The sequence below is a fragment of the Liolophura sinensis genome, chromosome 11, assembly GCF_032854445.1.
Source record: "Liolophura sinensis isolate JHLJ2023 chromosome 11, CUHK_Ljap_v2, whole genome shotgun sequence".
NCBI classification, from domain to species: Eukaryota; Metazoa; Mollusca; class Polyplacophora; order Chitonida; family Chitonidae; genus Liolophura; species Liolophura sinensis.
In genome coordinates, this window is record NC_088305.1 from 11,867,153 (window position 1) to 12,011,331 (window position 144,179).

Here is a 144,179-nt window from a genome sequence, read left to right on the forward strand (position 1 = left end):
GGCGCCAAAACCACGCGGTCACCCATTGTTCAGTTTTGCTCACCCATTGGTCAGTTTTGGGGCGAAAAGGAGCTGAAGGGACTGCTCAACCCAACTGTACAAGCCGACGTTTTCGCTTCCCAGTCACTCATTGATCCATCACACGCCTCACTCGCTCATGGGTTGCGCAGCGCAGACGTCAACGAAATTCACGCGCTAAGACCGCGTGGTCACCCATTGGTCCGTTCGCTCATGGGTCCGTCACGTGCCTCGCTCAGTTTTGGCACGAAATGGAGCTGAAGGCGTTGCTCTTGCGCGTGACGTCACGCACACCTATTGGTAAGTTTTGGCGCGAAATGGAGCGGAAGGAGCTGCTCATGCGCGTGACGTCACGCACACACATTGGTCAGTTTTGGTGCGAAATGGAGCTCAGCCATTGCTCAGTTTTGGGGCGTGACGTGTGACGTCACGCACATGCGCCTATGGAAGCGTGGAATCAACGACACACCTGCGCCACCTGAATGGGGGCGAAAGCTCCCTACTATACTACTATTGTCATTTGCTTGTAACTAGGCTATAACTAAGTACAGGATAGCTTACTATCATGTCTTGGACGGGTACATGTGTTAACCAGGCTCGTGTGACGACTGCTTGCAACTTCTCGTGTTTGCTGGAAACAACTGGTCTTCCCCCATTATGGCGTGCATGTTTCTACGACACACGTGGGAAAATCCATCAGTAACTTTCAGATGGTCAGTGGTTTACCAAGGCCCCGGTTTCCTCAGCACCATCGTGGAAAATTTTTGTCTATGGCGTTAGGCAACAAAGTGATATATAAATAAATAATGACTTGATGACTTTAGTATTTTCATTCAGCTCACAGCTGCTTAAAGAAATAAGCCTTCGGGAATGCGATACGTTGTACATATATGAGAAAAACGCCAACCAAACTATCACACTCAATGTGGTGGAAGAATGTTTGTCGGCTTTAGTTTTAGTTTTCAGTTACTAATGAGGTCTATGCAGCTTTCTCCATAACTTGTATAATGTTAAGAAGTTGTGGGAGGGAAAATGCTGTTACTGGTCAACCCAAACTTTCTGCTCCTGTACTGTCCAACTTGTAACCGGACAGAGAGTAGTAGCCTTAAAGATGTATAGTATAGAATGCAAATAAAAAATGCTAAAATTTTATAAATCGGGTAACGTCACGATTCTTATTACATAGCGAAATTAAGTGGGCTATTATAGAATGCGAAGTATCGACATCACAGTTCAGATCGTCAACCAGCAAAGCAATTCGTTAATACAAATTAGTATCACAGTCTCTTTTAGATACATGTACAGTACAACAAAAAAGTGACCATTGTGAACACACGTGTCGTATGGGTAGAACACAGGTGTTACACGCATGTGCAATGCACCATCACTGGCTGGCATGCGTTGCCGGCTCGAACCACAGGGCTACTACACGCGTGTGGAGTGAACCACACGGGTACTACACGCGTGTGGAATAAACCACACGGATACCACACGCGTTTGGAGTGAACCACACGGCTACTACACGCGTGTGAAGTGGACCACACGGCTACTACACGCGTGTGAAGTGGACCACACGGCTAATACACGCGTGTGGATTGGACCACACGGCTAATACACGCGTGTGGAGTGGACCACACGGATACCACACGCGTGTGAAGTGGACCACACGGCTACTACACGCGTGTGAAGTGGACCACACGGATACCACACGCGTGTGAAGTGGACCACACGGCTAGTACACGCGTGTGGAGTGGACCACACGGATACCACACGCGTGTGAAGTGGACCACACGGCTACTACACGCGTGTGGAGTGAACCACACGGCTACTACACGCGTGTGGAGTGGACCACACGGCTACTACACGCGTGTGGAGTGAACCACACGGCTACTACACGCGTGTGGAGTGGACCACACGGCTACTACACGCGTGTGATGTGGACCACACGGATAACACACGCGTGTGAAGTGGACCGCACGGCTACTACACGCGTGTGGAGTGGTTCACACGGCTAGTACACACTTGTGGAGTGGACCACACGGATACCACATGCGTGTGAAGTGGACCACACGGCTACTACATGCGTGTGGAGGGAACCACACGGCTAGTACACGCGTGTGAATTGGACCACACGGCTACTACACGCGTGTAGAGTGGACCACACGGATACCACACGCGTGTGGAGTGGACCACACGGCTACTACACACGTGTGGAGTGAACCACACGGCTACTACACGCGTGTGAAGTGGACCACACGGCTACTATACACGTGTGGTGTGGACCACAGGGATACCACACGCGTGTGAAGTGGACCACACGGCTACTACACGCGTGTTGAGTGGACCACACGGATACCACACGCGTGTGAAGTGGATCACACGGCTACTACACGCATGTGGAGTGGACCACACGGATACCACACGCGTGTGATTATCGTCGTTTTTAATGTCGTGCTAATACGACCGGTGTAGAACCAATATATGTTTTAGTAAGCTCCCATCTAGAGAGTCGCTACTGCTGATGTGAAAGTGGTAACCCAGACGCTTGCACAGTGTAATGTCTTCGAAAAGTATTCAACTTAGATGGCGCTTTAGCTCTGGTTCACACGGCAAGGATCACCACATTTGTAACCGGCTTTTATTATGTGGTTGACTGCGTTAAGCTACTGCTTAACGGCATTTCTCCATATCAAATACTAAGTCAGCAATTAGGCTATTCTTAATGAATCAGTCTGTACCGTTATGATTATATACCATACCTGTGATCACTATTCTACGGTGTATGCTCTTTCACTGCTCACATTGGCTGTGATGAACCGCGTCAAGGTTGATTACATTGGTAGAGTACGGTAACTAATGCTTTGAAGAAAAGATTTTTGCCTCCTGGTGTTTGACGTAGAAGGTACTACTTACTATGACAGTTTGAATTTGAGGAATTATGGATAATTAAAGTTACATAGGTTACGGCAATGCAAGCCTGAAAACTACTATTTGGATGACATTTAGAATTTTATGCCGGACAACTTTTTTCTGTTTTTTTTTTTTTTTTATGTACACAGTCAAAATAGTAGAAATGTACATTAAGTTCTTTGCTTCATTAGATTCCTTGCTTTACTTTTTCTGGCCATCCGAATAAACTTCCAAATCTGCTTATGATTCTGCTGACTTGACATAATATCGCTTACGTGACACAACTAATAAATCTCGACCAATCATGCATGATGTAGGCACAACTATAATCAGCGCCCTCTATGATATCTTTTCCACATATATTAAACTGTGTTTTGACCCTGTTTTGTTTTTGACTGAATAAGTAAAAAACTGTATACTACAAGGATGATAAATGTATGTGAATTCCCCATTTCTGTTCAACTGACCCAGTTTATTGTGAAGAACCAAGTAACGTCTGGGTAGGTAACGGAAATTGGATCATGTATAATGCTGTAACTGCCAATTGCCTGAGAAACGCGTTTTTATTTGTTTTACAAAGGTTACCGGTAGCCCTACGAATTCACTTTTCTCACGTTTTGATAAACAAAGAAAGATAAACACGACTGACATTTCACTTCTTTTAAAATCAAATGAAAAGTACCGATACTTGATAAAGAAATTTCGTTTTTCAAAGAAATTCAAGGACTGCGCGAACCCAAATCGGAAGGACATCAGGAAATGACAGTTACTGTGTAGTCAGGTTCATGTGGTGTTATGGACTGGAATATCAGTTAATACCCAATTTTTGAATGCATACTTCGGAAATAAAAACAAAGAGAAGTTCTGATATAACAGTTCCAGCCCTGACAATTGGTCCGAATCGGCCAATCAGAAGGGTGATGTAAAATCCTGTTGGAATGACGACACAGCTGCAATGGTTTCGAGATCTCGTACTCGCTGACTGACTGCTGACTGTTGAATGTACTTGTGTTAAAACAAGCTCACGAAAGTATCAACACCACTAGAAATGGACTGTCACACAACTGGGTATCTCATCTTTATATGGGCATCAGAATTTCTGCCGGACAGTCGCGTCAAAAAAAACTTGAAACGTACATCGGCCATGTTGATGCCGGACAACTTTCGTGTCCGGCTGCTTATTTGCAGACTTACATTGGCATAAACATCTTAAAAGGTAAACTATAACATTTATTTGTTTAGTTGAGTTTCACTTGTACAACGGCGGCCAGCATTTTGGTGTGAGGAAATCAGGCAGAGCCTAAGGGGAACCCGCGACCATCCGCAGGTTGTTACAAGACCTTCCCACGTACGATCGGAAAGGAAGCCAGCATGAACAACAATGACAACAATGTAAACGATAATAAACGCGTGCATCTGAGTTATAAGTTGAAGATGATTAATTCACGAGTAACCTGTAAATAAGCGCCACTAATTCATTGTGCGGTATATATACCCAATGTATTGCGCTTAGCGGTATATTAAGGCACATGGGGGGAAGATTTGAACTTCAGTATTGATCTACATCAGCCTACTATATCTCACTCCCTCAAACTCTTTGTATGTTGTCTAACTGCCGCTAGTTGGCTCTGTATATGAATATTGTAATTTGTCATACGGCATTGTCAGAAGCTTGGGCTCGGCTCGGATGAACTGATTGGGATCGTAACCTTGTAGAGTTTGATGAGAGACAAGACGGTGGCTTCCCTGTCATGTGGAAATGTTCGAGGAGCACATCTAAAATATTAGGCTTACATGTAACTAGTAGCTCTCTGTTGTAAATCTGTGTTAACGCCAGATGGTTCCTCCAATACAGACGAATCCGAAGTACATGTAACGCACTTTATACGAAATCTGTGCGTCGAAACAGATATTCATATACCAGCCGTCATCAGATATGGACGTTCAAGTTTAATCAATCGCACGATGTTTTGCACAAAACACGAAAAACTAAGAATATATGAAGTACGTAATTAGGATTCATGCCAAGAGAAAGCAGATTTCATTTCATGCTGGGGGGCCTCCGTGGCTCAGTCGGTTAGCGCGCTAGCGCAGCGTAGTGACCCAGAAGCCTCTCACCAATGCGGTCGCTGTGAGTTCAAGACCAGCTCATGCTGGCTTCCTCTCCGGCCGTACGTGGGAAGGTCTTCCAGCAACCTGCGGATGGTCGTGGGTTTCCGCCGGGCTCTGCCCGGTTTCCACCCACCATAATGCTGGCCGCCGTCGTATAAGTGAAATATTCTTGAGTACGGCGTAAAACACCAATCAAAAAAAAAAAAAAAAAAAAAAAAAAAAAAAAATCATTTCATGCTGGATAGGCATAAGGTATGTCGAAATCAGTATTCAGATCGTGTACCATGCTGGTGTATAAGTTGTCAATAATCAAAATATGTCTCATAGTTGCACTTTGATTGCAACTGTTCATATATTCAATGTTTCGATCTAATTCAATACGATGGATATACGGCAACAGTCTTTGTTTAATCGCCGTGTTCTCTTCTCGTCAGTTGCCTTTGTCATCTGTCTGTGTTGTTTCCCCAACCCCGTCCCCCCACCCCAAAACCCCGTACCGCACTTCTCTGTAAACTGACCTTAGAAAACCTCACCAGCAAAAGCATCTATTCGCTTTCACTCTCTATAGCTATGCGTTTGTGTTGTGAATTTTATGGAACAATTTGCCGAAGATGTCCGGAATCATGACTTTTCACAGAATACTGACACATGGCGGAACAAATACTTGCACTATGTATTTAATACTAACATCAGTTGGTAAGTACCATGGTTATTCAGTATAACTATGAATGTCACCACAGATACGTATACATACTATGAACCGTTATGAAAATTTGTTTAATAATCAGAAGGATAATTTCCAAACAATGCCTAACAGAAAGCTGCAAAGAACCGATCAAGTAAATAACGTCAAAACAACTTCACATACATGTATTAAGAGAAGGAATCAACAGTTTTCAATGATTCCAAACAAACTGCAAGGAATAACTACAGGCACGTGGATTTATTCATTATTAGAATCATTTACAAATCCTGTTATAATTTTTCGTTCAATCAAGAATATGTACCTTGTTGGGCTTTCATTGCAACTGAAACTATATTTTAAGAGGCCATTTATTCAATACGATGCATGTACACCCACTAGCCGAAAACCTATGGCATTTCTTAACATCAGATTGAATGTGGGCCCCTTGGTCATACAAACGCCATCGACTCAGACTAAGTAGGTCATCATAACCGAGGGCAACTTTTTTTTATCCCGACTTATTATCCGGAGAGCCGGCTCAAGTTTGTATATGTTATCCTGGAGAAAGGTAAAATCCCCTTAACAAACTTATGTAAGAGTACTTAACTATCCCATCGGGTGCTGCTTAGGAAAAGACCGATGCACCAGAATCTGGAATATACAAGAAGATTGGATGAAACACGGCGGCGCTGGTTACGTGTACGATTTGCCAATTATCACACTGTCGCCGCTGGTCTGCATGGTTTTACCCTCTATGCTGCAAGTCTGTTATTGTGTTGTATTCGCTAAGATGTGGGTTCTCCAGTCACAAGCTATCGCCGTTGGTAACTGCAGCTTTCCGAAACCCTTCTTGTGATGGTTAGGTTGTGATGATGAACTCAGAATGCATCCCACGTTATCGGGATTCTTGTTTCCCGGATGAAATAGAGCGGAAGTTTAATATACAGACACGTAGGATGATGTGATCACAGCGAACCTGTTCATTATCTCAAATTTCTAACATATCTTTCACATTACCACAGAAAACCTGGTCCCATTTTTCCTTATGCTGTCCATGGATGGTGCAAACCCGGTTTTACCACGCATACATCAGTTATTCCCTAGCGGGTTTTTCTCTTACTGGCTGAACCCACGTATATTTAACAAAAGCTAATGGATACAGACGTATCAGGGCCATTTCACCGTCAATCCTACTACAGTCCATTACCACACGTTGTTATATTTCTTCCCGTAATGTGTTGTAAAGTCTGCCTAGGTCGTTAGCACGTTTCCCATGGGTGTAAACAATTTCTTAGCACGAGAAATCCAGAACATACTGACAATGCTTTTTTTCATCTTATTGTTACCACAAATCTGTGTATTAAGGCTATCGAGGAAAAATCTTGAAGAATTAAAACTTTTGTAACAGGGTGGAATATTAGTAATCGCTGTCTACATTCGGATTTGAGGCAACATCCATTTAGTCTAGTGGTAGAAGCGTGGACTCGGGACCCAGATATCGCCCCTTCAAATCCACAGCTAGTGTGCCCAGCCACACTATGTCCCTGTCACTATACTGAAACACTGAGATAAAAAGATGTTCTACGTCCCACTGCATGTGGATAGGAAAGGCACTGTTGTGTAGTGATTGCATTATAGGGGGAATAAGGTGTGCACCGTGGTGCGCAATCGCATCTCACTGACCTCTTGATCTCCACGATGTTGAGCTTTGGTCTGTAACATTTTACGCTAGCCGAAGCCTATGTTTGTTAATTTATGAGAACAAAGGTCTTTAAATGTCATCTCCAGCCTTACTCGTGTTTAGCATCAGGGATCCCAAATGTGCGAATATCACAGTCTGTGGGCCACAACTGCGGGCATTTCCCATCATCATCTATCTATTTATTTTATGAACTTATAATGCGGCGGCCATCTTGGTGGTGGGAAGAAACCGGTCAGAGCTCAGGAGACACCCACAACCATCCACAGTTTGCTCCCACGAACGACTGGAGAGGAAGCCAGCATGAGTTGTACTTGAACTCACAGCAATCGCATTGGTAAAGGGCTTCTGGGTCATTAGCACGCTAACCACCAGGCCTCGTCCGACTCGACACTGAGGTGTGCAAGATCCACCCATTAGCATCCGCAGTTTGCTGACAAGCTTTCCCACGTAACAACGGAGAGAAAGTCAGCATAAGCTCGGCTTTATTTTAGGCTATACTGGAGATTTTAGCAAAATATCGATCACGGCTAAGCCAATCAGATGTTTGCCATCATCATGGAAGAGCCCAACTGAATACCTTCCACAAAATATCAGCCTCGTATGGGCACGTGTGAAAGTTTAAAATCGGCAATAATGTTCCTACAAATGTATAACTTGGGTGGCATTACAACTTTTTCAAACTTTAGAATCATTTAAAACTAAACAGAAAAGGTACGAGTCTGGCATTTACTGAAAGGCAATAATTCGAGCTATCCTGGATAAATACCGATAATCTGATCTGATTAGGAAATATCTAATACTTCCTAAAAAAATCCCCGATATAGCCTCTAAAGTCATTACCAAAGGAAAGATAGTGAGACTCGAGTCTAAGGCTTCCTTGGTTAGAGGCTAAATGGATACGGCAAAATCATCCCTTAATTTGAATATACCATCGAGAGGCCACCGACTTATCGAAAGCAAGAGCCAACTATCACGCAAATCATGAATGAACGAATAAACACATCTTGTACGATACATCAAAACAAGTGTATAAAGGGCTGATCTGACGGGTTCCGATCTCCGTAAGGGAAGTGCGCCTGATACCAACACATCAACAACACATCAAAATAAACTTAACGGACAACAAAGGTTCTCATCTCTATGTTTATTATGTACATACCACACATAAAAACAAAATTTAAGTTACATAAAGCATATGCATATATTAATGTGAATAAACCAAATTAATGTATCTGATATTAAGAATAGTATGTACATGTATAAACCGTATAACCGTTGCCTTTATATTACAAGGTATGTCTTACTCACACGAAATTTCTGTACACTGATGTAATCGACGACAGAGACATGGTCTCACAAGATTCATCGTTTAAAAGTTAATGTATGCTTATATACGCCCACACAAATGATTTAACCACTATGTACAGAGGGTGTTATGTCTTCGGGGAACGCCGTGTCACAAGGCCGTGTCACGAACGGTATTCTGCGTGAAAATAAAAAAACAGTAAAGAAAGAGAAAAACATAGACGAACCCAAAAATTTATATTCTGTCGACACGCAGAACACGATAGCACGAACTCAGCTATTTCAGGAAAATGTGTTACCGATTTTTTTTTGTAGCACGCCATGGTGTTATTTTCTAAAACTGCCTGTGCATATATATATATATATATATATATATATATATATATATATATATATATATATATATATATATATATATATATATATATATATATATATGCATGCGTGTGTAATACAATGTATACTTCGATTATAATAGCTCAGTTATGTAAACTATCATTAACTGAAGAAGATTTCCAGGGCATGAAAAGTAAACAGATTCATCATCTTGGATGATAGTAATGTAACAGCTATTTGGAATTCAAGAGCTAAGAAAGACAAAAAATGTACAGATACGAGACTACATTACATGTACTGTGTACAAATCTATCGCCCATGCTTCATCGATGTCTAATGGGACATTTCGGCCTTGTAAAAAAAGCACATGGCCTTGCACACGATCGTACAGCCATGCAGTGTGAAGAGAAAAGCCACATCAGAATCAAGCCATGCCCACAGAGAAAATGAGTGGAAAAGTTCGTGCTGTAGAAGATAAGCGGGTGTCCATCTGTCACATCAACAATCATCCAGTTTTTACGTCACTTCCGGCTCTACCGAGCTTTATTTCATCAGATAAGACTGTAAGCTGTGTGTGGCCACCTATTGAGCAATCTGACAGGACTTCACAGGATGCGCGTGCGTAGTAATTGCTAGATACCCCGCGTGCACACACATTAACGTGATGGAAGAAGTGAAAAAAAAACAAAACATGCATATGCTGTAGGAGAAAAAAGGGCGCCAACAAATTCCGGAAGTCCTACATCTCAGTTATGGTATTCAATTCTAACATTGGACATGCGGGAGGATTTACTTCAGCAATTGGTGCCAGTTTAAAGCCGTTCCGATTTGCCCGCCGATTCCACATTTTATTGCGAAGTGTCACTAATAGAACTACCTCAGTTTGCGACAGGAAGAAAGAGGATGTTCTTGAGCTTCTCCTACGGTAGCGTGTGTTCGGCAAACGGATCATGTTAAATCGGTACCACTTCTTCCAAATGGCTGACCGCACCTGAAACACATAGTTTGTTATATAACCAGGGTACAAATGGCCTGTTTATTCAACATCCCACAGATCGTTCCGTATATAGTATACCATTAATTGTGGGTGAAATGTGTACTAGTATACCAAAAACACATGTACTTCTCTCCGAGGCTAGAAGCCATTTATCTGGCGTCTTGAAGGGAACATAATGACTACTTTATTGATTTACTTATGTGTTTATTTTATTGTTGCTTAATACCATAGTTTTCACTAATACGACATCTTTCTACGATTGAAGAACACACCAGAACAGCGAAAACCAGCGACCTTTGGTAATTTACAAACGGATTTTCCATTATGTAATGTACAAATATGCGCACAACATTGGTGGTGGAAGTCACAAAATGCCAACGCACGTCGTCGACGGTTTCTTGTCACCAATGACCCACAAGCGGTGAGAGCGGGATAATCAACTTAGGACTACTTTAAGTAGTACTGTCTATTTTACAAGTATTATATCAACAATGGCAAAGAAAGAGACAGGGATGTGTTATCGCCCATAAGCATTTATGAAAGAAAAACATTTTCCTGAATAATTTCATATAGGAGGCTTAAAGAGACTAGTGCAGTTTTTTAAAACGATGAATACTGGTCTTATTTCTGTTCCTTGGCACAATTGTAAACACCGAAAAAGCCTTCTAATTTTCTTGAATTTACAGTAAAATACTCACCTCGCCGTTCATAAAACAATATAACACCGATACAAAGATACCCTGTAACACAAAGAAAAAGTAGAGGCATGAAGGTTAATATGTTTTTTCACAATGTTTGTTAGGGCTGTTTAATTTAATGCCTGTTACTCAGTCACAGTAGAAAAAAACTATGTTGATCTCAGGAATCAATGACATTCTGCACTGTGCGCCGGACTGGTTTCAGAGAGCCTTGGTTATGCTAATGTTCTCTTTTACCGAATCAAAACAAAGACTGATAAAACCATCCAGAATCCCACGAGACATGGTAGAATGCAGCACCCTCACAATGTCAATAGGACTTGAGTGAATTGAACTATGTGTATTTAGACCCTGTTACAAGATTGTCTTAAAAAGACACAGAATTGATTCTGATTGGCTGGTGTGAAAGATAGACAAGTAAAGTTTATGACTAGCCAAAGCTGAATTGTATGTGTAGCAGGTTAATTCAAGCTTGAACAAAGCTAGAGGCTTTAACCCAGGACACCCTTTCTCCACTGACGGCCAATCAGCGTCCATTCTGTACCCCATTAATACGTCATTCAATGAAATCTTTCAACACGTATATTACATTTACATGTTGTTATCCAAGTTGTGTGATGTGTGAAATGCAGTCCGCAATGCTCACATAATCTGACTGGTCTCAACAGCTACTTCTCTGATTAAAACGTGCCACATTTTTTATCAGTTGAACTGGAAATAACGAGCAAAAGCTGCCAGAGTCAGCCTTGGACGTAGGGATATATATCACCTTTGGTATAGTGCGAATGGTAAGCAGAGGCTGACAGCATACCTGTGATGAGTGGAGGATGGCATTTGAAATGTGATAGGCGTCACGAAGGACAGTGCTACCTTGAGGCTCAATTACAAAGAAGAGGTTTGTGATTCCTAGCAGAGGAAACAAGACCACAGTCGCGCGAATCGCCTTCCTAAACAACAGAAAAAAAGGAAATTTTTCTTATCACAGCAATAAAAAGCTTCAACAAACGCATACTCAAGGCGAAAAGGGTATTTATAAGATTACAACCATTCTGTCATGATCGAGTTAACGTTATTGATGTTTCACAATGTATTGGAAGATATTTCCTCTGTGAAGGGTGATATTTACAGGCACAGAAACGCCTAAAAAGCCCCGAAAGATGTTAAAGTGAATATCCACTTCACTTCAGGGAAGTACAAAACGATTTTTCTGAAACGCGAGAAAACAAATGGCACAGAAAGAGCCGGGTGTCACTTTAATAACTCTTTTTGTTTTCAGTATCCGCCGGGTAAGCGAAGAGCATAGGTTCTGACCTAGATGCATATATATAGACCAGTTGACAGTTTCGCGACATGACCGAAAACCAAGAGTAAGGGTCCAGTATTACGAGGAAAAACAATCAGTTTACCTATGATGATATAATGGAGCCTGCGGATAGTCGTGGGTTTCCTCCGGGCTTTGCTCGGTTTCCTCTCACCATAAATGCTGTTCGCTGTCGTATAAGTGAAATATTCTTGAGTATTCTTAAAACACCAATAAAATATATAAATAAAAATAAATAAATTTCAACTAAATTGTTTCCGAATTAATTTATTTTATCTTCGGCATGGGTAATGCTGTAGTGATACTCTTGATAGTGCGCGTGCGATGTATGTTCCAGTGTGTTACAATAAAAATGAGAAGAAAAAAGAAAACTACGAACAAGATGAATTACCTTATCTGAGCAGTCTCTACAGTGTTGTGAGCTCGAAGCTTAATTATTAGTACCCGTATGATGCTTATAAGGAAACACACATTGACCTGAAATGCAAATTACAATCAAATAAGAAAAAATATTTACGCCAGGACTACAATGAATAACAAGCACTGGATCTGTTCATTGCAGTGCATCATGGGAAATGACAGGCTTTGCATGGTTTACATGTACATGCTAGTTCGGAAAACTTGTAATCCTCCGTTATTCAAAATTATTTGTGATATCCTCACGAATATTTCGATAACACACTGCCGTCAGTAGTAAAGAATATATATGAAAACTAAGGCATTTAGACATAATATATAGGCATTAACATAGCCATTCTTTCCACTCAGCCTATCCCGCAACCTCAAGTCCAGCAATCGCCGACTTCCTCTCCTGCGGATGGTCATGGGTTTCACCCGCGCTCTGTCTAAAGCAGTCCAAAAGTAAAGCCTGACTTATGCTGGCTCCCTCTCTGGTGGATGAAGATCGTTGGTTTCCTCTCACCATAATGCTGGCCACCGTCGTATAAGTGAAATACACTTGGCTATGGCGTAAAATACCAAATAAATAAATTCCTAGCAAGTATTGATGAAAGACTCCACTCCTCAGTAACCTGCGGATGGTCGTGTGTTTCCCCCTCCCCACTAAGTTTTCCCCCGGTTTCTGCCCGGTTTCCTTCCACCATAATGCGGGCGGCCGTCGTATAAGTGAAATATTCATAAGTGCGGCGTAAAACACCAATGAAATAAGTAAATAAAATAAGCATTGGCGGAAGACAAGTTTTCAACGAATTTAAATAATTTCAACGTTTCGCCAACTGTCCCAAGACCCTCGTAAACCTCTTATTTTACCAATGTCTAAAATACATTAAGAGCGGGGAAATCTACAAATATCATGCCCAATGTAGGGTTGAACCGTGTATCTTAACATTTGAATGAATGAATGATTATGGCTTAACGCCACATCGGCAATATTTCAGCCATATCGTGGCGATCTTAACATTTGAAGGCAAGCGCTTAAATCACGCCATGAAGTAGTCCCATTTAGTGGCACCTGAGTCAATTCGAATACGTATTACCATAGCTACTGATGTATGTGGTCTCGGTATATAAAGATGCAGCGTTTGTGCTAAACTTTCCGGTGTATATTCGTCTGAGATGTTTTGAAATTAGCGTATGGAACACACGGCCATTATAGCCCATTAATCATAATTAAAATGCACGTTAATAAGTAAACGGTTCTATGACACACTAAATAGAAAGGCGTCGGATGGATGATCCTGACGACGTTTAACCGGGATTATATTTACCTACTTTGCTATGACATATCGGTGGACTATTTGCCAAGGCCAACCACGGGGGCGTTAATTATCAACGACGACTGTCTACAGACGTGGACAAAGGATTTATTTTTCTGACAGCTGACATTATGAAACAGCGTCTCATCGCGAAGGCAAACTCTATGAGGTTCGTTGACCCCAGGCTGACGCGTATTGGTTTTTTCGCCTTTTGCACCCCGTGTCAAACTCGCCCAGGAAATCTAGTTGTCGCTCCCCCAAACTCTGACAATGACAGATGTCAGGAATATTTGGTTGCTGTATTTGTTCCGCTATTTCCACAACTTAACTCCTCCATCGCCGTGCTTAAGTACTTTCCACCAATGAGTTATTTTCCGCACGAGTGTCTTAATCCAGCTTGTTTCCTCGCCCTCCGCATTGAGTCCAAACTCCATAGGATGGCCACAACTAGAGCGGAGATGAAGACGTGTGTTGATAGGAATACAAATAATCAGAACAAAGATTTCCCCTCTGTGAAACGTAATCACATGAGTCTATTATTCACAGTGAGCCAGACTGTTGCTTCATGAGAAAGGAAAGCTCTCTAAAGGAGACTAGTGATAAATGTCTTCAAACGATGTGACTGGGATTCGTTGAGGTATCAATATCGACGATTTTAGCTGAAGACCAAGGGATTGTTTTCACGAATTCATTCTTGCAACTTGCAAAAAAAAAAATCTCCACAAAATATTTGATGCTCAAACATGGCTGACTCTGTGGCAGAGAAGCACAGAACCCACGGTCAAAATTCGATCGATTTCTTGCATATATTTATTAGAGGTGTAATTTGGATTACAATTTCACGCTTAAACCTGAGATTGCACACGATGTTTTCTGTATTTATTTAATTGGAAGTTAACGCCGTGTTCAAGAAATTTTAACTTAAAGTATGGCCGTTAGACAGATTGGAGGAAACGCGAGTGGAGAAAGACGGAGTACGCAATATAAATCAGAAACCTTCATCACGTTCCACACAATGTAAAAGCTTGTTTTTTTTACACCGTTATAAGCAAAAATGCAGACTGAGAAATGATTTCGGTGTATGAATCACAAACATTTACTGACAGTATAAGAATAGGAAAAAATAAGAATTATCTCAGACACAGAATTTTTCATTTCCAACAGTTCCAATTAATGAAGAAAGCAATGTAAGAAAAAAGTTAATAATACATTGTAAAAGACCAACAGTTCTTCCTTTTAGAATCCTTTTTTGAATAGAATTATCTGCATTTAAATATTTGAATTCCATAACCTGGAATAACCATCCCAGATGCCGAATCGAAATTGCCTGGCGTTCATGCCATTTATTGATTCAGGTTTTATATGAGTCGCTTATAGGAAGAGTGGCATTAAAAACAATCAGACATAAACAAATAAATCCATAAGGTGGTCATAATATGGGCTATATTTAGATTGTATTGCGTATTGCTCTGCTGGTAAAAAAAAGCTGTTATTAACAGATGCATGAAAAGGTATTTTAAAACGAAGAGTGGTTTGAAGGAACATGAAAAAAATATTGAAACTATTTGATTTTTGAACCATATTTTATATTTCTTAATAACTCCTCTATTTTATACGTATTCTCCGTCGATGATCGGAAATGACGTCATCGATGAACATGCTGTGAACGCGGGACTAGGTTCGTGCCCCCAATTGTTGTTTTGACAGCCATCACCATTGACTTCATCACAGCAGGCTACTTAATTTCCGGACTGACCACAGGTGGCCTTAAGAAGACTTTAGTTTAATGCTGCTTGTAGTTCCATATGTTAGGACACATCATGTTAAGAAATAAGAACCAAGCGTTTCATGCATCCTTTAAGTGAATTATGTAATGTGGCTTAATACATACTGACTTACTCTGAGAACAGGTGAAGCATCAGGGCAGCAAATCAATATTTTGTTTTCTTGATCCCCTAATTAATTAAAATTACAGTTCATGCTGTCTTCCTCTTTGATCGTCCGTGGAAAGGTCTTCCAGCAACCTGCGGATTGTCGTAGTTTCGTCCCAATGCTCTGCCCGGTTTCTTCCCACCATAATTCTAGCTGCTTTTTCATTTATTTATTCCATCAGTGTTTTACGCCGCACTCTACTGCATGTTTATACTTAGTTTTCCCTAAGCCGTGGTGCTGGGGGCGGCGTGGGGGAAGGGGGACAGAATGATACCCTGACCGGGAGATATTGACAAGAGGCCGTATTTCACCGGTTACCGGTCACCATTTACGAGATATCACACTGTCGTCCCTGCTCTCGTTTTACTCTCAATGCTGCACATCTTAATTTACATCATACTTACAAACAAGGATACAACAACCGGACCATATATGATGAACATGTAGGGCTGGTCGGAAAAGTTGTGCCAACATTGAGCATCGTGGAAATATACAAGACAGACAGCCCAGGCCACTGTTACTAGTACTGGCATACCTGAAAAAGGAAACCAACAAACTTACAAACATGAATACCGTGACTAGTCTCTCTATAGTTGTATAAGTGAATACCGCGACTTTACTGAATTCTTTTGTTTATACATGAATTCCGGTGACATTCTTTTATCAACCATGAAATGACTCAGTATGCCATTTATCAGTTCGTTTTTATTTTGAAACGAATACCTTGAACAATTATATCTTTCATACGTGAATACCGGAAATAGTGTAACTGTCTCTTTATACGTGAAAACTGTGCTGAAGACCATGCCATTGAAAACATGTATATCTTCTCACGTGTGAATGCGAGAAATATGATGTATAATATGTGTAAAATAGAAATATTGACCTTTTAATGTTCAAACTTAAAGAGTTGTGGACTATGTACTCGATTTGACGTATCAGATAGCAAACACATGTATATTCGACCAGTTTGCGCCAAACATGTTAAATTCACAATGGCGCAACATACAACTACCCTGAAGCTTGGAGTGCTCTTTAAATGAAGTTCTGTTCTAACAGAAATGTTCGATGACTACCCACAGTGCGCATTTACAGTAATAAGTCCCTAAATGTTCCCACATCCAGGTAAGAATTGGTAAGAATGAATCCATCTCTCCCCAAGGAGAGGAAAGCTCATGGAGTTCTTGCTTTCCAATTCTTTTCCGTTTTAGACCCACCCAGTCGATTACTGTAGATTTACACCTGTCCTTCTGTCTTTGCCAGATAAAGGATTCAGTTGTCGTCTCCTTGTTATGTCACCGGATATTCCCTCGCGGAATGTTTCATTATCGATTCTTCGTCGGAAGCGTAAAGTAGAGCCCGGTAACCCAAGAATCAACAACAGCCAGATTGCTTTACCTTATGAGTGGGGTTTCTTTCTGTTTTTTTTAGAGCAATCTTATCAAAGACAACAAAAGACACTAAGGTGCACTTCAAAACAAAATATCAGGATTGAAAGAGTATTTTATCTCACAACAGGCGCCTAGTTTGACCGAGTGGATGTTGGAAAAACGCCGTGCAAATCTGGCGGCGCCAGGAAGGGAAGTTAGAGACAGGATCGGTGGAATGATGCCAAAAAACAGTGGAATGTTATATTGCTTCTTCTTTTGTCTCCTATGTCAGATATTTATATAGTGCTTGGCCCAACTTACGCCTTCCATCAGCTCAAGAGAGGGTTGGACCCTGGGGTGAGATGGGCGATGCAGGGGAGTGGGGGTGGCTTGGAAGGTTTTATCAGACATGCCATATGTGGAACACCTGCTATGTACGTGGTAGATGGCTACAGCACGAAGAGTGTCGATAGAGAACGCGGCATGGAAATTGCAGAGCCTCTTGGAGGTGTTAAACATCGGCCGACAACCGAAAATGACACGTTTTATCTTGCGCTGACATACCTCTAGGCACCTCTGTCAGCGTTAACAAATTTCAGTTTAACCTCATACGCGAACATACATCAATGTTGAGAAGTTTACCGACGGTTGGGGTTGGGGTTAGTTGGAGTGTGGAATAGGCTGTTCGTATAGGGTTGAAATGTTTATTAGTTACTCTGATGTTCTCCCTCAATATCTGGAACACTTAGGTGTGTTTCCTGGGAAATTTCGACTACTTCTATATTACATGCATAATATTATATTGTTCTACCTTTGTCTCACAAAAATACGCATAAACTATACAAAAAGGAAAAATTATACCGTGCTTAATCTTTTCGTTCAAGCGATCCACTCTAAGGGAATGTGTTGGAATTTTTCTTTCGACCTTCCTATATGCATCTATTGCCTTTGAGCATGTGTGTGCTCAACAACATTAAACTTCTAGGAAGCACGTGAGCATTCTGCACCTCACTAACCCGAATAAACGGTGGTTTATCGAACCCTAAAAACTTATATAAACCAGAGAAGTATATACAGACGTTCGCTGCTTATGTGCTTTTCAGATTTCTGCTTTAACCACTAGCCCTTGACTCGTAGACTGTCCTGTTCTTTCTTTCTTGTCCACTGATGCATTTCGATGGGCCAACGGAAATGACATTAAACTGCAAACAATTTATAAAGAGTATACTACAGACTTAGTATATTATCTCTTTGTCCGTGGATACCACACTGAATGTCATTGTCTCAACAGTTTTGTCAAGTCACACAAACCATCTCTGATTTGATTACTTTTTTGAATGTTATTTAACGCCTTATCGAAGAACTTTTTCACTGGCGGCCATGTCTAAATAGTTTTGCCAAGTAACACAACACAAGGCACCCCTTAATTTAACGTACTGATTTTTGAAGTTGTTTAGTGCCCAATTCAATGTCTATTCACTGGTGGTCAGTTTATTTCTTTTTTTTTTATTTTGGTGAAGGAAATATCACACTGAATGGCATTGTCTGTCTAGTTCTCCCAATCGGCACCAAACACATCTAACTTTTAATTTTTTAGTTTACTGGCGTTGTTGTTTAACGCCATATTCAAGAACATTTCACTGGCGGCCATTTTTGTTTTTGTTGCAGGCAACCGGAATTCCCAGTGTAAACCACTGACCTTTGGTAATTTATTTATTTATTTGATAAGTGTTTTACGCCGTGCTCAAGAATAGTTCACTTATACGACGGCGGCTAGCATTATGGTGGGCGGAGCCTGAAGGAAACCCATAACCATCCGCAGGTTGACTATCGATAATTTCCTGGTGAACTATTTTCACGATTTTACGCCGTGCTCAAGAATATTTCACTTATACGACGGTGGCCAGCATTATGGTGGGCGGAGCCTGAAGGAAACCCATAACCATCCGCAGGTTGACTATCGATAATTTCCTGGTGAACTATTTTCACGATTTTACGCCGTGCTCAAGAATATTTCACTTATACGACGGCGGCCAGCATTATGGTGGGTGGAGCCTGAAGGAAACCCATAACCATCCGCAGGTTGACTATCGATAATTTTCCGGTGAACTATTTTCACGATTTTACGCCGTGCTCAAGAATAGTTCACTTATGCGACGGTGGCCAGCATTATGGTGGGCGGAGCCTGAAGGAAACCCGTAAAATCGAAATCTATGGCTGTATTAGAATCCACATAAGGGTGTAAACCGAGTGGTGTGTTTTCGTGCCCAGTCTTACGAATGCGTATATGCAATAAGAGCACAGAAAGTGCATTATTCCAATATCGTTGTTTTCGCACCCCGTTCCAAACCCGGAGAAGTGGGGAGTGTAATCTCGTTCACGAATAGTGATACGATGTTACTTTGCCATTTGAATCCTTGTTCTCGTGTGGGAACATCAGGAATACTGAAGCTGAAGTACGCCCTACGGAAGTAGGAAGAACCATAAATTACAATCCCAGTATTGGATTGAACCAGCGTCCTGTGGGACAGCAATTTAAATGCAACCACCTCAAAAACACCCGTCAACGTTACGTTCTCTTACCTGCCTTTATATTTATCCCATTATTGGTTTAAATAATCCTATGATAACGTTTGAAATAAGAAACTTTTACTTACCCCAGCCTATAAAATGGAACAGTTTGAAGGGTGCAACATTGCTGAAGACGGATACGACGATACGGTTGTGTAGGAAAAGCCCCTCGACGAACATCCAGAAAAAGTTGGCCAGGAGGGCCCATTGAGCGATGGCTTTGAGGAGCTTACATAGCCATTCCTGAAAAAAGATTCGAACTTAATCGATTGATTTTTATTTAACAACGAACATAAAATTTTTCTTCCTTTATGGATGGACGAAACCGTATTACCTGAGGTAATCCACAAACATTTGTCAAGTTGCGGACGACCTTTCCCACGTCTGACGTACCGTTAAGTATACCATATTTCTGGTCTTCAAAGAATATTGGACTGTGTAAACGGCCCAACAACCGGTATCGACCGCTTTTTGTCACCAGAGACATTCTCTGCCCAAGGTCGGGTTGGAACCCGCACCTAGTTAACTGTCTCATTGACATTATGCAACTGTTGTTACAGATAATATACAGTTGATAAAAGAGGTTGCGTGTTTGGAACCGGATCTCAATCGATTCGTCTGCAACTTTAGATCCGGGTTGTTTTACTGTGTCCTTAACGAAATTATTCCGGATTCTTTAAAATAGAAGCCTGGCATCGTTAGAAACCTTACATTAGTTAACCGAGCCCCGTTGTTCAGAAGTGTATCAGCTAATATTTGTATTAAGTCGTATATTATATTAAAATGTAGATTAAAACGAAGTCAAAGTGTAACAGCAGCAATTTTAGTTCCTTTTTAAAATATTAATACGCAATTATTTCGGGGCAAAGTACAAAACTAAACAATTGATTTAAAGTAAACCTAGTATTAGGTCGTAAAATAGTTTAATCTGGTATCAAAGTCTTCATCGTGGCGTATAAATCGGTAAGTGCCATAGAAAATGAAATTACTATTTATGTCAGGTTAAACAAGATGCCGCGATGTTAGGGGGACTTTATTAATCCCTTGATTGAATAACTCACTGGTTGTTTATTTAACGCCGTTCCAATGAATTTTTCATTTCTCTAAAGACTGTCAGATTTTACGAGTGGAGGGCAAACCAACGCTTTTCACCATGCACCTGACAAAGCCATTTACTTTGTCGCAGTCTAAACAGCAAACCCTCCCCCCCCTCCCAAGCAGGACTGACATGCTTGATTGTTGTTCAACAAAAAATCTTTTCTTTTTAACTGATACGATGGCGGAAGTCATATTGGAAAAACTGTCACATGAGATAGTTAGTTCGTGGGTGGATCAGGATAACAGGGCAAAATAAGTGCAGCCCCAAGCTCTTCATCAGATACTCTTAGGAAAAATGGTTCCAAACTGAACTACAAAGGTTTATTTGGCTTTAATCGCCTGCATAACCCATTTGCTGCTATACAGAACTCTTTTGCTGCTATATTAGAACTCCTTTTGAAACGGTTTGATATAGAAGCCATGGGAATGGCTCTACTTTTCGTACTTTATATACTTGGTTGTTTGTGTTATACTTCGTCTTGGGAATTGGCCTTGCGATTACTGATTTGGAACGCCCTTACTGGTTGACGGCGAATGTCTGTTTCGACGCTTAAATTCTATACAGATCTCTTTACTCAACATAGTTCAATGAGGAACCATTTACATCGTTTTGTAATACGCTCTTTCTAGATCAAAAGGGCGTTGAACCATTTCTTAATATAAGGCTTCTCGTGAGTTCCAAAGCCTTTACGTTTTAAATCAAATGTTCAGAAAAAATGTTAAGTGGTAACTAATTTATGAGCCTTGGAGTATGGAACTGTCGAACGTGTATGCCAATGCGGTCGCTGTGAGTTCAAGTCCAGCTCATGCTGGCTTCCTCTCCAGCCGTACGTGGGAAGGTCTGCCAGCAACCTGCGGATGGTCGTGGGTTTCCCCCGGGCTGTGCCCGGTTCCCACCCACTATAATGCTGGCCGCCGTCGTATAAGTGAAATATTCTTAAGTACGGCGTAAAATGCCAATCAAATAAATAAATAAATAAATCGAACGTGTATGAGGTGATTGAATTTCAGCCAAATTGCCTCACTTCACGCCTTGTCTATTTCATTCATCAACGCATGAGGATTCTTGTCAGTCGGGCAAACTGTATGTCGCAGCTTTCAGTCAGGCTTTTCTGTAAAACCACAAATTCAGAACATCCACGGCATTTCGATGGCGTTGTGTAGGTATACAAAGTGAATGGACCCCGCTAAAAGATAGCATGTCTAAAAATTTTTGGTCCCAGCCTGTGGTAGCAAATAAAGCCTTAAAATGCATGACTGACACGACGGTGGACTACGGTACACACAATAAGGAAAAAAAAACATCTATCAATATTTTGTCGAAAACACGTTCCGCAAAGAAAGCTAGAAACGATTGCGAATTCAGGCCTCACGATGAAAGAGGTGACTGTGAAGGATTTGTTCTCATTGCAGACAAACTAGCGTCTAGACTGAACTCGGCTTAACACCCAGAACATGTGGCTGTACAGGTCTGATGTAAGAGAGCTGCTAAGTGGTAGCGTTTCTTTTCTACGAGATTTTGTACCAGCTATGCTTTGATCTGACAGGCGCAGGTGTTGACAGAACGGGGAAGGCGTTACAGATATTTACACCCGCCAGTGCCTGTCACACAGAAGTAGGAGTGATGTGTTACGCCAATGACTGTTGCTGATCCCTCCGGCTGATGGACTGGCATGTACTTCTGTTATTTCATCTGCGCCTTTATGAAAGTGCGAAAGTATGTTTGATTTATTGGATTGCCGTTCTAACATTATGGCGAAGAATTTTTCACTTATACGACGGTGCTCAGGTTTATCCATGGAATAAATCCAGAGGAACTACCAACTTCACCTGACAAAGCTCCTGACTTGAGACCATAGCGTAAAACGCAAGAGCTGGATTCGAACCAACGACTACATGGTTAAGGGCTTGGTAGTCACAGCGAACCAGCGCTTTAGCCATCTGAGCCAGCACACGAGGGACTAGGACATGATGCAGTAGTCTCGTCGAGTGGAGTATAGTCTGAAGCTCTCATGCATGCTGAGCTTAAGACTAAGTACGAACCGGTGTAAAATGCGCGAGAGCAGGGTAAGCTGACTTTTCGATGACAACTGAGATGGTTTTCAACCAGTCAAGCAAAATTGCAACGGTACCGGATGGTGCGGCTTAAAATAACGTGCTGTAATTTTTCAAACACAATTACATGAATTTAAAACAAAACGTTGCAGGAATCTATATTGTCATAGACGATACCATGTGGGTTATGAACATAATTTGTTGTAGCTATAGATATCCCGACCAAAACCAGGATAATTTCCAATGTCCAAATTATTTCGGCCCCAAGTTATGGATAACCTTTGTGTTTCCGTGATGGTTTCATTGTGTTCGATTACTGCTAACGATGGATTTACTGGGGCTTTAGGGCAGCAGCTTTATTCGGTAGATAGTGATGTGCGGTAGTTTATGAAGGGCTGTATCCAAGTTCCTCAATGCATATATGACGTTAAACCCTAAGCACTCACTCATTCACTCACTCACTCAATGTATAAATCTGACCGGCTCGTATAAATGAAACATTCGCGAGTGCAGCGTTAAACACCAATAAAACATTGTAACTATAAACAAAGTAAATAGATAAATACTTACCACGTCTCCGTATGTGTTCTCTTTTCGACCCGAGATATAAGGTTCGTACATGACGATATCCAGCACAAACCGTATAATGAAAGACACCACCAGGTTTTTGTGGATTGATATCCGACTGCACTGTAAAGATCTGAAAGTGTAAATACGCATTTTTACAATCCGGTAAAAATTATTTCGCTGTCATGAAGGCTCTGGGGATGTACACAGGCGATGAAAAATCTGCATACGAGTGCGGTCTGGAAGTACAGGTGACAACGATTTGGCAAACAATGGTCGTTGCTTGTATTAAAGAGGGGAAATCTCGGCAAAAGCTGGGAATCGTTTAGTAAGGGATGGGCAATTAGCAGTCGACAACAATGTCGGTTTATTTATTTATTTATTTATTTGATTTGTGTTTTACCCCGTACTCATGAATAATTCACTTGTTCAACGACGATCGACATTATGATGGGAGGAAACCTTGCAGAGCCCGGCTGAAACCAATGACCATTCGCAGGTTGGTGCCACGCCTTCCAACGTACGACCGGAAAGGATGGCAACATCATCTGGACTTGAACTCGCCGTGATCGCATTGGTGAAAGGCCGTGATTCATTGTGCTGGCAAACAAAGATAATAAGTAATGGCAATTCGGCAATGTGTGTTGGAGAGTCGGGAGACTGAGGACGATCTGCACATACCGATAGTCCAGGATTATTATCGGCGGGAAAGCTCGGCAGGCGCGGGAGGTTTGGGCTTTTAGGTAATGAAAATTCGACAGGCGAGGGAGGTTTGAGCTTATGTGTGTGATGAAAACTTGGCAGCAGTTAATGGTTTGAAGGCTTTCTCCTCGCACTCCTTCAAAATTTGAAGTAAATGTGGTGCCGTCTATTAAAAAACTAAAGCATTAGATGTGTTCTTAAAGCCAACTTTTAACATGCCTTATATGTTGCTCTGCATCAAGATATCCCAATAATGATGGGTATGCAAAACATTTTATCACAAAGGGCGCTCTAGAGACAAGAAAAGTCCTTAATGGATCAACGAATGATTATTCTTTAACAGCACATTGGCAGTATATTGCAGTCATATCGTGGCGAATACATTTTAAAACTAGAAAAAGTCATGGCTTTGGAGATGATAATAGAAAACTCCAAAATCAACACGAAAATGGAGACGCTTGAAAAACCAACTAAGAATACAGTAACTGATAAAAATTCGAAAACCACATTTAAAATCTTTAAACGTACACACAATATACGTTGTGGCATAGGCCTTGACATACGTTTAATGCCAACATTACCAGCGACACTCTGGAACATTGAAATATAAAGTGAATGGTGTAGAATCTTTGGCATATATTGGCAATGTCCAATCGGTCAATTGGTATTATTTAAGATTTTCAGCAGGCGAGGGGTCAGACTACAAGGACACCAAAGCGAACAGGCTTAATGTTACTGTACACAATTCTGAGAATTTCTAATAAGTGACATCTAATAAATTTCGGTTAACGTCACTGCATACTTTTCTAGTTTTTGTTTGCTACTATTTATGCATTTACATGGACAGTTAGAATAAAACTATGACTGAGGTAAACTGACAAGAGGCTGTATTTCACCGGATACGTATGACAATTTGCCAGCTATCCCGCTGTACAGAGGCCGTATTTCACCGCTTACGTGTGACAATTTTCCAGCTATCACACTGGCAAGAGGCCGTATTTCACCGCTTACGTGTGACAATTTTCCAGCTATCACACTGGCAAGAGGCCGTATTTCACCACTTACGTGTGACAATTTTCCAGCTATCACACTGACAAGAGGCCGTATTTCACCGCTTACGTGTGACAATTTGTCAGCTATAACACTGCAGTCCATGCTCTTGATTTACTCTCTGTGATCCTCTCAAAGTCTTTAATTATATTCATATAACTGACCAATGGAAAATGGAATATCATTGTTGTTTAATGGTTTTTTTTGGTGGGGGAGGAGGTTTCTGATAGAAAGTGCATTTCTAGTTAAGCGTTGGGATATCTGATGAGCCCACAGTTTACTGTCAAAATTCTATATTTATGTTATATATATAGGATATATCTATCATCAGTCCAAATGTGTTTAATATAACAAAGCGCAATTTACAGAAATGTATTTGTTTTTTCTCTATTTACCGATAAATTCTTTTCACAGCAGTAACATGTTACGGGTGTAACGTAAGTCCGATGTTAGATTAATTTAAGAGTAAGATAGAGAGAGCGATCTTTCACAGTATGTCAATGTAAGAAAGAAGCTGCAATTGCAATTATACACAAAAACTGTTCCTTATTGAAAATGTAATTCTACCAATCATTGCGATAGTTTTGATGTATTTAAATGCGGACCAAACTAAGTTGTTATGAGGTCTGTGACATTTGTCACCATGTGCGATGCTCAACCTCTCATCAGCCAATCACGAATAATGGGAAGTAACTTTATCGGTCTACATAACAGCACCGTACAGACGGGTACATAAAATGGATAGCGTCACAAAAACAGTAAGTCGAAAAACCTGAGTCCTTCCAGATAGGCCATATCTTATGAATACAGATGATTTTGCTATCCATAAAAAATATAACAGTTTCAGACAGATTTTATTAGAGAAATAAGATAGTCTGGCAGCTTTCGAGGAACACCGATTTTGTTCAATTTAGATTCGATGCCATTCCTGTACAGACCTGCTTGAAAACAGCTATTACGGGGGTTGAGAAGTGGCAGGGTCGCGGATACAATATTCAAGTATATATTGGATATGTGGGCACCAACAAATAGAAACAACGAACCTGTTTTTTTTTTAACCTCATGATTTACGCGAAGGCGCTAATAGTATATGGAGGTATGGCGCCATCTGTGGACTTCAAATAGTCCTATTATAGAGATGATTGGTGGATAGAATTATACGGCGTCTTTTTTTTTAACGGGGCACGTGGATTTTCGGTACAGTGTAAGTCAGGATATTGCGTGTCCGAAATAAACTATTCAGTGATAAATGGAACTCGTCGGTGTGGAGTTTGGCACAATTTTTAGTAAACGGAATCTTCACAAGTACTATTTCATAAAGCTCCGTGACAGTGATGTCTTCGCCATGAACAGACATCCTTTTTTGGGGATTGAATCTGTGGCCATCTCTTTTTATTTATTTCACACCGGCTCTGCTGATGTCGAGACGTTTGCCTTAATAGACTTTGTCGTAAAGCCGGTAAGATCCCGAAGCCGAGCGACGGCAGGTGACGCTGTGTCCACATCATTTCAGCCAGGACGTTGTAGACAGGCAGATAAACTTGAACAAGGCCATTGGACCGAAAGGTCAAAAGTTTTAAGTGAAACGACAGCCGTCGTTATCGATGATAGATTTTTAGAGGATTTCTGAAGCTCCGAAAAGATCGTTGACATTTCGCAAAAGGGAGGTGATCACAGTCTTCTGAGCTATCTTTGACTCTGAAAGATGTGTTAATTTCCTTCACGAAGCTAAAGGTGCTACCCGCTCTAAAGGCTTCTCGGCGATGACAGTATTATGGTTTACGCTTGAAAGTCAAACTAAAGCTCGATTCATTTTGGCAAACAGGAAACCATTCTGTAGTAATTCCAGTCTATTGTGTCCATCTAGATTGAGATCAACAACCCGCAGAGTAAACGTCAGTTGATCTCTTTACCCTATCTCGAAAAGCTGGCCTGCTCTGATACACCACACATGTGGAGGAAAAAACTTTATAGACAATGTAAGAAATAGTTGTACCGAAAGATTACATGCAATAAAAAATTCAAGATAAATCAAGAAGATATGTGGGTTTAGGACGCATGTTTTTTGGGAAGACCTGCCATAACAAAGATAAAAAAGGGAAGGGCCTTGGTCTTCCGATTAAAGGCCCTTGTCTTTCAAGTGCCAGGACGGACAACTGTGGCTTCAAACCCAATTTTAGTGGGAGGGGGGATTTGTGGATTCCTCACCTTTTTGAGTTTGTGAGGTGTTGCAATTAGGTGCCGACGGCGCTTGTGTACGTCACGGGTGAAAAGTTTGTCAGTAAATTCCAATGGTCGGTGGTTTATACAAGGCATTCCGGTGTTTTCACCTGCTGTCCAACGTATAAGTGAAACATTCCTGAGTCAGGCGTTAAACAAATATCAAATAAATATCAAATTAATTAAAACAATATAATTTCGAAGGCTAGTGATGTTATGCGAATGTTATGCAACACAGTAGTACGAATACTGTAAAGTGTTGTTTGCCACGAAGGCCGAAAAATTCCCGGCCCGAAGCGTTGACGTGTTGTTTTTATTATAACAAAGGCTTTAGCAATGCGTCCACGTCTTGTCCCTAGAACTGAGGTCATTGACGAGGAGATAATTTAATTAAACCAAATATATGTCATATGCACCCACACTTTGTTCCACATTTACGTCGCCTATACATTTTTATAACATTTAATCCGCCTTTTTGCACTTTTTGTTTCAAGTACCGTTCGGCACATGAAACTGCCATGGCGGGCATATACAGCTCTACAGATAAGGATTGGAGTTACTTGCACGTGACACCCCTCGTGCGCTCCGGGAAATAATCGGGTTGTTTAATGTCGTAGAGAAGCCTAGTTCATCCAGGACACCTGTTATTGTGGCCACATGTGGTTTGATGTTTAACGAAAGTTAGAAATATGGCGTTTGGTTTACTGCTGTTACATTTATTTCTAGCCTCGCTTGTTCATTAGTCTCCTGACAAAGGCATCATCAGGGAGTCTGAAGACACCGAGTCGTTCACGCTATGTCCAAACCTCTTCGTGTGTAATTTCTTCCCGGTTCAGCGAAAGGGAATGTTACAGAGTAAGCAGCTTGGTAGTCTTGTGAGTGACGCAAGAATATAGGACGTAGGCAGAACGGACGCCTAGGGGGAACTGCCGCCGTTTAGATCATGCCCGATTCAAGGACCTGGCATTTAACTGTCCCTGTCAAGCCTTCTGAGTTGATAAAGTGGACAGGCTGTACCCTCGGGAAGACGAATTCTCACCGATGTAACTTGAAGCCAAGGAAAGAAGTCACCGGCCGCCTGACATTTGTGCTACTCAACGGAACATCTTGGGTGTTAGTGATGAATTAATGGAACATGCGATGATTCAATTTTACCCTCTAGTATCTGTTCATCTACCTGCGTGGCAAGTCTACTCTTGAGTGCCACTGTGAACGAGGAAACCAGATGGACACATTAATTTATGAAAGAATTCATCAGACATCGGTAACTAAGTAATCAAATGAGCTTATCTGCATATCAGTCAATTAAACAACTATTCTGTAAAACCCACACATCCGTCGATTAAAGATACATCATAAAAGACTACAGAATCGAGAGTGCCCCGAGGGCAGCGACGACAGTGTGTCAGTTGACAAATGGTCAGAAGTAACTGTTGAAATTCTGCCTCTCATCAGGTTATCTCAATTAGGGTTTTTATTCTGTTAATGTAAATGCGGAAATAGCAGCAAATTTTATTACACTCGTGCGCTTTCACGTGTATGTTATAATATTCCATCGCGCTGTCTTGAAATCACGATGTTATTCAAATGTATTGTATTCTCTTGCAGCAAATGGTGCAATTCATCGGGTGTCTGACCAATGTAGCACTGGAACGACATCCTTGTCAGATCAGACGGAGATTTCCGTCTTAAACGTCAATGACGAGTATACCCTGGCAGCCACTCTCATGCAGCCCTTTTATCGTCATCAAACGATACTCAGCTGATAGTTAAAACAATCGCTAGACTGAAGCAATTACTAACCTACATGCTTCTTTGTATAGCTTCCTTTCTCTGCCAGAATTATACAACCTGAACTTTATGCAGATAGCTCTTGCTGTTGGAAAGGATGCATGCATCGGGAATTTGTCAGCCCAAGAGAACTTACCTCTGAGAGCACACAAAGGAAACAGCTACAGCGAGATGAACGCACAACATAGTGAGATACCATATAGTTTTTTTCTTTCAACCAGTAGCCTATGTTCAGTTATCTGTAAAATCACTCATACCCGCTATCATCAGGGACAGATTCATTCATATGCTTGACGTCCATATTATTAGACAGCTGATTAGAAACTATAGCCTGTGACTCGCTGACTATTGCCTTGTGAGCGCGTGATATTATTTTGTGGCGTTGCCTTGCTTGAGCGCGTTATTGCTGTACACCATAATGTAAGCTCTCATATGACTGCATATTGACCAATGAAATCCAAAAATTGCTATAAGATATAGTAATAAATAGAACCATTAACTTCGCGTGGTTCGAATAGAAGAACACCTCATGGCGAGGTCACAAGAGTTCCTGTTACACAATTCCTTTAAACATCAAGGTGGGAGACCTAGCATCAACTCCGGGTCGGGCCATACCAAAAACTTCACAACTGGTACTTGAGGCTACTTCGCTTGGTGCTGAGCACTGAGAGGTTAGAGCAGGTCTGGTAAGCCAGGTGTCAGTGTAACGTGGCTGGGCGGTATTATGTCTGGTACCTTCGGTATGATACTTCAGTGGCATCAGCACTTTGGTGGTACCGAAGACCCAATACTTACACACACAAACACAGAATGATTTTTCGTAGTCATGTGTCTGAAAACTTGCTGAGCACGACGCAAAACCCCAATGATACATACATGTACAACCTTTACGCCTCTGAACGAAGACATTTGACCTTTGGTATCCCGTAATTACCCACATATTGTCCAACACATCTCATGCTATGTATTATGCTTAAGAAGTCTAGGCAATGCTTACAGGGTGTGTGTGGTATCGGATACTGCTCCGGTCATTATGACCACGTAAATAGATTGATTCATCAGTGCTAAACTCCGTACTAAATATTATTAATTATATTTTATATGTGGAGGAAACCCCAGTGCCCAAAGTAAACTGACAGTCCCTGGCAAGTAACTGACGAACTCAGTTGCACATGCACATTAAGTTAAATGAAAATAGTCAAAACATCTTCCAGGAGCTTCATACAAAGGACTGCAGCATATTAAATCCGGCTTCCTGTCAATTAACCCCAGCTAGAGTCATATTAGACGTTTCAAACTGGAGCTCTAGTACTGTTGACTGTCATCCAAACCACTACTTAGAGGGGGATTTGCTGTCCCTGATAGGGCCTGAAACATGACTTAGTGTGCCAGACTGCCATGACGAAGGCAAGTTAATCGTGTGGCCCTCTTTAAGGTTTGGAAGGATTTTAGTTATATCAAATAAACTCACCTGAAGTAACAAAAAATAAAAAGCGTCAAGACGAGCAAGACGAGTGATATGCATCCTCCCACAAAATAGATGTCTCTGAGAATTGTGGCTGTGTGCACGCTGATGTCAGAGTTCGGCCCCTGCAGGAGACAAAACTGAATGAGTCAATGAGGAAGTATAGCGACAGAATTTCATGTTAATATTTGCTAAGTATATGTGTATTCATAAAACACATTTACACCATAATTGATCTTAATTTTGTATTTGAACACTTGTAATTGCAACTAAGTCAGGGTAAAGATATATCTGCCGTAAGAGAGTACGTCAGGTATTCAGTGCTTAGGTAACGTGAAGTATCCGCACAACACACATATACACTAAGGCCTAACCCTTACAAAAAAAAGAGTCTTGCTCTAATTCAAAACCAGTGGACTTTATGCTATACTTTAGTTATATAGTTAATACCGGTCTTAATTGCTAATACGCTTTTGCACAAATGGGCACAGAACACATTTTCACCCAACACATAAAGAGTCCTAAGTTTTATCAGTGATCCAACGGCCAAATGGATTCCTCCTCTAGTTCACGAGACTAGTTAGCGAGAGTGACCTTGACCTCCATCGCCCTTTTATTTAGTGATTGATTAATTTGGTTCCTTAACAAGAGTTTTTCACTTATACTGGTTTTTACGGTTGAGGAAACCAGAGTGCCCGGGGTAAACAACCGGATGAAGAACCCACACGTGACGTTAAGATATGCTCATCCTATTGAGAGATGACAAGCCGTCTTCAACAAACGTTACACTAAGCAAACGGCCGCTCGAGCGTCGTTTGTCACTTTGCGTCGCCAAGGCGCCACAACAAGTGACAGCGCAGGAAACTCAGAGAGAATGTCTGTACAATTCAAACATACGTGACCGTTTTTTTTTTGTTTTTTTGGGGCATTTCCTTGGTAATTATGATCGAAGATTGTGTCCTTTGACCTGTCTGGCAAGGTCCGCCATGGGACTGATTCCAGGTATACGGCATGAAAGATGAACGTTCTAACCGCTAGACCACCATAATATAACCCAACAATACAACGCAAATGAATTACTGTTTTAGTAATTTTTATTTTTATTGTATGGCTGTTGTGTTATATTTGGTTAGTCTAGCAATCCTGTCATAGCAGATGTGGGTATAACGGTACCCTCGGCTGGAGACGGGCCTTGTTTCCCTAGGACACTACATATTCGTACGTACAGCCTGGCACTTCACGCGAGACGGTGGAGTGTGGTGGCATGATGGACGCTGACTTCATCGGCCATGGCAGTGGGCAAATGTGATTTATTAAGGAGACTTGCGCAATCTTTACGCTGGCAGCGAAGCTCTCCGCTGCCAAAGTAATATAGTTAGATGGTAACGAGTTCAAGACGTCTCGGTGAGCTTCCTACGATGTACTGTAGCTCCTAATGGAAACTAATGAAGCTATGCTAAAGGGGGTGCGCTCTCTTGGGGTCTGATAAAACAATCACTGTCAGATGTGGAAGGATTTAGCGTATCGGGCGGTTGGACATGTTGAATTGTCGTTGTCAGCTTTATTGACACCACATGATTGAGTGCAAGGACTATCTGATCTTCCCCAGTGAAGTTCTTTGAAAATCTCAAGTTTGGTGGTGGTGGTGAGTGGGGTGGGGTGGATGAACGCTAATAGCAGTTTGGGTCTCTTAAATACCAAGCAATGCGAACAAATCCAGAAAACTCGGAAGTTGATATATGTACTGGAATAGTTAGCCAATGGCTGCCACGGTTGCTCGTTTCAACGTGAACTGTCTTTATATGATCTTTAGACTTCTCACCACAAAGAGCAGCTTGTTTCTAATGTTTTGCCTGTAGTAAGTATGCCGCTTGAAAACAAATCTTGAAAAAACAATCCGTACTCTATCAAAAATCGATTCGTTGGCCTCATTTGCCAGTGAAGACAACATTTTAATTTCTTTAGACACATCTTATCAGATAATACTCACTTTTGGCCATTACGGCACCATGTTGTAAAGTATTAAAGCTGTAAACTGAACATTATTAAGCTGGAAAATCAGGCATAGAGCGTGCATGATCCTTGCTGTTGCACTCCTGAAACTTTTCGGGTATCTTTACATAAATCACCAAACAGAAGACTATCAACGGGTGTGCTTTATGGGAGGAAGCGTTTTTCATCTGCACAATGTCGAAGGTTTTCTGCTCAACACACTTGGAAATTCAACCCTTGACTGCTCGTTCGTATCTTTCATCTCCAGGGAGGTAGCCATGCAGCACGTTGCACATAATGCAAATAATGATTCCACTCTCAGCAACATTAAACTATGAGCGATACAATTTGGCCTATTCACTTCCGCTCAGAAAGATATAGAACCGATCCCAATTGGGAGAAAGCCAGCCTAAAGCCTTGGCCACGTATGAATAAATCTATTTCTGCGTCCCTTTCATTTAGAACCTGGCTGTTTTTTTTTTATTGGAGAACCTTGCGTAATAGGTATAGTTGCAGGTTTTGTTTTCATTTCCTATTATAGAGAAGCAAAGATCTGTGTTTCGACGCACAGATTCCAAGTCCTCTTCTACATCTAACTGCAGTAATCCCAGATCAGTGGTTATTTTCACGAAACTGTCTACCACGAATGAACTAATTATTATGGCTTCACGTCACTTCGGTAATTTTATAGCCCTTTTGCGTTTAAGCCAGGAGATACTACATGGTTTTTGATGCGATAATGCGAAAATCCAAAATTAAACGAAAATAGACGTTTTCTTTATTTATTTCATTGGTTTTACCACCGTACTTGAGAAAATTCACTCATACGACGGAGAGACGAAAACGGAAAGAGCACGGGAAAGCCTACACGGACATTTTTAAAACCAGCTTAAACACAACATCAGATATAAGTCGAAATCAAATGTATGTTTAAAATATATAACGTACAAAAGTGTATATAGATGAATCATCTAGAGAGGTGTACATAGAAATTTATATTTTGTTGTGTAGGCTAGGGGCCTTTGAAAGCTATCTACGTAGATATTCCTCCGTAAGTAACACTCAATTTATGACGCTACAAACACGGACACAGGGCAGATTATATTTACAGGGAAGGTTTATCATAGGAAATGTCACGAACTCTACCAGTGATGTTGTTAACGCCAGATGCAGTTTCACTCCGTCATCAACAAGTATATTCGTCAACAATTTTATTATTCCATGTTAACGTGATTTAGTGTACATGTTGTCTTGGTGTCTACAAAATATATTTAGGAGGGGGTGAAAGTAAACCAAGGTGACCTCGGTGCCAGAGTTAGATAAATAGCCGATGCATTACCTTTATACCACCAATCATCTCACGTTAAATCTACGACCTTTGTCACATTTTGGTGTACGTTAAATCTGTGATTGGATTTAATAAGATAATGGAGTTGGTCAGTCTAAGGCAGACTACCATAGTCGGATCGGAACGTGAAGTGCTCACAGCTACAAATATACGCACAAAATGTCGCCGGGTATGGTAACATTCCCTGGGGCAAAGTTTCAGTACAGTTTTTTTTCCATAAGCACAAGGTACATAATTGTATATTTACGTAACTGTTTGACTGAAGTTATTTCGGGAAAACTCTATGTTGGCAAAGAATTACGGTCAGAAGCATTTGTGTGTGAAACAGGGACCTGTATTTCATCTAAGAGTTGAATTTTACTTTTATCTTCCTGGGCAATAGCTAGTGAGACTCGGTTAAACGTGAACGTCTAGAGTCCCACGCTCGGGTATGAGTTAGTTGCTGTCAACAAAACTGTGTTTCGTGTGCAAAGAAAAGTTCATTTTTACTTATACTGTTGTTATTGTGATCTATGAAAATACCATGCTCTGTTTCTTTTAATAACTTTGTAATAACCAGTTATGCCGTCAAAATGTGTGCCGGCAAAATGAGTCAAGCAAAAGAATTGAATACAATGTTTATTTATTTGATTGGTGTTTTACGCCGAACTCAAGAACATTAGGAAGGCGGCCAAATTATGGTGGGAGGAAACCGGGCAGAGCCCAGATAAAAACTAAGACCATCCACAGGTTGCTGACAGGCCTTCCTACGTACGGCCAGAGAGAAAGCCAAAGCGAGCTGGACTTAAACTCACATCAACCGCATTCGTGAGAGGCATCTGGGTCATTGGGTCAGTGCGCCATGCTGGCGTGCTAACCCCCTGGGGCATGGAGGCCCCGACAAAATATTTAATACATTTTAGCACGTTTTAGCTGTGTACAGACTTTTGACTACTTTTTCTATCCGCCTAGACGTTTTATGTACACGTTCTGTCTGTATGCCTGTTCTGTGTGCACTTTCCATTGTAGTACATGTTCCGTGCCTACACGTCTGTCTATGTACGAGTTCTGACTGTGTGCATGTCCTGTGCATACGTTTTATCTGTGAACGTGTTCCTTGTGTGTGCGATATCTATCTGTGTACCTGTTCTATCAGTGTATACGTTTTGTCTATGAACGTGTTCTGCCTGTGTACCAAGTTCTATCTATGTATACGTTTTATCTGTGAACGTAATCTATCTGTGTATACGTTTTATTTGTAAACGTGTTCTGTCTGTGTAGATATCTATCTGTGTACCTGTTCTACCTGTGCATACGTTTTATCTGTGGACGTGCTCTGTCTGTGTAGATATCTATCTGTGTACCTGTTCAACCTGTGTATACGTTTTATCTGTGGACGTGGTCTGTCTGTGTAGATATCTATCTGTGTACCTGTTCTACCTGTGTATACGTTTTATCTGTGGGCGTGTTCTGTCTGTGTATACATCTATCTGTGTGCCTGTTCTACCTGTGTATACGTTTTATCTGTGGACGTGCTCTGTCTGTGTATACATCTATCTGTGTACCTGTTCTGCCTGTGTATACGTTTTATCTGTGGACGTGTTCTGTCTGTGTATACATCTATCTGTGTACCTGTTCTGTCTGTTGACGCGTTCTCTCTGGGTACGTAAATCTAACTTTGTGCACATCCTAACTTGTATTTTGTTATTCTGTCGTTATGATAAGATAGCCATTAACAGTGACCTTTACTATTGTATTTCCACATTGTTAATTGGTGGTAGAAGTAGATTAATACTGACATGCTGCGAGTTCCAGGCTGTTGTAAACAAGGAGATTAATGAAGGAGTGACTCACGGCAACACGATGACGTGACTGCGTGACACATAACAGCAGAGGGGTTTTACCACCATGGAGAGGATCTAAATTCCAACAGTGCCTTAATGACGGGGCTGGCACGGAATCATAACAGTTTAAACACACACTTTTCGATTCCACGCTGTCGTCAACAAGTAGATTAATCAAGGATCGAGTGCGGTGTTGTATAAGGCTAATGTAACGCCAAGGTTATGTCGTTTAAGGGGTTACAGGTATCTTCGTGAAGTGGGCGAAATCCCAGTATGCCGGAATACCGGAAGAAAAAGAAGGCTCCCTTTTAACAAGGTAAAAAATTAGACAAACAAATTGCGTTAGACATTAATCTTCTTTTACATGAGTTAAAACATTAAGACGTACGGTGCTAGTGGATGGCCTCCGTAGCTTAGTGGTTAGCATGCTAAAGCACCACAATAACCCCAGGAGCCTCAGCAATACGGTCGTTGTGAGTTCAAGTCCAGCTCTTGCTGGCTTCACTCTCCGGTCGCAGATGTGAAGGTCTCACTGCAACCTGCAGATCGCTGTTTCTTTCCCCCGGGCTCTGTACGGTTCTCCCTCTATATAACACTGGTCGCCGTTGTGTAAGTAAAATATTCTTGATAGCCAGGTGTTGTTAACGCATCGGTTAACGAGGGAATTTACAGCCGCGTTCCTGAGTTAAATTAGATGCACGAGTAATGGTACGTACGAGAAAGTTGTGCATTCAGAGACGCAATCAACGAGTACATTGACTAAAATGGAGTTGGTTGACGTATGTGTGGAATTGAAAAAGCAGATCGTTAGCAAGTTTGTCGCAACATTGTGTTTGACTTGTGTTTTCCTTTCGGAAACGTTAACATATAAAAAGACAAAGAAGTAAAAAAAAAAAAAAAAACCAAGGCATTGACGGCACTAATGCAACATTTAGTACAGACTGACTCGAAGTACAGATTGATACCACCAGATAAGTTGCTGACATCGATACGAGAGCCCGGGGAATTCCACGACCATCCGCAGGTTGCTGGAAGACCTTTCCACGTACGGCTGGAGAAGAAGCAACATGAACTAGACTTGAACTTAGAGCGACCACAATGGTAAGAGGCTTATGGGTCATTGCGCATCGCCAGCGTGCTAATCTCCTCGGTCACGGAGGCCCCCAGTGAATTACTAGACGAGTGAATTAATTAAAAGTAAAGACAACACTAGACCAAATGTAAAGTTTCCAAAGGAAGTTTAAAAAGCATACATTTCCTCTTTTGTGACGAGCAAGCTAACGCAATTCAAAGTAGTCTAAATCGTGCAGGTTTTATTTCTGTACCCGTGGACGCAGCTGTTTATGCTTACGTCACCCGCATACTGTTTTAGTGTATATATATAGTTATGTATATGGGTAACGAGTGACGCGACATCGTGTTTCCGGTCGCTCTAACAAGGCGCATCAGACTGCCTTGTAAGAATTTAGATTTAGAGCACTTCACAAAAGTGTCTGTGGCGGCTTAGGTCTGTTTTTAACCGTCTTCCTAGATAAGTTAGGTTATATTATTTGCTGTCTTTTCTTTTAACTAATGAGTGATGTATTTGTTTATTTGTGGATTCATTCAGGTTTATGGACTGAGAAAACCAGATAGCCCACAGTTTACCACCTTCCCTCTGTCAGCACCAAACACGGGTGGTCCTGAAGTGGCGACCTCAACCAGTGAAGTGGTTGACAAGGGAGTTAACCACGGAGGTTTTCGGGCTAATATGAGACCGTGGGTTATGATGTATTGTTCAGTAGGAAGCTTCAGTACATGGTGAAAAGGCCCTTATGACAACAAACCCTCTCGTAGAGTCACAGGTGTTTTCGTTCCCAAATGACATGTTTCTACTAAAGCACGCTGTTCAAACCAATCAATCGCATCCTCCGTTTCTAATTAAGGTGCAAAATGAGACAAAAGTTGTCTGCTAATGCGAAATGTTATCCCGCCGAAGATAAATCACTTAACTAATATCTGGACGACAGCTACATGTGGTAAAGCTAGGACCTGCAGTACGATTGTAGCCCGTTTTGCACAGGTAATACGTGAGAATGCTGGGCGATAACTTTCGTCATCACTAGGTGATGTTTTGTTTGTTGACATAACCTTTTACCGCTGAATCTTGATTGCCGAGGAGCGTTATCTGGGACAACTGAACAAATAAACCCACTCCGCAGCTTCTTCCAGCCGATCACCTTACGAGGACTCATGGGTATGTGTAATTGGCGTGTAGCGATGAAATATTATGATACAAAAGGATCGACGTACACAAAGGCGGATCTTACGTCCTATGATACAAAAGGATCGACGTACACAAATGCGGATCTTACGTCCTATGATACAAAAGGATCGACGTACACAAATGCGGATCTTACGTCCTTTGATACAAAAGGATCGACGTACACAAAGGCGGATCTTACGTCCTATGATACAAAAGGATCGACGTACACAAAGGCGGATCTTACGTCCTTTGATACAAAAGGATCGGCGTAAACAAATTCTGATCTTACGTCCTATGATACAAAAGGATTGCCATAAACAAATGCAGATCTTACGTCCTATGATACAAAAGGATCGACGTACACAAATTCAGATCTTACGTCCTATGATACAAAATGATCGACGTACACAAAGGCGGATCTTACGTCTTAGACTGCAGGCATATATTTACAGTCAAATGTCCATGGTTATTTTTAGGACCTTATTTGTTTATGTACATTTTAGATCTTTAATCAATAGATGGGTGTGAGAAGGGTATGACCGACACTTTGTATTACCAAATTGTCAGTGAATAGTTTTGGTAAATCCTGAAAAGGACATTTAAGGCAGGACGTTTACTGATCAGTGAAAAATGACTAAAATAAGAGTAATTACGCTCAAGTAATGCGTAATTGTGTGAATAAACGGAAAATATATATTTTAAATGACAAATTGACAGGGGAAGTCAAAATTCATGAACAATAAAATCTGGATACATATGTTTGGACAAAATTAGCAAGCGCACGCAATTTATCTTATTAATTAGTTCGATTTCGATTTTACGCTGCGCTCAAGAATATTTCACTTTTGCAACGGCCGTCATTTTGATGGTTATGTAGGAAAACCAGAGTTCCGGTGGTATACCATCAAACTCAGCTTGGTCTCGTAGATTCTCGTCTCTTCGTTACCTGGCATTTAGTGGATAGTGGCGATCGTTTGGAACCGTGAAAGTGTTTCGAATAAACAAACAACATCTGCGCATATATAAGGGTCAAAATCATGACGGCAATTCTGATAGGTTTGTTAGTTTTTTCACGCAATCTTATTTACACAGGACAGAGTAGGAAGACCCTTATGCGCATGTGCTGTTTCAAGGACTACATTTTGCGGGACAAGCCCTCTACCTGTATTACCTAAATGTCATATTGATGGAAGGCATGTGATCTTCCAAACGATCTTCATGTAATATAAAAAGATTACAAACAGAACGGTGAGTAAAACCATAGAAGCGACGGAAGTGTGGTACTGGCCAATAGTCACACGTAATAAGTGAAAAAAAAATTTGCTTTAGCCGAATTAGGTTAAAAAGATACTGTGATATGAACGGCATTTCGTAGACTTCCCTGGTCTAGAATTCCTGAAATAGATCAACAAAGCGGCCCACCAAACGAGCCAAAGTCCCAAGAAGAAAAGAGACGGGGGACTCTCCGAGATAGCCTTTACAATCCTCTTTAACTGCAGGCATTTCTCTGTGGAAGACAGGGCCTTATTTCACGAAAGTTTTTGGGCTTAGCTGAGCAACTCCAGTTCTGTGTAGTGTTAGACGTAGGTTTCTTCGAAAAACACTTAGAAAAAGAACAACCGATGCCAGCAAGTTACGGAACTGAAAGTTTGAAAAACAAGCAAAACTGCTTTAAAGCAAAAATGTGCTAAGTTTCATGAAACCGGGCTCAAACATTTAGACGTGGACTTACCTCAGGTATGTACATTTCTTCAAGGCAGGGGCGATAGTTTGTCCAGTTACCTTCCCAGTACCCATGGGCATCACAAGTGCGGTGGGCCAATGGCTCTGCCGTATATAATGGTATGCATAATGTTAGGTAAAAAAGAACAGTATGAAAACTAATACGAAAGTTTATAGAAACAACTCATACTTGGCACTGACCAATCATCAAAACTTCATCATTTTCAGGCTGATTTGTACTCAAAATCTTACTTACAGTTCATTCAATTCCAGAGGCTTTGAAAATGTGTAAATGGATCTATTACTGCATTCAGGTGTAAACTCCTCTTGAAATGCTGTTTTGAAATATTTGTTCCAAAGTTAGAAGTGTGTAGGAGGAAACCTTAGTAATATGTTACAGATAGTTGTAGAGACAACTTGCAATGTTTCGGAGGAAACAAATTTTACGTATGGACAAACATTTCGATGAGCGACAAATTTAAAAAAAAAACATCATATTTTTTCATGAAATGAGAGATTACATGATGAAAATTTCATGTAATCTTACTAATCCATGCAAAAGTTGATGCCAATAAACATGCCACATGCTATAAAAAGAGCAACATGTACACAGCGACATGCTTATACTTAATACATCGTGCTGAGCAAGAAATAAAAGTGCACAAGATTTCTTACCATGCCTGTGGCGTGCGTATCTACGGGGATTCATTTTCAGGCTGGTGTGAACTCATTGTTTTAATAGTATTTTACGTTTTTTCTTTTTGGAAATAAGTAAGACACTTCATAAACGAGCACATATGCACCGTTGGAGATTTGCAAAATATGACTGCATTATCATTTCGTAGTGACACGACATAAATAATGTACACCAAGTTACATTGTGCGACTTTCTTGGGGAAACCACATACACAGACGATTGGGTACACTTTTCTTCGGGTCCAAGCTGAGCTGAATATTGTTCCCTGTACTACATAAGTAATATATTACCACTTTGCCCACAAAATGCCATCGCAGAGGCAAAACAAACAATATATTACACAGCTTAGGTTTAAATTACTTAAGGATGTAGAAACGCTCCACTTTTAGTTTTGTTCAAGATATTTTAGTCGCAGTACAAAAAAAACTCCACAGATTTATATTAAATTATCCACCTTGAAAGTCGTTCTCCAGATAGAAGGGAAGAAAATTCGCTTCGTCTGTCATGGAAACTAGAAACCCCGCGGTGTGGGCCGTCTCGACTTCTGCAATTCACAAGGCAATAAACCGTCACACAAACAAACAAACAAACAAACAAGGGCATGTGACAGTGGTTGAGTTACCGTAACAAGATACCGTGGAGACGAATGAATATTGCGACTGAGTAATTCTAGCCCAGCGACGTCTAGTAAATGGCAATTAACATCAGTGCATTTTTAAAACTTAATTCAGCTTAGGTGCTAGGAGGCGTGTAAATTGCTACTATTTATGCATTTACATGAACAGAATAAAACCCTGACTGAGGTAAACTGAAAAGAGGCCGTATTTCATCGGGTTGGTGTGAACATTTGCCAGCTATCACCCTGTCGTCGCTGCTCTGGTTTTACTCTCTATGCTGTATGTCTATCACACAGTCGTCGCTGCTCTGGTTTTACTCTCTATGCTGTATGTCTATCACACAGTCGTCGCTGCTCTGGTTTTACTCTCTATGCTGTATGTCTATCACACAGTCGTCGCTGCTCTGGTTTTTACTCTCTATGCTGTACGTCTATCTACCTGTCGTCGCTGCTCTGGTTTTACTCTCTATGCTGTATGTCTATCACACAGTCGTCGCTGCTCTGGTTTTACTCTCTATGCTGTATGTCTATCACACAGTCGTCGCTGCTCTGGTTTTAATCTCTGTGCTGTACATCTTTAATTATAATATATTCGTGGACCAAGCTATAATTTATTTTATTTGAAATGAACAGTCAGAATAAAACCCTAACTGAGATAAAGCTAAGTTAAAGAGTGCATGTTTCACCTGTTACGAGTGACCATCTTGCCAACTATCACAGACATTGCTGCTCAGGTTTTACTCTGTGTGCTGTACGTCTTTTGTAGTATTATCAGTGGCCCAAGATCGTAACTTCACATTCACCCACTTTAGCTATCTTTTCTATCACAGGGTTCCCTTATAACGCTTACTCATTAGGAATTTGGCCTAATTCGGTGATAGGGTTCCTTAGCCTGTTGCATTCATTTGTATTTCACTCCTTAATGGAGTAACATTCATTTATCAGGAGTTAAGGGGCCCTGTGTTGGCATTGCGTTCTAAATGTTTTTTTCTGCAAGTAAACGGGGTAATGAGCAATGAGACAGCAGGTTCAAATCGAGCTTTCGCCCATATGAATGCTGCTTTAAATAAGAGTTTTATCCTATGTGTGATGGAGAGTTGTGGTTTCCTACGTGTCCGTTCTTATCACATTTCACTTCTACTCATTAGGCTGTATTCAGGCCCATGGATCAGGAAACTCTCTGAAGACTTACGTCAGATTTTATAGCCTTAACGGTATTATTCTTGATCTTAGACTGAACTTGAACACTAATTTTCATTTTTTCCCGAAAAATCGGCAAAGCTATAGTATTAAGTATAAAATTTAACATATGTCACAAGTTATGTTAGCGTGATCTTTGAACTTGGAAATAAAGATCGCGAAGATAAAGGTGACCACATCTTCCTTTTAGAGTAGTATACGGCAAGCTGTGTAGGTGCATCTATGTCATTGCTATATTGATTTACATACATGTAGGGGGCCTCCGTGGCTCCGTCGGTTAGCGCGCTTGCGCAGCGTGATGACCCAGAAACCTCTCACCAATGCGGTCGCTGTGAGTTCAAGTCCAGCTCATGCTGGCTTCCTCTCCGGTCGTACGTGGGAAGGTTTGCCAGCAACCTGCAGATGGTCGTGGGATTCCCCCGGGCTTTGCCCGGTTTCCTCCCACCTTAGTGCTGGCCGCCGTGGTATAAGTGAAATATTCTTGAGTACGGCGTAAAACACCAATCAAATAAATAAATAAATAAATACATACATGTATTGTTAAAAATATTGCTGTGAAATATATATTTAGTGATTTGACTGTTTAACACAATGCTCTTGAATATTTCGTTTAAACAATGGTGGTCGTTATTATAGGTGGAGGAAGGATTCTTTGGAATACGTACAGTGCTATTCCTTATTAGAACATCTCAACTTGTCCCTCTTGGTTGCCTTATTTTTAGGGCTTTTTTGCTCAACTTATTAACAGAAAACATTTCAAGTGTTATGTTAACAAAGGAAACTTTTTTTTACAGTCAACTGCAGGCCAGGCAGCACTGGGGCCCTCACATTCTGTAGCTGTTGGGGGTGACGCGCATGACAGGCCTTTGACCAAAGTGGATATATGCTGGAAGCGATCTGTGGCTGGCTCCACTGCTCTTTACACCACAGAGTTTGTCTGGCGCATATCGACAAGCAGTTGTTTCCATTGTTAATTTATCATGAATTTGTCTTAATTTCGTTCTTGATATATTTTCGTAGTTCAATGATGGTTGTGTGCGATGTTTTTTGGTTTTGGATTTGGCCTTACGATTATTGACATTTTGGTTGACGGACAGTATTATATAGTCCCAGAATGAAGATAAAGCCACAAATGGAGATATTTACACACAGATTCAGGGTTACCTTTCGCTGTAACCACTGATGCATTTGTTCGAATGTGAAGGATGACGTCATCAACCTAGACCTAGAATTCCGGATACATTGCATTATGAACATTTTGTACAGACCTTGCATTTGAACATGCGCTGAGTATTACAAGAATCACCAATCATGTTCGTGAGTCGATTGCTGTGTATATTGCTATACTGAAATTTCTGTACAGAGAAAAAAAGTTGGCCTGTGCTCAATAAAAGAGAACATGAGTGGAAAAAGACGTATATACTCAGCTCTCAGACGAAGCACATTGGCTGTTAGTTGAAGAAGATCTAGGAAGAGTTTCTCTGCGTTATATGAACTTGTAGATACGGGGACGTGCTCTGTATGATTGAATGGTGAATAGCACATAAATCAAACTCCCGTAAAAGGCTGTCGCTGTAGGCCATTGTCCTAACTCTGATCGATATTAAGGCTTGTTATTGAGTGAGACTGCGATTTTGAGCATATGCCAAGAGGCTGGTAGAAGAGGCGATGGAGTTTAAGTGGCTACTTAGCCGCTCCCCTGGAGGTGATGACCCTGATTGTGCTACAGAAGCAAGGGAATAAAAGGCTAGAGAAGAGTTGTCCCGTCCTTGTCAAGCAGACTGATTCAATGGTAGTCCCATCTGCGGTCGCATTGTTCAGGCTTGCCATTGGGAAGATGAGCCGTTGTGCGACAATGGCGGACACAGACATCCAGTATTGATGCAGCATGGGAAAGACTGGTCTCGTAAATAAGGTCAAATTACGCAAATGAAGAAATGTTTTATTCGAAGCTCTGGACAAGAGACTGGCGTGCAATCAAGGCAGACGAGCTTTGTCTTCTTTAGCTGCAACACTGCCAGCTCAAAGACGATGAAGCTGTGTGAAACTGGGTATTTGCTTACAAATAGCACTTCCCTCTAGGAGATTGTTCCAGTCTTGCGAAATCAGTGGAATTATTACTAGATTGGGGAAAATGATCCGTGATACATCGAGGTCCCTTTGAAAAGAATACCGATGTTGAAACGCGTCGCAGTCAAAATAATTGGCAGTTTATATTACGAGAATAAATGATTGCTATTTTAGACCCCGCTTACAGTATTTCAACCATATCGAAGCGGCAACTTAAGAGAATTGGGTCTCCTAAGAGCATAAAGTAGTCCAAATCAGGCCTTTGGGGGTTTCAAAACGTGACCATTATTGTGCTGAGACCTAATTTACGTTGTACCTGCTTGTATAACGAATTTGTAAATTCCCTGGCTCCTGCTGTTCATTGAGGTCTTATACGCGATCGACGGCTCTCGGCTGGCCCTTTTCCGCAGTTTTATGTTCGTTAAGCACCTCTGGTCTTCTACTTATATAACTCGCAAGCCTGTGCATCTCACGTGGGAAAGTTCATCAGTAACTTGCTAAAGGTCCGTGGTTTACACCGGTCATTCCTCCACTCATACAACTGAGCGACATCGTATATTGGACTCTTGATCATGGAGTTAACAATGGCGTTAACAACAATCGGGATGCACGTACTTCTATGGCGGAAAAAGATTTAACTGTGTTGCTGTGACACGACGCAGATCTTATACCACTTGGGATATTTATTTTGTTGTTTTATTCCACTCAAAAAATTCTCACTATACGATGGTAAGTTGGAAATGAGTACAGGACTGATAGGGGCAAACCGCCGACAGTTGGTAAATTACTGACGAACTTCATTAAGTGTGACTAACGGATCTGAACACGCTATTAATTGGAGGCATTTAACGAATATTAGACTACTAGCGTCGTCGTTGTCGTCTTATTGTTACCAGGATTCCACGGAAAAGTGAGACAGTGATTCCATAAATTCCCTGTTCATGGAGAGATAAGGGGTTGACCCCGCACCTCGTGTGTCCAAGCGAGTAAATGAAAGCCACGACAGCCACGACAGCCACGACACTCTTCCGGCCACTTAAAATATGAATCTGCAGTTCAACGGAGTCGAAACGGTTTTGGTTTCTTTTCTTGAAGCTGTTTCTGCGGTGCGTTTTTATCCACAAGGGCGTGGTCGCAGCTCTACTCGTTGTCCTTCGTCCATGATTCTGATTACCCTTGTGAAAATGAAGTACTCTTTAGTTCAACGGAAAACATCAATCAAATAGATAATTACATAAATAATGGGATCTATCGTCCAGGGTTTGTTCTGGAAGCTGAAAGATTAATGATAGATTATTCAGAAAGAGAGTGGTTTTCGGCGAGAGTAACACGATATCTCAATATTTTTGTGTGTTCAGCTAACTTACAAGGAAATATGTGCGAAAGAAAGTCTCGCTTTCGTGTAACGGTCAGTAAAGTGTAGTGTCAGTTTTAACAAAGCACTTTAGGTGTTCATACTTCCACTCATGTCATGTTTTCAAAGCGATATGATATTGTGAGTCAATGGGATATGAAACTTGATGTTTTCTTTGAACTAGACTGCTTTTTAGTATATTTGTTACAGAAAAACGGTCGTAATGTAACAAATATAATACAGAGTGCAGCGTTTTTAGATCAACTTTGTTCATATAAGGAGCGTACATTGTACCATTTTTATGTAATTTTAATTGCATTTCACCCATACCTGACACCCATGAAAGTGGTTTTGGGCCTATTTTGCTACACCTTCCCGATGGAAGACTTTGTCTGTCTTAAAAGTGCCCGTCGGGAATTTTGGCAATTTATTAAAGTGTATGCCATACCCAATACCTCTTAAACCAAAAGTTTCGTTCCACCTGTGTCAGCGTATTTTTTTTAACCACTTGTCACTGGAGCAATTTAAGTGTGACCTTCGGGGAGATGTAAATGCAAGGCGTTTGTTCGTCCATCTGCCATTATCGCTGACGGCAGTGTCACAGACATAAACACCATACTTTCAGAAATGAGCGGTTTTTGAACAGCTTTCTGCTCCCTGATGTCAAGATCTGTCTCTCGCAGGCGAGAAAGTAACACCTGTGCCGCGGGTGTGTATTGGGTGTCAGAGGATGTGAACAACAGTACGGTTACGCTAAAAAAAAAAATGGCACCGGGGCGTCTTTCTTTTTACAAGAAACCCATTTCTTTTCCGGAGTTCTCACATTCCACGTGTTAAGTAAGTTTCACTTCTATCCACTCATCTTCATGAATGGATGACATCTTTTCTGGTAATTCTTCTGGGAAAATCTGTTTTCAAGTTAACCAAACATAGAACTGACCACATTACACATCTTTTATATCCCGGTGGGTGTTAACCTGATTCTCCTATGGACAGCGAAAGGAGTACAACGATTTCCAAAAATGGACGTATGAATTGATTTATACATTTGATTGGGGTTTTTAAGTCGTGACGTATGAATTACATCCATTTCTTACAATTGGTTCTCGGGCCTCTGTGGCTCAGTCGGTTAGCGCGATAGCGCAGAGTGATGACCCAGGAGCGTCTCACCAATGCGGTCGCCGTGAGTTCGTCCAGCTCATGCTGGCTTCCTCTCCGGCCGTACAAGGGAAGGTCCGTCAGCAACCTGCGGATGGTCGTGTGATTCCCCCGGGGCTCTGCCCAGTTTCCTCCCACCATAATGCTGGCCGCCGTCGTATAAGTGAAATATTCTTGAGTACGGCGTAAAACACCAATCAAGTAAATAATAAATCAAATACAATTGGTTCTTAAAATTATGTCACCCAAAATATGTGCATATATCATCTGAGAAAGGAAAGGTTTATTTACTATTTGTTTGGCTGTGCTTATTTAGTCCGTGATGGAAATGGTGATAAGACACATCCACGTAAACATCGTACACATCAAGCGATACCGCTAAAATATACAGAGGATGGCAAAATCCCTAATATTGCCCACTAACCTTCAGGCTGCATGAGGCTCCACTGTGATTTGAAGTGTAGAGGACTTACGAAAGTGTACAGTTAATGTCGTTCTCAGATACTAGAGGTAGGCCTAAGTCTACACAAATGGTAAAAACGGTGAAATTAAAAGTGGAAAGCTAGAACGGGGTTGACGGCGTGTTAGTGGTGAGCTACGGTAACCTGACGCTTTACGATTGAAACATTGATTGTGGAATTAAAATTGGAATGCTGCAACACAGTTGACGGCGCGTTAGTGGCGAGTTACGGCAATCTGAAGGTTTACGATTGAAACATTGATTGTGGAATTAAAATTGGAATGCTAGAACCGAGTTAACGACGCGTTAGTGGTGAGCTACGGCAATCTGAAGGTTTACGATTGAAATATTGATTGTGGAATTAAAATTGGAATGCTAGAACCGAGTTAACGACGCGTTAGTGGCGAGCTACGGCAATCTGAAGGTTTACGATTGAAACATTGATTGTGGAATTAAAATAGGAATGCTGCAACAGAGTTGACGGCGCGCTTGTGGCGAGCTACGGTAACCAAATTGTTCCTTGGCTTAATTATCTCCAATTATTTATTTTATGTCTCGATAATCATGGCACCATGTAATCTCTACATCATTGCAAGGCGCCATTTATACTCCTGTCGGAAAAGGCGAGTATGATTTATTAGAAGGATTCCTAATTCCTAAAATGATAGACGTCATTTTTCACTAATCTCATTTTCAAAACAATCATCACAGAAAAAACCTGAATTGATATGATCACGAAACCTTTATCGACTTAGATCGAGAGCGAAAGGATTTAAATAAAAAATAGAGATTGAAATCATGAGTAGGTTTTTAAAGATTTAATGTAATGTCAGCATTGTTGATGTATTGCCTTGGTATTAATTGCTTGTTCCTTATTTGTTGTGTAAATTGTTGAAATAAAAAAAACAAAAATTGCGTTTTGAACGCTTGAGGTAACTGGACAATGGTGGAGGAAAAATATATTTGCTCCGGACACCACTTTGTTTGGCTTGCCGCTGTGCCAGGGACAGCTTTGCCTGCGAGCTAATGATTTGTCGATTTACAACTTAATTCGGTGAGTGAGTCCTTACCAGTATGACTCACAGACTGTACAAGAGAGATACTTTCAGATTTGACATTGTCCTTAGTTGGATAATAATATAGCAAAAATCCTGCACATGGCATGATCAAATATCGTCATATACCATATTTGTTAGATAGTGTGTGGTATGTGTAACTTACTACTGCAAACACTTGTGTGTCAAGATTATTCCATCGAACATCTTCACCCTGGGCTTCTTAAGTTTTACAATGAGTATAATTCTCTTGTGAGTAAATATGGACAGAGCGTCCAGAATTCCTAGATCTCTGTTTCATGATGTCTATTTCCGCTTAGCGCCAAAGCAGTTGTATATTCATCGTCTTGGATGAGATCGCTACGTTGGTCATAGGAAGAGTTGCAATCACAGCGCCAGGGCAAGGGACTGTCTATTCATCGTCTTGAATGAATTGGCCACGTTGGTCATAGGAACAGTTGCAATGTAAGCGGAACTGACACATATTTTTATTATCAGTTATCAAGCATGGTACAGACTTTGAATACTGACCCTGTCGCCTAGAACATACCTTGCGTCTTTCCAACATCACGGAAAACTGTTGACTGCTTCTCTTTGCATGATTCCATCCTAATTTTGTACCTAATATACGTTCTTTGGTGGTTTGTGATTTTCGTCGCTTTGGGAACTGGGCTTACGATAATTGACCTGGAACGTCCATTTCATTTGACAGCTGGGATAGGAAATGTGTTTCGATGCATAGCTCCTTTCAAATTTATCCGTGAACGGACTATGGTGGTGTAGTGGAATGGTTTATTTATTCACTTATATATTCATTTATTTATTTATCTATTTATTAATTTATTTGATGGTTGTTTTACGCCGTACCCAAGAAAATTTCACTTATTCGACGGCGGCCAGCATTATGGTGGGAGCAAACCGGGCAGTGCACGGTGGAAACCCACGAACATCCACAGGGCTGACACTGTGTATGCATATATGTATGTATGGTCAGAGTTTGACGTCGTAGTAAACAATATTTCCATTAGACAACGACGAGAAATCATTTAGTTATGTGTGCACATATACTGTGTCAAGGCTAGTTCATACCGCCATTGGAGTTAATGCGCTCTGTGCGTATTAAATTAAAAAATTCAATACTTACTAATGCACCTATGGTTGGGGTTTAACGTCGTACTTAACAAGTTTCAGTCCTCTGACGACGATCAGTACTTAGTGTACTGTGTATTAGAAAGTCAAGGTGAATATTAATGGTTATGTAATAATAATGCATGTAGTTAGCTCAGGTTTTACATATAGGCCAAGCACAATGTCACATTGTTGCTGACCGCATGAGTGTTAATTGCAGTAAATTACAAAATTCATGAATTTCACATCACCTAAAGTAAATGTTAATGCACTTCATGTGTTAAGCTATAGATTTTCCTCCGTGTGTCTCCTCAGAATTTGCATAAACTCACATGCAGAAAGACGTGATTCCTGCTCCCAAATCTAAGTTTAGACATTGTGAAGCTAGTTTTAGGTATCTTTAGGAATTTGAGATCGGATAGTGTTGTACCGGTTGACGTGAACTGTGATTTGGATACCTCGCTTAGAGACAGGTTCTACGTAAATCGGATAAAAATCGCTTTGAGGGGAAATGGATCCTTATCTTTGACAAAAACTCACTTGCATAAACACGAGATTTTGTCCATAATGGCGTCTGATGTTTGGCGACTAATCTTTCGACTCATATATTGTGATTCCATTATGAGCTCAGCTTTGTGATATTTCCGACTGGCTCCAGCTTTGACGATTACGTCTGGTTTGAGATTGAAACTTAATGCTAAGTCGTGGTATATTCAATTGGAATTCCCACTTCCTAGCTACCACATTAAAGTCATAGCAATACGGAAACTATGCGTCGAAACAAACATTCGTATACCAGCCGTCAAACAAGATGGTTGTTACAAGTCAGTAATCGCACGGCTAAAAACGAAAACACAAACAACTTAGATGGTACATCGATATAATAGAACGGAATCATGCAAAGAGAAGCAGCCAACAGTTTAAAATGATGTTGGAAAGACACAAGGCCTTTCAAGACTGAAGCTGTTCTTATATCCCATGTGTCGATCAACTTCAACACGGTGGATAAACCGCCTTTAGTAAAATACTGCCCCTAGAAGTTATTTGTACACTAGCGCACTCTACCGTCTCCATCATTTCTAATATTAAAAATATTGAACGAGGAAGATTTTCTGTGAATGCATATTATGCTGCGTGGAATGTTATTGTTACGTAATTTGTTTACTTAATTATTTAGTTAATTGGTTAATTTAATTGGCTATATGGTTTACCAGAATCTTGTTATTGATTTTTGTGATATTTGACTGGTGTTTTCATTGTATGTACTCATGACTTTTTCACTTGTAATGACTGTTTCACAAATGAATGATTGGTGGACGAAAGAATCATTAATGAAGGAAATTGATTCCTGTCGGTTGTATCAATGATGATATGCTTTTGGAAGTCCGTCTGAAGTCAACTGATCGCTCTGCCGGACAGGTTTACCTATTATTCTACATATTTTTGTATTTATCCTCTTCTTACTACCATGAATGCAAGCTTATCTCAGTATTAATATCTTAAATCAGTTGTTAGTATGTCTTTGTCCTTATGTTTGTGCAAGAAGTAAGAAATGCATTCCAGAACAACTCTTTTATGAACGGCAAATCAAACATCCATATATTTCAAACTGTGCCACACTGCATTGTTAGTGATAACCGAAGGAGTGTTCTACGCCAACAGCAAACGTGAGTTCTAAGGAACCAAACTGATCAAAACCAAACAGTATTAGTTAGCACGTAGATTTCATCAGCCTGTAAAATCATTCTTTGTTAAACTTTGATGAGTTTAAAGTTTTTCTATCTCAACAAGAATACCATTTTCTTTAAGTAACCCAAGAAATATGACAGCTAATGTCCAATGAAAATTGCAGGCTGTGTAATCTACGTTGCAGCGCACATACCGGAAGTGTTGAGCTCGACGACCTTGGGGCACGGCCTGTAGATAGTGGTGTTGACCTTAGTCGCTGGCCAGCATGTATAGCCGTCCCACACTGCTGGACAATGGAGATCTGCAAGACAAAAACGGAATGCATTAACAATGAAACATAGACAGTAAATGTGAGGAAACATTAGTTGTTTGTTGCTAAAAGATTACAAAGTGAACTACTACAGTGAGCTTGCCATATCCTTCACTACCCTACATCTCAGTGCTTTGTAACCCTTGTATATAACTAGAGTATAAGACTGACTCCGAAAAATAGGTCACGGCTTTCTCTTTGGTAAATGTACTTGTCAACATACATTTATGCCATCGTCATGGAATTTGGTATTTTCTGACCGTTGCATAAATGTATGTCCAAGTATATTACCAAAATGAAAGCCTCAAGTTTCTTCGGTTACTCTTATAATCTATTTCGCCAAACTAGTCAGTGGAACCAACAGCTTTGTGTACTTGTACAATTGTAATTGAGAAATTGTATTGAGGCACCATTGTTTTACCGCAATGAATGAGTGCTACACGTGCACATGCACGTCATCAGTTTGTCCACTAAACGTCATCGCAAAGGCAGTAATGAACAACACACACACTACACAGCTTAGCCATAAGTTACTTTAGGTGGAAAAAGGTTCCACAATGTCATGCCAAAAGTAATAACATAACACAGCATTACACTAAAAAATTAATCTGTTAATTTTAACAAATATAAGCGTCATGTCTGACATTCGTATACCATTCGTAGTCCGTAAAGGGCGTACCAAGTCGATAATCGCAAGATCCATTTCCAAAACAACGTTTAGCACTAGCTCCCAAAAGTCTGTTATCTGAGTGATGCTAGAATGTATTCTATTATTGTATAGCATAGCACTGTCATATTCAACATAATACCCTGATAGTCTAACAGTAGATGTCATGTTTAGTGAGTATATTCTAGCATCACTCAGACAGACTTTCTGTTTAACACATTAATTTTTGAGTGTAGATACTGGACTGTCGTTGGATGAACAAAACGTAACACTTGTTTTGTAAAGCAATTTAAAACTATACAATGGAACGCATTAAACATGTAAACAAATGAATCGTTGTACGTGCTTATAAGCCATGATGCTAGGGACGTGTAATTTGCTCCTATTTAAGCATTTACGTGAACTATTGGAATAACACGGTAACTGAGGCAAGTTGACAAGAGGCCGTATTTCAACCATAACGTGTGGCCATTTCAGTTTTCACACTGCCGTCGTCGCTGCTCTGGTTTTACTCTGTATACCATAAGTCTTTAATTATATTGTATATTATGCGAAATAGTCACCGATTGCTGGCATGGAAAGGGAAAGTGAATAAAGGATAATTACCGTTGTTGGTCTAATAACGTTTTTTTATTTAGTACGGCGTAGAACACCAAATAAATAAATAATTGTTTTTAAACGTTCGTTTCATGCTTTAATTATTTGAGGATACTACAGCGAAAGCATTCAAACAGAGTGACTATACATATATCACAGGCTGTTTGGAAGTCCTGTGATCAAATCTGTTGACGGGCCTCTGTGGCTCAGTTGTTAGCGCGCTAGCGCAGCGTAATGACCCAGAAGCCTCTCACCAATGCTGTCGCTGTGAGTTCAAGTCCAGCTCATGCTGTCTTCCTCTCCGGCCGTACGTGGGAAGGTCTTCCAGCAACCTTCAGATGGTTGTGGGTTTCCCCCGAGCTCTGCCCGGTTTCCTCCCACCTTAGTGCTGGACGTCGTCGTATAAGTGAAATATTCTTGAGTACGGCGTAAAACACTGATCAAATAAATAAATAAATCAAATCTGTTGCCAGTATTCCATCACGCTGGGAGTTTTACACCAGAACCCGGTCTCATATTCGCTAAAAATGTGACATTCTTTGAGTTTGATTTTTTGGTAGTGTAATGTAACACTCTTATTCGTGGTCCCATTTCCCATTCTTTTAATTTAAACAAAATAATTGTAAAAACAACAAAAGCAAACAAACAAAAAAATACAGCGGACACCTAATATCCGGAAACAAGTGCTATATCGACAGCAAATTTGGAAAAAGGACGTGTTTGTATGCCATGCTAACAACCGTTGCTAATCTTCTTTTCCACTTGTCCTAAAGTTGCGAGGATAATTTTTCATTGAATATTTCAGTTCAAGATTCGGACCAAGTGATATATTTTTGTAAGAAGTTATTGGCCAGCACTTGAGCCATGGTGTTAGGGAACGTCTAGGTTGCTATTATTTAAGCATTTGTGAATTAAACATACCAAAAGCCTGGTCCCTTTGCATTGGTTTAATGTGATTGTATGTTAAATGTGATGACAACACTGCATTTTGAATATTTCTAGACCAGTTACGTCTAATAATTTGCAATTAAGTCTGTTGTTTGAGTACTGCTCGAATGGATTCTTTTATTGTCATCGATTATTCTCTGAAATATAGCACTCTGCCCGATTTTCTCTCATCATAATGCTGGTCGCCGTCGTATAAGTGAAATATTCTGTAAATAAATAAATAAATGAATAAATAAATATAAACGTCATGACCGACATTCGTATACCATTCGTAGTCCGTAAACGACGTTCCAATACATGAATAAGTATATTCTATTAATTTAACATAACAATTGCATTACCTGGACATAAAATTATCGTGAACATTGACCGACGTACCATCAGTCAGTGATCTCACCGGCCGATGCAAATCTGGAACGTGTGGGAATTTGCAGATATGACTATGCACGGCGTGGGGTAACAATAGTGACAGTGAAGTCTGTAATCACGTTATCGTCGGAATTACAAGATTGCACTGAATAAGCATCTTGGCGTGGCTCAGGTTACCACAGCCTTTAAGTTTACCACAGCCTGTAACCTCACCGCAGCCTGTAACTTTACCACAGGACATCTGCAAGCGCTTTCAGAGATATTCCATTTGTGACTACAACTCTTACCGTCCGATTCTTCAATTGTATCGTATCATACGACTTCTGTTGTTTTGTTGGTCTCTTTGTGAGATTTTTCCACACACTTAAATTTTCATGGTTGGAACCGCCAATCCATAAAGGCCTTTAAAAAGTCTGTGTATTTCAGTATATTTTATAGCGAGACAAATGAGCCCTTGCGGAAAACGAAAAGAGCGTCTAAAACATTTTATTGAACAGGTTGTGTATTCTTCCTAGCCTGATCAACCAAACGTATGACCGTAATACTACAATTTCCACATATAGGGCATACGATGTGCCTTTTTCACGGGCGTTATTTGTTCGGGAAAACGAGTAGCATCTTACTATAGTCTGTCTAACACTATAACTTCAAACAGAATTATTTAACACTAACATGAAAACAAAGCAAAAGTACATACGAGCCGGTCATCTTATGCAGCCCTGAATCACACACACATACATTATGTACGTGGTAGTAAACAAGCCGTCGTATAAGTGAAATATTCTTGAGTACGGCGTAAAACACAAATAAATAGTAGTGAACAACATACACACAAAAGTACAATATGCAAACACCAGTCCATGAATACTCCACATGGATAACTTTATGCAACACTGTTCTCATTTGCTACACTCATTAGGGCGTGAAATTCATGCAAGCCGAACTCACGCGAGATTTGCGTGTCATCAGATAGACTATTGATCACGTGTCGATCTTGTCACTTGAGAGAAAATTGAGTGAGTGAGTGAGTGCTTGGGGTTTAACGTCGTACTCAACAATTTGACGACAAAGGAATCCTTAGGGTGCATGCACGTGTAATGTGCCTCCTTGTTGCAGGACGGATTTCCACCGCTCTTTTATCTAGTGCTGCTTCACTGAGACGACTTACCGAAGGCAAGTAATCCGTCTCGCCCGAGCCATTATACTGATACGGGTCAACCAGTCGTTGCACTATCCCCTTCATGCTGAACGCCAAGCGAAGAAGTTACAACTTCCTCTGTTAAAGTCTTAGGTGTGACTCGATCAAGGATGGATCCTGGATCTACCGGTCCCGAAGCGGACGCTCTACCAACTGTGCTATCCGGGCCGGTCGAGAGAAAATTGAAGCTGAGAAGTGAGATTAAATGAAGTATATCCCTGATTAGCGCGTAAATAATGGATGGGTACATGGCTTTATGATATATAATATTTTTAAAGACGTACAGCATAGAGAGCAAAACCAGAGCAGAGACGACAGCGTGATAGCTGTCTAATGGTCGCACGTAAATCCGGTCACACGAAAGACAGTAAATCCGCTTATAACGGTAAGTGTGCGTGACCGTTAACCCAGAGCTGTTCAGTGTGAAGAAATTTTCCAGACACCAGAGTGTGTATAAGTACTACAGAAAACCGCTTGGCTGTCTAGGACATTAGATGGGCTTAAATCTCTCGGTGTGGAAGAAGATTAGTATCTAACTTTAGAATGAAATAAAGCACCAATCACCCGACCTTCGACGCGTAGGTCAAGACTTGCTGTTGGCCTTGTGTGATGTTTACTCAGTTAGACAGTAAACATGCAGCAAACAAGTGCCTGGCTCAAACTGGAACGGATCCACTGTTTACCATTTTCCGCTGCATTCATCATTATTCTTGTACGAAGATAAATTGCATTGATATTTTCCCATAGGTCACGGATGTCTCGCAACATTAAGTAGAAATCATGATGATTTATCCGAACGTCAAGTTTCCCAACAACCCCTTGCAGAGCAGTTCGAAAATGTTCATTATTGGCCTGTCAAGTACTGCCAAGGTTAAACGAAAGAATAGCTACGGCTTTAATTATGATGGTTGTCAGGTTAGCGTTTTCTTTCGGTCTGAGCCTTGCTAACGCCATCCACAAACTTGACTACTGTTATATAAGCGACACCACAGCATTTTGTGTAAGTCTAGACAACTGGCCTTTAATGAATTGTAACTGATATGAATGCGTCATTTTCTGTCTAAATCTGAATAAGTTTCGGTGCCAGGGGGATTGTAATTTGCTGCTATTTAAGCATTTACATAAACAATAGAATAAAACCTCAACTGAGGTGACTTGACATGAGGACGTATTTCACCGGTTACGTGTAACCCTTAGTGACTGCCTCTGGTTTTACACTCTCTGCACTTCTACATCACATAAACCTATAACACAGCAGCTTAAAATACGTGAAAACAGCAGTCAACCAAATAATGTACCTCTAACACAACAGCTTAAAATACGTGAAAACAGCAGTCAACCAAATAATGTACCTCTAACACAACAGCTTAAAATACGTGAAAACAGCAGTCAACCAAATAATGAACCTCTAACACACCAGCTTAAAATGACTGCACACAGCAGTCAACCAAATAATGTACCTCTAACACAACAGCTTAAAATACGTGAAAACAGCAGTCAACCAAATAATGTACCTCTAACACAACAGCTTAAAATACGTGAAAACAGCAGTCAACCGAATAATGTACCTCTAACACAACAGCTTAAAATACGTGAAAACAGCAGTCAACCAAATAATGAACCTCTAACACACCAGCTTAAAATGACTGCACTCTGCAGTCAACCAAATAATGTACCTCAAACATACCAGCTTAAAATGACTGCACACAGCAGTCAACCAAATAATGTACCTCAAACATACCAGCTTAAAATACGTGAAAACAGCAGTCAACCAAATAATGTACCTCAAACACGCCAGTTTAAAATACGTGAAAGCAGCAGTCAACCAAATAATGTACCTCTAACACACCAGCTTAAAATACGTGAAAAAAGCAGTCAACCAAATAATGCAAGCACATGCTGTGTATGTAATGCACACTTAAATATGGCTAGCCCAACGCAATGACCCAGTAGCCTCTCATCAATGCGGTCACCTCTCAACAGTCGCGTCGCTGTGAGTTCAAGTCCTGCTCATGCTGGCTTCCTCTCCTGTGCCCCGGTCGATAGTGATTTGTTATAAATGAGAAAGATGTGGCTGTATTATTAATAATGGTAAGGTAAGACAGCCAGCTGAAAACATCTATATGGCGAATGCAACTGACGGATAATATATCTGATAAAGTTTAGACATTGAAGTTATTGAGCTGCGGGAATTGGGTGATAAAGCATATGTGCACGTCGAACTTGCACCAGCCTGATATACGCCTTTTCCTATGCCACAGACATGTGTTTCCAGATAACAAAATCATGACAGCTTACTCTCTTTAAAACCGATACCGATTCTGCCATTATTTAGCAAAGGTAAGAAGGTTTATTTTTGTTCTACACTGTTAGACGCCATGGAGAAACACCCGGGTCTTTTGCGCGGGTTGCAGTGGTGAAATGATTCTAATCAGTATAGATTGACAAGGCACGTACGACTATACACACGGAGGAGATTCTAGATGGTTGGTTGGCAATGAAGAAAATAGGTTTGACCTGTCCAAATGGTAGCCTGATTTTTGGTGAACCCATGTTTGTTTTACGTATTTTGTGTTTCTTTAGCGGACAGAATTATATAACAAAAATTCAGGAAAGTGACATTTGCCTCACAGCGTTTTGAAAGAATTAACAACAGGGTCATGAGCTTATGGTACTTAATCATAATATGCGAATACCGTTATCTACAAAGGGCCTTAACCAGGCTCGAGGACTCCCATGGCTCTGCCTAATCAACCCGAAGACCAGATAGCCGATGTGGTTGCCTTGACATTCAGTGATTTCTTGAGATGTTCCTTTGTAGCCCCTAGGCGCGTGTGAAGTGCTCTACGTTTGAATTATATCGTTAGCAGGAGATAGCGATAAGTACGGGCTGAAGCCGTGAAGAAGGTTACGAGAGGTTTGAACAGTAGGGGGGCAGCTTAATAGGGCTGTAGGTATGCCGCTGTACTCACTATGTCTATCTGGTTTGGATGGCTCTTCCGCTAACTAGCGCGTTTGTTTATCGCCTGTTACTCATTTTCACCAATTAAAGCCCCCGTGACGGATAGATTTGCCGTGGGACAGGGCAAGCAATTACCCAATGTTTAATCGGCTTCGTCTCAACCGACGTATTACAGTCGGCAAGCGATTCTGCTTTTATAGGGGAAAACAACTAGCTATTACTTCGGGGTTAGATCCCTTGTAGTTTTCCCGCCTGCATGCCGACTCGTTGAGCACACTGTATAGAGAAATCCAACGATAAGTTAGCGTGCGTCGGTCGTGTTGAAAGCTCTGTGTTATATGTATCCGCATGAGCCGAACATCGAAAACATACGGTTTGTAAAGAGAAATTGCTTCAGGTTCTCATTTATAAATTCATGAAATTTCAAATCGTTCACATTTTTTTGAACCAGATTAGATTTAACGCCCAGCCAATTTGGTGATGCTCAAGGCCTTCACCATTGGCAAGCTCGTCTTCTCCTCGCATGAACAGTGACCCAGTAGGATGTTATATCTGTTGTATTAAGTGTGACACTCAATATTAGTATGTCAGTCATGGAAATGGCCTAGTTCAAACATCTACATCTGTAAGCGTGTAATAAAATATATTCATAACGAGTCTTTTCCTTATAATGCAGTGAATTATGTAGTTTTAGTTTCACGCTGCATGAAATATTGTCTGTCAGCTAGTAAGACATGCCCCAATCTGGATGGGTTCCCGATACCCGTGTTAGGGCAGTAGTTGGCGGTTGTTCGATTGAGCCGGCAATCCATCCTTCTAAGGTCGCTATACATTAACTTCAGCGGCTTACCCGAAACCTCGCGCGAAAACACCGTCAGAGCAACACGGGACACCGATGGCTTTCTTATTTCATTATGACATGGGGTATGCATATATGGATAAGATATTTGTACGACAAATTAAAGGGCGATACTGTGCGCTTCGGCGGCGGCCGCCTGCCAGTTGGTCTCATCCCGCTTACAGAATCGATCTCGCTCGAGACGACTACCACGTCCAGGGCCAGTGAGAATCCTAACTAGAGATTTTCTGTTTGCCAATGTGATTCATTTGGCGGTTGTCAGATACGCAGATCTTCATCTTAGCCAAGCGGAAAAGTCTCTGTGCTGTCTGCGAATTGAGCGACGTACCAATCTCATTATAAAAGCAGAGAATTACCATTTGTGATTATTGTCTCCGTATTATAGGGGATTATTTACATGGTTCTTCAGGCAAATGTATCACGAAACCTTTCAAGGGGAACAAACTGGCTAAGAGATGTTGTGTTTTGGTAGGAACAGAAGGTTATTATTTTACCCTGAAAAGCATGCGGTTCAGGTATATATATTTCCAATTATGAAGAAATAAAGTAAAAAAAAAATGTCTAACTGTAATTCACTTTGCAAATTCCATTCTATGTAATGCGCTGTATCGTCTACATCCAGTTCAAATCTAAGTTCACTTTGCACACTTCATACCATACCACGGGCTATACCGTCTGCATCCAATCTCAATTAATTTTTCAAACTCCATCCCATACCAGGGGCTGTACTATGTACTTCCAATCTAAATTCACTTTTCTAACCCCATAAATTACCACGGACTGTACCGTAGCAACAAAGTTTGCCATTTACTAGTTGCAATATCTTTAACATACGAAACAGGTGTACGAAGCATGTCCAACCATAGCCACTGGGTTGAAATGTCAAATTTATCCAGACAATGGGGGTACGTTTTGTTGTCAAATAGTTATTTTTGAAATATGTCATCAGACACGGTTTTTCCAGGAATGACATCGACAGTTATCATTGTTCTGGGTGAGGGCTTTGATTGGTTTCTGTTTTGCCAACATCACTGAAAGCTGTTGATTGATTCTATTATATGAATTCGTTCTACTTTCTTACTTGGTCGTGGGTTTCCCCCGCGCTCTGCCCGGTTTCCTCCCACCACAATGCTGCCGCCGTGGTATAAGTGAAATATTCTTGAGTATGGCGTAAAACACCAATCAAATCAATAAATAAATAAATACTTTCTTACTTTATACACTGTTTTAGGCCAATGGTTGTTTTTGTTGAGCGTCGAATTGGAATTGAACTGGAACGTCCATTAAAGTTGATCGTCGGCGGACCAGGACTGGTTTACCGTTTTGACGCCTACATTTGGAGCTTTGTAAGTTTAGTATGGAGCTATTTCCGACTGACATTACCCATTATTGACGTATTCCACCATGCTGTTTACTTTTACTTGATTGAAGTTTGTAAACGATTCTTGTGAGTTTGTAAACTAATGTTGGAAAACATCAGTCATTGCCTTTTTTTCTGTTACTCACTCAGTTGGGATTAGAATATTTAGTATTCAATGATTTTAGATTCACTTAATTAAAACCCGGATTTTGAAATTGAGAAAGCATGATGCTCATTATGATATAAACGTGAGTCTTGGGCGTGTTGTCTAACTGCTATAGAAGTCATTGGCGCTTTGAAATATGGAATTATCTTTTTAGATTAAATACACAAATGTTCATTTCTGGTCCCATTTTCCAGTGATATGCGCAAAAGCCAAGAGTCCTACCGGAAAAGGCCTAACCCAGATCCATGGTAGAAAAAACTCCCTTGGCCTGAAGAAGGTTTGTTTGGTAAGGTGAACTCTCGTCTAGACATTAAAGAAACCCTATCGCTATTAAGTACATGACAAAAGGCGACTTTCTTAAATTGCATGGCTACCGCTCATCAATGTGGTGCAAATATCCAGTTGATCAGAGAAGTCTATTGACACAAAGTCCTATATGGAATTTCACTGAATATCGGTCAATATATGAACACTTCATGCTATGGGAGACGAAGAGGAATCTATAGGGTTTCGATTGGACAGTGTATCGAATCACAAGCTGCCGTGCTTTCTGATAGCAATGCTTGATTTACTACCAACCCCAGCGCTTATTCTCGGAAAGTGATTTAATTCTCCAGGACGTGACGGTTGAGGTGCCACTACGCCCAGTTTTTTTTCTTCCGTTCCATTTCAGGAGACGGCACGTCCACATGGCATCGTATCCCAGTCCAGACTCGACAAGTACAGTTCGGCACCGAAAACATCGCAAATGCTCACCAAAGAGTGGACCCCTTAACAAGATATACAGTACCGGTACACATGCAACGCAAATGCATTTCATTTACAGATAAATTATGCGGCAAACTAATAATAATTAGAGCGCCGCTCTCTAGAAAATACAACATGATCAACGTGTCTTTCGATTTAATTCCATTATGTTTTGATGTCTCCATCCTGTTTAATTACATTAGATTAATTTAATTGATTATATGAACGGTTGAAGCCAAAGCACATCTGAGATACGTACTTGGATTATCGACAACTTACATACGTATACTAATTCTTATGGTAAATTCTTTGGATTCTGCTTTCATTCATTCAAATAAAACATATCTTGTGCCTTTCCAACATCATTTAAAACTGTGGATTGATTCTTTTTCCATGATTCTGTCCTAAGTTTATGCTAAAGGTAATTCTTAGTTCTGTGGTGGTTTGTGCTTAATATCGTTTTGTAAATTGGTGCTTTCGATAAATCACTCGGAACACCCAGTTTGGATGACGGCTGGTAAAGGTCTACTAATGTCTGTTTTGACGCATTGAATCCGTACCGGATCTTGTTATATAGGTTTACAACTTATCTGTCAGTTCGTCGCGAATCCCCTTTTCCGGATTTCTTTTTAAAATAGTGACAGTGTTGATTTGCATACATACTGTTTCGTCCATTTTCACAAGCTTTGTTCCAACCAGTATGGTAGATATATTTGCTTTCGCAGTACTTTCCAGAATGCTTGTTTCTCATTTAGTTTCATGTAATCTAACTAAAAAATACCGTATTAGTCCTTTATGGCCATACTTCTTACCATTTGCATGCCTTCTGTTGTTTGTTTTAATCAAAGGATTATAAGTTGTCTTTCTTCCGTAGACAAGTTGAAAGACGAACCCATACTTTGTAATTTCTGAAAAGTCTACTTTTCAGATTTCTGAAGACTTTTTTATGTATTTATCACTGCATATACGTTTTACTGAGCAGGCGTACCTACTGCAAACTGAAACACTGGCAGAAATGTCACTCTTAATTAATCTGGATAGCTTTGTATTTCAACGGAAGTGTCAAGAAGGAGGCTCTTGTTTAATTGTTATTTGACCTGGGACTCATTCACGGACTACGAATTTGAACTTTGAAATGGAATTCATGCCTTGAATATCCACTGTCTGCCCGGCATCATTAAAAACTGATGACCGCATCTCTCTTGTGTGTTACCGGCTTCATTTCTTATTTGTATGATTTCTTACATGCCTTTGTCTTTGGGAGCTAGTGTTAAACGTTGTTTTGGAAATGGATCGTAAACGCCATTTACGGACTACGAATGGTATATGAATGTTGGACATGAGGCTTATATTTGAACAAAGTTGTCAACGCGGTATATGAATGTAATTATGTCCATAAACTTCCGGTTTTGTCTTATGTGCCAAATGATAGAGAGGTGTATATGACTTGTGACCACGGTATACAACTTGCCAGTAACCCCTGACAGTTGTTTTGACAGTTTTGTATACAACATCCAACCTGTGGGTGGTCGTAGGTTTCCCCCGGTCTCTTGCACGGTTTTCTCCCAATATAATAAATAAATAAATAAATCAATAACTATATGACATTCACATATCTGACACACACACAATTATACACATCTATGGGAGTTAAGTTGACTCTGATCACCAAAGGGGTATTGCATGCTCATCATAGTCTGACAGCCAACTACATCCTAGTAATGTCCGAGGGCTGTTAGCTACATGATCTACACAAATGTCGTGTAATGCTAGCGATCAGTTTATTTATTTGATAGGTGTTTTATGCCGAATTCAAGAATGTTTCTTTTGTATGACGACGACAACATTATGGTGGAAGGAAACCGGGCAGAGCTCAGGGGAAACCCCCGTCCATCCGCAGGTTTTTGCCAGACCTTTCTGCGTACCTGGCGATTAGTGTCACACCCAAAATAAATAAATATGTTGCTGTTATTTCAAACATCTACAACATACAACTAAAATGGAATACGCGGTCATATTGATATAATAATTCATATCTCTGCATGGTCAAACGGCAAGAGTTCTGTAAATTTACATACAGAAAAGGCCAAGGAATTGATGAGCACAAATATGGAATCAGTGAAACGTGCATATGGCAAGACCAGGGGTCCGTTTTACAAATCTGTCGCAGCACTACGCCCAACACATTTACCATGGTGACGTATCTCTTTACTGTAAATGTTGCCATGGAAAATACGTACGCCAGCCGTAGTTGCGACTGCTTCGGAAAACAGGCCCTACAACTGGCATGCAATATGTTATATTCCACGCACGAAATCAAAATGGAATTTCAATAAAATTTTCGAAACTACAATAATTTTAATAAAAGCAAAGCGCGTCATATTAGCTTGAGCTAAAATTTGCTTAATGAACCACACTCAATCATGAATAAATTCTGTTTAATTTTGTATTACGCAATTCGTGAATAACAGGTTATTTTTTCTTTAGGTGATAAGGCCGAGTTTGATGTGAATATTAATGGGCCTGTTTTCATGCTGTTCACGATTGAGGGTTTTTTAACTGATGACAGCTTGTAACGCGAGATCTTCAAATCATTGCCCATAATAGAGAACACGGGAGATAAACTGTCCTTGGTCTGACACATTACCTTGTTTTTGCATAATAATTAAAGCGATATCTGTTACACCTTTGACAAAGATGAGCTGTAACTTAATCAAGTGCTAATATATTTGTTTCTCTCAGACAGCTCTGTGTTGTTTATTGAACCGAACATCCGGGGAACCTTGTTAATTATGACCGGCGGGCTGTTTTTCAAAAATATCTGCAGTTTGTTACGGCGTAGGGTGTTTACAACGGACAAATTCTTGTCCTACGACAGTTTTTCAAAGCACGTCGTGATTTTCACCGGCAGCCATAACGTCTGCACCCTATCAACGACCCAGGTTGGGACTGGAACTAGGACTTCTCAGTGAAAAAAAAAGATACAAAACATATACAAAACTAAAATTCTCGTTCAGAATTTCCTTCGTTTTTTAATGTTTTTTCTTTCAAATACATGTGTATTTTAGTCATTGGATTTCACTGGCAACAGTTTATCTTTCATACGACCATAGGCACCTTACATGTGGTTCGAGCATGAATCATGGCATACGTCGGTTTGACTTCTCAGTTCAAAAGTTTAAACCGCTGGATTATTGTAAAAAGATGGTTTGGCGGCGTTACTTTTAAACCGGATAACTTATGAATGCAGTATGTACCAAATATAAAGCAAAGGGATAGTTTCTTGCTCGACGACATACACAAATGTGCCGGTCTATACATCCTACGTGTAAACATATTTATTTATTTATTTTATTTGATTGGCGTTTTACGCCGTACTCAAGAATATTTCACTTATACGACGGCGGCCAGCATTGTGGTGGGTGGAAACCGGGCAGAGCCCGGGGGAGACCCCCGACCATCCGCAGGTTGCTGTCGGACCTACCCACGTACGGCCGGAGAGGAAGACAGCACGAGCTGAACTTGAACTCACAGCGACCGCATTTGTGAGAGACTCCTGGGTCATTACGCTGCGCTAGCGCGCTAATCAACTGAGCCACGGAGGCCCCCGTGTAAACATAACCTTCCTCGAAAGGCTACCTGGTCACCAATGTTAGAGAGTACATTTTTTTAGGCGTAAGACGATCGTTAGTGTACTCTTTGATAATCAGCTCCTGGATCTAATTATAGCTTGAATTGTGTTTACACCGGTACATTCGTCAGCTAATATGTCAGCTCTTCGTGTTCGTAATGGATAATAAGCCCTTGAAGGGACGTTTTCGCAGCCTTTCGTTCTTTAAGGATAACTTGTCTCCGAACAATATAACATACTTGTATGCACGTCACAAGTGGGAAAGTCAGTCATGAACTTGCCGATGGTCAGTAGTTTAATAACCACGACATTCACGTTGACCTACCCATGCGCTTTCATGTAACTGAAAGATTATTCTGTATGGCGTTGAACAAAAGTAAGTCAATTAATGGACGGTTGGTGTGTTCCATGCCACTGCATGAACGTCACTTCTCTTCTTATTCGGCAAGGCAGGCGATAATCTTTTGAATACTCCTTGTCATTGGCACTTTGGAACAAGCTGGTGTTTGTTTTTTGCGTAACAAGAATTCTTTACAGGCTTCGGACTGATTGGGTTGAATTTTCAATGCGGTTGTAAAATGAGAAATTTTCTTTGCCTAATGCCTCTTCAATCAACGTCTTCCCAAATACGACAATGGAATACGAGTCTCTCGATGCAACGAATATTTAACTTTGTCCAATGAATTTCACAATCTATGGTATAGGAATTACTCAACAAACGGAATTTTGATGAACAGCGTTTTTAGCATAGTACAAGGTAAGATTCTCTACTCGATAAACTCCTAATTTAACCCAAATAGCTCACTTGGTGTAAATTTCCTCTGAATGCACGATGAACACGTAGACACATTCCATCACATTTACAATGGAGACAGCGATGAAAGACATATTCTTATTAGATTCAATGCTATTCAAGTATGCACAACCAGTTTGTGAAACAGAATGCTAGTATCGTTTTCTTTTAGGCTTCTTACCTGGTTGGATTTATTGTATTCATATATTCGATCGTTTTTTAGCGCTACAACTCAGTTCTCGAGTATGTTGTCCTCAAATAAATGAATTAATCGCAAATTCAAGTATTTTTCACTTAGACTATGGCAGCAAGTTTTATCGGTGTAGAAAACCGGAGTGCCCGGGAAAAACAAGCAAACTTTAGCAACTTACAGAACAATCTCCCAGTGTTTGACGCTCTGACATGCACCCCATATTTGTGGACGACGGCTGCAGTCAACGTAAGGCAAGTAGACTGCGTCACGAACGCCGTGAATAGATTACTGCCAACAAGGACCTATCAACCACGAGAGCGGGGAAACTAGAAATTCCCTGTGCAATTACAGCTGGGATTGAACGAAAATTTGTTCGTCGTGGTAGGAATACTTATAACTGAGCAGTATAGCGATCCCTCGATGAGTTGAAGTATAACGACGTTTTCATCGTGGATCATTTTATAGATGTCACTCTTGCCAGTGTCTAAGATGACACTACGTTGGACAAAAATAAGCCAACACAGAGCAGAGCATCCCTTATCTTTGTATGGTGATCGTGAGGTTACTTGTTTACTTATTTATCAGGGTTGCCAGTTTGTACCAACAGTTTTCCGCCCCTGTCTTAACTCGTCTCTGGACTGAGCGTGGATGAATAGTTTTAGTGTGTCGAACAAACTAAACGACATTTGATAAGCGGTTAAAAGAGTTACAATACAATTAAATACAGCCTCTTGTCAATGCGTGTATCTTGTCAACGATCTCACTCTAGGCAAGTCATAGAATGGGGTCCTGCTCTTTAGTTCATGAAATGAACTTGTCTCAATCGGTATTCCAATCATTAGAATGGAACCTTCATTCAAACAAATATAATGACTTTAGTGTAGATGCGCAATAAATACATCATTTTTATTTTTCCCGGAGTGCGTTTTTAATTCATATATGTGATTTCAACAAGTAATCACTAGAGTAAACTTTTCAATACAATTATCGAAGTGACGAATGAATCTTAATATGACAGAAATATTGAATCTCTTGTCCTATGATTCAAAAGGTATTCTTTTCTAGGACACCTTTAATATAGTGAGGTGATTAATTAAACCAAGTTTTTAATGGCGATTTTATTTTCTCTCAGGAGTATTATGGAGGGAAAAACTCCAGCATTCCCTCACTGTCAATAAAAGCAAAAGTCGAACGATCTGATTAAATGAAGCATAAAGGCAACCTTTTTGCCCAAAGATCGAGAGGAAGCGGCAAAAAGCCAAATTGTATGAAGACTGTGGAGTTTTTCTTTTCCAACCACCCTGGACATTACAAAATGACGGAGGCGTATGAAACGAGTCAGCTGTAGGTCTCATTCCTACTGGCTGTTGAAACGAGAGCTGAATGGTTTGCATTAAACGCGTGCTGCGCAATTGGATGTTGTCCGCGAAGTCTTCCAGCCTTTCATATATCACAACCGTATATTGGACAGCGTTCGTGTCAAATGAAGTCCACGCTCAGTATAAAAAGGTCACCACCAATGCATTTGTTGTATTCATCGTAGATTACAGAAATGAACTAACTACATCAACACCTATGTGCCCAGCAACGCGTCCTAATTTTTTTTTACCCACATAACTACAACGGGAATTGGATACCAGTACTGCATAAAAATTCAGTCTAAAACAATCATGCCTTGGAATTCATCCTAACTTGCCAGACAAATGTAGTTCTGGTGCGAAGTTAAATTAACGAATACTTTTTTATAGGGTTACACGACAAGTGCATGTAAGTGAATAATGGTATCACACGCATATGCAGGGGACACCATATGCCACTCTTCAGTCAATTTTTGGACGAGCAGCTCGAATAATCAATCAGTCGATCTGGGGTTTGATAGGATTGGTTCTACAGGAACTCTCTCGGAAGCTAACGTCTCAACACGATTACCCACAAAACAGCCCTATTTCTGAGGAACTATTCCTTCCTTTAACTTGACAAAAGCAGCTTAACTCGCATTATTAGATTTGAGTTCTGTCAATCGAACAAAGCGTTTCTTACTGTTTCTATTAGCCACGGCCAGACGCGCTTTCTGCAGGCCTCAACGCCACGGTGCTTATTCTTCTTTCCTTACCGTCTATGGGACTCCCAAGGCGAGTCTATTAATGTCAATTGGCCGGAGAATGCCTAGAATAATTCAGTTCAATATCGAATGGGCGACAGTGCAAAGCTTTGCGTAGGCTAAGTGGCTCGGCTTTATTGGCTCATTGAACGTCTTTGGTCAGATAAAAGAAACGATTCATGTAAAAATTTGACCACCATATGCTGAGAACCTTCCAGATAAATTTGCTGCCGAACAGAGAAATTCTTGGTAACGAAATTTGCTGTAGTGATCGCATTAATTCCGCGAAATGTCAAATCCGACCTAGACCTAGTAGCGATCATTTGCGTGCCCTTAGCACACTCCAAGGTGCGGTTTGTTAACTATGATTCTACAGAACAGGAAGCTCCTCAGATAATATTGCTCCTGGTAACAACTTATAAGCTTCCTCACAGCGCACGAGGTTCATGAAAAAAACTCTTGCCGCAAGAGACGGAAAGGCAATGTTGCTAATAAAGTCTGTATGCTTGAGCATGGAGAATTCAACGAATTTGTTTAACTTTCAGACGTACTTTACTCATACGTAAATTACATGCATGTATAGTATATACTGAATAAAGACACGCAAGCTTAGTAAGCTGTTTATAAAGGGTGGATAACCTAAAGAAAACGTAGAGTGGAAATGGGACTCACTGAGAAGATTTTTTTTTTGAAGTTTTTTTTTACCGTAGTCAAGAATATGTCACTTATACGACGGCCTCTAGCATCATTGTTGAAGGAAAGTGGAGCTGGAGAGAAACCCACGATCACCCGCAGGTTGATGTCAAACTTTCCCACGTACGGCCGGAGAGGAAGCCAGCATGACCTAAATTTATAAGGACTGTATTGGTGGCGGTGGGGTGGGGGGGGGGGGGGGAGCTTCTGGGTCGTGGACCTGCGCTGGCACAATGAGGAGCAGAAAGAAAAGACTTGGTGAGTTGTGTAATAATTGAAATCTAAAGAGGAAAGAAAATATGATTATGTTCCCTTGTCCTTTTCATTTGCAGTTTACCTTAAACATTTCCATTGCCTCAGGCGTCTTATGGAAATGGCAGGTAGACTTAGATTAGAATATGTACGCCTTGTTAGAGTAACTTAAGGGCAACAACAATCTTCTCATTAACTCCTGCTGTAATAACATCATCACGACATAAGTCAATTCTTTTTTTTTCTTTCACATAATTAAAAGCTGCTATTTCTTTTTATGTCTACGGAGTGCATTATAGACGATATTAATAGTATAAATACCGTGGGTCTCTCTTTTATCATACTCATATCATATAAATAAGTAACTACAAGCGTCGTATGATTTGTTAAATGTTCCTGTAGATGAAAGATCCCTCTCAGAGAATCAAATAAGTAGATGTTCTAGAAACATGATAGATATAGTTTAATAAGTCCATATGCCAATTCAGATTATAAGCTGTCATTAGTTCCATAGTAATTAAGTGATAACGTAGTTTTTTTCCAAATAGGGCTTTCATTGGTTTGGTCGGATAATACACATATTTTAATATTGTGTTTTCTTTACCTTTAAAAAGATGAAAGTCATGTTGTCAAATCTTACCGATAGTTAACTTAAATAATTTGTGTATCAGACATCAGGCATCAATCTTGATTTCTATATATAGATCAGGTTTGTAGCTTTTATTTGCGAGACAAGGAAAAGCCACTGTCAACAGTCCAATCTATTTATTACAATAAGCACTTAGTGGGTTGAAATTGCCCAGGGCCCCGTGAGCTACACTGTCACATATGTCCGTCTGTAGGGTTTATAAACATGAAGCCTTCGTAATTCGTCAGTTCAGATCCGTCCCCTCAAGCCTTTATCCCTGTACCGAAGAAAGAGTTAGGAGGTAGAAGCTTCTCGGGGCATATTGATTACGTAAATCCGTCAGCAGCCAACACATCTCAGTTTATTGCGGGTGTATCGACGTCGGCAGGATGCATTTAAAGCCAAACTTTGCCCAGCCCAGTCAACCGGATGGGAGTTGTCTTTTTATGCTTTCTGCCTTGGCGCACCATTAACGAACGTATGGTGTTTCTTAGTTCTATTGCACACAATCATGCCTCTGTTTTATTCCAGCACCTGCTGTGCCTTCGTAGTTTTGTTTATCAAATGCAGTGTAAACGCAGGCGCGACTGTGGGCCCCCCAAACATATACAGACATTGTAAATCAAACGGGTTACCCTCTTGGAGAAGCTCGGGAGAGGTCAAAGCGATTGACTCCCAAAAACGAAGACCCGAGTTCAATCTCGAGGTTGGTCATGCATAAAGCATAAAAACAAAAAACTTGAGTCTTTATTGATGAAACTGGTCTTTGGGAATTTGACTTTGGCTTTTGTTTCACTGGTTTAGGGTATGTTTAGGGTATGAACACTTCAATTCATGGCTTGGCGCTCAGGTCAAAAAGACGTTTAAGTCCATAATCCAATCAACACAGAGATTGCACAACATTTCAAGGCACAGCAACACCATGCTCTGCAGTGAATGTAAACTGCCTCACTGTTTTACACGCTTAAGTATACATGGAGAGTGAGATGTTACAATAAGGCTCCAGTGTGTACCACGCTTTGACCAATTTATCTAACCCATCTCGAAATAATTCCGCAAAAAATACGAGATACGAACAAAATTCACAGCAGAGAGATTTATATTCGGGTAAACTTTTCGCCATAATTTTTCATCAGAAAGCATCCATCTTGATGACTGAGTTGGCCTGTTGTGGGTATGCCTGTACAGGGTCATTAGCTTATATATTGGATTAGATTACATTGTCTCCTAATCAGGTCGCTGTTCACGGGTCCGAAGACTCAGCAAAGTCTTGATAAATAGCATGGCTGCTCTAGCAGATGTGCTCGGAGGGCTACTTAGATCCCACCCGGGACCTGTGATTTCTCATGTTTCCCCAGCATTTATCACGAGGTGGACATAATGCACGTGATATACTCATTTACACCGTGACGGACACGAGGCTCTAGAGTGGTGGAATCATAGCGACGTCTGAACAACTCACAAAGCCCAATTCAATAATAAATTGACTCCAATGCCGCAAAAAGGTCAGAAGGCCCGTCTCATAAAGAAGGATCAAGCCCGAGCCAGTAATCCTTGTTTACACATAGACACAATGTTTGTCACGACGATCCTGCGTATTAACTGGTTTAGCTGTGGATTTATGAGACATTTATGAGGTGTTTAAGTGACGTTTAACTGGCGTCTACCGGATGTTTAAGCCACGCAGTAACTTCCCAAAATTCACTTAAACACTACCACCTTTCATCTTGATTTAAAAATCAGACCTCTCTTTCAGAAATCCAGCGCCTTGCCTATAATCCGAGCTATTGGAAAGTCTTCTCTTGCTTCTGCCAATATAAACACCGGAAAGCAGCTCCTGTTTCATCTCGTCCCCGTCCAAGTACGGAATCCGGTTTGACTTGCCAAACAATGAAACCATAATGAAAGTGAGCTACCACCTTTGCTTTCGGTGTCCAAGCTAGATGATTAAACTGATTCACTTCAGTGACAAAAAACGGGCACGACTGGGTGATCATCTACATGTAGATTGAACATCCAAATTTCAGGCTATAACTCACTTTCACAATTAATGATTTCATTGAAATGAAATGCGTGTGTTTCAAGTCAACATAAAGTCAGCCACTAAAGCTGAATTAATTAATACTAATTAATAGTACTGGAATAAGTACTATTCCAGAAATGTTCCAAAAACGTTTAAAAAATGCTACACCGCTTATCAACAAAATAAATAGCAAACAATCAGTACCTAACCTCTTGTTTGGTGACGCCATTTTGCCATGCTATAGCTGTCTAGAGTGCCGTCACAAAAGCTAGGAGCTCTCCCATACCATCAGTATTAAACAATGTGACAATGAGAAAATACATTCAAAAACGCCTGACACCAACCATAGAGTATCAGCTCTTTTCCGTGTTCAAGTGGCCGATGTTTCTTTTAGTTTGGCGCTCTGTCAGGGCGATGTTCGCGGACACAAGCGTCGTGTTTCACGACGCCCTGCTCGTCCTCGTCCTACATGGGTGTAAACGTTTGGCCTAACTGGCTGTACCGACTTCAGCGAATTTACCGAAGATAGCAGGGCCTTCAGACTGATAACAGACCCTTTCATTCAGATTTTGGGAAGATATTTTCGTAATAAATCTGACTTTATTAACGACTAATAATGCAAGTCACAATATTTTTCTTCAAGCAATTACTCTCCCAAGGTGGTTTTGTTGCCAACTCACCTTGACAAGTTACTGCAGTATCCTGCCCAACATGTACCCATTGTGACACAGGCAGCCGTTCTCAGTTCCCTGCTCATAAATGTGTGGTTCAAAATGCATCAGTTTAACACTTAAGTTAACCGCAAAATCCAATTTATTGCATCGATATCTGTCTATGCACTATACAGAAACCACACTGACAATCGAGACCAAATAGGTTTTTTGAAAGTGACAGCCAATTATTACGTGACCCTTTCAGCGCTAGTGATTGGCCGAGTTCGTAAGGGCTTCTACAACATGGCTACTTGGAGTGAATTCTCCGTCAGTGCCATATCCCCAGTTCTGAACTTATAAAGTTTCCTGCATATTTTTCTGTGATAACTGTGTCCTACACCATTTTTTGTATTTATATAGTGGCAGACTTCATGGTCACTTTCATGAGATCACAGCTCAAACATATTTGTTCATGACTGTAAAACTATATATTTCATAAATTTGAAGAAGCCGAAGAAGGTTTAGGAAGCAATGTGATATTACACTGACATCGTCCGAGGGAACCGGCTCCGATAGTACAGTTGGTAGAGCGTCCGCTGCGGGAGGCATTGTCAATCCCTAAGACCTTAAAAGAGGAATTTCTAACTTCCTGACGTGGCGTTCACTATTAAGGAGATAGTGCAACGACTGGCTGAGCTGTATCAGTATAATGGCTCGGGCGAGGAGGCTTACTTGCCTTCGGTATGATACCGCGCTAGATAAAGGAGCGGTGGAAATCCGTCCTGCAGCAAGGAGGCAAATAACACGCACTCTAAGGACTCCTTCGTCGCCAGATGACTGAAAAATGTAAGCACGACGTTAAACCCCAAGCACTCACTCACTCGCCCAGAGGTTATACATCCGTGTGTAATTCTGTAAATCTGTCAAAATGATTTATGTCTATTAGCGCTAGTGATGTGGTGTTATCTGAAACTCTTAATATGGTATCCATTACACTGTCGTCGGGACAAACTACACAGGTTAACGACATACGCTTACTTCGTATTGTCGTTTAAATTAATCATCTAAAGTGCAAGGTAACAACATGTTTATCTTTAACTAAATTATTTGGTTAGGACGAAGGGCGTTGTGGACAACGCGCTGTTGTTGTCGTTGACAAGTGTCAGTACCGGAAAGATAGCTCGATGGTACAATTGTGGCCTTATCCGGCTACCATAGAAAGGTGTAACGGGAGAAGCTATCTTGTGCTTATACTCTCAGTAACATGGGAGAATTACTACCCAGCAGCTCAGATAGTAAAGAGCTGGACTTCGGACAAAGACACCCGATTTCAAATCCCGCTGAGAGACGCGGTCAGTTTTTAAATGGACACATGGTACGCGTCACTTGACTACGCGGTATATCGCTAGAACACCTGGTGCAGGTCACTTGAACACCCGGTACACCTCACATGAACACCTGGTACACGTCACTCGACCACGCGGTATATCACTTGAACACCTGTGGTCCGCAGGCAAACAGGTGGATACGTAGAGTGAAAGACTCGCAGCAAAAAAAAGAAAATGGAGTGCAAAATGTTTGTATCAGCTGTGTCAGCCCTAGTCTGGAGGACGATACGTGACACTCGCGTATTCAGCATTAGTAAATTCTATCATAAAATGATAGTTTTTGTCCTCTTTAATACGTGACTATATTTTCGTAGTTTATACTTTCTACATTCTTTGATGGGTTGTGTTAAACGTCGCTTGGGGAATAGGCCTTGCAATTATTGACTCGAAACGTCTATTTTGGTTGACAGGCCGGGGAAGGTCGGAAGCAACCTATGGATGGTCATAGGTTTTATCCGAGCTCTGGTCTGTTTCAACCCAGGATTATGCCGATCGCCGTTGTACAAGTCAAATATTCTTGAGTACGGCATAAAATACCAATCAAATAAATAAATAGATTTGTATGTATAAAATGATAAATACATATATACAAGTTGAACATAGCATCATTGTTTTTTTTCCACATGTACAATCCCATTAAAGAAAAGTCAGAGTCTGACATTTAAATTGTCTTTCCACTCACCCCCACTCCATTTCCCCAAAGACAAATCGCATTAATAGGCCTTTTTTGTGGCGTGCAGAACTTTAATCTTTGTACCCCGAAATGGCTTATGAAAGGAATATCGCATGTTATGTAATTTGAGAGATGGGTCCAGTGGTACCCTGCAGCGAGAATTCCAGTTGGATGAACATCATAAAGATATCATGATTCTCTTTTTCCGCCAGTAAATTCTTTTAACAGTTATTCTATTTTTGGCCTTCCATTTGCACAAAAGAGAACACATATTTGTGACAACTTGTGCGTCGTACGCCTACATACGTCGTTGGGACGCTGAGAATTAAATGTATCATTAAGTCTGCTACATCTGTTATTATGTTCTAATCCTCAAGGAATATCCACTATACTAACATCAAAATGAGGCAAAACCCCTTGCGTATTAAATGCAATGCACTATTTTTGGGGGAAAAATGACATCTCACGTTCTTTAATACGTTAACGTTCCCCTATACTGAGGGATTAAATCATAGAATACACGGGCATATTTGTCGATAATAAATATCGTGCTAGATTGCTGGTAAATGAGTTCTGAATCGCAATTATAACTTGGAAAGAATAAGATGCGTAGAGGGAAAATCACTGTTTGGTGGAATATTTTAAACGGCGTGTGCCGTTGGAGACCATGAACAGCTTCCAAAGCAATATGCTGAACAATGGCTAGCTGCCGCTCCCATTAATTGAATGCGCTGCAAAGAATTTGGTTTGATGGATGGAAGAGGTAAATATTGACTTCCATCGCTACCTGCCGACTAGCACTATTTTCACCGGATTGATGCTGCCGAGGTTTGTGTCTGACCACAATAGACCATCTTGGACTACTTTGATTGACATTCTCGGGTTGCGGAGAACACACCGGCAATTTGAGACGACGTCAACAGCCAATTAACTGGACGTTAACCTCTGTTCTTTAATGTAGTTTTTATGTTTATTTCAGATAATCGCCGTTTTGGGACTCAGCTGACACTGGCAAGATTGTGGTAGCGGAGCTGTCTTCCCTTGTCTTTGAACTCCTTGCTGAGATTCACTGACCTTGTTCAAGGCAACAAAAACTAGTTTGTATATGAAACGTACGTCATATTGACGATACATTCGTGTCGCATCATAGGTGTGCCAATTTATCAGTTTTAGAACCAGTCCCTGGTATAATTTGCAATGGTAACTGACAAAATGGGGCAATTCCCGTGTGTAATAATCCAATGTGCAGGTTTGAAAGGAAAATGACACATCGGTTGTTCAACTGTCTGGAAGGGCTTCATGGAACTCTGGAAAGGCAGCAAACTTTAGACTGTATATAAACCACTACTTATGCCAGTAATATTAGACTCTTGTGGACGACCAGTCGCCTATAATAAAGCCTGAGCTCGGCACCATTGTTTATTATTGACTGAGATGTTTCACACCAGAGTTCATGGAACTCGCCAAAGGCCACTATCGCTATGCTCTGGATGACGCTTGATATATGTACACCACACCCTGTGTTTTATAGGGTCTGTGCGAAACTGTGTCACAAATCCTTAGCGGCTAAAATTCCAAATCTCCAATCGCCTTTACGAAACAAAGTATTTGAAGTTAGACGCTCATACTTGGCAGAAATTGTGCTACCACAGCATAGAATAGGCAATAAAAATGTTATCGATTTTATTCATATGTTTAAGTGTATTTTGGATCATAATTTCAGATCAAAGGCGGAAATCACTTTGTGAAACAGACCCCCGATGACCGGTCGTTAGAGCCTATATTTGGATGGATTTGTTCATAGTTGGTGAGCTAGTTTCCGTCCGAAAGAGTTCCAGGAAACTGATGAAAAAGATGACCCATTCTTCTATTTGCATGAACTCCTCACCAGACATAGAAGCCAATCAATTACAAATATGCATCTGTTGATTAAACGTCATTCTGAACCGGTATAATACGTTCAACATACAATCTGACGGTGTACGTCGGGGTATACAAAAAACTGCACAAAAATGACTGATGCGTGTTAGGAATTGTTTGATTAGGTTAGTGAGGTGATAAGCATTTTACGCTGTTCAGTACTTTATGAACACAGAACACTATATGGCTTGACATCCGCGGATTTCAAACGGCTGTATGCTGTGAGTAATAATAGCCATGTTACACTCGATTTCGCGATGACTCAAGTCGAATAACGACGTCCTCTTCCCTCTGTACGGTGGAGCTAACACTTACGTATTCATCACTTGTAGCAAATGTATCATGTAAATGTTTCTACTTTGCAATGCAAACCAATTCTTTTGGATTAATAGCAATTAAGCATGTTATATAAAAAGTCAGATTCGCACACAACGCTGCTGTTTCAGTATTTTTAACATTAGGCGCATCCCTTGTTCTTAAGCTTTCAGAACCTTATGACCTGCACAAGGCGTATTCTTCACAATCTTTTATTTTAAGCAGGATAAGCAGATAAATATATTTCCTATGTGACATGTTTCACAAAGATGACATTCAGATTTCATAGCCAACAGATTTTAGAACGTAAGCCGTAATGGATAACTTAAAGTTAAATCAAGACTTACAATAGGGATAAATTTTACAAGGTTACAAGCGGCAATGAAACCCACGTGTGCCTCGGCTCTGATAACTTAAGTTTGAACTAGGTAGGTTTTTATCTAACACAACGCAGTAACTATATAGTAGAAGTGACACTGCTGGGAAGTTTAGCGAAAAACGTTTGGAATCCATTCTGCAATTGTCGTACCCTTCAATCACCCCGCAGATGGACTATTTGCTTCGGTCACATCTGACGCTAGAACGCTAACTGGCTATCACCGTGTCAAGATAACTATCTGATAACGGGAATTCAGCCTAGCGTTTGGCGCCTTTGCTCGGGAAGAGAACGTTTTCGGTCCAGTGGGTCTTTATGAGGCGCAATAAGGTCAAACAAATGAGCCCCGTAAGCCACAGCGTTGTTAATACACAATGCGTTTGGCTGTAATTCAACCTCGAACCAAACAGAAAAGTGCGTCTGCTGTTAAAACGAGATTGTCATTGATTTTCCTCACAGCTTCGGTACCTGGTAACTGTAAGTAGGAAATAAGCACCTCCTGGAAGAGAGTGCCAACCCACCTTAACGGAAAAGTCATGTTAAACACTTAATGGAGATCGAAGCCGCAAACCACTGAAATCAGGCCTGGCAACGGCAGACTGATTGCCAGTTTGATGTTCATGCTAACTCGGTCATACTCAACCAGTAAGACCAATTACAATCATCGGTCTTGCTTTGACGCATCTAAAGTTGCCGCTTAGAGCACTTTGTGCCCTACAAATTTAGACTATTTCAACCGAAACTTTCCTTCTGTTGTAAGGAGTACACACGGTTTAGCGTCTACGAGGCAGATAGTTCCGACGACAACACAACATCCGGTTTTCGTTTATCAATCAGGAATTAGGTGGATCATTCAAAAATAACGCCTCTTGATATTTGGAAAATAGCTTATTATGGTCGATTACTGATGATGACCATTTCTATGATCTGTGATCACCTTGTCACGATAGCTACCATTAGGATTCTAAGTGTCAAACACCACATCCGTATTCCACCTGCAAACCGTAAAGGGGCTTTATAAGCAGATAAGCACAAGGAACCATTTCCAAAACCACGTAAAATGTGAAAGAAACAGTATATAAATAGCAAAATAAAGTTGACAGTACGTAAGAGAAGTAGTCTACAATATTCAGTGATGCAGGGAAGATGGTTGACATTCAAGGCATGACATCCAGTTCAAATGTCGAAAGCCCACGCCTCTGAAGGGCTTGATTACTCATTGAAAGTAGCTTGAATTCAACGCATTCGTGGTAAGTGACCGCCTGTGTCACCACCGTGTTCTTAAAAAAATGATGATCACATGGCCACGAAATGCAACAGGTGACACCATCGCTATGTGTGACAACGGGTGACCGTATCGAAATAAGTGACGACAGGTGACGGCATTACCATGAGTGACAACTTCGTCACAAGACACAATCTCCATGAATTACAACGATTGTCCCCATCGCCATGGCGTCTGCTGATCTGTGGTGATGCTTTCTTGGCGATTGACCACTGGTAAACTCGCCACCCTCAGTGCTTACTGCTGGTATTATCGCAGTAAGTGGCTAATGGTGAGATACGGTCATCTGTGACTATATCCACTCTTTCCTGCTCTTTACTGCTGGTAAGACAATTCCTTGTGACGTTCCAACAGCATTGAAAACTTGACTGATTCTCTTTGCATGTCTCCATCATAATTTCATACTTTATATATTTTCTTAGTCCTGCTGTTGTTCTACTGGTTGACGGCTGGTATACGAATGTCTCGACACATAGGTTTCCAACTTCACTGAGAACTGTTGGCTGATTCTTTTTGCATGACTGCATCTTAATTTCATACTTTATGTATTTCTCAGTTCTTCTTAGTTTGTGTTCACCGTGGTTTTGGGAATTATCCTTGCGACTGATCTGGAACGTCTATTTTGGTTAACAGCTGGAATACGAATGTCTGTTTTGACGTCTTGATAGATAAGCTTATCCAAATGACCCAGCACTTCGTAACCTTAAACAAGATTTGTGGCTTAACACACAACAAGTCCTACCATTGGAGACCTGAGCCTTGAAATGCTTGTGTAACAATACCTCAGTACAAAATGTTTTTTCTTCTTTTTACCTCAAAGACAAATGTTCTACACAACAAATCCTTTAATTATCTGCCTTGACGTAGAAGTATTTGATTAATTTACAAAACAATAAATTTATCATGCCGGTATTTCGATTTTTTCGAAACCTAATTGGAAATTGACTAAGGCATCTGTCAATGCGAAACGTCTACCACGTAATTATTTAGAGATCGATACGGAACAGTGCGTTTAATTGTCCGTTTTCCACGCTGAACATCGGGCTGACTGTAGATTGTTCAACTAGCATTTAGTTCCATTTTGAATCACTTTCGTAAGAAAGCATATGGAAAATTGCGTGGTACGTCAAATATTGTACGACAAGTAAAATATATGCATGTCCACTCCAACTATGGACATGCCTACTGCCTAATAAATTGGAATATAAATTTTTAAACCCGTTTTTCAAAACGTTTACGTTTTTTACACCATTGATAAAGCAAGACACAGGAGCACTGCTTATCGATAAGTCTATGAAGAATAGGTCTTCAAAAATAGCACATGTACTCCCTGCACAACATGTATATAATCAGTTTGGTTGTAGGTCATATTTCGAAAGTGAATGTCGTTTTATACATGAAGCAAACTTTGCGTACACTATGGGCTTGAAAACAAACGTTCAATGAACGAAATATTTTGGCTTAAATCTTATAAAAGGCAAAGTTATATTTTCTGCCTCAAAATCAGTAGGCATAGAATGTGTAACAGGAATACGACAAGAATAACTCAAAAACGTTTTTTTTAGCAAAATATGGTCCACAAAGACAACTGCCGAAGTTTACGTTCTCTGCCAAGGGGAGGTAGCACAAACATCTAACCGATTTGTCCACTTGGCTCAAAAGTCCATCGAGGCACATTCCGATATTGATCAAGCAATTATTCCAACTCTGAAAAGACGACCTAATTAAGTTCTCTAGACGAATGGAGGGTTTTTGTTTGCCTGCCACAACTTCTGTTTGTCTTCAATGTGCAAAGGAAGACAAACGCGAGATTTTTCTAGAGATCTGGTTACCAAATAAACACGAGCAGAGAGTTTAGGGTCTGGTTTGTGCGCCACCTTGTGTGATTGGCTCGGTATACCCGGATGCTATCAGGTGAACGCTGGGCTACATTTTACATCAGCAAGGTTGTGTGAAATCTGCTAACAACAGTTGTTTCAAATGTTATTCCACAGAATGGAACATCGCCTTTTGCATAACAAATCTATGGCATAGATAAGCGGCGTCAATGTTAGCCTAATGATAACAGTACTCTTGGGCCACAATATGAAAGATTTCAGCATATAAGGTAAAACCTGTGAGCAGCGACGACAGTGCAATAGTTGATAACTGGTTACACGTAAACGGTGAAATTCGGCGTCTTGTGAATTTACCTCAGTTAGGGTTTTATTCTAACTGTTCACGTACATGCTTATAACGTAAGAAGTTAGATGCACCCTAGCACAATGACTCAAGCAGAACAAGGCAAAACAGTGCAGATGTTAACTGCAATTTATTAAACCTCACTGGTCTAGAAACATACAAAATGCTGTGTTGTTGTATCCAGTAAATAATCAGATGATTGAGAGCTTGGGGTTTAAGATCGTACTTAACAATTTTTCTGTCATATGACGACGAAGGAGTCCTTAGTGTGCATGTTATGTGCCGCCTTGTTGCAGGACGCATGTCCACCGCTCTTTTATCTAGTGCCTCTTCACTGAGATGCCTTACCGAAGGTAAAAAAAAGCTGCCCTACCCGAGCCATTATACTGATACGGGTCAACCAGTCGTTGCACTATCTCCTCAATGAGAGAACGCCAAGCGAGGAAGATACGACTTCCTCTTTTAGAGTCGTAGGTGTGGCCCGACCCAGGATTGACTCTGGAACTACCGCCTCCCGGAACGGACGTTCTACCAACTGAATAATCAGACGAAGGCAATCCAAAGAGATACACATTTGTGTGATCAGAATACGCAAACGGGTGAATATGTGCTTGATAATATCGTTACCCTCGAGTAATAATACACACTTCCTTACACGACTGATACTTCCGTCATTTCAGTAGATTTATGTGGATCTCCGCAACAAGAAGGGTAATGTATTTATTTATTTAATCCGCCAGAAGGTTCGCAGAGAATAAATAGCTGTGATTCATTCCGACGTAATGTGCAGATTTCATTTACTTACTTTATTTATATGACCTTCCTCCAAAAAGCGCAGACGTGCACTGTTGACAAAAACAGTTAATTGCGAATTATGTACGGCTCTACTTGGCACAGCATAAGGTATCGCTTGATCTGTGGTTCGAGCGCGCAGCTAGAACGTAATCTGGTGTCAGAGACAATATGACCACGATGTGGCGGTAATACGCACAATGTCCCACCATTCAATCAATTTTTTGACACGGTATGGGTGAAATATGTCCGACATGGCGTTGAGCCATAAATATCTATTCAATTAGATTGAAGAGCTGGATATTGTTTTACTGGTTGAAAATCTACACCAGGGCACTCCAAAAGAATGCACCTAGGCTCCATCTACAATCTGCATAACACATGGGGTCACTGAAGCCCTCAGTAAATCGTGTGTAAAGTAAGAAATCAATGGCATTTGATTGAGGATGATCAGAGGCAAAACTCGTCATAGCAACTACGTGTTTGGGTATATTCTGACTAGAATCTCTCCAGAGTCGGGTAATGGCTTTAAAGGCTGGAAAAGGCAAAGTGTGACTAGGGCTTGAATAAGCTGATTCGAAGTTTTAGCGCTTAACACGAAATGAATAAGAATCAAAATGCAGGAATGGCTACCATGATAGTCCAGTACTCCTGAAATTGTCTGGAAAAGACACGAGCTTCTGGAAACGACAGAAATTCCTCTGTTCTCGAAACCCTGTGTGAGGAATTTTAAAACTCTTTAAAAACGCCACTGCACTAGTAATACTGACAGTCAGTGTTCCACTAGACATAATTCCTTTGTCATGTCTATTCTTTTAGGATATCAGTCTCTGAGTTTCAATGTTTGGGGCAAGCACGGTCCAGCTGGAGCTGACAGCTGCTCTGCACATGTTGATGTAATCAAGTTTTTGTATCTTTCTTTGACAACGTTTGTCAAAAGTATGGGATCACACTCTCGTCGCTGCTCTGGCTTTACTCTCTTTGTTGTAGTCTTTTTATATTTAAACCTGATTTCTGCCATTACGCGGTCACGTGTCCTGTCATAATTAAATAGAGCTACGTAAATACTTGTTTATGATGTAACATCTTTCTTGCAATCTGGAATCGGTTTGCTGTCACTTAAGTATTGTTGTCGTCGGTTCTATTGCAATTATCAAGAAGAGAAAACAGCGTAAAAGCTCAATGGGGAAAAAGACGGTAATATTTGTTGACGAACCATACATCTGACTAGTACATTCCCGTTGAGAAATAGCCCGTTTCTCATAACCATGCTCTTGGAGCATGTCTCTGCAACTGATGACTTCGCGGACCGAAGTCAATTTACTCCAAATGGATTGGAAGTAGTTCTTCATCCGTGAAGTCGACTTTGTTCATGTTCAACAAAGATTCTAAACGGTCAACTCTATATATGAATTAGTTGACAGCATGGCTGGCGATGTTGTCATAAAATATTTGAAGGCTATTGGCGTATATCATAAATATAAGTTTAATTGTTTGAAATATTTATAGATAAAAAGTTATATACATATAGCTTTCCAGATATAATATTTTTTAAATATGCTGGTTTTCGAGTTTTAACTGTTTCGGTTTTTTCTTATCTGATTTTAAGCATGTCTGTACTTTTTGTTTTATTTTTGATGTTCTCACCATCATCTCGAAAACCTTGACCGTCTCATGTTTTCACCTTGTTCTCGCCACGATATGGCTGAAATATTGCTGATGTGGCGTTAAGCCATAATCATTCATTCATTCATTCATCCGTGAAGAGTTTAAATAACGTTTGACGTGTACTAAGGCTTTAGTTCGAGGAGAAATAATCAACGTACAGTTTTCGTCCAATCAAATTAAAGTCGACCTGTCTGCCCTACTGAAAAGCGGCGGAGAGATGTCATACACGGGAAGTCTCTCCACAGTCTTGCTGTGAAGTACATTGCTACCTTTTATACGGACCGACCTTAAGTGTAGTCACGTGACAGGCTGTTAAAAACGAAATCCTCTCGACAGACGGCTTCAGTATTCCGCCCATGCTGGCATTAACCGGGTCCGGAAGCCCCGCATATTCAATATTGCCGGATATATTATCTTCGATATCAGGTGAAACATTCTGTGGTTATCAATCATTATGACTCGATAGGCTTTATTGAAAGCGTTTCAAGGTTTTTTCGTGTCTGCCTGACAGTTTCATGAACAATAACGTAGTGTATCGGCTTATAGTATAACTTTTGCCACAATTTTTCCAGGAGATCGATGTCAATTTGTGAATGACAGTACTAGAGTTCATTACCTACGTTCTTACTGACGTCTTGTCAAAAACTGCTATCCTCAGTATAAAACTGTCCACCTTATGTTTTTAAAGAAGAAGACCGAAATGAAGTAAGTATCAAGAAAAAGGCTTCTGAAAACTGCCTCTAAATATGTTTATTTCTTTTTTATGTAGATTTTTTGAACTACTCAATTAAATACCGTCCAATGTGCCAATTGTATGGTGAGCTTTATGGACCTTACTGTCAAAGTTACATTTACCTGTGGGTTAAAAATATTATTTAATTCGGATGGTAATAAGAACTATTCCAAGATTTTAACGAAAATATTTTTACGTTGTCCTTCTGATCAGCTTTACTTTATTTTCAGACTTCCTCTTAGTTTAGCGTTTTCATTCATCTTTTTCTCTTGTCAGAGATTATCTATATTACTGTAAACATAGACATGTCATTATCCTGGAGAAATCTGGTGAATCTATTATGATTAAAGAGAGATTCCAGTAGAACATTTTTTTGTACTGCTAAAAACTGTTGCAGCTCCACTGAAAATGTAAATGTCAGCACTTCTTTTCTGTCAGCACTATATACAAGTACGCACATAGGGAATTTATCGCAGTTTAACCAAGATTCGCCCTCATACTCTCTTTAAATGATATACGGAGCTGCAAAAAAACTAATAAAAAAAGCACTGAACTACACGAAAGGATAAAATGCATACAAATTTATAGGCAACCGCAGTTATTGAACAACCAGAAGTTGCTATGGATAATTACCATAGACAAAATGGTACTTGTTACTGCCACGCATGGCACTCACTACTGATAGGTTAGAGAAAAGAAACAGAACTGGTTGGCCCGATGTGAGTATAATGTGACTGGGTGTGGTGTCATGGCTGGTGTCTTCGGCATGATATTTTAGTGGCGGCCATGCCACAAGAGGGCACAGTATACGTGTATGCACACACACACACCTAATGACTCCGCGTCGTCAAATGATGTGAAAAGTGTTAAATATGACGTAGAAATCCGAAGTATTCATTCATTCATTTGAAAAGTGTCAAGATAAATGGATGTAATAATATTATGCGAATGAAATCACAGATGTTGAAATATGTCATAAACACTATATATAAAAATAATACCCGGAAAAAAAACTTGCCAAAACTCACCTGACCAAGTAATTAGATTTTATAATAAAGGTTTACGCAAGAAACAAAATACCATTTACAGGCTTATTTTTTTCTGTTCCTTCCCCTGGACTAGTACCATTGAGTGGCCTGTTGGAAACGGAACCAGTCTTCCCTAAGAAAAGCTTTTATCAGTGGGAAACATTTTAGTTGCTCGTCGTGGAAAGGATTTGTAATAGCCTTAGCATAAATACGACTAACAGACTTTGTGGTTGGCGGAAACATGGCTGGTTCATTCTGAGGCCACAAGACTATCTCTCTTCTGGCGCGGCAGTTTTATGGGCTCTGAGAACGGAGAGAAAATCACTGCCTTCGTCCCGTCAAAATCCTGTCTTAGTGCGCTACTTGAAATCATCATCCGATGACAATTTGATAACAATTTACGACTCTCTCCAGCCCGTTCAATCGAGTCACGGCAATTTGACCGATCTAATCCGACTCTTCGGCCCCTGTCGTCTTTCATGTGGGCCTTGTCTTGTTGTCGAAATCCACAGCTTTCTCATCTCATTGATTGGTCAGGCGATAGTTTGGCGTTTTAGCCTGTTCCCACCGAAGAAAAACAGATTTCGACGCCACAAAAATGGATCGTTAACTTTTTTCTGTCGCACAACAGGTCTGACTGTGTTGAGAGGTTTCTGTTTCTGAACACGATCTGTTCCGTTTTATGTGTAAGGCTACTTTACATCCGACCAGGATGTCCATCAAAGATAGGCCTATCGGGTAGTGTTACACAAAGGACAGCACAGCGAAAGCTAAATCAGATTATCTGTCATCGATATCAGACGCCTTACCCAAGAAACACAATTCTCTTGATTGTAGTGAGAACGAAAGTAGCACACTGGGATTTACCAAAAAATAACTTATTGTCAGTTGAAAAAGATAACGGATAAGTGAAGCGAAGGCCTTAAGTTCTGTTTGATCTTTCATTTAGGTTCACCATTTAAACTTCTGATTTCTATTAAACTGTTTTGCATTTAGAGGTGAATTAAAGCAGCTGATGAGAAAAGAGCGTAATGGCTTCTCTGTTTTGGAAATACGAAAGAGATGACATTATTGTTTCTTTTAAGCCAAAAGACAAGTGTTGGCCTATATTTGAAAAAAAAAACTTAAGTACGGCGTAAAACAACCATGAAACAAATGAAACGCATAGATATATTTAATGTCTAAACACGTCTGAAAACCATGTAGGTGGAACACCTCAGATATCAGCACAGGTGTTCTGTTCCTTTGTTTGTGTGAATGGAAATCACATTTTTTCTTTCTTCATATCTAAGTATTTATTTTCAGAATAGTAACACAAAAGACATTATCAATGGCGGCTATCCTTATTATGGATTTGTACCGAAGCCCTGAAATAGCGGTAATTCGCACATTCGGTCGGGATTGAAGGTAAACACTAAAGCAGAGTATCCAGTAATGTGCGTAGATGTGATAATGCACAATAAAGGGGTGTAATGGCCAATCATCTCCACTAGCTTACACATATATCGCGCTTTCAAAGAAACTGTTTCATTTAGCCCAATTGATTTTTGTAAAAAAAACCACACCGCTTTTGTGATTTACAGGGCTCTGCTTCAAAGACGGGCCAGTGAGGACGTGGACTGTTGACCGTGCCCCGGGCGATGAACACATTTACTTCAGGTGATTAGCAGCTGTATTATCTGCCACTGACATCCGTTTGATCTTCTGAGTACCGTTACAAAGGATGATCACACGTAGATTGTCTGTACCAGACATACTGAAGTTAAATCACGTAAACCAGACCGCGGTGTGTGCTTGCGACTGACGAAGAAAGCGAAGGTGGTCATTTTCGTTCGTGCCAGCAATAAGGGTCGTCTGTAAACCCATCAAAACCCATCAGAAACAGGAGAGCTGTACCCAATCCTTTCCAGATACTGGCGATTATGGTTAAGTAAAACTAAGTCTAGACTCCTTCGAACATCGTTTGCGTTAGGATCAACGGCTGTATAGCAGCATACCATTTTTGCCGTAATGATATAATAACAAAGGTATGCTACTTTTCAAGCGCAGAACTTGTGTTAAAAATTTCATCCATTGTCCTTATTTCCTCCAGGGATTTCAGCTGAAAGTCGAGTTGAAAGTGGAATCACCTCTTTCCAAAAACAAAAATATATACACATATATGAAATATTCTTAAAACATCATACACAAAATCATGCCACGTTATATCTTTATACTGTCGTATTTTTCCCACTCTTGTTTAGCGGATTTTCCCCACTCTTGTTTTTCTTCTCTATCTTTTTCTTGTATCAATCTTTCGTTACTAAAATCAAACACAATTCACTTATAAATATGTATGACACATGGTTATGTGACGTGAAACTATATGGTTATGTGACGTATAATCACATGATTATGTGACGTATAATCACATGATTATGTGACGTATAATCACATGATTATGTGACGGAAAACAACATCCTTTTCTGTTGTAATGCTTACGTGTTACAGGCCAAAATAATATAGAGTACATAGCCTTGAAACGCTTTGTTAATGTTGGTTAAGAGCTTTTCTAATCCCGCAACACAGTGGCTTCATAAACAATTAATTCACCCATGGTGTATTATCCTAAATTTTGCACCTCTTTAAGAAACTCGTTTTACAAGTTATTTTCCCTCTCTCCTTAGTCTGTTTAAGCCATGGTGCTGGGGCTCGTGTAATTTGCAACTATTTAAGCATTTACATGAACAGCTAGAATAAAACCCTGACTGAGGTAACTTGACAAGAGACCATATTTCACCGTTTACGTGAGACCATTTGTCAGCTAACACACTGTCATCGCTGCTCTATTTTATCTCTCTGTGCGGGTACGTTTTTCATTATATTATATTTTATTATTATTATATTTTTATTATTATTTTATATAAAACTTCTTTGGCAGACACATTTAAAAGAGACAAGAAACTTTATAAAGATTTGTACTCTAAATAGCTTCCTTGTAAAACCAGCCTTTATCCTTGCATTTCTCCTCGGATTCATATCCTTAAGACATTAAATCCAAATTGAATTTTTTCATTTGGAAAAATGTTGGAACACTCTTTAGCCATGTGCGCATTGTTCATAGGAGATTCTGAGAAAGAGCTGTCGTTAAGGAAAAGGGATCTGCCAATGTTGGCAAGCAAGGCTGGTGAAAACGTTTTATTCCATTATGCGGCTAAACCAAATGGCATTTGGACGCGGTAACTGTCGGCGTAGACACTCGGGAGTATAAGTTGTTCTGGCACATTCGGACTAAATAGGTTCTCACAGAGCCGGCTTTTCACATTTTTTCATGGAATGTTCATCATTAAGCTCCGAGACTTTCCTATCTGAGTGACCGCAGCACGGAGACTTACCCCATTTTCTCCCCTTTAACGGACGATATGCTATCACTTGGGCACATATTACAGATCATGGCTGTCATAATCTGATATATTCTACAACGTTGCTAACGTAAGACCACATTCAGATGTGTCCATTCAAATGTGTTTCCTCGAACAGACAATATTGAAATTTGCCGATTTAATTCTGGGTCGTGCATAGGGATTACTTGTCCTGAACAGATATGGTATAGATCTTTACCTTGTTTTCGCATGCAAAAGCATGCGGTGTAAGGGAAATTCGGTATGGTCTATTCCATTTTCTTTTCGATTCTTTCTCACAAGAAAATGGGCACAACTTTGCAACACTTTTGCTCATGGTGTCTCTGCATGATTTCCAATACGTCAAACACACAAAAAAGCTTTAAAACTATCGATGAAGGCCTTAGGCCAGAAAATACCTGAGTCATTCATTGGGATTTGTTCTTCATTGAAATAAACCCCGTTAAGTGTTAAAACTGCTAGATGTTTTTTGAAACATAATGACATTTTTGGTTTTGCGTTATCTCTTCCATAGCCACGTAATTCATCATATTTGTATTCATAGAGGTCAGTTATTGCAAAAGGACGTATTCTGTCTAATCTGGGAAATAAATTTATGTTAAGTGCTTAGGCTATTTTTTTGTAAACATGATCCATACAATCTGTCATTCTACCATATTATGATTACACTATGTTATGGATTTTTTTTAGTTGAGACATATTGGCTAAACACTTTGCTTTTTCCAACTGACATCGTTCCGTTTCATGGTGTTTCCTCGTAATTTCGGACTAAAGAAAATGTGAATTTATTTATTTGATTCTTGCTTAACGGTATACTGAAGAAGTTACAATTATACGACTGCTGTCTGGTTTTATGGACCTTTTTAAAACTCTGTAAGCCGGTATGGAGTAAAATCACGGCCCCTCGTCAGCCAACTGACGAACCTTCTGACGTGAATGAATGTTTGATGAAAGTATCGGCTAATTATACTGATGTCGTACACTAATATGACTGTTCATGTGCTGGTGCCTTTCCTGTCGTTCAAGGTCACCTTTTTATCTTCCAAAGCTACTAGCATTACAGAATGAATTATTTGTGCTTTACGAAGTCCTCAAGAATATTTCACTTACAATGGTGTGTGGAAATCAGGCAAAATGGATTAAAGTTTTACTTCAGGTAGTTATTCATGGAGTACATTTACGCTGGCAATATAGCTGTTCGTAACAAATGATCACACGTGAAGGATATGATGGTTTGATCTAATTCATTTCCATGTAAGAAAATGAAGTTGTGACTTTACACTGGTGTGTGTACTACAATCACATATAAGGGCAAGGGACAATAACAGTTTTAAAATACCTGGTTCGTACGCAATAAGTTGAGAAAACATTGGGTAACAAAGGCCTATATTCCATTTCTTTTTCTTTACGCTTTAAAGCGGCATATGTTGTGCTCATTTGGGCCGGAATGTTATTGGGTGGGCGCAGAAGGTTCTTGATGGCTAAGTGGCAAAGGCGACAGCCTAGCTGAGGTCGACGCAACCCTGCCCGGTGAGGTTGAGTCTTCGAATCAACCCGTATCGGCTGCGGTTTTAATTCGGGAAATTCATTACACGTCTATGAAAGGTTTCTGCTGGGTATAGCCAGATTTCCGTTTCTTTCTACGTAAACATGAACGGCCATAATCCGTACAGTGCACGCGACGCTTTCAATGTTCGCTTCGCATCACTGCCAACACTAGCAAACTTTGTACAGAAATCTTGAACAACGACAAGGTCACTGGAGACATGACGACGAAACAGGATACGGTGTATTAACCACAAACATGCATTCTTCATTTTCTAAGGAAGTACAACATGGTTCAAGCCAACCCGTGAAACAATTTTATTGCTAGATGCAGATTAAATAGCTCTGCGCGAGGACACTGGTGGTAAGGCTAATCGCAACAAGCCTACGTGCGCCGCACAGGCTCCAAAGGTAAACTTTGCCTGGTGATGGCGGCGTAGAGATCGGCACATGCGCTGTAAGGAGAAGGATGAATGCCATTGTACGTGTAGGAGTGAAATATTATCAAATAAACAGACTAATGGACTGCTATCATTCTGGATACTTTTTTCCACGCAACCTCACGTAATTCTCAAACAACTATGTTTGGCGAGAAAGCCCAGAAAATGGAGGAAAACTAACGGGACACGGTCATCTGCGTACAAGCCACACTGCAAATTAGAAACTATGTGATTCTGATCACGCTCGGACGGTTGAAACAATACAAGATAAGGGTATCATGTCATTTAGATAACGCCAGCATCGAGATCGCTGGCTACGTTGAAATCGGCCAGTGTGAACCACTAAGCTTGTTCTCCTTCGCTGATCAGGCTGATCAGCCTCTTAACTCAAATACCATCCAGACTGGACTGTTTTTTCGGTCTACAAACCGGCCTTAATTCTGCTAAACGGTCTTCGTCAAAAGTCCAGTATAATCCAATATAAAGATTGTTTCACATTTGTATATGTTTTTGTAGAGTTAAATCAATGGACTGAGATAAAAACTTTGCTCCCTGGTTTTCGCATCCACCTCGCTCTCCCCGATTCCTCTCCTTCATGAAAATATACTTGATTGAACTTTATTCGCGACGTAACCGGCCTTGAAATTATAGTGACCAGGTACATGTTTGCATGTACATTGTACGTAAAGAGGAATAAAAGAAACCAAGAAAAACTTGACATCTGCTATATGTTATTAAGATTAAACACTTTATCTTCACTGCATTCATAATGTCTCCTGGTTTAAACATTGTTGTCTGAAATATTATCAATGTATTTATTTGTTTCACTGGTGTTTTACGCCGTACTCAAGAATATTTCACTTATACGACGGCGGCCGTTTGGTGGGAAGAAACCGGGCAAAACCCGGGAAACCCACGGCCATCCGCTTCGGGTTGCTTTGCAGCTCTTCCCACATAAGGCAGGATCGACACGATATTTCTGAAATATTGCCGATGTTGCGTTAAGCCATAATCATTCATTCATGCTTATTGCTGGAGAGGAGGCCAGCATGAGTTGGACTTGAACTCACAGCGACCGCATTGGTGAGAGGCACCTGGGTCATTGCGCCGTGCTGGCGTGCTAACACTTTCGGCCACGGAGGCCCCGTATTACCAATGTAGCGTTAAGCCTCACTCATGTCGTCTTCCAGACTGGGTAAGTCTGAAATCCTTCAAACACAAAAATCTATGTGTATACATATATGGCCATACATGGAGCGGCTGTGAGACCGTGTCTATAGTAAGTGTGAGAAATGTCAGCGCCCTGTTGCGGGTCACCTGCCTGAGGGCAAGGGATAGCATCATGGCAGCCATTGCGTGTGATGAAGCTAATTTACCAATCGTTATGCCGTCGGCTGCGTTCAGACCGCCTCCACATGTCTCTGCGAAGGACCATCCATGTCTACTGTAGGATTCGAATGACTCCTCCAGATCTGTCTGGCACAGACGCCTTTCTGACCAGTACCACCCGTCAAAACTCATTGTGCTAGGAGCTACCGATATATGGAAATGTTCTCGTCCTATTGTTACTCTGGACGCCTCTGTTCACTGGAATAGAGATAGCGTGTCCAGATTTCGATATGAACTCAACGGATGGTAGACGTTACGTTCAAATTATGACCTTCTTATGTATGTATGCTTGTATGTATGCGTGAGAGTTTTACGTCGTGCCTATCAGTTTTTACTATGTCTTCTTGTGGCGGAGTCCTTGCTCCCCAAAGTCACCACTGCAGTGTCATGCCGAAGACACCAGACAGGACACCCCGCAATGGCACATTATACTGACTACTCCTAAGATAATGAAATTATATCAGATTTACTCTGCCACAGTTACCATAAGTTAACATGCGGGTAGAATGTTTAGGGCATTGCGTTTGTGATATCAGTTGACATCACTTAATGCCAAATATCACTAATACCTTTAACTAAGGATATTCAATATGACACACTACAGCTCACAGAGAATACCCAGGGCAGCGTGATACTTGACAAATACTCGCTCAGGTGAAATCCGACCTCTTGTCGATTTACATCTGTTAACGTTATATTCTAAAGGTTCATGTACATGCTTAACTATTAGCAGCTTGCTAATCACCAACACTTAAACAGAATTAGGGGAAAGCATGCAGTAGATGTTAATTTCAAAAGCAACAATTCCAGGTTATACCTCTTGTATGTAGATACTGCTTGTTTTACTCATTTTTCCGATATGGTCGAAGCTTGTATTCGGTTACTTTCCTGGAAGAAGTTGTAATATCATCAATGGTAGAAAAAGTTCATTATTATCAGAATTTACTTAGAATTTATTCCCTTTATATACTTCCCATCCACATAATTAATCCATGCGGACAACAAAGATTTGCGACATGCGCCCAACACCTTAAATATATTGATCAATATGAAATACCACAGCTGTTACTGTTTGCAGACATGTGTAAACCACAACACTGACTGTCTATTATACATGTATCTATCAATACATATGTCTTTAGTTCAGCTCTTAAAATGGAATGGATTCCCTGTCTATGTCCTATATATGCTGAAGGCGAATACAAAAGTCAATATCCCCGAGCAACAATATACATTTAAAGTATAGAATTACCGTCTCGAGTATGGTTTGTAAAGAGAATACATTTAACCACGAAACTCAACCGCCGAAGGATGTGTCTGATGGCCAGCAACAGTTTCCTGTATATTCAACACTGCTGGAGGATTGTATAAGCATGTACATTAACACGGTACATTAAGCATGTAACTTTAGGGTACAAGTGTACAGTGACAACGGACAATAACAAGTGACGTCACGCGTCTGGCCCTTTTTCAGCTCGGTTATTGTGCTTAACAGTTACAAGTGATAAGTAAAAGTATCGTTCGATAACTGCATATAAGGAAGAAAATAATACACTCGATTTCGTAATCGAGGGACTCGCATCTGGCAAGTGTATCGGGCAAGTTCATTTGGGAAGAGCATTATAGTACAGCGGCAAAGTGCACTCCATCATGCATCAGTACTTGTTATGTACTCTTACGAAAAACAGTTATGTATGTTGGTGTCATTTAGTTTGCCTGTTTGAGAGTGAAACCCTTCTATGATTATGGTATTTATTTATTTGATGGGTGTTTTACGCCGTACTCAAGAATATTTCACTTATACGGCGGCCAGCATTATGGTGGGAGAAAGCTGGGCACAGCCCGGGGGAAACCCACGACCATCCGCAGCATACGGCTGGAGAGGAAGCCAGCATGAGCTGGACTTGAACTCACAGCGACCGCATTGGTGAGAGACTCCTGGGTCATTACGCTGCGCTAGCGCGCTAACCGACTGAGCCACGGAGGCCCCCTATGATTATGGACATTGGGCTGTATGTATGCACGCATGGTACATATTGCGCCTTAAATTTATTGTGCAGGTCATTACACACTAACGTGTCCATATTGTCGATAAGTTTTGAGACAATATTTATTTACATGTCCTCTGAGAACACAGTGACAATATTTATTTATATTTGTTTATTTACTTTATTTGTTTATTGATATTGTACGCCATACTCAGCATATCTGACTTATACTATGGCGGTAAGCAGTATGGTGGGCTGTCCCCTCGGCTATCCGTATAGGGTTTTATGTGTTAAAGGCTGTACTACATGTATCAATGGCTCAGTTGGTTTTAAAATAAACACACAGATGTACAGTAGGAGAATATCTAAAGCCTGGATGAATGTATGAATAATGATGGTTTAACGCCAGTTTGGCAATATTGCAGCCAAATCATGACAAGAACATGTTTAAACCAAGGGAGAGTAACTAGTTCCTGATGGATTAATGAGGATCAAACAAAAAGAGACGAACACGCATTGTCAACTGAAAACGGCCCCATGAGACAATTCACCTGATTAAGGTTTCTTTTTTTTGTAACTGTTCGTGTAAATACTTAGAAGGGAGCTGTCAGCGGATCCCATGTCAATACGAATTGAACAGAATGAGTCAAAATAAAACGAATCGTTTAATTAAGCAATGCAGAAAACGTAACGTGTCCTCGTAAACTCAAAGAGCTGCAGCGCGTACATAAAAAAATGAAGGCAGAAAGAAAACACAGTGAGCAGGGACCAGGATTTAGTGATTAGTCCAGACAATTTGGACCTGCTCTAAAAAACCGTCGCAAGGCAACCTCAGGCACAAGATGTCATGGTGACGTATCTCTTCAGTAGACGTTGTCATGGAAGTTACACCAGGTAGAATTTGCGATTGCTATGTAAAACGGACAGCTGAACCCCAGCATGGGCAGGTATACAATACAAACCGACGCAAGGTACGTCTATATGGCCGATAGCATGACATTGATGCGCACGCAGAAAAAAGGACGTCGGGAAAAGAGTACAGGGATTATTCAGTGCACAGCGGTTAATTCTTAATGGAATACCGAGATATATTCTTCCGCTGGCAAATTAAACCCATCTAGCAGGATGTGAATAGGACGCATCACGTGAGAGATGTTTACGAAATTGACCAGTTCAGGATAAGCCCCAACACTAATGAGTCGGCTGCTTGTGTCTAGCGTCCAATTAAGTCAACGCTGTAACCATTCAGTAGAGCTGTTCTTACGTGGTTTAAGACATAATCTATTTATTAGGTAAGGATTCGATTGTCTGGTCTGATCTGCATTCCGAAGATCTTTGGCTACTGAGCGTTTACACACGTTGAGAAACAACTCAATGCCCTGATGGCTGGCAGCGTCACTGGATGTGAAAACTACTCTGCTGAAAATAAACCACTGACCTTCAGTATTGGTAGGATGCAGTTCAGTTTAGCAATCTGTGCGTCGAAACAGACATTCGTGTACCAGCCGTCAACCAAGATAGACGTTCCAGGTCAATAATCGCAAGGTCAATTCCCAAAACGACGTTTCACGCATATCACCAAACAACTAACAAAGTATGTAAAGTACGAAAATAAGACGGGATCATGCAAAGAGAAGCAGTCAACAGTTTTAAGTGATGTTAGAAAGACGCAAGTTATGTTCTAAACGACTGAGTGAAATCAGTATTCAAATCCTGAACCATGCTAGAATATAAGTTGTCGATAGTAAAATATGTATTTCAGTTCAGTTTTGATTGTAACTGCTCGTGTGTCCAACGTGACAATTCCAAACGATGAATGGACAGCCCCCAAGTCCTAGGTTAAGCGGAATTAGACACAGTTATGAAGTAAAGTGCTAGAGATTTAGGACGTTCTGTCCATATTTACTTACAACAAAATTATACTCAGTGTAAAACTTAAGAAACTTAGAGTGAAGGCCACTAGTTTTTGTAGTAATAACTGGTGACATTGACTGAAATCATCACATAACACAAAGGATCTAACAAATGCTACAAGGCGAGATATGTACATGCCATATGCAGGACCCTTCGGTTTATTGCCGCCCAAGTAAAGATAATTTACAATGTCAAAATTTAATCTATCCCTCTTGCCGTACAGTCTGTTAGAGAGGAAACCGTTTTGGTCTTTGCACAAATATAGGCCCAGATAAGACGTACCATCTGAAGAATCTGTGGTTTCTTTTACATAACGTTTGAATTCACCCACAGCTCTATAATTATGTCTAACGTGTTTGTTCTGAACACACAGCCGTAAGTAGGTGCAAACTGTGGGACTGATTCGTTCTTTACGCCGTACTCAAGAATATTTCAGTCATACGATTGCCATGGTAATTTGCTCTTCTGGTATTTTCTGGGTCACCGCGAAGAGTTTTCATTTATCTTAAGTGTGTAAAACTGGCTATATTATGTTTGTAGCAGTGAAACCAATTTGGTGTTGAGATCTACAGTTCCTGTTGACGTCAATATCACTTTTCACCTCGTTTTGGGGTTATTTTGTGAGGTAATCACGTGATTTTCTCTTAGGAAGTGTGGAGTTTTCACGTATATGGTGTTAACGTTTGACTACGTGCAGACTTGGCATTCAGTCCTTCCCACGTATGAGGTGTCAATAATGTCATTGCCATAGCTGAAGTATCCATGGTACCTGAGAGTCTATTGAAAACCTCTGCGCTTCCTCAGTAACCCTTCCTGCTCCTCATCATTAAAATTCGTGCGGTGTGCCATTCGATCCAAACTTTGATTGGAACATGCTGATTCAGTTATAGATGGAAACTGAGTTTCATCACATCTCTTACGTAGTTTGTGATTGAATAGTCATCGGAACATTCGCAATAACCTTGTTTTTGGTGGAAATAATTCATTTTCGTGTGTTAATTTTTTTTAGCTTTCATCCGAAAATGGAGTTTTGTGTAATAAGATGCTGCACACATTTAGATGCTGTTTAAGTATTTTGACATTCTGGGAAGGTATGGCATTCTCAAACTTATTTATTTATTTGATCGGTGTTTTACGTCCTACTCAAGAATGTTTTGCTTATACGACGGCGGCCAGCATTATTCTGGGAGAAAACTGGGCAGGGCCTGGGGGAAACCCGCACGACCACCCGCAGGTTGCTGAGGGACTTTCCCATGTACGGTCGGAGAGGAAACCAACATGAGCTGAACATGAACCGCATCGGTGACAGAATCCTGGGTCATTGCGCGGTGCTGGCACGCTAACCGCCTCGGCCACAGAGGCCCCTGTATTGGCAATCATCTTGGGATATACTTTTATGACAGCTGGTGAAATCCTCTCTTCCCTGCGTATGTGTCGCACTTGCTTTAAAAAAAAAATCACATTACACGCTGAAAAAATAACGGTTTCATATTCCTGTCAAAAATTCTCGAAAATTAAACGTTACATTCTTTTGCAAGCGAGACACACAACTCCCCTTTTCTGTCACTAACAAAATGATTTATAGACGGTTAGGCTCGACCTACAGAGCGACGCTCCACTGTTTACGAGACATGTTACTTCAGATTAATTCTCATCTCAATATTCATTTAAATCTTTATAACGCCTTTCCTCGTCCATTTTCCGGTCAGTGAAAAGGGGAATAGATTAACAAGTTCTCCACTTTTCCTTCGGTCTACAACAACCCGTCTATTATCTGCAAATAACAAGGTTTCTTACTCTCAAGACCATTTTGTTAACATATATATTTTTACGTTCCAAAGATGTAGAAAAATGAGGAATCAAAATACCATGTCCGACTCACATATATCACACGTGAACCATTAACTTGCTTTCCATGTCGATAATCGCAAGAAGCAATTCCAAAACCACCTAAAACACCAATTCCTGGAGGAATATGTAAAGAAAAAATATGTAAGGCCGGTAACACGTAAGAGAAAAGCAATCAACAGTTTTCATCATTGAAGGAAAGCAGGATATTTTAGGTATGACATCTAATTCAGTTTTCAACTATGACAAGGCTGTCCTAATTTTATTTATTTATTTATTTATTTATTTGATTGGTGTTTTACGCGGTACTCAGGAGTAATTCACTTGTACGATGGTGATCAGCATTATGGTAAGAGGAAACCGGCCGACAACCATCCGCACGTTGCTGACAGACGTACGACCGGAGAGCAAACCAGCATGAACTTGGCATGAACCCACAGCGACTGCATTGGTGAGAGGTGCTTTGGTCATTGCGCTCGGCCACAGATGCCCTCTTCCTCTATACACATACTTCTAAGTTTGTATATTCATATTTAAAGACCTATTATGAACGTATGGCCAGGATCTGTAGCTAACCAGGATTCTCTTTCTCGTCATCGTTGAAGGGGACTAATTAGTAAGCGAGCGCCAATGGACAGCTGCATGTATTGGGAGACAAATGAGAGTGTCGAGGTCTCATTGGACTGATCAAGGCATTACCAGATGAGACCAGTTTATCACGGCGAGGTGAAGTAAGATCTCTGAACGGAGAAATAAAGAGCTATAAACACTGGAAAGATTTCCCTCCTAGTGTCATACCTGGTAAAAAGATACACTTGCACTTCTAACATTACGTCTACGAGAAATTCTTGCAGTATTGTTTTTTAGTATGGGAAAATTTATTTATTCATTTGATAGGTGTTTTACGCCGTACTCAAGACTATTTCACTTATACGACGGAGGCCAGCAATATGGTCGGAGGAACGTGGAAAGAGGCCGGCGAAAACCCACGACCGCCGGCAGACCTTCACACTTGATCATATTTATGTGAACTAATACTTAATGGAAATTCGTTATGTCAATCGCCGATAATTCTAGTAAATTTACTCAAATTGAGAAAGTGTTGGCTTCTTTGGTTGTTGTTGAACGCCATACTCAAGAATATTTCACTTACGCGATGGCTTCCTGTTTCACTGATAGAGGAAACGTACTGGTCAGGTTAAACCACAAACCAAAATTTTGCAACTTGACGATGAATTTCCACACGTATGATATTCACACCATATTTGTGGATAACAAATGGTTTTAAATAACTACGCAACAAGGCCCCTAAGAACAGTACGTGTTTGTGTGTGTGGAGAAGGGGTGGGGGAGGGGGTGGGTATGGTATTGACAAACTTAAAAACTGCCTTCGTGCCCAATCCCACATTGCTAGCACTTCTTTGACGCGGGGTGCTGTATAAGATTACCCATAATTCCTACTAACAAGAACCCGCCACATGGTAGAAGCATCGACATATATATATACACATGTATATATGGAACATTTAAGCAGACATAATACTTATCCCTTCGATTCAAGGATTAGTGCAGGTTTTTGCAACACCTGCAAACGTTTTCCGCATGGAAATGTATATACGAAAGAATAATTTACCAAGAGAGTGAGATGCAAATCGTTTGTTTGCCTGAAAAGTAAACCAGAAACACCTTTACGAGTCACAAAACTTGGGAGATAGTTCCCGTAAAATATCGACAGAAAAGAAGAGACTTACCTGGAATCTGTGTTCCCTTGAAGTAGTCAAACATGCATTTCCATTCGTGGTAATTTGCAGTCCCATCCAGTTCCGAGATTTGATCGTAAGTCAGTGTGTGATCTGTATTGTTGGCATCAGCGCTTTGGGTTATATTGCTAATCGCCATTATTTAGCAAAGTGAGTTCAGTTAAAGGAATACAGAAAACATATGTGAAACGACATAGCTTTAACGTTTCAGGTGGAGGTGAAAACAAAGAATGAAACTGTCAAGGGAATCAATCAAGACTGCCTTCCGGCATCAAATCACTTATGACAACACCAAGTCGACTTCCGCAGAAGGCTACGGTTAAAGAGCACAGCTATCAGCTCTTCTCTTCCTCTTGGCGGTTCATAACTTTAAAGACAATACAAGAATCCTCCCCACGGCTTGTCTAGCGCGAGTACTCGACTGGATCCTAAAATCACTGTTCAGAAATTGTCTCAAGAAAGCCTTTCCTGCCTCCCGACGATTGGTGGGTTTGGGGAAACATCTTGTACATTGTACGGGCTGTGCCAGAATGTACACTGACAGGTTTCGATTGGTAAACCCGACAGCTTTCCAACACGACTATTTCAGCGAAGCAGCAACGTCTGTATGACTTCAGTGTTGCACTGAAGAAGTTTGCAGAACGATGACACGCGCTGTAAATGTTAATCCACGTTTATCAGTGAATCATTAGAGGAAAATTGTTAGCATCGAACGTAAACAACAACACCAACACATTAACACTTATCCAGCGTGTTCGGATTGAACAAGGTTAAACGTCCAAACAACGTTAGACCTTAAATCACGTTTTTACCGGCAATACAGGATGCAAAACATCCTTTAACATCTAGAAAGAAGTTGTCTCAGTCTTTAAGACTGTCTACAAGATTTAAGTGCCGACAAGGCTAAACATATAGTCGGCAGTTTCAGTATTGCCACTATAGTCGGTATCTCCACACTGTTTTTCTAGTATATAACAAAAGAGATTCCAAAAATTTACAATTCTGTTCAACCTTTTCCTGTACGTAGTAAAATTACACGGTACATCAGGCGAAAACGACTCACTTCATCTTAACATCCCAGCCGGCCCAAGCGAAGAAAGTAGGGAATAAAGCCAGGCCTTTTCTTGCTATCTAGACAATTGTATAAACAACCAGGCTATCACCTTTCCGAAATAATTCAGCAATGACGAATGGGTTAGTCGTACATCTACCAGCTTCTCACGACCTCATCTCGCTATCACATGATATATCCAGAATCTGCTGTTTTAGACGGTAGCCGATATTGGCAAATAGGAGAGGCGGTCCAGATGACGCGCTATGTTGGAGTATCTCGCTGGCAGTGGGCTGTGCACGCCCTCTGGTGTCTTTATTCTCCATAGCCACAAAGGCCTGATAAACTTATTGGGTATATCTAAAAGAATGCTAATTTGAGACTTAATCGATAAACAACCCGATCGACACAGTATGATACGACATACTTGTCACACTGTATCTCATCAACGTTACCAAGACCGCTAACTGCGAATTTTTACATTTTTACTCAGGTTTCTAAGTAAATAAGATTGTCCGTTAATGGTTTTAATGTGGGTACTGAATCATAATCTTATCTTCGATAACTAAACCGATTTGTGCGTCTGGCGCAAATATAGAACTTTTCTGACAGCTCGAAATCGTGAACTCGTTATTTCTCTTAGTTGAGGGATAAAACATGTCTTCATTTCTGAAATTCCATGACTTATTACCAGACGATTTCCCAAACGGCATTTCCATCGGTATACAGTGGGTGCCCGTATGCTTAAGCGGGAAGCTGGGCTAACCACGACATATGGCTATCAGCTGTCCGCCTCAGAGAAGCCACACCTCGCCCGCACCATTCTGCACTGATAGCCGTCGGCTTGCCGTATGGATTTCTCCCAAGTCTGATAGCTTAACACCGCATTTAGATGCCCGGATTCGATAGCAGACCGCGGTCTTCACTAGCCTGTAAGCGGAGAGGGCCGGCCTGGCCGCCGTAAGTCAATAGACCTGCGCATGTATATATTGAACAATGTTATCATCCAGAACATGCTTTGCGCATAAGCATACATTGAAAACCATTTGTATGCAAAACTCGATAACATCTCCATGCAAGCAGAATTGTGTTAAAGATTTATTATACTATATCCAGCCTACGTCCGATATTATTGCCCTACTTTGTCGTTAATAGTTGACGATAGTTTACTGTGGGGAATGTGCGTGCAGTACATTTGTTTGTTTTACTGGTATTGTCTCTATCGCTTATATGAGAAATTTACAAAAGCCCGTTCATAAAAAAACCACATTATGTAAGTTATGAAAATTAAAAAAATAAACCCGAAATTTCCATTGATTTCAGAATTATTTATCCCTAGAGCCTTCCATCTCATCGTGGAAATTACAACAGCGAAGGTTAATGTTTTTTTGGGGATATAATGTTGACTTGCTTTTCGTATTGTGTTACTGACATGTACAATCTGACAATGAGTGAATGTCTACCAAAGACTTGCCATTGTGGAAACATTCTATAATTTTTCAGTCATTATAGTCAGGTTATGTTACAGATGATTCAGGTAATTGCTTGAACTTCCAAATGGAAAGCAAGCTCACTTATGCGCAAATGTTTACTGCCCACGCTAAAACCGTAATCAGATATTAGTCATCATACGACAGTTTCTGCGTTGGTCCAAAGTCGTTCTCGTGCGCCTTTACGTTATATTTTTGTACCTTGTACGGCATAGATTGGCTATTTTATGAATTTATTTAGTCGGTTATTAAAGGATTAGCGGGCTAGTGTAGCCTGACAATTATCTAGAAGCCCTCATCAATGCGGTCGCTGTCAGTCCAGCTCATGTTGGCTGCTTCTCCGGGCGTACGTTCTTAAGAAGCAACCAGCGGATGGTCGGGAGTTTCCCTCGGGCTGTGTCCGGTCTGCTTCCACCATAATCCTTGCTTTTGTCGTATAAGTGAAATATTCTTGAGGACTGAAAATCCATTGTAAGTAAAATGATGACGTTTCTACATGCATCCACTTATACATATCTAAATATTGTTTTACCACTCTTTACAACGAAGTATTATTTCCCCTCGATACACAACAATGAAAAATCTATTCTTAACTTTACCTCGACCTTTGAACACAAAATGCTTAGCACAGAGGCATTTTGACAAAACACTCGTGGCTATCAGTTTTTACGGCATTATGTTATAATGTCAGTCACCAGTCAGTAACAAACCGAAAGCATATTTTTCTTGGTGCTTCATATATCAAGAGACAACGCTTTTCAGTAACGCGTTTTAATCTTCCCGCCTGGAAATCTCGTTTAAAGCAAAGTCAGACACAACAGGACAAATCCAATAGTACAGAACCATCCCCCTTGGCATTGTTTTAATGTCATTTTATGTTAAATATGATAGACAATATGACGTTTGAAGTAATTCTGAACCAGTGACTTTTTAGCTTTATTTTTTTAATTTTAACCTAATTCTGCTTAGGCCATGGAGATAGGGGTGGGGGTGGGGGCGTGTAATTTCTACTTTATCAGCAGTCATATGAACAGTTAGTATAAAACCCTGACTAGGGTAAATTGACAAGGGACCGTATTTACCTGTGACCATTTTTGCCAGCTTTTTCGCTTTCGTCACAACTCTGGTTTTAACTCTCCATGCTGTACGCCTTTAGTTATATTGTTGAACAGAACAACCATGTGAATATGTAAACACCATGTGTTAACTTGTCAGAATGCGTTAGATAAGCGGGCTCGTTAATTTGGTAGCGTCTGTTCAACCTTATGACCTCTGTCTGACCTGGCTAGGCTGTTCTATATCAGTCTCCCGCCCTGGCATGTCTGGCCAGATGGTGCCCGCTCGATGCACAGTGTTACGACACTGCTACGACATTCCCACATAGCGCTGGTATGTCGTTGCATGCGATCCCGCAATTCCATGTCGTTTTAAATAAAGACCTTAATCTGAGCACCTTTGCCCTACTTTCGCATGGTACTCGTCAACCGCAAAATTATTGGCGCAATACATCAATGATCATATAGGAACGAATTGTTTCCTAGTTTCAACATGCTCTCGCCACGATCTGGTGGAAATGCTGCTAGTGTAGCAGTGTGTTCATTCATCGAAACAGCGCCTGTATTGAACCGTACGTTTTATGCCAGTGACTATTAGTTATTTGCCAATATTTATTTATTTATTTCGTGTTTTACGTGGTACTCAGTATTTCAGTTATACTTATAATGGCGGCGGCCATTATAAAGGGAGGAAAAAGGGGAGAGACCGTGGGAAAGCTTTGATCATCAAGCTAAGACCTTCACACATGCTACCTAAGGGGAAGCCAGAATGAGCTGGATTTGAACTCACGGCGATAGCAAGGGTGAGAGGTTCCTAGGTCATAGTGTTGCAATAGCACGCTAATCACTCGGCAATGGAGACCCGTGTTCACTTTTTGGTCAATATAAGTTTATCTCCGTCACGTATCCTGATACGTTATCATTTTGTGCATTATGTGTGACGTATACCCGGTGCATATAGGCCGTTCCCGTGTTTTTGTACAACGGATCCCATCGGCAATTACACGTCAGTACAAATACAGTTATCTAGTGGCGGTAATTTTACGTTATTCTACCATTAATTGTACGGAATCTTTTCTTATACCTTTGCTTGTGGTTTGATTAGTCATAATGAGTCAACATTCAGGCTTTAAAATGATCCAAATAGCAGATATTAGTGAAAATCAGTACATTAGGGAATTGCGACTGATGACACCTACATCGCATTTTATGGAATTACGACGGAAACCGCTAAACAGCAATGTAGTCTATTCGCGGGGACTGTGTTACTGCACAGCAGTTTGTTCGTTAAAGCTATTAAGACTATCGTAGCCGTACCTGTATATTCAGCAATCCGAAACATGTATTTCCCGGAAACAGCGACATCTGGATTCGAACATCTGGATGACCTCACCGGTCAAGGACCTGATAGTTGCAGGGAGCCAGCGCCTTTATCACAAGAGCCCGAGAGGACATGACACGAGTTCGATATCATATTGTATTGTAATTTATCAGACGTCACTGGTCCTCAACTCTTCAAAACAACACATAATGATGCCCTAATTTGGGCTCAGACATCTGAATCGGTGGTTTTCTAACCGACCACCCCTGCATCCATTCAAGACGCAGAATGGATGCCGCCATAAACCAAATAAACGTAACCCATAGTTTATATCGATTACAGAACATATCTATGGTAGCATGTGGCGATATCAACTCACGCACTGTGTAAGCCACCTATATATTCCTACCCCAAGATTCATTGCGTTCTGGTTGATTTGTGACTGCAAATTTTATAAAGCGATCCATTTGCAGATTTATTTTCATAAAATGGCTTTCTGCTGATTTATTAGTATAAAGTGGTCATGTTGTTGTTATCTTACAATAAGGTGGCCGTGTTGCTGGTTTGTATCTGTAAAGTAACCGTATTGCTGTTTGTATCGGTAAACTGGCCGTGTTGCTGTTTGTATCTGTAAAGTGGCCGTGTTGCTGGTTTGTGTCCGTAAAGTGGCCGTGTTGCTGGTTTGTTTTCGTGAAGTGGCCGTGTTATTGATGATTTGCTGATGTAAAGCCGTCGTGTTGCTGGTTTGTTTTCGTGAAGTGGCCGTGTTATTGATGATTTGCTGATGTAAAGCCGTCGTGTTGCTGGTTTGTTTTCGTGAAGTGGCCGTGTTATTGATGATTTGCTGATGTAAAGCCGTCGTGTTGCTGATTTCCTGTTGTGAAGTAATCTTGTTTCTGATTTGTTACTTTAAAAAGATCGTGTGGCTGATTTGCTACTGTGAGATAGTCGTATTACTGATTTGTTACTGTAAAGTGGCCGTGTTATGAGTACGTCAAAAACAGTGATGAAAGACAAGATTTTTCAGTTGGCCTGCTGTTTCAATGGCCTGCTGTTTCAAATTCGATTTCAAAGAGCTGAGAAAAGTGTCCATGATATTCAGGTGCCAAGCGTCACTGATACTTCGTATCACAAACAAATAATTCTGAGACAGAAGGTAGACTTCGTGTTGTTACTCTGACAGTGGATAATAGACACATTTTGTACAAACTGTTTTCATACGTTCGCTATGTTTATTATATTAAAAATCTGCATGTTATCAGTACGCCACTTCCACTCAAAACATCGCTGACGTCAACATATTGTGCAAATCGAATAATGTGCAATCATCCTTGCATCTTTTGATTTCAGTAATACTGATTATTCATACATTTTGCGGATGGTTGTAGACTTTCGGCAAAATCTGTCCGGTTTCGTCCCAACATAATGATGGCTGCTGTCCTAAAAGTGAAAGATTTTTGAGAGCGACGTGAAACGCGGATGGAATAAATAAATAATTAGAAGTGAAATATTCTTGACTACAGCGTAAAACACCAATCAAATAAATAAATAAATGAATACATTTATGACTGGAGGAAAACACGTGTTTCCACGCGAATGGTTAGAGAGTCCGCCGCGAAATCGGGAGATCCGGAGATCAAACCCGGATCGGGTTATTCCAAAGATCTTAAAAATGGTACACGCTGCTGCCTTGCTTGACGCTCAGCACTGAGAGATTAGAGCAAGGAAACATGACCATTTGGCCTGGTGTTTGTATAATGTGATTGAGTGGGGTGTCATGTCTGGTGTCTTCGACATGATACGGCAGCACTTTTGCGATATTGACTCGACCTGCCACAAGAAGACAATATACATGTACGCACACCTACTAATTTCTCGTCCTCATATGACTGAAAAATTGTTCAGTACGACAATGAACTCCAAGCATACATACATCCATACATGAACGATCCCATGCCTTAATACCGCAAACGAAACGGCGAGAACTGGATTCGAACACGCGTCCAGTCAGCCAGCGATTTAATTGTCTGATTCAGCCAAGACACCGCAGTCATACAGGGAAGGTCTGTCACCAGCCTGCGGATGCTCGTGAATTTCCCCCGGTTCTACCAGCCTTTTTCCGACAATAATGCTGTCCGCCGCCGTTTAAGTGAACTATTCTTGAGTACAACATAAAACACTAAGAAATAAATGATGAAATTTTGCTGTCCCTTTAATGTAAAGGCCTGGAAAGTTTCGCATGTACACAGTGGATAGAGGCTGGGATTTAAAGCTTACAGTTAAAGAAGTGTAATTATTTATTTATTCCGTTGTGGTTTTACGAATATTTAGTGTAAACGACGGCGGTCATATGGGCGAAAAAAAACAAAACCCGGTGAGAAGACAGAGAAACCACATAGATACCGGACAAACTTCATGACTTAAAGCCTCAGCCGACCCAGCGACAAGTCTGTCTTATTAGCTAATGGTCAATATTTTACCCGAGAGTGACGTCTTAGCCGAATAAATCATCGAACCCGTCATTTGTATAGTTTATTTGATTTGATTCTATTATAGTATAATTTATTTATTTGATCGCTGTTTACCTCCGTGCTCAAGAATTCTTTACTTTTGCCTATACATTAAAGCTTAAATTTAAAGTACAATTTTAGGAAATCGCTTTCTTATGGATGGAGGAGACAGGACTATCGGGGGTATACCACCGACCTTCGTCAAGTATCCATAGGATGTAAAGACCACTTGAAGTCGTGCAAATAGTAAAATGCGACGAATGTCTTTGCTTATTTAGTTGATTTACGGTGTACCTTCTCCTAGGGAGAGACTTTAAAGTTTTAGTGTTCCCTTTGTTACTCAATCATTTATACGCTTGCCGCCAAAATTTATTGATGTGAACGATTGCGTTGCGTCGTGTTCCTGCCTAACTTCCAGCTGTAAAATATTGTACGCAAGAAGGGCTATTTGTCACATGTAATAGGAAAACATTATTACCTCTAACAGCAAACTTTTTTTCCGATAAAGGGATGGCAATTTTTTTTTATTCTAAAACACAGAAAATAAACCTACCTTTTCTTCCATCGAGATGTTTTTATTGTCGCAAAGCAGACAGCATGGTATTCACATTTCTAACTAATCCCCGTCTGGGTGAGATATACGTGATGAATGTTGCTCACTCAAAGATATTCTTTTTTTATTAACGATGGGAAAAATCAAATAGTTTGTCCAGTACACAAGGAAAAGCACAAAACCCACTTGTTATGAAAACTGATTGACCAGCATGAGGTAAAGATGTACGTCTAGTTGGAGCACCGTTGTTTACTTTGCACTGTTGCTAAAAACTATGACCAACTTTTTATTCGTCGTCTGAGGATACTATTGACGACAAGCATGAACTGAAACTTATTTCATTGACAGAAGATCAATAGCTGTTACGTTGAAATCAACGTAGCAGTTATTTTAAACTTGCATTTTGGGCTTACTGACTGTGTGCTTATTATTTGAACTAAAGATCTATGTATTCTCACTGGACAGGCTTCACTGGGAAAATTGGTCGTTGCAACGTTGGGTGTAAACTGTGACTGGAATTTATATATCCTTCGACGATAAGGTTAATGGTCAGGTGCGATGACTAACAGAATCGAGGTACACCTCCGGGCATCCTCTTGAACTTGATAAAGATGTTTGCACGAAGTCTCAAGCGAGCAAGTGACAAACAGGTAAGGGCAACCCTGTTGATTAAAGGATAATGGCGAACATTTGAAACTCTAAGCGAAGTGAAAATGAGATAAATTAACGGCTTTAATTTCAAGGATATTTACCCTTTCACGTTTGTCTGGAGTTGCATACGAGCAGTAGAAAGTGCCGCTTCTTGTATATATGTATGTATATATATATGTATGTATGTATGTATGTATGTATGTATGTGTGTGTGTGTGTGTGTGTGTGTGTGTGTGTGTGTGTGTGTGTAAGGGGCCTCCGTTGCTCAGTTGGTTAGCGCGCTAGCGCAGCGTAATGACACAGGAGCCTCTCACCATTGAGTTCATGCTGGCCTCCTCTCCAGCCGTAACTGAAAAGGTCTGACAACAACCTGCGAATGGTCATGGGTTTCCCCCGGGCTCTGCGTGGTTTCCGCACACTATAATTGCTGGCCGCCGTCGCACAAGTGAAATATTCTTGAGTACGGCGTAAAACACCAATGTATGTATGTATGTATGCTGGTGACTTACGTGGTATTTAATGTTACTGTAGGTAAAATGTGATAAGAACACAGCATTTTGAGTGATACTGAACCTGTGACGTCCAATATGTTGCATTTTTTGCACCTAATTCTGTTTAAGCCATGGTACTTGGGGACCTGTAAATTTCTACTATTTAAACATTTATATGATCAGTGAGAATAAAAACCTGAGGTTTAAAACTAACAAGACGACGTATTTCAACGATTATTTAAGTGTGACCATTTGCCAATCATCACACTGTCGTCCATGTTGTAAATCTTTTTCTATACTGGTATTAGCAACTTTTCAGTCATATGATGACTATAAGTCATTAAGTGTGTGTAGTTATACTATGTCTTCTTGTGACAGGGGTATTCCATGCTACCAAAGTGCTGTGGCCACTCAAGTATCATGCCGCAGACACCTGACATGACACTCAACCAAATCACATTATACTGACACCGGGCTGTTTCCTCCGTCTAACCTCTCCGTACAGAGCGCCAAGCGATGCATCAACAGATACCATTTTTAAAATCTTTGATATGAACCGACCTGGCCGCTTATTTTGAGGTTTATTGACAGTGATTAAAACAAAAGTTTTAAATAATTTTAGTTATTTTGGAAGACGTGTCGAAACAGACGACAGTTATTTTTATGATGTGTTCGGCAACTATAAATCATACTTTAATCTAGAATTTTGGGCTTTCTGGCTGTTTGAACTGAAAATCTATGTATTCTCATTGTAAAGGCTTCACGAAAATGATTCACTGCAGCGTTCGGCGCAAACTGTGACTGAAATTTGTATGCCCTTGAACGATAAGGTTAATGGACAGGTGCGATGACTCGAACAGAATCGGTGTACGGCGCCGGGCTTCCTGGCGAACTTGATAAACATGCGTGCACGAAGCGGGCAAAAACAGGTAAGGGCAAGCGTGTTCATTAAAGGATAATGGCGGGCATGTGGAGCACTAAGCAAAGTAAGAATGTTAAATCCAAGGATAATTACTATTATGTTTGTCTGGAATTGAGCGCATGCAAATAGAAAGTACTACCTGTTGCATGTATACAGTGTATGTATAAATGTATGCTTGGGGATTTTATGTCATACTTGTAATGGTATTGTGTTATTTATTTATTTATTTGATTGGTATTTTACGCCGTACTCAAGAATATTTCACTTATACGACGGCGGCCAGCATGATGGTGGGAGGAAACAGGGCAGAGCCAGGGGGAAACCCACGTCCACCCGCAGGTTGCTGGAAGACCTTCCCAAGTACGACCAAAGAGGAAGCCAGTATGAGCTGGACTTGTACTCACAGTGACCGCATTGGTGAGAGACTTCTGGGTCATTACGCTGTGCTAGCGCGCTAACCAACTGAGCCACGGAGGCCCCGTAATGGTATTGTGTGTAAAATGTGATGACAACACAGCATTTTGAGAACTGGAGTTAGAACTTACAAGATTACACTTGTAACGTCAAAGTAGAATTAGTTGACGTAATAGTTTGAAGTTACAAGTTGACCTTAGACCCTCTGACTAAAGGTCTCTCATTTTAGAACCGGTGACGTCTATCTGCAATTAACACCGCCGCAAATTTTCTTGCCTAATACTGCTTAGACGGAGTGCCTGTAAATTACTATTGTTTAATCATTCACATGAATAGTAAGAATAAAACCATGAGGTAAACTGACAACAGGCTATATCTCACCGGTTTAGTGTGACCTTTTGCTAGTTGTCACACTGTCATTGTTACTCCGGTTTATTCTTTATGCTTGAAGTCTGTTATTATGTGAAATTTTTTTTTTTAGTCATATGACGACGTGGAGCCCTTGTGTGCGTACATGTGCTGTGTCTTCTCGTAAAGTCAATACCGCCAAAGTGCTGTCGTCACTGAACTATCATACCGAATACACCAGATTTCCATCCCACCCAGTGATATTGTACTGACACCGGCCAATCATCCTGTTTCCTCGCTCTATCCTTTCAGTGCTGAGGGTCAAACGAGGCAATAAGAAGTACCATTTTTAAAGCCATGTATGACCCGACTTGGCCGCTTGTTGTGAGGCTTGCTGGCAGCCATTAAAACAAAAATCAACACATAGTAAGTGTAATCTTAGTTTTCTTGGAAGAGGGGTCGAAACAGACCTTTAGGACGACAGCTTTTTTTGAGACGTGACTGACACGAGCTCGCTTAACTCGCGCCCAACGCCCTATATGGGAGTAAACGGGGATCGCATGACGCCACAGCGGAAAGCGATGTCTTCTCGGGGTATAGAAATATTTCACGCCTGATTGGTTAAAACAAAACGCGCAAAGCTATGCTGCTTACATGATGGCTCTTTCTATTTTCACATTGTGACCCTTTTCATCAACTTCATTATATAAAATGCTACACATATTATATTGTGAGGGTGCGATACTTTATCTATACATAGATAGATTTGGTGTAGTGTGGTCTTGTCTTTTGACGCTTCGCCAAACTTCGAAGGCGGGAAATGCGTCGCTATTCTACACAGAAGCGGGATAGCTTTTCTGATCTAATGCGTAGAGAGCCCCCCTCCCCCTCTAAATCGGAAGACCAGGGATCAACCCCGGGTCGTGTCATACTAAAGACTTTTAAAATGGTACTTGTTTCTGTCTCGCGAGGCGCTCAGCTGTGAGAGATTAGAACAAGGAAACGAGTTGGTCCGGTGTCAGAATAATGTGGTCGGGTTGGGTGTCATGTCTGGTGTGTTCGGCATGATACTTCAGTGGCGGCAGCACTTTGGTCGATTGTTTGTTCCAATCAAAGCCTAGATAAACTAGATTGTCTCTAGGAAAGAGTCATATAAATCAAGCAAAATAAAACTTGTAACGACTGCCCATGAGTTGGAACAAAAAGAATTTGTTAGCTGCAGATGTTCACTTTGTAAGGATTTGCTCCAAAACACGTTGAAGCATTGTTAAGTGGGTGCTTCACACATATCTAGTTTGGCTTCAGTACTTTTGTTACTCTCTGTTTTCTACATATTGTAATAATTTTCTGCTTCTTTACTCTTTGAATACATACGTATAAATTATTGAAAAAAAAAATTAAATTTTTATATTACGAAGCAATTGTTTGTTTCGTAGATTGTAGTTAATACCAACATCTTTTATATAATTATAGCTATGTTTTACAGAATGCAGTATGCTGCCAAACAATTGTTTTTCTTTCCTTGTAAAAATTGTATTGATTTAGCTTAAGGCTAATGTATTTTTATGTTTTTTTTTATAAAACACCTATCTTAAAAATTCTATTCCACTTTATTGTCTGTTCATCAAGGTGTGAAACATGATATGATTACTTGCTAACTATCACACTGTTCTGCTCTGATTTTGTGCTGTAAGTCATGTATTTTGTATTTCTGCATAAACCAGGACTCTGATGTTGAACTAGGGATCCGGAGGCTTTCAGGTTAATATTCATTGAGCAGATGGAGTATTTCTAGACCAGTTACGTCTGATAAATTGTAGATAACATCATGGCCTTTTTACCTAATTCTGCACAAGCCATTGTATTTGGCTACTGTTTAAGCATTTACACCAACATTTAGAGTAAATCCCTAACTGAGGTAAATTGACAAGAGGCCGTATTTCACCAGTTAGATCTGATCTTTTGCCAGTTTTCACACCGTTGTCGCTGCTCTGATTTTACACTGTCTGCTGGAAGTTTATTATGATGATCACCGCTGTTGTATACTATCAGTGTTGTATAAGATCAATGTCTTCGCTGAGCGCGTAATCTGGAACTCTGAATTCAGGCATAGAAAGTCGCATTTGTTAGCCATCAATCACAACTGACGTCCCGTGTCAACAATCGCAAGACCAATATCAAAACCAAGACAAACCACCAAATTAACTAATGGTTTATGACTAGTGCAGGTAGAAATGTGGTTATTTCTTGTTTTAAGAGAAAATGTTCAGACAAAATATTAAAATAAATTCCTGAGAGAGTATGCTCACTGAAACAGGCGCATGTACTCTATATAACAGTTACAAGGCCATTCGAAATGAAGACAACCTCAAAGAACAAATTTATATCCACGTATTACTTTCTATATAATTTAACATCCGCCTAGTACATCTGATGCTCTAACACCAGCTTTGACTTGTTTCCCGGGTAAGGTTTCCAGTGTTGAACAGTCATATTGTCCTATGGTTTCAAGGACTGACTGTAAGCTCTGGTTAAAGGAGAAATGTCTCGACTCAAAAACAAGGTGAGCGTGTCTCTCTCTCTCTCTCTCTCTCTCTCTCTCTCTCTCTCTCTCTCTCTCTCTCTCTCTCTCTCTCTCTCTCTCTCTGTGGAGAACCAATCAATTTGGCAGGAGCATGGAGAATTCGGGGATATCCCGCCGGTAGAGCCTTAATCCTGGTCATGCTCTGCCCGGATGATATCTACCGACCGGCTATGTTCACGAAGTGGTAAATCTGCTTTTCTTATTGCTTTGTCGTTCATGTATCTATAAAAGGTTGAAGATACTGGGATATTGATTGGATAGTTGTATCGCCTTTGGCTGATCAAGTGTCAATCAAACTTGAAGGAATACTCTTCTTACGGTATTAATTATTGAGTGGAGAAGAGAGCCTGCCATCAGGAACTATAGCTCTCTGTCATTTTATTGGATTGCTTCTGATCGTTTATACAGCTAGCAGATATAAAATGAACTCCCTGTTGGCATTTTACAGACGCTCGATGTTGGCAGCCGACTTTTGACACCTAGCAATAAATCCACTGGGAGAGCCTCTCGATCTAAGATTTAGCAGAATTGTGCGATTTTGTGATTGTGTGACATGTGGGTAATACACTGTACACCCGTATGGCAGATTTCAAAGGAAATGCTCATGTTTCTTTGATTAATTGAAAAACTTATTTCATTAAGTCTTATTTCCGGCATCCCATAATGTTTTTGAATAGGTTAATTATGATCCTATTGCAGCTAGATATTGTTTTAATCAAATCTTATACGTTATCCGAACATATCGCTAAAATAATAGCTTACTTTAACCTGTAAGATAAATTACATAGACATGTAGATCGATGTTACTCAGGTAACTCTTGGCATTTGCTGGAAAAAATATAATGCATCATTTCAAGGCATATAGATCTTTTTCGTAATATCTCATTAGAGTTCATTAATGTTAACGTGTGCATTATTTTGCAACTTTCCAGAGACATGGGCATTCTGATGGAGGAACTATCGAATGGGTTGTCAAACCCACGGGATGTATTTGTCATAACTGTAAAACATTGTTATATCTGCAAGATCTTTCACACGTCATAAATGTAGGTGTTACATATCAGTGAAATGTATAAACTTCGTGAGCAGAATACATCTACAAGAACTGTTTGATCAGACTTGCCTGGAAAAATCAGTTCTGTTAATTTCGATTTACTGGACTGATCGTAACAGAAGTGCTGGACATAGACCCTTTATTACAAGCACTTGAAAACTGCCCACTACAAAATTTACCATGCAAATCCTTATTTTAAAAAAGGGAAATAATAAACTTCAGGTAGTTCCATTTTCTTGACCGCAGACTGGAGGGTGTAGAAGAGTGTTGCTTGGGGATATAACCTTATCTACATGGCTATGAACCACCACATATGGTGTGGCAATATTGTAGGGCTTTTGTAGGACAAAAACGTTTTTGCATAGTGTTCTCGTGTAACATTTACTCATTGTTGGAATCGGTCTTGTAGTTTACAGGATCGCTGGCGATATAGCCTTATCTACAGGCATTGATGGTTGATGGTTGCCTTGACTTACATGTAAACAGATTCCGATTAAACTTCACTGCATATTTTCACCAAATCCTGTTTAAGTCATCATGGAAGGGCGTGTAATTTGCTGGTGTCTAACCATTTACAGGAACAGATAGATTTCGCCGCTGCTCTGGTTCTCTTCGCTATGTTCTAGTTTTTTTTTATTAATTAGGAAATAGTTCACTTAATTGATCATGTGTCAGTCTGGTTCATTAGTGGAGGGGGGAAACCAATATGTAGAGTAAATCACATACCTTCGCCAGGTACATGACCAACCTATCACATAAATCCACAGCTGAACCAGCGTGGGCTGAAATCGAACGCTCGACCCCACAGACCCGGTAGAATGAGACGAGTTCACCGTTCAACCTGCCCGTGACCCCTTGAACAAGTAGAAATACCGGTGTAGCACGTAAGAAGTTTGACGCGCAATCAGTCAGTCTGCTTCTAGACGATTAGATCCCCAAGGGAATGAGTTGTGGAAAAGCCCCAGATTAGCATTAATCTCGGTTATCTGTCTTCTGAGTTTTTCCGTCGCCACGATATGGTTGCGGTACTGCCAATATGACGTTAAGCCATGATTATTCATTCTACCTTCTCCCATTAAGCAAGTTGTGTAATGGCATACTAAAGATATGTCAGTTTCACAGCTCTCAATCATTTTCAAGGATAGTGGTTCTATGGCCCCGATCGAGGATAAAATTGTGTGCTACCATAGAATGCCCAATATTTATCGTTATGTAACTGTTTGGTTTTAATAACTTAAAACCATGTAAAAAGAACCAAAATTCAAACAAGATAATATTTTATTTATTTATTTTGTTGCTGTTTTACGCGGTACTGAAAAATATTTTACTCATGAGGCGTCGATCAGCATTATGGTGGAGGGAAACCAGGCAGAACGCCATTATTGTAATGGTGTTAACCACCTTGGGAATTCCTCATTCGGACGCTCCGATTTTATTATTAAAACTATTATATGGGATTAAAATCATCTTGACCCTCTTTTAACTGAGGGTCATAGTTCATCACACGACTGACAGAGTGTACAAAGTACAGAATTATTACAAACATTATTTGTCGTAAAAAAAGCTGACTATCCGGGAGTAACACAAGCATCGCTCGATATCGATGTAGTGGTGAAAAATTTGTAACACATTTTCAGATGTAAAGTGCTCTGTGAATTTCTCCAGGGTAGGGCACACAACCCATGTGTAACATAATTCTAATTTCTTCAACTACAAGCATACCGGACCGTGTGGCTCTGAAAGTGTCGCGATATGACAGGAGCAGGACTCCAGCACCTTGACAAGATCCGGGATCGTGTCCTGTTATTTGTCAACTTATCTCCATTACCCCGGGCTTTCTAATTTATTGACAAAGGCTATGAACCCTTCTCATGGCCTCGAAGAGAATTTAAAGGGCATCTGACATCACTCGTTCACCTTCGACAAACTAAAATAGATCATTTTATAAACCAGGGATTATTATTTAGGTGGACTCAGTACATGTAGATATGGTATCAAAACGCACAACAATGCTGCAATCTTGTGACATGATTAGAGTGGAGTGGCCAGAAGGAAACAGGAAAAAAAAAACCACAGACTTACACAAGCAAAAGTGTTTCGGTATAAGTGAGCAAGATATTTTAACGTGTGCCTGGGGTTGAATTCACGAATCAGTCATAGCTTTACGTGCACGTGACTACCATGACAACCAGCACTGCAGGCATTACGTCGCGAGCTGCCCTTAAATGTGGCAGCGCGTTGTAAATGAGGAAGCCCAGTGAAACCCAGAGAGATTAAAGATTGCAGAATGGCTTTCTCCCTTGCCAAACACTAATTACACCACAGGTAGGTTTTACACCACACAGATGTTCAGCTGTTTCCATCAGTTAAGATCATTTTTAATTTATGTCATCTGCTTCTCTATAAAAAATACCAAGTATGTCATATCTGTCACATGCCTGTGACGTATTATATGGACACTCCAGTATTTATGGTATATAAAGCAGCCCCCAAAATGTTTATAAGTTACATATATAGTGAAAGTTAAAAGGGCCCTGTAGAGTGTTAAGAGTGTTGAGTGTTAAGGGGTGTAGCATTTTAAACCAATAACAATTCTCTAGGAAGGTTTGTTGTCTGAAATCGCTGAAAATGACATCTAATCCATGCACACAGTAGAGAAACCGAGCAGGCAAGAAACCGATCGACCTTCTCTTACCCAAGACGAAAGGAGAATGAAGCAGTTTGAAACTTTAATTAATTTGAGTGTGATGGAAATTCGGACATCCCGGAGTAAACCGCCGACGTTTGGCAAGTTGCTGACAAACTTTTCTCACTTATGACGTATACAGATATATGTGTCTATGATTCTGGTGGAAGACGAGTGGTCATTGACAAACGTGCGGCTCTGCAAACGTCCTCACGGGTGTCGTCGACCGCTTTTTGCCACCAAACCTCGCAAGCAATGAGAGCTGGGGAACTTACCAATTCCCTGTCCAAGGCCGAGTTTAAAAACGCACCTTTATCGACTTTATCCGCTAAATTACAGACCGCTCACGTGTACATTTCGACTTAAGACTCAAACCCAGTCACGTTGACCTATTGTGCAGAGATGTGTGATAGGTCCAGCGGAAGTCTGAGGGAGAAGACTTTCACGCTTTTCTGATGCATGGGAATAAAAAGATCTGTAAAGCTTACCCACTCTGTGTGTTACACGCAGTGATTTGGAGAGAGAGAAGTGAAAGAGCGCTCCAAACATACAATCATTCAGGCCTTGGGGCTGTTTGTGTGCCTATGGTCGATTAGGTGAAAGCGATTTCTGCACGCCCACGGCAAGTCAACTGATAAGCATCCACTTTCCCCTGAACTGGTCTTCTAACACCGAAAATCTGGCGGGTATGGGTCAACTTGACCGAATCAGCCCTCGTAGAATGCAATCGTCCATGGGGAAGAAACCTTATACGGAACAAAAGTAGCCTAAAGCGTGTGTATCTTTCTGAGGTTGATCACTTGACGGCGCATGGAATTTTCTGTTTCCAGTTTAGCGTAATTACACTCTGTGTATTTAGGTGACCCATAAATGTTGTACCTTTCTATTTCCTTAGCGCTAATGAAAGAGTACTCTGGCTGACAATTTAGAAACATGAGAAAACGAAGAGATCGTCTTGTACTAGAAGTGTCTAGTATACGAATGTCTGTTTCGACGCATAGATGCAGAGCACATGTCGAAGGTGGCTACTCCAGTGCGAATTTGAACTACTTCCACTTAATGCGCTACCACTGAACGAGTGTTCACAGGTAGCGCATTATGTACTGAACCAACCGTCTGACATTTATACAAAAGTACATTGTAGGACTAAATAGCAACACAGCAACACAGAAACATTAAAAAATGCTATTGCTAGAAAATGGAATTCAACCTTGGGGATAATGCACCGACGGAGAGTTCATAGAGGGTAGTCATTTGGTAGAAGTCCTGATGGACTTGGCCAATCACTATCATGAAAATTGGTTGTGACCACAAAACATTTGTCCGCCTCGGCAGCGGTAGATCCCGGGTCAATCCTGGGTCGAGTCATACCTAAGACCTTAAAAGAGGAGCTTGTAACTTCCTCGCATGAAGGGGAGAGTGCAACGACTGGTTGACCCGTATCAGTATAAATGTTTCGGGCGGGGCATCTTACTTGCCCTCGATAAGGCGTCTCAGTGAAGCAGCACTAGATAAAAGAGCGGTGGAAATCCGTCCTGCAACAAGGAGGCACATTGCACGAACTCGAAGGATTCCTTTGTCGTGATATGACTGAAAAATTGCTAAGTATGACGTTAAGCCCCAAGCACTCACGCAAAACATTTATTATCTGTGTGGCTTCTGATGTTCGGCAAACAGACACTCAGGGAGCGGTAAGTCTGATTTTAGGGTATTACAATTTTAAGCTCAACTAGACAGTCATGCATTTATGTGAAACGGAGGTCGGCTACCCATGTCAAAATGTGTTGGGTAGGGAGTTGCAGTCACTTGCCAGAGCGAGCTGGAAACGAAGCTGCCTAGGGACACCACAGTTGCCTTGAGAATAAGAACATGTTCCATAAATTTTCCTTAGCGAAGTCAGATTTATCTACCCAGCATTGGCAGGCAATATTCTGTTCGAAATGGGATCGAGTTATGTTCGGTGCATCCCCTCATGTCACTACACCCAGCGAATGCTGCAACTCATACAGACTGAGAAGAAGACGAACGCTATGCCCTGACAAACGGTCAAACTCGAAGAAACGTCGGTCCTATGTAAACGAAACAGAGCTGAAACTCAGGAGCTCGTGATGGCGTTTTGGATTGTATTTTCGTTTCATGGCGGCAACATTGTTCAGTACGTGAGATGTTTGTGACGTCACGCTAGATAGCTAACATGACAAAATGACGTCACCAAATAAATGGCTGGGAGGAAACGATTTTTATTTGATTTTATTGGTGTTTTACGCCGTACTCAAGAATATTTCACTTATACGACGGCGGCCAGCATTATGGTGGGTGGAAACCGGGCACAGCCCGGGGGAAACCCACGACCATCCGCAGGTTGCCGGCAGACCTTCCCACTTACGGCCGGAGAGGGAGGAAACGATCATTTACGGTTAGTTATGTTAATAAGCGCTGTGTTTTTGAAGCACTTTTGGAAAACTTCATTGAAAATTAATTTAAAATATACTGCCCAGTTCCATGTTCACTTAAAAGTTTCGAAATGAATGGATGATTATGCCTGAAAGAAAAACTTTCATATATAAGGTCCCTAATGGATCTGTTTTCTTTGTACCATATTTGTGATAGTATATGATCAGTATGACTTTTAGTTATTTATTTCTTCACTTATACGACGGCGGCCAGCATTTCGCTGGGAGAAAACCGGGCATTGGCCGGAGCAAACTCCTTTGTCGAGGAGGTTGGCGTGCCAGCGCGGCGCAATGAACAGAAGATATACACAGCGGTGGCTGTGAGTTCATGGTGACTCCCTCTCCAGCTTTGGGTCTCCCGCGGGCTTCCCACCATGAATAAATCTTCCGCATTAAAAAAAAAAAAACGATGGCCTTGACAGGAAACGCTTAGATATGGTGGTCAGTATACCAGTGTTTTCCGCTTTAAAATCGACAGTTAGCAGCTCTGACAGAGGGGGCAGGGTTCCGTGTCAGGTGTCTTTGATGTATATTTTGGATATAAATATTTCGATTTCGGGGACACAGTCCTGATATGGCTGCAAAAATTTGATTTTAAGGTTTAATTATTACAGCACAAGGTCCTGTAATACTGAAATTACTGAAGACGATTGTAAAGATAATGTTAATTGAACTCTCAACAAATGCAATCCTTAGAAATGTTTTCCATATCAGAATGACAAGACAAGAAAGTCGAGCACCACTTGAACTAAGGGAAAAATTGTATTAGGGATACAAATTGAAGATGGTGTACACATCTTGAAAGTATGTACCACAAACTCGGTTAAGAAGCCTCACTAGTTTTGCTGACTGATTACTCAAAAATGAAGGTCATATCAGAAAGATATGCTAAACAGATAAGAAACTCGTCAGCACCAGTAACGATCAAAAAAAGTCATTGTGGGTACAAACTGGAGATAATGTGCACCTTTTGAAAGTATGTATATCTCCTTCAAAGCTGAGTTTCCGAAAATACACAAAGTGATCTCAACTTTTCAATGGAGATTATTTTGACAGCCGGATTTAAAATAAGAAATTGATGAAATACCATCGAATGGCACGGTCGTAGCGCAGTGTATAAGTGAAATAACCATGAGCACAACATAATGCAACAAATAAGATGCAGAAACGCTGGAACAAATAATATGCAGAAACGCCGAAACAAATAACATGCAGAAACGCTGCAACAAATAACATGCAGAAACGCTGCAACAAATAACATGCAGAAACGCTGCAACAAATAACATGCAGAAACGCTGCAACAAATAACATGCAGAAACGCTGCAACAAATAACATGCAGAAACGCTGCAACAAATAACATGCAGAAACGCATAACATGCAGAAACGCTGCAACAAATAACATGCAGAAACGCTGCAACAAATAACATGCAGAAACGCTGCAACAAATAACATGCAGAAACGCCGAAACAAATAACATGCAGAAACGCTGCAACAAATAACATGCAGAAACGCTGCAACAAATAACATGCAGAAACGCTGCAACAAATAACATGCAGAAACGCCGAAACAAATAACATGCAGAAACGCTGCAACAAATAACATGCAGAAACGCTGCAACAAATAACATGCAGAAACGCTGCAACAAATAACATGCAGAAACGCCGAAACAAATAACATGCAGAAACGCTGCAACAAATAACATGCAGAAACGCTGCAACAAATGTCATGCACGTAGTAAATTATTATTGGGTATGGTCTGACCGAAGTTTGGGATGACGTGACTGAAGTCGGGTATATTTTGACTCAAGCATAATTTAATTGAATTTTGGTACAACTGGTCCGGTTACAAGTCCACGTGGTAGCCCGATCCCGCGGGGCGAGGTGAAGACTTACTAGAAACAGCATGATAACATTGTACTTTGGCTTAATAAGGCTGGGTCCTTTTCCATTATTTTAATGTGATTGTATGTCAGATGTGATTAAGAGGGTGTAAATTGCTACTACTTATGCTTTTACATGAACAGTTAGAATAAAATCCTGACTGAGGTGAACTGACTGAACACCTTTCAGTGCGTTCTTTTCTCACACTCTAAAAACGTTCACAGCACTGAACTAAACGTGTTCATACGTTGCTACTTTTTAAGCACTTAGATAGACACTTAGAACAAAGTCCCACGTGAGATAAGCTGACAAAAGGCCGGATTTCACCGCTTGCTTGTCACCATTCGCCAACTGTCGCACTGTCGTCGCTGATTTTGTTTTACTCTCTATGCTATAGTCTTAAATGGTTTAGGATCCAATTGGCACGTTTCCCTAGAATGAGAATGATCCCTCTTTAATGGGATTGTTTTAAATATAGCATTATTAATGGCCAGTAATTTGGTCACGGTAATATATGTGAATGTACATTTTAATATGTTACTGTGCCACTCATGAAACGCACACCCTCATAAGCACAATCAGAATTATATCCCTATGAGTTTATTTTTCTATATGTGCTTGCCATTTTGCGCTATGCATATTTGCAATATGCTCTAATCTGAAACAAATGAAATTACCATTCCTATCACCATTTTATACGTCTGTACATAAAATTCAGTCTGATAGAGTTAACAATTCATAATGGTAGTAATGCGACCTCGTCTAACGCGTGGATAAAACGCTTTCCAATCCGAAAACATCATAAACTCGAGAGGGTATTGATTTCATTTTCACCTTTGTTGTCATTGACGTACTTTGTAAAAGTGGAATGTATTGATTTGTGTATATTTGTTGGTTTAAACGCCTTTTGGACCATTTTGCTATGGGAAATATTCGTGAAAAAAAGCAGTAAAAATTAAAGCTACAAACCTGGATTCTCTCCCTTGAAAAATAACACATTCATTTCACTTTTTTTGATACGATGGAGGTCAGCTTTATACGTGGAACAAACTGAGTGCTGGAAGTTAACCACCGATCTCTGCCAAGTTACTGGCAATCTTTTATAAATTTCTTTTCAATAAATCCAGGAGTTGTTATCTATAAGTAATCTATACCTCTGTCAATCTATACCATTCCAATTCCTAAATGCCTCTGAAAGAAGAAATCTTTTATAAGTGTGAAGTACAGCTAAACATACCATGAGACAAGTGGTCTTCTCGACAACTGATACTCTAGCATGGTACACGATTTGAATATTGATTTCGCTTGCTCGCCCTGAACATGCCGCGCGTCTTTCCAACATCACTGAAAACTAATTCCGTCCTATTTTCGTACTTTATATACTTTCTTAGTTCTTTGGTAGTTTGTGTCATATGTCGTTTTTGGGAAATGGCCTTGCGATTATTGGCTTGGAACGTCCTTATTGGTTGACGGTTGTTTTGCGAATGTCTGTTTCGACGCATAGATTCAACAAGCGGTGGACAGCGGAGAAGGACATTCGTCTCATAGCCAACGAAGTAGTTTGTTACTTACTTTATTTATTTGATTGGTGTTTTACTCAAGGATATTTTACTTATACGACGTCGGCCAAGGAAAACCCACGACCACCCGCAGGTTGCTGTCAGAACTTCCGACGTACGCTCGAAAAGGAAGCCGGCATGAGCTGGACTTGAAATCACTGCGACCGTATTGGCCTCAGTGCCATTGCACCAGGCTGTAACGGTGACCAATGAATACATTTTCTACACATTTCATAGACGTCTGTATTGTTAAGGTGTTTTCTGTGGAAACTAATTTGAATACTGCGCCAAAGTATCGTTGAACCGACCTCACAACACCACATAAAAACACCGTTTACTTCTCACTTGTACGGCACGGGTGTAATTTTATAACTGTTTCTTGGTTCATTTGAGATTGTGTTAATGATTGCTTGGGGATTCCGCCTAATCGGAAATGTTCAACCGTTCATTTTATGGCCTGCAAATGGTGGCCCAAAATTGAATTCGACGGGTTTGTAGAAGAAACGGTATTTTTGTTAGTCAGTGTAACAATTCAATTGCGCCAGTTTTTAAAACGTGGTGAAGCCTTTTTGGTTGAAGGTCTTGGAATACTACAAAAATTGAATTCAAGGCATCTCGTGCAAGAAGTTGAGAGAAAAAGCTAGTAATATTCCTTAGGCAGTCTTGGACGTGTAAAATGTTATTTTCACAACTAAATGGAAGCGCTTTAAACATTCTGGCGTCTAGTAAGAGATATAATGTTTAGCATGGCGTAACACAACAGATAAACATTCAGTTTAATCAATTGTTGTAACATCAGGAAAGCGCCACGTTGCTAACTGATATGTTTTATATAACTAGGGAATGATTTCAGTAAATTTGGAAATTCTTTTTATAGCTGAAAACACTTTCGCATTTCTGTTTGTAGCTAAATCCACAGTTTATGACGTTATTCTTTACATTGTCTTCATACTGCGTTCCACAAACTAACAAAATCGAAACTTTATTATCGTTAACATAAATGTCGAAATAGATACTCGCAATGGTTTTCTCTTCATGGAACATTACATACTTTACGTTCTTTCAATATCATTCTACACATACATGTCATAGAGCAAATTCTGAATTAAATCTTTTGTCGACTGATAACCAAATTCAGTTCACCATTTTCGTGCTTCACTTTTTCAACGTTTGATCCCAGCGCTACAAATACCATGCATAAATAATGAGGATGAACCAAGTCTTTTTTTTCCGGCGTTAGCCCGGTCTATTAATGGAGAATCACTTTACATGTGATTGATTACAAATCATTTATTAGGTGTCAATCGGGATAAATTGGTGGCAATTGGCGATGGTCAAAGGATCGCAGCGAATCACGGAGGTCGTGGGTAGTGGTAGCTTTGATATGACTTCACCCTGTAATCAGCAACGATGTGTGAGTCACACTAAAACGAATGCTATGCCGAACCGTTACGACTCATATTGCATCGTGTAGCAAGATGTAAACTGGCGTTAATTTCACGACAGGCTTGCGACAGTCACGAAAGAGTAGCAAAACGTTCTGGAAGATTCGTAAATTATCGGTAATTGGTTGGTGAAAAAGGGCGAATAAGATACAAGGAAATCGGGACTATTCTTTATTTTATCGTCAGTCTGTCGTAAAGTCGTATTCATTCGCAGGTATCTATTCTGCCCTGATCGGCTGAGTTTTAAACGGCTAAGTCATAGCGATGCGTCCACATTGATTAAGTTATGGTTGCAACCGACAGCTTCGCGCATATTTACGACGCTATTACGAATACTTACAGATCATTACGAACTTACGTCCAGTTACGAAATTTCTGAAATCGTCGCCGACTTAAACAATAGAACATGAATTCATTATGAATACGAAAAGACCACGAATGTTAACACGACTACATTGCGTCAATTCATAACAGTGTCGCACAAATTCATTTTGAATAATTACCCATCAGTGACGTCTAAGAAATTGTAATTAAATCAGTGCATAGCTTTTTTAAAACCTAATTCTGCTTAACCCATGGTGGCAGGGGGCATGAAGTTGGATACTATTTAATTAGTTACATGGTGAATCAGTGATAGGATATGTAAATATATGGTGTCAATAAACCTCATATTTGCGTATCCTATCACTGAGTCACTATGTAGCGAATTTATCCTTCCAAGACCATCAATTCAGCGCACATGAGCGATGTATTGGTGAATCGCTTCAGTGATGTGACCTTTGTTGGACCACAACAAAGGGAGATAACCTACTCAGCAGACACATTCGACGTCGTCTGCAGGATTCAAGAATATATCTGTACCCCACGTGACCGTTATTGTCCTATGAAGAGCGTAGTATTTTGTCTGATGCGGTGCAAAAACATTTGCAGGAACAGCTAGAATATGGATTGATGTATTTTACCGGATACGGGTGACCATTTGTCAACGACCACACTGTTGTTGCTGCTGTGGTTTTGGTCTCTGTGCTCAAAGTCTATTATTACATAGAATGCATTTCAAGCTAATTAACAAGAGCCCGGGATGACTATGTTCCCTTTTTGATATTTGGAAGGCGCTCACATTGTCATGGATAGGTTCCATTCACCTCTGAAGGAAGTTTCGGAAAACATCGATTACTAACATCTTTGGTCTGTCCAGTTGCTCCTTCACAATTTTAGGGTCCTAAACACCAGGCTGATAAAATCCCGAAGGTAAATATCCATCCATTTTTCATTAAGGTCAACTTCTCCGCTCGCTTGAACTTCACAAATATGGCCGCCCGTCATATACACAATCCGGGTTCCAGAGCCAAACATGCCCAACGTTTGCAGTCGCCAGGCACGCGAACCAGGACAACCAACGTATCCAGAAAATTTTAACATTTTGAAAACTTGGAATCAGCGGACAGGACGAGGTTGATAAAATATAGATGGATATGGTGCAGTCTTGTAATTTTTCAAAACCAACAGCATGATTTCACGGAAAAAAGATTGCACTCTTCCTGCACAATAACCATATAAGCCATGCTGCAAGAGGGTGTCTATGTTGCTATTTTTTAAGCATTTATGCGAATAATTCGAATAAATCCCTGACTGGCAAGAGACCGGACTTCAAGGGTAAGGCATGTGACCATTTGCAACCAATCACATTGTCGTCAATGCTGTAGTTTTAATCTCTGTACTGTAATCGTTTATATCAGCAGGAAAAAAAAAAACATTTTGTATTGAAGACATCCCAGTGCTTTGACCTGTTAAGTTTTGGTTCAGTAGAAGATTTTTACTCAGTAATAGAACTGGAATACTATATTTGCTGTTTAAGGCCAAACATTTTCAGCAAGCTGGAGACAGAAAGCCACACAGGGGGGAAAAAAGAGACACACCCCCTGTAGAATTCCAATTGGTTTAGAACCCTGCAATTGGAATCGTTAGAGGATAATCTGGATGGTTTTGAAGTCTCTGATGGCGGATGAGATTTGGCCTTAAGGGAAGCCCTCTTATCGCTCACTACAGTCGGAGAGCCTCGTCTCTTTCCGGAAATTGCCTGGTCGACAACCAATCACACAGCTAAAATTGCGAGGCCAAATGCCGACGCATGAAGGAAGTAAATTATGTAGCTCTGAACTTCAAAGAGCATGTGAATAAGGTAATACATGAGGAACTGGAGTATATCGATATATGCAGACTCACAAAGTTTTCATGGTAGGGAATAATTCAACACTTTAATAATGCTGTGGAGCAGCTATGCAATAATTACAGCTGATCGTGCGCTGGGAAATGACAATGATGTCTGTTTTAATTGTTCGGACAGCTATTTTCTCATTACCTACAATCACGCGATCTTATCTACGGATTTATAAAACACTAAGCTGTACTCTTGCTATAGACGTGACTTTAAGAATGCAAAGCCAGTGCTCACAGTAGTATCCCTAAACACATGCGTGAATCAATGCATAGATTAAACAAGCTTAAACTACGAACACCTGAAATCGCCATTCAACAAACTAAATGTATAAATGTATAAACTTACCGGACTAACTTTAAATTCACTTAGTTTCCTCCCACCATAATGCTGTACGGCGTAAAACACCAATCAATTAAATACAAATGACACATTTGCAGCTGTATGACGAGGGTTCATATATATATATATATATATATATATATATATATATATATATATATATATATATATATATATATATATATATATATATATATATACACACACACACACATTGCTAGGTTAAGAAAAAACGTCAAACTAGATATGTGCATATCAGGCAGAACAAACAAGCGTCAATCAGGACTGATAACCGTTCACCCCATTTCCCAGTTATTTGAGGTCTAATAGAAATAATGACAGATCAGTTTTTTACCATGATGGTGTGGACCCGCTGACTAGCAATGCATGACGGGGCCGATCATAATCCTCAATGTAAGGCTGACTGGAGTCTTGTGGCGTACTCAATTATTCGCTTACATGTGAAGGAATGCAGTCTCGTACACAGACTACAACTATGATGGTTTCATATGCGCTTCAGATTTCGTGTAATTGTAGATGCAATTTTTTTAAACATAATATAACGTTAAAAAAGGGAAAAGGTACTTCACTTCGGGGACACAACCCAATGCTATTGATATATTTATTAAGTGAGGCTTCATATACCATTTTAATGCAATTCCTTCATCAAATTTTGTGAGAGAAATTTCTACTAGAAGACTAGCGACTTAATATCAAATATACGTTCAGTGTCTGTGGTTTAAGGGTGCCCAAGTCTTGTTTTATCCACTGAAATTATAACAGGAACAATGCGACGAAATAGCCACGTAGAGAAGTCAAACTCAGAGCATGCAAATATTTTCCAAACGAAATAGAGTTTTTAGTTTTTAACAATTCCCTGATTTACCGTCAGTCGTGGTCTTAACATGTAAACCTGTTAACATGCCATATTGACATGAGTCAACTAACATCTGTCCTTTTTTCACCTACATTTTCTTACCTCGCAGTGCTATTGGACGTGTAGTTCGTTACCACCGGAGCATTTGCATGAACAGAATAAAAAAAAACAAAACAAAGTAGAATGACAAAGATATCATACTGTCGCCGCTGATTTTTCTGTTTGTGTTATAAGTCTCTCATAATGCATTCGAATTTTGCATGCCTTAAAAAAGCCGATATTCTATGATGACTACTAATGATAATAAAAATATTCTGGATAACATCTTTAACTGAGCAGCTAGTCTGCCACACGGCCCAAATTTAAAACTACAGCTTCTATGTACACATAAACACTCCACAGTTTAACTCTCACAGAGAATTCCTTGATTTCACAGTTGTAAATAAACTATACACTGTTGTAGTAGACATGAGACACAAATGTGACACCATGTGGCTGCAATAACTGATTAGCAAAACACATACTTCTATTGTACGCTCTTCGGAGGATAATAACAGTATTTTGCTTCTATCGGACGATTCCAGGATATGATGATCAACGTGACACTTAATGACCACAGCAGCTGAATTACAGTACACAGTCAGTGCCCTATGTGTATGGGATAAAAACAGAGGCGGTTAGAAGATTTCACTACGATTTAACCATTTCCTTTACAGTGAACATCGAACCATTAGGGTATTACCTGACATGCGATGCCTATCCAAAATTACAGTAATACGGATCAAATATTTTCCACTTTCAGGAAGCCACAGTTTTGGCGTAGGAGAATATTGGCCCTTTCAAAGGGTGAAATCATATCCATAAACGTGATTTCCTGTAATGCTGTCTTTGTATTTTGTCTCGCCAACAGGAAAATGGTTTATTTTTTTAACCGCTGAATTAGCGTGGTGGTAATAGTGTATACGGCCTTCATAATGTGAGGAATGGAAAAGTGTGCCCTAACTTTGCAGTTCTTGGACCTACACTATGAGGAATATGGAAGAGTATGTAAAAAATGGCAAAAATTTAGCAGAGGTTAAAACGTGAAGTGTGAGGAGCGTGGAAGGTTGTCATAAAATTCCAGCTTGAAACCTGAGCTGTCGTGAAAAACTGCTGTGTGAGGAGTATGAAAGTTTGTCTAAAAATGGCAACGGAAACCTCAGCTATGGTTAAAACTGCAGTGTGAGGAATATGAAATGTTCAAAAATGGCAGTTGGGACCCTTGGCAGCAGTTAAAATTTACACTGTGAGGAGTCAGGAAGGGTGTCCCAAAATGAAAGTTGGACCACAGCAGTGATTTATATTATCACTGTGTGCATCGGTAAGGTTGTCCAAAAGTTGCGGTTTTGGACCTGAGCTGTCGTTAAAAACCTACACTGTGAGGAGTATCATTGCATCATTTAAGCCATTGCACGAACAGTTAGAATAAAAATCTAACTGTGTTAAACTGACGAAGTGGGTTTCACCGGTTACGTTTGACCATTTGTCAACTATCTCACCGTCATGAGGGCTCTGGTTTTATTCTGCGCGCTGTAGGTCCCTCATGGTGTCTCCGTTTCATTTTTATATTATTCCAAAAATGCTGATAACTTTGTAAGCTCTATGTTAAGTCACCCGTCGCATTGCAGGAATGTTCATATAGTAAACAAGAGGAAAACAGTGATTTATACTGAAAAAATCAATCACCGGCTGTTAGTGTAATTACATGCTTGCAAACCTTATAGCTGATTTGTAAAGGCACTCAGTCTATATCGCAGCGTCTTTGGTCCCATTTTCCAATATGATGATACTCGGATAAGCAAATGAGATTTTCTGAAAGACGATATTACAGGTTAGTAGGCGTTTGGAGATAAATTAGGCATTTCATCTAACGTACAATAACAAATTGGTCACTCGACAGGACGAGATCTTTAATGACAGAGCGAGCGGAGTTTGGGACAACAGATCAACAATGCGGTTGTGTAAGAGGTCGGACTGAAATAGGAAATTGCCAACAATACCTTGTCACAAAATCGATGTGCTTGGCAGCGGAATACAGGGAATGCCTTCCCCTGTTTGTCTCTCTGTACCAACTTTAGAGAAACGGCCGTTGTGTTCTGTTTGAATCGAATAAATCACTATTATATGTGGACAAAAATATATAGACAACAAACGCGTAATTTCTTTTCTCAAAAGGATCTTGAAAAGACGAATGGTGATTATAATGAAGTGTTTTAATTGGTGTTATTTTATGTCGATATGACAATCATGGCAAGAAACAGACGGGAGTGGGTGGTGGACTTTGGGTGGTTTTGGGTTAACTTTCTCTGTGATTAGCAAGAAATCATGTTGCTTTTATTTCTCCCAGTACCACAGTCGAATAAGGTAGTAAACATATCCAGTTTTTCGTCTGTATAGCGTCGCAACTTGGAGAGGCTATAAGTTATATAAAGCATTGGATAACAAAGACTTTTAGAGCAAGTGGCAATCCAGATGTCTCTTGTTGCGCAGGTTTGACAGACCATAACTCTATCAAACGTGTCTAACGTGTCTCAAGCCAGACAATCACATGTGGTGATTTATGGGGCGTTGATATTCATCTTTTGTCTTTTCATCTTTTCAGTTTTTTTATAATGATTCATTTCTCCTTTCAAAGCTGTAATATTGCAGGATTTGAGTAGAAAAAAAGCGTCGTTCTAACCTTTAATTAATGGAGTGGAGCTGATCATCAATTCACCATTTCGACAACTCCATGCATACATATTTAAATCAGATTTGCCTTTAATTTTAGGTTTATAGAATGCCGGGAATGTCTAACAAGCTCGCAGAGTTTGACTTTAACGCTGTGTACATACCGTGATCTAGACACATTAGGGCTGCAAAGAAAGAGTCTGGAACATTTTGTAATACACGCTAATTTTTGGGGAGGGGAAAGGTTTTTATTCCCTCAACCTCAGCACACAAGGGTCAGTACTACACGATGAATTTCCCCTTCTATGATCCTATACATGATCTAGTTGTGCTTCCGGAAAGAAGAGAATTGTGTATGCGAGCTTATAATAATATTTACTCTTTCTTGGATCATACCGATATAGCTTAGTTTTTCCTTCAGTGTCAGAATTTTATCATCGGGATCTTCAAAACAACAGTAACCCTGCTCCTAAAGCAGATTACCTTTACACGTCACCCTAAGACAAACCACAGCTGCACTATGCTGGCTTAAATGGCGGCAGTCTAGTTACCTTATAATTTTTTAGTTTAAAGACTCTGCCTGCGTGGTGATATTGAAACGGTCGATCACATTTTCTTTTAATAAACAACAGTTCAGGTTTATAAGGCATTTGTATACTCAGAAGAGATGATTGATCCTAAACACAGGGCGAGGTCTCATCTATCAGAGCGAGAGGTGGTGTGGTCAACAGACCAACAGCGCTATTGTGTAAAATGTCGGACTGAAATAGGAAATTCGCAACAATTCTTTGTCACAAAATCGATGTGCTTGTCAGCGGTAAATATGAACACCAACATGGAAAGGTTTCCCCTTTTCAGCGTGCAAAATGGAGACTTCCTATATATTTGTCTCTATACCAGCTGGCGACGAAACGATAATTCTGGAATTTTGTGGAAATAAATCGAATAAATCATTATTAAATTATCTAAACACAAGGATGTGGACAACAAGCGCTAAAAATGTACTGGTTGTTGGGTGTTTTTTCAAAAGACTAATGACAGATTGATTGCGTTTCTTTTAAAGAGTCATACAGGTAGGCCTTTGTTACGTCGATATGACAAACTTGCCAAGAAATCACGGGAATGGGAGGTGGGAATTGGGACTGCTGCTTCTAGCAAGACAAGAATATATGTTGCTTTTATTTCTACAATTAACACTGATAAAGAGCGTATAAATCTAGACAATGTGTCTCTTAATATAGCGTCATAACTTCTTCAACAAAGTAAGAAAGGCTATCATAGCAAATGGCGATCCAGACGTTCGTCGTTGCACTTTATTTCTTCGAGTAATACTATTAAAGAGAACATAAATCTAGGAATAGCGTCTTAATATAACGTCCGAACTTTTTTGAGAAAGTAAGAAAGATCATTACAGCAAACGGCAAGTCAGATGTTTCTTCTTGCACATCTTTGACAGACCATAACTCAGACGTGTCTCAGGCCAGACTATTACATGGGGTGATTTATGAGACGTTTTCCGACTGTATCTAGCCGTCATCCTTAATCATAATGATATTCATCTTTTGTCTGTCCTTATGCACTCCAAGGTGAGTTATTTGTAATGATTAATTTATCTTTTCAAGACTGTGTGTAAAATCAGAGGATACGAGTGTACTATATAAAAATGGGAATTTTCTTTTTGAACCTACATGGTTAGTTTCGGGCTGATCTATATTTATTCGTCATTTAGATATCTTTATATAACTCCGTTTTTCCTTTCAGTTCAGGGTTATACCCAACCCAGCATTTCAACAGAGATACCAGACAAGCTCCTTGAGTAGACGGCTTTCATCGTGGGCAGTGAGTTTTCAGGACAAATTAGAAACTACATTATAACCTGGCGTAATGAACATTTTTTGCAAAAAAAGTTTTGTAATATTCTTGTCAATGATTAGTGGGGAACATTTGAAATTTAAAATCACATGATGTTTTTATATCGATTTTAATTTAATTACAGTCATTCTGCTTCAGTCAAATGTACCTCACGTTAATGGAATAGAAATACGGGTGGGTTTCACTTAAATGGTGTCAGACAAATATTACCTCCGTACGAGCCTCTCAAGGTGTTACGGCTTAACCTAAACTCACTAAGCAGATACCTTCCAGTAAGCTGTCGAATGGGTCAAATATCTGCTCATTATGTTATAATTGTAAAACACAGTTGGCCATCCAATTATACGAGCAAGGTAACGTTTTTTAGCACTTGAGACTACAACTGGTCAGAATCCTTTGCCTGTCTGTGATCATTGCTTTGATATGGTTACATGATTAAAAACAACTCTAAACGCACTCTGAAAAGTATGAAAGGTATAATCTGATATATACAATCAAATAAACACACAATCAACATGATTGAGCGCATAAAACTAAAACACACACTGTAACTCAGACAAACTCAGGTGGTGTTCCCTTGGTTAAAAACATGAAATTCTGAGCATAGGGTACCTAAACACAACTCAAACAAACTCAGGTGGTGTTCTATTGGTTAAACATATGAAATTTGGAACATGTGTTCATACTATTTGTTGACACAGACATTCATACTTCCACCGTTAGCCAATATGAACGTTCTAGATCAATAATCGCAAGGCCAATTCCCAACACGACTTTTAATACAAGTGACCATAGAACTAAGGAAGTATATAAAGTACGAAAACGAGACGGAGTCGTGCAAAGAGAAACAGTCAACACTTTTCAGTGATGTTAAAAAGACGCAGGAGATGAGTGAAATCAGGATTCAAATCATGTACTATCCTTTTATAAAGTTGTAGATAATAAATTCATATATGTTTATATGTGTTCATATATCCACTGTGACGATGTAATTGAACACGATGAATATAAGACTATGGCCCAGGGTTGAGGTCAATTAGACAAAGTCATGAAGCAAAGCGCTGGCCACATTTACAAGAGAACTCCTTTCCGGCTTCCTCTCCGGCCCTACGTGGGAAGATCTGTCAGCAATCTGCGGATGGTCGTGGGTTTCCCCCGGGCTGTGCCCGGTTTCCACTCACCATAATGCTGGCCGCCGTCGTATAAGTGAAATATTCTTGAGTATGGCGTAAAACACCAATCAAATAAATAAATAAATACGGTACTACCTGAGATGTCCAAGCGTGAGTTGTGTAATATTCCACTGATGTCGTGTGGGGATATGTATGATTAAATTGTGGAAGACTCAATAAATGCACCCAATGTAACATACCTCTATATTTTTTGTTCTTTAATAAATGCAAAATTATTGCAAATATATGTAACATTTTGGAGTTCAGTGTTTGTGCACGTATGCTTTTGTAGCAATCTACTTCAACTGCCCTTTGCTTTCTCGACAGAACACTGATTCTGAAAATACCGATTTTGGGAAGTGCTGTATTTGTACAAAGCATTGTCATTGTTTTTAGAACGAAACAGTACCCTTGGGCATTCTCAGCAATTTGTTTTCCTTCAAGCCAAGTAAACTTTCTAACACGGTCAACTAATCACTTCCAATACTATCTAATCAAATCTTTCTCTTGAAAAAGAACATCGTCTGATAGACTCGATGTAGAAGTGGTTTGTTCTTACTTGAGAAAACAGCTTTTGTGATATAGCACTTAGCATCAAATTAGTCGAAAAGTGATTTATAACTTTCGTACTAACTAATAACTCATAATACGGAAGCCTCCAGGCAAAAAAGACCAGTCCCCCCACCCCCAAAAGCAAAGATTCTTGGATGTTCTTGCTTTCTTTTTGTCGTGTTACACGTTCTCTGAGGTGATCAACCGTAGATATCATTTAACAGGCAATTGTCACATTAATTTAATATGGCACCAATGTAGCTTTTGGGGATTTCTCACATTTCATCTCGTTACAGCGACGCATTCCAATTAGAAGTAAAAGATGTCGTTAAAATGTGGAAAATTCAAAGAAAGAAAAATAACTTTTATTTTTATTTCTTCCCATTCTCATCTCTGCAAGCCATTCAAACTTTTATAAGTAAACTGTCTGTCGTGATACATCCTGCAGTAAATACCAATCAGTTATAGCTATTTAATTCATAATTAATAATTAATTTTTCCTTTTATTTTTTTCTTCAAGAATATTTCACTTATACGATGGCTGCCAGCATTATGGTGAGAGGATACCGGGGGCCCTGGGGCAACCCACGACCATCCGCAGGTTGCTGGGACAACTTCCCAAGTACGGTTAGAGAGGAGGGATTTCTCCAATCTGTTTAATATTACAGGATGTGAATGTGCTGTATGAAAAAAATGAATTTTCCACGGCAAATTACATTAATTGTGTCCATATCAAAAAAGAATTTTGGCGGGATTATCTGCTGAGCTCCTAAACCACATTTTCTTCAAAACAGAAAACAAGACAATGAATCGTCAGGACAAAGTACAGCTGCACTCTATCCTGGCGCAAGTAATGTTAGTCTGAGGTATTTTTGAAGAAACTTTCGAATTTTTGTCTCTCGTCTTGGCACAGAGGGTCAAAAATTTATAATGAATTTTTCATTCACTATTACGTTACTTCAAGAATGCAGCTGGACAAAAGGGGAGTTTTCGCTGTTAGCTGTAATAAAAAGAGACGAGTTGATTTTTATTCCTTATGATCTCTTGATTTATCGCTGTCAGTTTTCCTTCGGTTTCCATGCAGGCAATCTCAATTGTCTGATAAAGAGTAGTTCAGGTTTATCAACCTGTAGGAAACTGCAATGAGGCATTTGCTCAACTCACAATACCTGATTGATCTTGGAGACTGGACGAGATCTCATCTATCAGAAATTGGGAAAACAGACCAACAACGCGGTTGTGTAAAAGGTGAGTCTGAAATACGAAATTGCTTGCCAAAAAGTCGATGTGCTTGGAAGCGGTGTACACGAACATCGACATGGAAAGGTTTCCCCTTTTCAGCGTGCAAAACGGAGACTTCCTCGATGTTTGTCTCCCTATACCAACTGGAAACAAAAGATAATTGTGACATGTGGAAATAGATCGAATAAATTACTATTATATTACCTGAACACAAGGATGCTCAAACTGTGCTATCCACTTGGCGTTTTTTGCAACAACTTTCAAAAAACTAATGGCAGTTTGAATACGTTTCTTTTAAAGACCCAGACAGGTTGGTGCGCTTGTTACGTCGATATGACAATCGGCTGCTGTTTAGTTTCTCGACAGGACACAGTTTCTGAAAACACTATTTTTTTTTCTTTTGGGAAGTGCTTTTTTTGTACAAAGCATTGTCTTTCCTTTAAAAACAAAAAGTACCCTTAAGCTTTCTCAGCATTATGTTTTCTTTCAAGCGAAGTAAATTTTATAACGTGGTCAATATATCACTTCCAATATTACCTAATCAATTTTTTCTAATGAAAAAGAAGTGGTTTGCTCTCATTGGAGGAAAAAGCTTTTATGATAATGCACATAATATCAAATTCATCTAAAAGTGATTTATAACTTGATGGAATAATAACTCTTAGTACGGAATCCTCCAGTCAAGAAAAGGTCAGTTTTGCCTGCAAAAAAGCAAAGATTCTTGGATGCTTCTGCTTTCTTTGTGTTGTGCCACATGTATTAGTAGTTCCAAGGACAAATCTGTAGTTTTAACAAAGCCTTAAACTCTCCCCCATTACAACACCAACCGTCGGTGCTCTTACATACGGTCACAAATCACCATACTCTTTAGAACTCTTTCTCACTACTGGCTGATACTGGTATTTGCAGTAGGGTAATTGAAGAGAAGAATGTCTGGGACATTGTTGAGGAAACTTTCGAATTTTTGCCTTTCACCTTATCACTCATGGTCAGTAACTTATATGATTTTTTCATTCACGATTATGTTACTTCAAGAATGCAGCCGGACAAAAGGGGAAATTTCGATGTTACGTGTAATAAAAAGAGTCAAGCTGATCTTTTTTTTCTTATCGTGACCACTTGATTTATCGCTGTGAGTTTTCCTTCGGTTTCAAACGGGCACTCTAAAGTTTCTGATAAAGCGTAGTCCGGGTTTATAAAGCGGTAGGAAACTACAATGACGCATTTGCTCAACCCAATACCCGATTCATCCTAGAGACCGGACAAGATCTCATCTATCAGAATGATGGGTGATTGGGACAACAGACCAACAACGCGGTTGTGTAAAAGGTGGGACTGAAATAGGAAATTGCCAACAATTCCTTGTCAAAAAATCGATGTGCGTGGCAGCGGTATACATAAAAAACGGATGCTCGTCTCCTACACCAGCTGGAGACAAGCGATATGAGTGACATGCTGTGGAAAAAGATCGAATAAATTACTATTATATTATCGGAATACAAGGATGTAGGCAGCAAGAGCAACTAATGCGTCAACTATTGACTCTTTTTTGTAGATGACTTTCAAAAGACTAATGGCAGTTTGGTAGCGTTTCTTGTAAAGACACATGTGGGTTGGTGCATTTGTTACCTCGGTATGAAAATCCTGCCAATCATGGGAGTGGGAGGTGGAACTTAGGTGGGGTAGTCAACCTTGGCTACGTCTAGGAAGGCAAGAATTCATGTTGCTTTTATTTCCACGATTAACGCTGTTAAGCATGGTAGAAATGTGGGCAAAATGTCTCATAAAATAACATCTGAACGTCTTGGACAAAATGAGAGAGACTATTACAGCAAATGGCAATCCAGATGTTTCGTGTAGCACATGTTTGCCAGGCCATAATTCAGGCGTGTCTCAGGCCTGATTATTAGATATGATTAATGGCGAGTTATTCCAGTTGGTTCTAACCGTCATATTTATTCATAATGATGTTCATCTTTTGCCTGTCTAATGCACTCTGGGGTCAATTATTTATGATGATTTATTTCTCCTTTCAGTACTTCAGTGCAGTGTTACTTGGAGTTGACTTGGATAAATAGTGTGGAGTTGGTTTTGTCTATTTCGTGTTCTGATTATGTGTTTCAGTTTTATGGGTACGGCTTATTTCTAACCAACCTATCACATAAGCTCCTTGAGCAGACAGCTCACACAATGGACACAGACCCCTCAAGACCTTAGCGTAATTCAGGTCATTTCGGTGGGTTATGGAATAACTTTCCATTCTTGTTGAAAACTATCTTAATGTCTGTTGTACTCGATCAATGCAAGATATTTGCAATTTAAATAATATTCAGTCTATTTAAATGGTGGCGAATTTTCCTTAAACGGTATACAACAAAGATTGCCGGGTCACGAGCAACCTAAGAAGGCGTTAAGTGTTTAAGCCAGGCTCATTACTGAAATCAGCGTACAGTAAACTGTGGAATTTGTCAGATCTCTTCATCACATGTGATACTTGTAAAAGGCAGGTGGTAATCCACTAACGCGGACAGCGCAATGCTTTTCAACAGCTGAATTTATAACTGATCAGACACCGGGTTTCACATAGTACGTGTGATAATTCACTCCGTCGTCACCGCTGTAGTTTTAATCTCTGTGCAGTAGTCTTTTTATATTATTTGTGTTTCTTTCTTAGACTATAACACTCTTGTTGGTAGAGGTATAAATTCATTGTGAACTTACCGTTACCGCTGCTGGACGCTTATGTAAGTCGTGCTACAAGCTTTGTGCCTTATTTGCAAATAAATCAGCAGCCAACGTCTCCTCGTTTTTGTTTTCATTTGCCTACTGTTTCTGAAATAGACAAATGTTATTTTCTGATAGACGATAGTCCAGGTTAAGAATGCGATTGATTATGAATAACGTTTTTTCATCAGCTCAGAAGACCCGATTGACCCTAAAGACCGGACGAAATCTCAGCTGACAGAGTGAGCTGTGTTCGAGACAACAGACCAACAACGCGATTGTGTAAGAGGTGGTACCGGGATAGGAAATTTGCCAACAATTCCTTGTCACAAAATCGATGTGCCTGGCAGTGGTATACATGAACACCGACATGGAATGCCTTCCTCTCTTCAGCGTGCAAAACGGATAGTTCCTGGATGTTTATCTCTCTGTTCAACCTGCGGACAGACGATAATTGTGACATGTTGTGGAAATAATTGTAGTTTTATTGTATCGTTTTATTGAGCTATGTAGTTTGGTACGTTTGTTGATTTGACAATACTGCCTGGAAACACAGCAGTGAGAGGTGGACTTTGAGGTTGGGGAATTGGCCTGCATCTAGCAAGACAAGAAGTCGTGTTGCTTTTATTTCTCCGAGTAACACTGTTAAAAGGTAGAACATGAATCTAGGAATTGTGTCCCTTAAAATAGCATCCGAACTTTTTGGACAAAGTAAGAAAGGCTATTACAGCAAACGGCAGACGTTTCTTGTTGCACACCTTTGACAGACCATAACTCAGACGTGTCTCAGGCCAGACTATTACATGGGGTGATTTATGAGGCGTTTTCCAGTTAGATCTAACGGTCATCCTTAATCATAATGATATTCATCTTTTGTCTGTCCCTATGCACTCCAGGGTCAGTTATTTATAATGATTCATTTCTCCTTTCAAGATTGTAAAATGACAGGATTTGAGTGTTCTGTGGTAAAAAATAGAAGTGTCCTTCCGATCTTTAGAATAATGGAGTGGAGCTGATCTTTATATATTCCTCATTTCCACAACTGCATGCATAAATATTTAAATACAGGTTTGCCTTTTATTTTAGGTTAATAAAATGTCAGGAATGTCTCACAAGCTCGAAGAGTTTGCCTTAACACTGGCCACATACCATGATCTAGACACATTAGGGCTGCTTTCTATTCAGCTGCAAGAAAAGAGTCTAGAACATTTTGTAATACATGTTGATTTGTTTTCGGGTGAGGGGAGGTGGGGGAGGGGGGCAATGCTGTTTAATATCCTTTCTCCGCTATTAACGGACGAAACAATGAATTCTAGCTTTCATGTTTACAGATAACGATATCGTGTATTTCCCTTAATGTAAAGACTCAGGGGTCAGTAATGTACGATGAATTTCTCCGTGTATGATCCTGTGCATGTTGTAGTTGTTATTATTTAGTTGTTTATTTGATCGGTGTTTTACGCCGTACTCAAGAATATTTCACTTATACAACGGCGGCCAGCATTATGGTAGGAGGAAACCGAGTGCTGTAGTTGTGCTCCCGGAAAGAGGGGAATTGTGTACGTGAGCTTGTATATATTTTCACTCCTTCTTGGGTTATGTTGATATAGCTTAGTTTTTCTTTCAGTATCAGAGTTTTGTCGCTAGGGTTTTAAAAGGAACAGCCAGCAGTTATGCTCCAGAAGTAGATAGCCTTTACACGTCAATCTCAGACAAACTACAGCTGCACTATCCCCGCGTAAACAATGGCAGTCTGGTTATCTTAGATTGTTTTTTTCTTTTTGAGTTTTTAGATTCTGCTCTGGTAGTGATAATGAGGTGGCACATAAATCGAATAAATCACTATAATATAATGTGGGCTCAAGGATGTAGACAACAAGTGCTCAAAATGTGCTGGCTGTTGGTGTTTTTTGTTGCTTTTTTGCCACGACTTTTAAACGACTAATGACAGTTTGATTGTGTTTTTTTTAAAGACCCATATAGTTTGGTGCATGTGTTACGTCGATGTGACAGTTTGACAAGAAATGAAGGGAATGGGAGGTGAACTTTGGGGTGAGGTTGTGAACATGGCCTACGTCAAGCAAACAAGAAATCTCAATCGTTGCTTTTATTTCTCCGAGTATGACTGTTAAAGAGCGCATGAATCTAGACAAAGTGTCTTTTGATATAGCGTCACAACTTCTTGGACAAAATAAGAAAGACTTAGTATTACGGCACATGGCAATTCAGACGTTTTTTGTTGCACACGTTTGTAGTGTGTTTTGTGTTTGATCAATGGGAGCAATGAAATTTAAAATCACACGGTGTTTTTATATTGATTTTAATCAAATTACAGTCAATCTGATTTTAGAGTTGTTTACGCCGTCGTAGAAGATGTGATATTTGGATAAACGAATGGAAATGCGGGTGAATTTTCCTGAAACCGTGTCAAACAAACATTATCGGCGTGCGAGCCTCTCAAGGCGTTATGGCTTCAACTACAGCCACTGTGCAGACACTTTGTCGAATTTGTCAGATCCCTGTTCCACATGTGATAATAGCTACACACAGCTGGTCATCCATTAACGTAGATAAGGCAACATTTTTAGCACTTGAGACTACAACCGATCAGAAACCTTCACCAGTTGGTGACCATTGCTTGATATTACTACAGAATTTAACCTGTTCGTATTCTCATAAGAACTGTATGATTTTAAAATATGAAATTACGCGGATATATATATATATATATACATAATGTAATACAATACTCAAACACACGCTTTAACACAAATTCACGTGGTTTTCCTTGTGTGAAAACGAACGAAATTCTGTATTTAGAAACCATGCGTCGAAGCAGACATTCGTATACCAATATGGACATTCCAGATCAGTAATTACAAGGCGAATTCTCAAAAGGACGTTTAACACAAACGACCAAAGAACTAAGAAAATATATAAAGTACGAAAATAGAACGGAATCTTTCAAAAAGAAGTAGTCAACAATTTCCAATTATGTTAAGAAGGCGCAAGGTATGTTCTGGGCGAATGACTGAGTGAGTGAGTGAGTGATTGTTTGGGGTTTAACGTTGTACTTAACAATTTTTCAGCCATATGACGGAGAAGGAATCCTTAGTGTGTATGTAATGTGCCTTCTTTTTGCAGGACGGATTTCCGCCGCTCTTTTATCTAGTGCTGCTTCACTGAGACGACTTACCTGATACGGGTGAACCAGTCGGTGCACTATCTCCTTCATGCTGAACGCCAAGCGAGGAAGTTACAACTTCCTCTTTTAAAGTCTTAGGTGTGACTCGATCAAAGATTGATCCTGGACCTACCGGTCCCGTAGTGGACCGAATGACTGAAATCAGGATTCAAATCATGTAATACCCTAGTATATAAGCGGAATTAGACACAACCATGAAGCAAACTGCCAGGGATTCTGGGCGCCCAGTCCATATTTACTTACAAGAGAATAATACTCATTGTAAAACTTATGAAACTTAGAGTGCCTCATTAAATCCCCAAGACTGAGTTGTGTAACATTCCGCCGATATACATATAATGTTACACATTCTCGTGTGATGCGTAAGATTAAATCGTGTACGATCCAAGAAATACTCCCGGTGTAACATATCTTTAATAATTTTTCTTTAATAAATGCCAAATTATTGATTATATCTAACGTTTTGGAGTTCAATATTTGTGCCCTTAGGCTATCTCAGCAATTTGTTTTATTTAGGGAGAGTAAATCTTCTATCAATGGCAATATATCACAGTATTATCTGATGAAATCTTTCTTATCGAAAAGAACATCGTTAAACAGATTGGATGGAGAATTGATTTGTTTTCATTGGAGGGAACGGCACCTGTGATTATGGGCACAACATGAAATTCATGAAAAATTGACATATAACTTCATAGAATAACAACACTCTTAGTACGGATTCCTGCACATATAACTTCATAGAATAACAACACTCTTAGTACGGATTCCTCCACATATAACTTCATAGAATAACAACACTCTTAGTACGGATTCCTCCACATATAACTTCATAGAATAACAACACTCTTAGTAAGGATTCCTCCACATATAACTTCATAGAATAACAACACTCTTAGTACGGATTCCTCCAGATATAACTTCATAGAATAACAACACTCTTAGTACGGATTCCTCCACATATAACTTCATAGAATAACAACACTCTTAGTACGGATTCCTCCAGGAAAACAAAGGTCGCCTCCCCCCCCCCCAAAAAAGCAGATTCTTGCATTTCCCTGCTTCCTTTATATCGTACTACATGTACTCGTATTTCCAAGAACTTATCTCTAGTTACAGCAAAACCTTAAATTCTCGCTATTACAGCATCAACCATGGGTCTTGTTACATCCGGTCTCAAACCACCATACTCTTTAGAGCTCTTTCTCACTACTGGCTACAGCGGTATTTGCACTGGGGTCATTGTAGCTTATATGGAAGGAAAACATATTATTGGACATTTTCAGTTGCTTTTAGTCACTGAAGAGGTGAGCAAGTTGTTTTAGGTGATCAACCATAGATAACATTTAACATGTGAGATTTAATTGTCACATTAATTTAATGTCACAAATATCGCTTTAGGGGATTTCTCACATTTCATCTCGTTGCGGCGATGCCTTCCAATTACACATAAGTAATAACGAAAGAAAACTAAGTTGTTTTTATACCTCTTCCCTTTTTGACCTGCGCAAACTATTAAAATATTAGAAGAGAACAAAAAGCACATGACTGGTATCGGTAAATTTATTTCGTTTCCATGTCAATGTATATGTATGTACGCAATGAAGTTTGTTGATTTAACTTGGTATGTCCTTGAATTCAGTATGGTCACTTTAAACACAGTTTACTTTTTAGATACATTTAACCTTATTAATAACTGCCACTCCATTGTCTTTGTCAGATTTAATCAACACTGTAAGCTTGCTAAGTTTTCCAAGTCCGGATTTCTTCATTTCTTGTGGTCATCTAGAAAGAACTGTTGATGATTCTCCCATAACTTGATATCAGTTTGAGTGAGTGAGTGCTTGGGATTTAACGATTTTTCAGGCATATGACGACGAAGGAATCATTAGGGTGCATGTAATGTGCCTCCTTGTTGCAGGACGGATTTCCACCGCTCTTTTATTTAGTGCTGCTTCACTGAGACTTACCGAAGGCAAGTAAGCCCGAGCCATTATACTGATATGGGTCAACCAGTCGTTGCACTATCCCCTTCATGCTGATCGCCAAGCGAGGAAGTTACAACTTCCTCTTTTAAAGTCTTAGGTGTGACTCGATCAAAGATTGATCCTGGATCTACCGGTCCCCGGAGCGGACGCTCTACCAACAGTGCTATCCGGGCCGGTCGATATCCGTTCGAATTTTATTCTCAGTTAAGCTGAATGAGTTGGTACCTGTTTCATCAAATTTTGAAACAGAAATTTTAGTTCAGTTTCTATATCCATAAACTTTAAGAATTTCGGGGAAAAGGCTAGGTCCACTTTCACAAACCTTCGTATTAAAATTTTTCGTATCTTTTTTTTCTTAAATGATGTCACCTTATGGCACTTTAATCCAGACAACGTCAACGTCTAGACAACGTCTCGAAGATTTATCCATCGTACTCACCAAGTAGTTCAAACAAGCTCCTTTTAAGGTACAAAGTGCTAAGACTGAAACCCTTTCTTAAATCTGTTATATAATCGGTACTTAATGAAGTATATGAGTGTGTGTAGTATTGGACGCCTATGTGTATTGTAAATATGTTATTCTTCACTATCAAGTTTTGATTATATAAATGTATGATGTATATAAGTTTGAGGAGACCCCCTAGTGACCTATGGGTTGTGGGATATCCTCAGTAAACAAATAAAGAATTAAATTAGGTTAGGGGAAATATGACTTACGAAGTTTTGTAAAGGTGTACCTGAACTTTGCTGAACACTTCAATTTCATTTTACTTCCACTTTCTGTAAAGAGAGGTTGAAACAGTGTTGGGCTTGTTCCGAGTGATACTTTGAAATCCTAAATCACACAGTTTTCTATTCATTTCGCTGGCATTTCGCTGGATGGCATATTTAAAATTTATTGAGCTAAGGGAGTTCGGGAAACGGTTAAATTTATTTTCTTTTGCAGACAGTTTTTCTCAATGTCTCTTTACAGCACAGCTCCAATGTTATAAGATCTTTCCAGAAATCACGATATTTCTCTTGGTATTTGTCTAATTTTGAGTGGTTTCACTGCGAAGGTTTGTAATCTCCAGATCTACATATAAACGTTTGATAGCGGCAGACCCGGTGCCCTGTGTATATATACATTCATAACACGGCGAATAGCTTCCGGTTCATGTCACGCCGACATTAAAAGTTATATAGTTTCAGTTTTGACATGTGAATTATCCTTGCTTGGATACTAACACTATACCGACATAACCGAAGGGTCCTGTATACAGCGCGAACATTTCTCGCTTTGTGACATGACTTAGATCATGTATGTTATGTGGCGATTTCAATCAGTATCACAAGTTATTACTGCAAAAACTGGTGTATCAAGGTTATTCCATCAAACGCTGTAAATTTCTTAAAGTTTTACAATGAGTATAATTCTCCTGTAAGTAAATATGCTCAAGTTGTCCAGAACCTTTGCCACTCTACTTCGTAAATGTGTCTAATTCCGCTTAGCCTGGAGCTAGGAGCTAGGAGCTAGGAACTAGGAGCTAGGAGCTAGGAGCTTTGTATTCATCGTGTTGAATTAGATCGCCACGTTGGATACATGAACAGTTGCAATCAAAGCGCAACTGACAGACCTATTTTGATTATCGAAAACTTAAATACCAGTTTGGTACACTATTTGGATACTGGGCTTCCTCTCCGGCCGCATGTGGGAAGGTCTTACAGCAACCTGCGTCTTTCCACCATTGAAAACCTGTTGACTATTTCTCTGTGCGTGATTCCATTTTAATATCGGAGTTTATAGTATGTACTTCGGTTTTTCACGCCTAGGTTAAACTACACATGCTTCTCCAGTG

The 144,179-nt window shown here is 40.2% G+C and overlaps 1 protein-coding gene across 2 annotated transcripts; it reads right to left on the bottom strand.

Annotated features, from left to right (window-relative positions):
* Positions 1–8,564: 8,564 nt before the first annotated feature.
* On the bottom strand, positions 8,565–99,989 carry LOC135477876 (corticotropin-releasing factor receptor 1-like). Of its 2 annotated transcripts, XM_064758082.1 has the most exons (13): positions 98,963–99,989; positions 51,371–51,478; positions 40,902–40,991; positions 39,761–39,855; positions 30,627–30,745; positions 23,396–23,525; positions 19,759–19,915; positions 16,136–16,266; positions 12,476–12,561; positions 11,575–11,710; positions 10,764–10,805; positions 9,946–10,059; positions 8,565–8,910 (listed from the first exon to the last, which is right to left on the bottom strand). In XM_064758082.1, the coding sequence occupies exons 1-13, from the start codon at positions 99,108–99,110 to the stop codon at positions 8,884–8,886; spliced, it is 1,383 nt and encodes a 460-aa protein (XP_064614152.1). In that variant the 5' UTR covers positions 99,111–99,989; the 3' UTR covers positions 8,565–8,883. The 2 variants fall into 2 exon arrangements, with proteins under 2 accessions (XP_064614152.1, XP_064614153.1); XM_064758083.1 differs by lacking the exon at positions 40,902–40,991.
* Positions 99,990–144,179: the final 44,190 nt, after the last annotated feature.

Coding starts and splice junctions, on each gene's coding strand:
- LOC135477876 (XM_064758082.1), bottom strand. CDS start 99,110: ATGGCGATTAGCAATATAACCCAAAGCGCTGATGCCAACAATACAGAT. Junction 30,746..39,760: donor AAGAAATGTACATACCTGAG/GTAAGTCCACGT, acceptor TGTCTCCTGCAG/GGGCCGAACTCTGACATCAG. Junction 12,562..16,135: donor CGGTTGTTGTATCCTTGTTT/GTAAGTATGATG, acceptor TTTGCATTTCAG/GTCAATGTGTGTTTCCTTAT.